The 129,314-nt window shown below is 32.3% G+C and overlaps 5 protein-coding genes across 6 annotated transcripts; 3 read left to right on the top strand and 2 right to left on the bottom strand.

Moving 5' to 3' along the window:
- The first annotated feature begins 9,790 nt into the window (after nucleotides 1–9,790).
- LOC134718667 (uncharacterized) lies at nucleotides 9,791–22,067 on the top strand. The gene is made up of 14 exons (XM_063581320.1): nucleotides 9,791–9,879; nucleotides 10,078–10,307; nucleotides 10,925–11,053; nucleotides 11,281–11,451; nucleotides 12,178–12,314; nucleotides 12,872–12,977; nucleotides 13,544–13,627; nucleotides 14,096–14,276; nucleotides 14,469–14,558; nucleotides 15,446–15,514; nucleotides 16,826–16,886; nucleotides 17,846–17,908; nucleotides 18,648–18,832; nucleotides 19,335–22,067. Exons 1-14 carry the CDS (start codon nucleotides 9,801–9,803, stop codon nucleotides 19,952–19,954), a joined length of 2,205 nt encoding a protein of 734 aa, XP_063437390.1. The 5' UTR covers nucleotides 9,791–9,800; the 3' UTR covers nucleotides 19,955–22,067.
- Nucleotides 22,068–29,795: 7,728 nt separating this feature from the next.
- Nucleotides 29,796–43,969, bottom strand: LOC134718665 (histone-lysine N-methyltransferase 2D-like). The gene is made up of 10 exons (XM_063581319.1): nucleotides 43,666–43,969; nucleotides 42,397–42,511; nucleotides 38,714–38,871; nucleotides 37,908–38,058; nucleotides 36,828–36,899; nucleotides 35,740–35,905; nucleotides 35,325–35,371; nucleotides 34,108–34,167; nucleotides 30,417–31,754; nucleotides 29,796–29,959 (listed from the first exon to the last, which is right to left on the bottom strand). Exons 1-10 carry the CDS (start codon nucleotides 43,870–43,872, stop codon nucleotides 29,802–29,804), a joined length of 2,472 nt encoding a protein of 823 aa, XP_063437389.1. The 5' UTR covers nucleotides 43,873–43,969; the 3' UTR covers nucleotides 29,796–29,801.
- Nucleotides 43,970–49,264: 5,295 nt separating this feature from the next.
- On the bottom strand, nucleotides 49,265–51,001 carry LOC134717754 (uncharacterized). The gene is made up of 2 exons (XM_063580247.1): nucleotides 50,343–51,001; nucleotides 49,265–49,812 (listed from the first exon to the last, which is right to left on the bottom strand). The coding sequence occupies exons 1-2, from the start codon at nucleotides 50,749–50,751 to the stop codon at nucleotides 49,265–49,267; spliced, it is 957 nt and encodes a 318-aa protein (XP_063436317.1). The 5' UTR covers nucleotides 50,752–51,001.
- Nucleotides 51,002–59,299: 8,298 nt separating this feature from the next.
- LOC134717753 (uncharacterized) lies at nucleotides 59,300–60,279 on the top strand. The gene has a single exon (XM_063580246.1). It carries the CDS (start codon nucleotides 59,317–59,319, stop codon nucleotides 60,277–60,279), a length of 963 nt encoding a protein of 320 aa, XP_063436316.1. The 5' UTR covers nucleotides 59,300–59,316.
- Nucleotides 60,280–107,846: 47,567 nt separating this feature from the next.
- Nucleotides 107,847–110,739, top strand: LOC134718664 (uncharacterized). 2 transcript variants are annotated; one of them, XM_063581318.1, is made up of 3 exons: nucleotides 107,847–107,948; nucleotides 108,789–108,873; nucleotides 109,308–110,739. In XM_063581318.1, the coding sequence occupies exons 2-3, from the start codon at nucleotides 108,804–108,806 to the stop codon at nucleotides 109,613–109,615; spliced, it is 378 nt and encodes a 125-aa protein (XP_063437388.1). In that variant the 5' UTR covers nucleotides 107,847–107,948; nucleotides 108,789–108,803; the 3' UTR covers nucleotides 109,616–110,739. The 2 variants fall into 2 exon arrangements, 1 of the variants encoding a protein (XP_063437388.1); XR_010107416.1 differs by having other exon boundaries at nucleotides 107,874–107,948; nucleotides 108,802–108,873.
- The last annotated feature ends 18,575 nt before the right edge of the window (nucleotides 110,740–129,314 follow it).

Here is a 129,314-nt window from a genome sequence, read left to right as displayed (position 1 = left end):
TATAAAATGATTCCATATTTGAATGAATTTGCGACAGTCTAATATTCTCCTCTATTGTTTCCGACGCATTGGCTAACGACATGTCTTCCTCGACTTCTTGAAGAACCTGCAAAATAGTAAAAATCGTTTCAAGAGAATGAAATAATTATATTTCCAAAAAAAAGGTCCCATCTGGGGCATATAAATGACATCACATCACAGTAAAAATTTACCGATTCACGATTAGAAGCACATGCATTTTGAACATTAACTTCCCTTTTTGGGGCCCCAAGGTAAAAACAAATATTTTCGCTTGGGGATCTTGTAGATAGTAGAAAAAGGCATGGTATCGACTGATTATTAATTTTTAGGACTTGGTATCAGTTTAATATTGTAGTAAATTGTACATATGGAAAAATAAAAACATTTTTTTTAACATTTTGGCAAACAAGGGGGGTCCGTGCCTCAATATGACAATACTTAGCGTAAATCATTTTATTTCAATTTAAAAAATAATACACACCTGAGAGAGAACCAAATCATCCGTATCTACATTTTCAATTTCAAGCCAATCTGGTAGAGACTCTAAGGGTAGAGAGAATGCGTCTGCCATCATTTTTCCTTCAGAATCATGCGCTTTGGTAGATTTTCGCGCCAAACGTGATTTTTGTTGCACGGACTGTCATGGGCGTGTCATTCATGTCACAAATCATTTATAGCAACGCCTTCCTCGTTAGCCAAATAAACTTCGTTCGAAAGTTTATTTGTCTAACTCGGAGTACTATGCTATAAATATAACTTATTCTTAATTTAGTGAGGTTTTTTTCAAAGGTATTTAGGAATATTAAAATTTATAGAATCAAAACTTGAAACAAATGAGAGGGGGATCAATCAATTACCCTACATCTTAAAGGGGGAGAGGAGAGTACAAACTTCTGACAAATAATTATAAAACCTCACCCTAGTCCATCTTCAGATTGATTGATTGTTTGTTTCCTAACGTCCAGTGGCTAATATATCATGCATTGATAGGACGAGAACAAGTTTACAATAAATACTATAGATATGTCTTGAAATAATAGGGGTCATCTGGGATGATGGTCGGGTAAATTTGAACTGCCACAGGTAAATGAGGATATATTGGATAGAGACAGAAATTTTGATTTGCAACAAGCCACCTAAGGACCCCTCAAAGAGTTGTTGCAAGGTTTCTTAACGTGCAAAGAGCGTGGCAGTCTCTTTACACGAGGTATTGGAGTTAACGTCCCGAATCTGACCGGACGTGACTGCGAACTTGATACATCCCGCACAGACAAACGGACGTCCCACTGCGGCAAGCGTTAATTGTCTATTTCCCAGTCACCCGTCCTTCTTTTTTTATAGCCATGGCGTTGTCAGTTTATTTTCGATATATTACAAGGAGAGTGCCTAATTCTTTGCAGGAATTTTAAAAATGTTTGTATACACATTGAACGACAAATTTGTTTGACGTATACATTTTTCTGACGTCAGCCACTCAAATCAATCAATGTGTTCGTAGATAGTAGATGTTTTTGTGTTCTGTTAAATTGTTCCTTTTAAAATTGTTATACGCTGATGACTGGTGTACCGATATATTGACTTATTTTATTTATTCGGTCTATTTATTAAACGCATCAATGTAAAAATAACGGAATTTGACGAGACTGTCATTAAAGTGACAGGGTAAGTGCTTTAGAACCAGGTTTAATCCACCATTTTCTACATTTGAAAATACCTGTACCAAGTCAGGAAAATGACAGTTCTTGTCCATTCGATTTTGATGCGTTTTGATATTTGATTTTTCCAGGTGATTATGGACTTTCCGAATTGATTTTCCTCTAGTTCAGTATTTTTGAGATTTATTTTTTACAATCCTTTCAACATATTGCGTTTATAAATCGACATTTCTGTCAAGTGCTTTAGTTGGAGATACTGTGTGTGTTGCCGACTGGTTATGGTAATTTTTTGATTTTCGAAACTTTTTTTTTCTTCAGTAACATACTTGATTGATTTTTGGTTGCTTAACGTCCAGTGGCAACTATTTTATGCATATTCAGGACGAGAACAAGTTAACAATAAATACAAAAGGTAGGTTGTTGTAAAAGAGGGAGGATGATGGTCGGGGAAATTTTGGACTGCCACTGAAAAATGAGGGTATATTGGATAGGGACAGAAATTTTGCTTTGCAACAGGCCACCTACGGACCCCTCAAAGAGTTGTCGCAAGGGTTCTTTACGTGCAAAGAGCGTGGTACTCTCTTTACACTAGGCATCGGATTTAACGTCCCCTTTTTGGGATACGATTGCTTTCAAGCAATCTGTAGAATTTTACCGTTGACTCATGACACATTCCCTCACGTCATTCATTGTATTCGAAATATTCAGCAACATCTCAGATTCTTATGATTGTCTTGCTTTTTAAGGTAAATAAAAGCAAACGGATTGAACATAAACAACTTTTCTGTAATGTTCTTCTCATAATTTTTATGTGTGATATTTTTCCCGACTTATATGCGTGTTTTTAACAACACGGAAAATCAGAATTAAACAGTATTTATATTTAGTGTTTTTATAAATTTAGAAACACGTCAGAGGGAATTCCCCAGTTTTGATAACTTGCGAGAGTTCTCTGAGTTCCAATTGATAATTCTATTTCTGTCATAAGAACTGAAGTGGAGTATTACTATATTTTACCGTTTTGAAACTGATATTTAATACTGTACTCTCATAAAGAAATGGAGAACCATTCATCATATCATTTAGTAAACGTTTTTGTTCCAAATTGCAAGTCGTAGTTTGTTTATGTATTAATGCGCATGCGTATAGTTTTCGTGATTCAAGGGGTATCAAATTGAGTGGTTGCTCTGGATTCCCCGCTTCATCGATTAATTTGAAACTAATTGGACTCTTTCAATGTCTGTCTGATATTGAGGGTTATTGTTGATGCACGATTTTAAATCCATATGCACAATTTAAATTAAAATACACGAATTCCATATATCGTAAAAGCTACCTATAACACCCCTTCAGCCGAAATGGAGTCTTCCATATAATTATTTCGAGTTGTTTCCTTTCCGAAAGTATTTCCGTCAAAATCGAAATACAATATGTCTCGTCAAGAAAAATTAACTCGTTAGATGCCGATAAACGTCGTATTATATTAAGAATAAGAACGATCTCAATTTAAACAGAGGAGTGTGTACGGAAAGGAGTCATGCCCTCTGACCCAAAAAAAATTCAATATTTAAAGAGTAAGAAATGGGGTTCCTCCTAAACTGGTCCGCCGTTCTATATATAGCTTCGCACCGAAGGTCAATGAACACAACAGTGGTCCAGTTTAGGGTGCTTCCTTGAATTACGGTGATAAGATACGGAAGCAAGTTAACTCGTACCACGGTCACTTGTACCTAAAAAGTTAACTTGTACCACTGGGAAGTCGTACCGTTCAGAACTCGAACAACTGTAAACTCGAACTTTTAAAATTTATTAAAAATTATTATGTTTTATGCCGGGTTTTCGTTTCTAAACTTAATAAATATAAAGTTGAATTACTTGAATTTTATACTGGATTTTAATGAAAACTTATACAAAAATAAAATGTTCTCTAAGCGTTATTGTTTAAACTGATCTTTCAAACTAGAACATATGTTGTTCCAGGGGGCCGCCCCCCTTTTCTTACAAAAAAATGGTTGATAATAAAGGGAATCATCGAAGCATGACTGGAGCGGGCCCCCTCTTAGGTCAGTCAGCGGGCCCCCCTTAGGAAGAGTTCTGGGTCCGCCACTGTAGAACTTAATCCAGAAGAAAGTTAAAACATCGCTTTAACTGTACCTTAAATTGAATAGATATATATATCCAATTTAAGTTAATTTAAGCTGCAATCCATGATTGCAAATTAAATGCCATGTTAACGATTGTTGAAAGCCATGTGCTTTTTTGGCGGGGAAAATTCCGGACCCCTCAACAGGAATCAGTTACATTTCATTGTTATTTATAGACAGTCAAAATGATTGCCAAAATTATTTTTACAAACTGCTAAGATTTATTCATGAAAAATTAATATTTTCTTCGGGTGAAACTCAGTTAATACTTTAATAATCTACATCTGCCACCGTATTTTCTATCCAATAGACAAGGAACATTAGCTACAAATTGGTCATTGTACTTTCAAATTATATGCATTTTACAGACTTAAGTGGTATTGAGTACATATATATTCATCATTTAACACCATTTCAAATGCATTTAAATAAGTTGGTACGAGTTAGCAGTGGAACGAGTTTGCATTGGTAAAATTTTTGTTTTAGTGGTACGAGTTTACAATGGTACGGGATAACTATAATCCGATAAAACACAATGGCTCATGCACTTGTAACCGTGATTGGCTATTTTTAAAGTTGAATGACTATTCAGATTATTACATTTTTCATGTGCAGTTGAATTAGTTTTGAAAATAATACTATCCAGCTGTACCAGGGTTGCCCAAAATGCTTGAGACTCGTGCATGTTCATGCTTTTTTGCGGCAGTATCGTTGGATCTATTTTTTTCCTCTTTGATCTTTTCAATTTTGGCCAAATTTCACGCATTTGCTTAATGAAAATTTGGCAGAACTGCTATACATGCATGACATGTGTCAATGAAAAATATGGCAATCGTATCCCTCGGAGCATTCTGTTCTTTGATTGACCGGACGTGACTGCAAACTTGATACATCCTGCACAGCCAAACGGACGCCCAACTTCGGCAAGCGTTTTACTGCCGGTCAGGAGAAGACCAAGTGACATATTTCTATTCCTCAGTCACCCTTGGGCATGTAACAAACTTGAAATAGAAATGTCACCCCTGAATTCGATTATGTATGAACAGTTATACCGATATGAAAAACTTGCCATACATTTTAATGAACATTTATATAAGAACAGTGAAGCTAAGATAGCTTTAAAAGTAAAGTTTGTGATCGGAAAACCAGAACAATTTGTCAACGAAAAAAGCTTTTCAGCGTCTTAAAAATAAATTGAGTAATATAATCGCTCATATAGGGGTTGATGAAGCACAATGCGTGGTACGATGGGAAATATGCAGGTAGGTTAATGTAGGATTTCAATTATTTTTTAAAACCCCTTTTTTCTCATATTCATTTTGATTTTAAAATAAAGATAATGTATGACCTCAGGTTTTCCTATTCAATAGATGTTAGGTTATGTGGGGTTATGCTGTTCAGCCGATAACATAGTATACTATGTTACTATATAGTATCGGGTTATCCTGTTGAATAGAATAACTTAAGAGGAACTATAAGGTCTTTTCGAGCATGCGCAATTCCATTTAGCTAAGCACGCTGCATTCAGCATCACTGTTTTTGGCGGCCATTTATAGATTAAGAAAAAAGATAAAAAGTAAGTGCCCATATTTATAAAAACACCTTTTATCTGTAGGATAGTCTAAATATTTATGATATGTTGGAAGGCTGTTATATTTTTTTTCTTTGACGCCTTACATCGACGCTGGGAACAGTATATCTAACGTTATATGTTCCTGATCGACGGACAGCGTTATAGCAAAAATAGATCCTTCCAACAAGACGTTACAAGGTGTCTAGTCCATATAATTATGACGTCTTGAAAGGCTATTATAATTTGTTTCTTTGACGCCTTACGTAGAAGTAATGCGTCAAAGAAAAAAATTATATTAGCCTTTCAAGACGTCATAATTATTTGAACTACAAGGTGTCCAGCTAATCATGCCGTCTGCTGCGTGTATTTTTTTTATTTTGCCTTTGTTTTTTTTATCCCACATTGACAAGGAAGGCGTCAAAGCAAACAATAACAATATTAGCCTTCCTTGACTAATTTGTAAGGGTGATTGCCACAGGCACTTAATTGTTTCTACCCATCAGTGTCCATGGAAATAAACGTATTTACACTTTTGGTATTTAGCTGAATCTTGCCTCCGAATGACCTTAGATCTACTCCGAATCACCTTTTGACGTCGAGCAACATGCAATCACTTTTAAATTGTGACGTCAAATATTTTAAATTATGATGTCAAAGTTTACGGGAACCTGTGTGATTTTACGTAATGGCGGACAAATTTGCATACAAGTGTAAATACGTCTATAGTCCAAATCGGTGGCGGATCCAGAAATTGTCATAAATGGGGGCTCACTGGCTGCCTAAGAGTAGGCTGGTTGCTTCATGCTTCAGTGAATCCCTAAGCAACAATAAGAAAAATCTGAAATGGGGTCCCTTCCCCAGAGTCAAATAATTTAACTTTATATATAACTAATATAGTACAAAGGTGTAGATTAGAAATTACACCACTCCAGGCTCTTGTTTTCCACGTAATTAAAATTGCCAATAATTAAGAAGTTCTGGATTGAGTCTGATACCGATACCAATACCAATAGTAATATATTCACATGTTACCAGTTACCTTATTTGTACGTTCCGCATCTGACAGGCGCACCACAAAACGGTGTATTCAGTATTAATATGCTATATTAATGCACGGGTCATAATCACAGGGTTGACACTAGGTCACATTTTAAAGAATGTCTGCATGTTTCCCCTCCCCGGTTCTACCCTTTGTAAACAGACCAGGAAGGCAGGTTTTTTGGTGTTTTTTTTTTACTGGACGTGCTTGTCATTGCATGGTCACATGAATGGTTTGATTTGTCCAGTCCAGGCAACTTATCAGTTGTTTGTGCTCAATTTGAGTGTATTAATTTAGATTATCAATCCTTCTGCGTTCAAGCACTTTCCAAAAATGGAAACAAATTATTTTCAGGAAAAAAATAATTTTGATTTATTTGTGGAAAATAATATTTTGACCCGGGTGGGGGGAGGAGAAACAAACATATTTTTAATTTTGGCCCTACTAAATTGTCAAATTGTTACCTATTATAGTATTTTAATCAGTAAGACTTTTTAAGATAACAATAGGAATACTTAAAAATAAGGCGTATAGGTACAGTTTTCAATTTGTTAGCGGGCATGATGTAAAACAGCGAATTAAAGAATTCAACTTTATTTATAACTAATAAAGGACAATGCTGTTGATTAAAACATACTCCATTCCACATTTGTTCCAGGACCTTTTGTTTTCCAAGTAATTAATATTACCAATGATTGATAAGTTCCAGTTCTACAGGTTCAAACAGAAAGATTTAGATTTGAAAGCAGAGAAAACTGTGCATCTTATAATCATCATGATATATCAGATGACAATACTTATACTTAAATAAGGCTTGCGCATAGTTATATACTTTAATTCAGTCACAGACCCGCGATATCATTGGTGTGTTCTAGTAACTATTAAAAATACACAGGAAAATACATATATTAATAGTTTTATGAACATTTCATTAAAGACTACTTACATAATATTTATTTGAAATTAACCAATGGCTCTGTAATAACACTGCACAATTAAAATAGCCCATGATCATGATGATTGTCACAATTGTAACATTTGAACATCATGAATTGAATGATATTTTAAGGTTGCAGTGCAAACCATGAATTATTTGAAAAACCACACCTTTTAACAAAGAGTGATCAATTACTTGTTTTACTTCACATTTATTACTTTTTCAGATGAAAAGGATTCACTTAACAACAAAACCACCCAAAATAAAGAGGACTGTTTTTGATGGGGCATCTTCCAAATTCCAAACAAAACATGTCAGGATGACATATAATGGTTCAGATGTTAGTAATAGCAACAATATCAACCAAGAAGTGACTAACCAACTTGCTCAAATAGACTATCCAGCTGACCAATTTGATTTTCAATGTGAAGGTATTTTTGTATTTTATATAATTGTCTGACATTTAGAATTTGTATTCTTGAAGAAGTATTCAAATAAATGTTCTATTAACATAAAATATTTAAGGTAATACAGTTATTCTTATGGATTTTTACCGGATTTTCTACTACAATGTAAACATTTATTGTACTATACACCATTTTCACTATATTTTTTATTATTGCATCTGTGGACAATATCTTGTAAAGATTGCTTGAAATTAGTCACAAAACGCAATTCACTCTGACTCAAGAAAGATGGCTACTGTTTAAAGTAATTAAAAGTGTTGGATAACAACAACGGTAAAATTGTCTGATTACACATTTTGTATTTTACTTTTATACACCAGTTTACAGGATGTATTATGATATTCTGTGCCTGGTGTGTCTACTCGATCATGTTTAACCAACAAAATGAAAACCACAAATTAAAAACCTGCGGCTGTATGAGTGTTTATTTGTCTTGTTAATTTGCCTGCTTTGTGAACTGATCGAATTACAATGATTATGATAAATTGACTGTTTTTGCAGATAATGTGAACAGTAATCCTGGAAGAATCAATCTTACATACGCAGAAAAAAGGAAAAGGGTAATGGGAGCATGGGACTTGCTGAGAGACAAGCTCATTGAAACCAGGTTGGAGGAACAGTCCCCAGCAACTCATTGTTGTTGCTTTTGTGAATCATCTGTTGATGATGTTATTTTTTGTCAAGATTGTGGTCCCTCAGCATATTACTGTGATACTTGTTGTAAGAGGATTCACCAGAACATTTTGTTCCATAAACCACACCAGTGGAAGGTAAAATATGGCCACAATATATAAATAAAAAAAGATGTGGTATAATTGTTAATGAAACAACTCTCCACAAGCATACAAGAGACCAAATGACAAAGAAATTATTTACTATAGGTTGCTGTACAGCCTTCAACAATGAACAAAGCCCTGAAATGACAATGTAAAACAATTTAAATGAGAAAACTAACAGCCTAATTTTTGTAAAGAAAATGAACGAAAAACATATGTAACACATAAGCAAACGACAACCATGGAATTACAGGCTCATGACTTGGGTCAGGCACATACAGAATGTGGTGGGGTTAAAATGTTATCAATATTATCTAAACCCTCCTCTAACCTGGGACATGTTGTAATAGTTTAACATATTTTTTCCATGGTTGGGTTGTAATATCTTTGACACATTTCCCATTTCCATTCTCAATTTTATAAATTTTAGTTAGTACAGATTTGAGAGTACTCAGCGTCGCAGTTACTGACAGCTAGTTCAAATCCACTTACAACCAATAAAAGAATCATGCATCTAAGACTAATGTCAGTTTTTCATGTGTTTAAATGTAGTTTAAAAAACTTAACCATGTTAACTGAAAACTAGGATAGAAATGCAATATTGCAGCTTTTAGAAATGTTTAAAAATTGATATACTTTGCAATGCTTTTTGAGGTTATCTAATGAATATCATAAAACCGTTAATAAGTTTTAAAAATTGAGAAGTTATTACTCACTATTTTCAATAAGAATGTTCAAATGCTTAAAATGTACACACAAAAAAAACACCATGAAATCCATTGAAAAATTGTTAAGACAAGATTGGTCTAATCGCCTTCAAGATACAATGTATATTGATCCAAAGATTTTTTATTCCATAAAAAAGAATAGGTTTGTTTGTCCAAACGCTACCTACCCAGAAAAAAGCTGCCTACTCAAATTCTTTTATTATCCTGATTTGAAGAAGTTTTTTTTTAATCAGATAGACATGAAGACTAATAAGCACCAGATACTTCAATTTCTTTTTCGCCTACCTACCTACTCACTGTCTCAACCTTTGAAACCAAAAAAATTTTAATTGTGACATTGCCCTGTACTAATATATCTTTTTCAGGTTTATATTTAATCGTATTAACCTCATACAATAATACTATAATTTATATACATACTTTACCTCTATTACAGCAAACAATGTATGTACCTATTCAAATGACTAATGAACTTGCCAGGAAAGACCACATTTGTGAATCATCATACTCTACTTCCATATATGCTGTTGATGTAAAGGGTAAATATTTTTTTATGCTGCCCCAAAATAAATGTTCCAAATAATGGGTTCTGTATGGTTACTTTAGTATCCTCTTTTTCTTGATTGAAATTAACTTTATACAGATGAAATAATAATTTTGAAGGGGAAGAAACTGGATTTATTACTCTTTAGAGCCTCTAGTTCTTCTTTATTTAATATTTTTTTCTCATTTTGCAGGTTTACAACATACATGTAAAATCCAGCTATGCAGATGTGAAGATCCTGCTGTCACTTTTTTGCGTTACAGCTTATGGCCAGCTACACCTACAAGCCCTAAAATTGGCTTTGATCTCAGATTTATGGAGCTATTGTCTGTTTTGCAACTTGAGTGCTGTTTACCTGCAAAATCTTTTTGTGATGCTTTAGATACTATGCACTCTAACTACATCAAATTAATCTCCAACGTTGTAAGTTTTCTGATGTTGGAAAGTGTTTTGTCTCTGACATTACTCATTTGTTAGAAATGCATCAATATAGACCATAAAAATGTTGATATATTTTAAAATTATTTATTGTCACAATGTGCTGTCTAGATGTAGAAAAAAGATGGGAATTGTGGACTAGAATGTAAATTTGTTCACATTGAGTTTGTAAAAAAATGCTGGTATACCCTGTATATTGTGGGTACATTAAGATTTGTTTTCAACCTCATCAATGTATATTGTAAATACTTGGTATAAAACATAAGAATAACATCTTTCAAATAGAACACCTAAATTATTATATCAATATAGCTTCTTGCGATCATTGGTTTAGTTTTACTCACTGGTTCACGCTACCGCCACTTCCCTTTGCTCAAAGCGAAAACAAGTCGCCCTGTTGTTTACAATACTCGCTTTCAGTAGCTTAGTTACACCATCAGACATTTGTTAAAACCTTAATTTTTTTATTGATAATAAAAGAAATTCAAACATAAACAATTCATTTTCTTAAGAAAAGAGGTTACAGCATTGACTTTACAGTGTGTAGCAGGTTACTTCATTTGAATCTGTTTTAATAAAATTCTCTTCTCTTTTCTTTTTAGGAAAAAAACATATATAGAGCTGTGGTTGGTGATTGCCTCACTGAGTACAATTACCATAGGTATTCACTGAATACCCGAGCAAACATAACAGAATCTTCTTTTGCCACAGAATGTCCGATATGTGTTAAGGTAAGTTTCTAAAATAAGTTTATATTATTTCTTTTTGAATTGATTTGTTCCAACTAACTTTAACTTATCATATCATTTTGGAAAACATATTAGCGATTTCATGTGTCATGATAAATTTTACAAATACAATTTTGTAATTGGTCTGTCTCGTTTGTCAAATCTGAAACAGCGTACGCTATAATTGTTTTAACGATTGAGTTCTATATGACTTTATAATCTTTTCACAGACACCATCAATAGTTTCCATGGATGCCAACTTTGGTCTTGTTCACAAACAATCGTCAGGATCTGGTCAAGACAGACAATCAGCTAGACATAAAAACCTATATTTTCTTGATCATGGGGATCTCAGAAGATTTATCGATGATTACGCTCTTGACAGTAAAGCACCAAATAGTGTAAGTTATTTTAATTTCTAGCGACTGTGTATGGTAGTCATGATCCATCAGTGGAATGAAACATTTTTTATTAACTAGACTTGGGTAAAAGGTATTCAGAAAATAAGAACCAAATTCACATTTAACGTGTAACTATGAAAACAAAATATGACGAAAGTTCTATAGTTGTTTTTTTTAACTAATTTAAGTGTATTTTAGATTGTCAAATTATGTGCACACCCAAGAATTATACAATAACTAATCAAAGAACTTTAATAGATATAAATATTAATTAAGTGACTGAACAACACATTAATTCACATTTGCGGATATTAATTTTCATCATGTTCATTGTTTAAATGAAAACTTTGCATTTAATGCATTATTGAGACGACATCATGTTTCTCCATATTTTTGTTCTCTGTGCATTTCCATACATTATGTGCAAATTTGAAATAGTTGTCCAATGTTTTATTTCTTTGGCCAAAACTTACCCTTAAATACCCCTACTCCTTATATTGTTTATGGTTCCACCATGATAATTAAATTTAAAATGTCCTTTTTCTCAGATTTCTCTTTTTTACTTTCATATTAATATATGATTTTGAAATGACAATACATGTACAGTATACAATTATATTTAAAAAAAAAATTGTACATTAACTAGAATATACTCCAATTTTAATCACATCACATGTGTATAAACCATAGATATAGATGAATTATAAAGTTATATATACATTTTAGGAATGTTCAAACTTCCAGGCTGGTAATGCCATTCGCTCTAAAGTGAAAAATGGTAAACTTGATGTTACAGGAATATTCGGCAGTGTATGCAAGCATGACATTCCAATATATTTTGCAGATTTGGTTCATGGAGAAAGGTATATGTACAAATGTATATTCTGTTACAACTGTTTTCCTATTAAAATCCTATTAAAAAAAGGCTGTTTCGTTTGGTTATTTCTCAGTTTCATTATTTATTCTATGGACAAAGTTAAGAAAAAAGTAGTATTTATTACCATGCAAAATTACCAATTAATAAACTTAATAAACAATTAAAAAAATCTGCTTTAGTTAGATTTAGTTGTAAGAAAAATGTCACACTCTTGGGAACCCTTGTAATTTTAATCATCAACTGTCATCTTATGACATGTTATTTACCCTTGAATTAAGAAATAATTTGTCAAACTATTTTATTTTAGATTTACAGTAGCATAGTTTTCATTTTTTATTAGTATCTAATGCTTCTGCAAATTGATTCATATACTTTTTTGTCTTCAAGTCTTTCCTTGGGTAAGTATGATTGTTTACTGTAAAAATATGATTTTCAAACAATTAACCTTAAAGGTGTAAATAAATATTTCCATAAATATTGTGAAATTTTCCATCTTTGTGTATGTTTATATGTAGAACTTCTTTAAATTCTTTCTCTTTTCAGATTGAGTTATCCAGTCTATATGTTAAAGTGTATATTGGAAAATAGGTCATCAGATAATTTGGTTGTCATGTATGACATTGCCTGTATGTTGCATAAACATTTGAAGGTAATCTTTAAAAAATTGTTTAATGGATGTTTGAAAAAAATATACTGTTTAAAGTTTTTTTCCTATTTAGTATTATTCATGGGATTAGTAAGTGATTTATTTCTTTGGAAAACAACATCAGTTACATGTATTATGGATTCTAAAATAAAATATACTCAAAAGAGTCTGATTGATTAACTATATATACTCCCTATATATCAGCCCAACAATGCTCACACCACATCATCCTTTATCTAGATCTGTACATTTGTGAAAGCAAACATTTTGTTCTTTTAAGAATGTCTGACATTGTTGGGCTGATTTTAAACGAATTATCTATACAGAATGTATTGTCAGCCTTGTATCACCATCCCTGCTGGTGACCTGATGGATAAAATCTGCTATAGAGTTTGTCATTGGTTTAGAGGTACTTGTATATATATATATATATGTTTTTATACAACGTAATTGTAGGTTTGAATGTTTTCAATTTAGACTTGTGTCTATATATATATATCTATATATATTGTTCCTTCTTATGCTGTTTGTATACATAAATTGCATAATTTACTCTCTTTTCATTTCAGAAAACTAATAACATTGATGTTTTAGAGAGATGTTCCTTTGCTGTCCCTGTTTTTCACAGTTTTGCACACAATACAGAATGTCAGGTAAACTTATCAATTTTATGAATGTCCTAGTCATATGATGATGGTAGCAATTTTTTTTATCTGTATGAAAATGGGGAATGTGCCAAAGAGACAACAACCCGACCATAGAGCAGACATGTTAGGTGTCCCAAATTTCATTCCCAAATTTTTGTGTTCTAAGATAACAAGACAATTGTTTGGACATTTCTTTAGTGCTAGTTTTAATTTTAAAGGCTGTTCAAAAGTTAAAATTGTTCCCCTAACTGCAATTGAATAGAAAATTCTGAAATTTCGTTGATTTTACTTTTAATGTTCCGGTACAACTTGATTCAAATAAAATGGGACAATTACATTTTTAGCTTTTGATTCAAACCTTATTCAATTGAGTTACTTTTTGAGTGTTATATTTTTTAATGTATTTTAGTCTTTCTTGTATGCTGTTGTTGTTGTAAGGTTAATTTTAGGAACTTTTGGAATGTTTTTTTATAGTTGATGTATGGTCAGAGATTTGCAGACGGAACAGGTTTGACAGACGGAGAGGGAATTGAAAGGCTGTGGTCCTATCTGAGGGGTTTTAGAAAAATAACCAAAGAAATGACAATCAATAACAGGCAAGATCTACTAACGGAAGCTATGTTGCACCACACAGAAAAACAAATATGGAATCTAGGTATGTAGCTAATATTAGATTTTCATTTAATTCATATATATGAAAATCATCTTTATGTTAGCCAAAAATATACCCATCGTCTGTCTGTAAGCATGTCCCAAAATTTATTTCCATTCTTCACCTTTACCTTGACTCAATATTATAATTCAAAATAGGGTTCTTAACATAGATATACTTTCTTCTTTTTTTCAGGAAAAAGAATGGTAGAGAAGAAGAAACGATGTGAGCAGATATTGAAAGAAAATGAGGCCATTATATCTGGAATTCTTGTTGATATGAAAGGTAGGATGACCTTTAAACTATTTATTGAAATTTGTATTATTTTGAAATATAAAATGGGTATCCATAAATGCTGGTTCATATCAGTTCAAATTAAAAAAAAATAACCTACCCCTTTATCATGCTGGCCTGAATTATGTTGCCTTTTATAGGCAATGTTTAGTTTTAATGTAAGTTAACCCATTTTATTTTATTAATATCAAGTAATTTGATACCCTGTTCCAATAATTTTTGATGAAATTATGCAAGATATAGTTCGCAAGAAGTACATACTTAGGTCTTTTTCTCACTGGCACTCAAACAATATATTTATATTGATAATATACAATTATTGACTTTTGATGACGGTGATCTCGAGATTGTTGGATGATTTTAAGGGTCATAAATTTTTTAGCTAACTTGATGAATCAAAATATGCTAACAGATCAATGTAAGAATCAATATTTATTAACCCAAGATATGATATTCAACTAAAATCAAAAGTTAACTATTGTTTTATAGTCATATAATAACATGCTTTTTTTGTTATTTTATTGAGTAATATTTATTGACAGAATCTTTACCAATTTTAAAAATGCAGTATAATAGTCAAATTAATTTGTAAAAGAAGTATTCATAAAAAAGCTGATTGATAATATATGAGCTTCGTCAGATAGAAATAGACCTTATGCAAGTGCACATTGACATGTATATAACTTTGCTTAGTTTAAGGAAAATTTATCATGTTCAAGTACAAAGTAAGATGAATTTTGTTCTTTGTTAAAGGGTTCTTATAACAACTCGATTTATAAACAGTTCCAGACTTTTGACTGAGATTTAATTTCAAGTCGTCATGGCCAATATATTTATTCAAGAGTAGACAGAACTTTAAACTTATTTCTTTATTACAGAATCTAAAGATGTGATTCAAACCTGGAAGGAAGAATGGAAAACACAATCCAACAGAAAAGAAAGGAAAGGTGAGGAATAATATGAATGCTTTTTGTGGTACGGCTGGTATAATGCATAGTCCTCTGCATAAATGTTTGACTAAGCATGATTCAATATGCAGTTTACAGGAAAGACCTTGGGAAGTAAACTTATATAATAGTTCTTGAAAAACTAGTCATTATCATGATATATGGACTGCCCACAGGACAGTGGTATTGACTATGATATTGATAATGACTGAGCTGAAGGCGAGGTTATTATTGCTGTTGCAGTCAATACCACCGTCCTACGGGCAGTCCATGTATCACAATAATGACCAGTTTTTCAAGAACTATCATGTTTATTTCATTAAGAAACCATGTTTTGGGAAATTCTCATAAATTCAAAACACCTAAAGCGAACTCAAGCAGTTGTACGATTTCTATAGCAAAGAGTGAAGACCAGTCGTAGTAATACTGCCATTCATTTTAATGCAACTTTTCAGTATATAAATTCTTAATTGAGTTCCCTTTAATTTTACTATTAACGAAAACATATAATAAACAATTCAACAACTTAAATGCAATATTAAAAACAGGAACATGCTTTATAAAAAGTACATCTTTCTAAACAGAGAAACCACGCCCGATTGGTCATTAATAGCAGAGAAACCACGCCCCAATGGTCCATATCATGTAAAAGTTCATTAACGACCTGTTTTCTGGTCCGTATTGTTCTGTTTATGACCGATGGAATTTATTACTGAAGATTAATGAATGTCATGTGACCCCTTTTTATCCAATAAGAGAATCTTATTCCCAACCGATATGAAATAATTTATAATAGTTTTCATTGGTAGCCTTCCATAAGAAATATTTTATAATTTTGAGTTGTAACGTGTAATTAATGTTTAGATTTGTTGTGCAGCAACATCCTGCACATACTACACATTTGCCACTCATTCAAAGTAAAAGCCTTGACAGGTTAATTTAGTTTCTATGAAGAATGATCTAAGATATTGGTTGAAAATTAGTACAGTTACACAATAAAATTGAGCATGGAAATGGGGAATGTGTCAAAGAGACAACAACCCAACCAAATAAAAAACAACAGCAGAAGGTCACCAACAGGTCTTCAATGTAGCGAGAAATTCCCGCACCCGGAGGCGTCCTTCAGCTGGCCCCTAAACAAATATATACTAGTTCAGTGATAATGAAAGCCATACTAATACAAGTCCAGAATCACAAAATACACTTAATACTATTACCTCACAATCTTTTCTATTTTTGGAAAAATGCAGGCAACTTTATATTATTTATTTTTAAATATATTATACTAGTTCTTAAAATTTATTCATTTAGCTCTGCCTTTGACTACAGATGAGCAGTATGCTGAACTCCTGCATCAGATTGAATCCAAAAAGTGAGTTTCAAGCAGTTGAATTGAGAACTTGAATGAAAAACAAATCATGTGGCTCATCCTTTTAAAACATTTAGAACCCATTGTGAAATAAAAAAATAAAAAAAGGTGGATTGAGGGTTTATGTTCTTAAAAGCTAGTTTTGAAAACTAACATGATCTTAGGACAGAATATAATGTTATCTACAACTTTTTCCTGAAGGCCAAAACAAAATTAGAACTTTGATGGCTGAGTGATTTAAGTTATTACTATAATCACTAGTGAGTCAACATGGAGGTCAGGAGTTTAAACCCATTCTTGCTGCTCTTATCTTAAATGACTGGCTGCCTTAAAATGCCCAAAATCAGTGTTAGAATAAGTCTTAAATCAAACCCAAAACAGAATATATGTATGTTACAGTAAGCCAACCAACTCTTATTGTAGAACTAGCTGACTACATCATTTAATTTCTGTTATTTAGGAAGTAACTAATTGAAATTGTTGGACACAAGGGGTATATCTTGGTATTTTGCGAAAAAGGACCATGGCCAGTTATTGGAATTTTAACACGGTTATCAATGAAATTGGGAAATACAACCAATATTCCAGGTGGTATTTAAATTGCAACTAGTTCATTTAAGATAAAATAAGAAACTACATAATTCTATTTTCTGTTCCTTTTTGTTTTTAGATTTAACAACAAGACACTCGAGTTTATTTTAGTATCAAATAAAAAAAAAACATTCAAAATCTACTCATTAAATACACAGGTCAATTTGGCCTATAGACAACTCAGACCATGGAAATATGAATCACTTCATCCAAAATCATAGTGCCAAAATAAGATAAAAAAAAAATGAAAATACTGATGACTTACCTTTCCTTTTTTTTTAATGATTTAATTTAGTCTGCTGTGGTAGTTCCTGCTACAACTGCTACAATGCTTGTGCATTGTTGTGACATTATTGTGGTTTTTTTTACAGGCAACTATTAGATATAACTGAAGCAGATGATGAAAAGGTGGAAATGGAAAGACACATTGAAAGGTGAATTTGACACATATATATGTAACATTTTTAATATATTATTGTTATATTCCTTATTATTTTGTAAGCACTAGCACTTTAACCTTTTCTGCAATCATACAGAGACATTACAAAGTTTTCTGGCATTTGTTGATGATTGTTTGTCATAGATGAAACATGCTTTGGGAAAAAAATGTGTACATGCATTAATTTGAATATGGATATTATTACAGTCATTTAGGGATAACATCAAAAGATCAATGTAAGATAAAAAAAAAATGGGTCAATCATTTTTTTCCAAATTAAGTTTAGAGGGAGGGGGGTCAGTGAAAAAACTATACGAATTAAGTTTTTTTATCCTTCATTGAACTTTTGATGTCGTCCTTAAATATGTGAACTTTTCAAATATCAGCTCATGGACGTATAACCTATACAACTGAAGAAATGTATTTAACCTTCAAACTAAAAAAAAACCATAAAAAACTCAACTGCAAATGGATGAACACTTCAACTTTTAATTTCAACTTTTAAAAAAAATTTGGTTTATTTTTTTTTATTTCTATTAAGGGTTGCACTTAAAACATGTGATGATACTTTATCTGTTGATCATTAGATCTTACGCTAAATACACTTGTGATTACAGTATAGTTGTGCAATAAATAGAAATGTTATAAGTTTTCAATTTTACATTATGGAGTGAAATTTTAACCCCACTTAAAAACAAAATTCATTTGTTCTATTATAATGTTTTCTTTTCTAGGCTAATATCAGATTGTTCAAAGTTGAAGAAAAAAACAAATTTCACCCAGCTTCAGCTTACTTCAGATCAAGGACAACTGCTTTTAGAATCAGCTCAGACAAAGAGAAAAAGCGCATGCTTAGTCAAATTAAAGGAACTTGCAACTGACCGGCAATATTTGTCTAGCTTGATGAAGAAATATGCAGGTATGAAAATGTATAACTAGTATTATATTCAAAAGAGCTGTTCTACATGTTTTTAAACTTACATGGTACCAACGGTAGACAATTCAAAACTTAATTAATCACCCATAGAGTCAAATTTATAATTTCAATTCAATTTTCAATGAATTAACATTTTTTTTTCTGTAATTATGTATGGCTTTCTAAGAAGTTGTGATTCAAGCTTTATACGTCAAGCTATACAATGTGTTAAATTTTAAGGTTTACCCCTCAGCAACTATTTGTAAATAGCCATATAGGAATTTTTTATTGCATTTTTCTCAAAACTACAAATGAGTCCTTCAAAATTCAAAATCAAGTGTCATATAACCTGCTTTTCATTGCGAATTGTTCACAAATGTTTTTCTGTACAACTCTCTATTTACCGTTTTACTTGACACATAAATAACATGTTACCATTATTTTTATCAGTGTTATGTCCTTTTTTCTGAGAGCCAATAAATAATTTGTTATATCAATTTTTCAGAGGGTCAAGCCATTGGAATCCGTATAAGCAAACAGTTCTCAAGCAACTTTCTAAAGATAAAAAAAGAAGTGGACAAACTGAATGCTATTAACAACACAAATTTGGATTCTAAACAATTTTTGTCACTTGAATCAGAAATATATGATCAGTTGGAATCGAGAAAGATATCTGAAAACCAACAAAAGGCTGTTCAGTCCAAATGTTTGATTGACCATGCAGAAGAAGAAAGTAATAATATTGACATTGAAATAAAAAAGTATTTACTTTATTTAAGTAAACAGAGTAAGGAAATTATTGACACAATCAACAATCTTTTACCTTTAGAAGGAAACCGGTTCCATTTAGGCAAAATTAATTACCTGTTTGTGAAACATTTTAATATTGAAACTCTTTTTCATTCATGTTTCACATTATTTGAACACACTGTTACAGATGTTTCTATTGTACCAAGAATAGTTCATGATAAATTGAATACTGAATTGTCAAGATCCTTAAATTTACCAACCGAAGAAGAAATGACAACAATATTTCAGGAAATTGAGCAGTTTGAAACTAATGATTTGAACAGTATTTATATAGAAAAGGACAGTGATGAGGAATTAGATGAAGATGATATTTAAATTGATAACAGTGTTTTTTTTTGTGTTGATGACACAATTATTAGATCGATAAATAAAAGAAAAGCTTAAACCATGTCAGTAAATAGCACTTGGTTTTAAAACTCAATTTTTCAAGGGGTCAAGCCATTGGAATCCGTATAAGCAAACAGTTCTCAAGCAACTTTCTAAAGATAAAAAAAGAAGTGGACAAGCTGAATGCTATTAACAACACAAATTTGGATTCTAAACAATTTCTGGTTTCAAAGGGTCAAGCCATTGGAATCCGTATAAGCAAACAGTACTCAAGCAACTTTCTAAAGATAAAAAAAGACGTGGACAAACTGAATGCTATTAACAACACAAATTTGGATTCTAAACAATTTCTGGTTTCAGAGGGTCAAGCCATTGGAATCCGTATAAGCAAACAGTTCTCGAGCAACTTTCTAAAGATAAAAAAAGACGTGGACAAACTGAATGCTATTAACAACACAAATTTGGATTCTAAACAATTTCTGGTTTCAGAGGGTCAAGCCATTGGAATCCGTATAAGCAAACAGTACTCAAGCAACTTTCTAAAGATAAAAAAAGAAGTGGACAAACTGAATGCTATTAACAACACAAATTTGGATTCTAAACAATTTCTGGTTTCAGAGGGTCAAGCCATTGGAATCCGTATAAGCAAACAGTTCTCGAGCAACTTTCTAAAGATAAAAAAAGACGTGGACAAACTGAATGCTATTAACAACACAAATTTGGATTCTAAACAATTTTTGTCACTTGAATCAGAAATATATGATCAGTTGGAATCGAGAAAGATATCTGAAAACCAACAAAAGGCTGTTCAGTCCAAATGTTTGATTGACCATGCAGAAGAAGAAAGTAATAATATTGACATTGAAATAAATAGATATTTACCTTATTTAAGTAAACAGAGTAAAGAAATTTTTGACACAATCAACAATCTTTTACCTTTAAAAGGAAACTGGTTCCATTTAGGCAAACTCAATAACCTGTTTGTGAAACATTTTAATATTGAAACTCTTTTTCATTCATGTTTCACATAATTTGAACACACTGTTACAGATGTTTCTATTGTACCAAGAATAGTTCATGATAAATTGAATACTGAATTGTCAAGATCCTTAAATTTACCAACCGAAGAAGAAATGACAACAATATTTCAGGAAATTGAGAACAATGATTTTTTAGTGTTTAAAAGATTAGATCAATTTCAACAGGAGAAGCTTTTAAAAAAAATTATGTCAGAAAATGTACCTGGTTAAAAAAAAGGTGATTTTTTTTTTAAAGTTTATTAATATTCTTAAAATTTCATGCCTTTTGTTCTTATTGGTGGGCCGTCTAAAGTTAAAATTATTGCATTTTTTATTCATAAATTTTGCAATATAGAAAGGTTATTTATAAAACAAATGAGTTGTTGCTTTTACTATTTAGAGGAACTTGCTGTTGAGATTAATCAGGTTAAAATTTTAGGAGTGGGTGCATAAAATGATTTGCAGAACAGGATATAACCCCCTGGCGCACTGTGAAAGGTCGTAAGGTTATAAGTCCCTGGCATGGATGGAACAAGCCTGTAAACTTGGCCTGCTGCAAATCAAATTATGCTTTTTAAAACTTTTATTTATAATTGATTGTTTTTGGAATTAATACAATCTGGACAAGTTTATATGCAGTTTAAACATGTCTGAATAGATCATGTGAATTGGTTGTAATCACAAAATGCTTTGTGTTGCTTGATGATGATAAACTAAAAGTAACCCTTAACATTATTGTTTTAATATAGAACTAATAATATTCTTGACTATAGAGATGTTTGTTTTGGTAAAAAAAACTTGCTGTTAATATATTTCAGGTAGGAGTTTAAAGAAAGTTGGGAGGGGGATTGCATGTTATGATTTGCAGAACAGGATATAACCCCCTGGCGCACCGTGAAAGGTCGTAAGGTTATAAGTCCCTGGCATGGATGGAATAAGCCTGTAAACTTGGCCTGCTGCAAATCAAACTATGCTTTTTAAAACTTTTATTGCTTGATTGTTATTGATTTAATGATATTGTACAGATGTTTAACAACTTTAATGGAACCTAAATATCTTTAAAAATAAATTTATGTAACCTATACCCAATGTTGTTCTTTACATTGAATAGTAATTTTGCAGACTTGAGACAGGATGGTACATTTTTTTTTGCCCGTCTTTTAGTGTATATCAAAGAAAATTATTCCAGTGACTAATGTAACTTTAACCTCGAGTCAAGGTTTAATTCCGACAGCTGACACCATACAAATATTTCTTACATATAATATGTCAACAATTGCTTATGGTATATTGGAAGAGAAAAATATGGAACCACAATAAATGACTATAAAAATAATATGAAGTGTGTACGTGTGATATTGAGGCAACTCTTCGTCAAAGACATAATGTACTTATCTTCCAATTCATGAACTGAAACCAGCATGAAATAACATGCTTTACTCTCACATGACTCCACTTGCAGAGACGAGCATAGTTTATCATTCATATACTAGTATGTGTAATAAATTGGAATATTGAATATTGGTGTAAATACAAGGAAAAGGAAACCCAAAGTTAAAATACCATAATTATCACTCAAGAAACCAGTCTTAAGATCTCATTTCCATAATCGATGACTTGGACCTACACCTTACAATATGTGTATATCTATATCAATATAATATAACCACATTACTTTAATAAAACCTGAAAAATCACTTCATTTCTTGCACACCATCTAAACAGTACCTCATGTTACTAGGGAGACAATTATTTTACAAGTAATTGTCCAATTATTGTAGAATCAAGTTTGTGTAGGACAGCAAAATTTAGTTGTCGTCTTAAACTCACTCTTTCGATTATAAACAACAATCAAACAAACCTTACTATTAATAACTGGGACTTGTACATGAGAAGAACAGGGAAAGTAGAATTAAAAAAATTTTAATTTATATAAGTAACCAGAGATATGAACTATATCTGTAAACATCAGCAGTTGGCTTCACCTATCCAGCACACTAGAAAGAAGTCGTTTCCCATATAAATCTGATTCAAATTCTAATCTTTTATTACTCGTCTTTGTGAGCATAGCATGATGATATTTAGAATGTACTTGTACATACAATATCCATAAAAACAAATAACTAAAAAATACTGAACAGTCCGAGGAAAAATTGAAACGGTAAGTCCCTAATCAAAAGAATGGATAACAAATGTCACATTCCTGACTTGATACATGCATTTTTATGCAACTGCCAAAATTTTTTCGGACAATAACTTTATTTTAAGTGAATTGATCTTTGATTTTTTTTAAGAAGGTTCAATCTGAGACAATTATAACACAATAAACACATAGTCTTGGGTTCAATACAACAAAAGTTTGGATTGGGTCCTAACCTTTTAGGAATAAGTATTTTGACTGCTCTGAAATTTGACCACAAGTGGAAGGTTTGGATTTTTTGTGTGCTTATGGTTCCAAAAGATTAGAAATTAAGGACCAAAAACAAGCATTTTTGTAGTTTCCGAAAAATAACTTGTGTGTATGGATCTCGATAACATCGTACGACAAGGTCACTTATCACAAAGGGAAGACTGGGATTGAGTTTGAGGATTATTGGCCCAAACATGCCAGGATTTCGGTACAAAAAAATCCGAAAACAAGCATTTCAAGTTTTCTATTTTCCAGACAATAACTTGTGTATGGCATGGGTCTCTCTAAAATTGTACAACAAGGTTCCATATTACAAAAGAAAGATTGGGATTGAGTTTGAATTTGTCCCAACTGTTCAGCGAAATAATTTTATGTTATGTGCAAAAAAAATCTTTTAAAAGAAGGGACGTCGACAAAGTATAACACATATTAAGTAACAATAAATCCGATGTGTTGACGGTTTCAATCGGTAAAAATCATTAAGGTCTATTAGAAAGTAACAATCAGCCAAGTGATTTTTCTTACAATCTTCCAAGTGGTTCAATAAAAACAACGAACGCGGTGGCTTTGAAATAATTATGTATCCATCCCATTGTTGTATGTCTCATTGGTCTGTTGGTGTATGGACGATATATAGCGTCTATATCCATGGAATAGTATATGCCTCATTGGTGTTAATGGTGTATGAACTTTATATATAGCTTATACGAATCGAATAACTCTGTAGAAAAATGGAAATTCATTTGGCATTTCAATTGAAGTTGTCTTTTAGTGTGTTGTTTTACCAGATTTGCTACCGGTCTTGTAACCGCTAGATTTATTGCTTAATGTTTGCTGTACTTCCAGTAGCAAATATTTCATTCATGTTCAGGAAGAGATCATATTAAAGATGAATACAATAGTTAGGACATATTAATGCTAGACTAATTGATTGGTGTTGGCTTTACGTCCAGTGACAACTATTTCATTCATGTTCAGGAAGAGACCATATCAAAGATGAAAACAAAAGTTAAGTCATGTAACCGCTAGACATCAGTCTAGCAAACTATTTACGTCCCGAGTTCAAATATTTTATTCATGGTCAGCGGAAAGATATCATATTACAGATAAATAATATAGTTAGGTCATGAAACCACTGCTAGACATCTGTCCATCAAACTATTTACGTCAAGTAGCAAATATTTCATTCATGTTCAGGAAGAGATCATATTAAAGATAAATACAATAGTTAGACCATATTACCGCTAGACTGATAATTTGAAGTTGGCTGTACGTCCAGTGACAAATATTTCATTCATGTTCAGGACGTCGGATATCATATTAATGATGAATACAATAGTTCGGTCATGTAACCGCTAGACGTCAGTCCAGCAATCTATTCACGTCCCGAATTCAAATATTTTATTCATGGTCAGCGGAAAGATATCATATTACAGATAAATAAAATAGTTAGGTCATGAAACCACTGCTAGACGTCTGTCCATCAAACTATTTACGTCAAGTAGAAAATATTTCATTCATGTTCAGGAAGAGATCATATTAAAAATAAATACAATAGTTAGACCATATTACCGCTAGACTGATTGATAGATGTTGGCTGTACGTCCAGCGACAAATATTTCATTCATGTTCAGGAAGAGATCATATTAAAAATAAATACAATAGTTAGACCATATTACCGCTAGACTGATTGATAGATGTTGGCTGTACGTCCAGCGACAAATATTTCAGGACATGTTCAGGACGTCGGATATCATATTAATGATTAATACAATAGTTCGATCATGTAACCGCTAGACGTCTGTCCAGCAATTTATTTACGTCCAGTGGCAAATATTGCATTCATGTTCAAGACGAGATAATATTAAAGATGAATTACAGACAATACTTACAGACTATCTAAGAACCGCAGACTATACTTACAGACTAAATCTAATTATCTGAGACAAAACTTACATCTGTATATAGGAACCTCAGACAATAATTACAAACTGTATATGAATACCTCAGACTAGTATACTTACAGACTGTATCTAAGAACTGCAGACACTACTTACAGACTAACTCTAAGAACCTCGGACAAAAATTACAATTGTATATAAGAACCTCAGACAATACTTACAAACTGTATCTAAGAATTACAGACAATACTTACAGACTGTATCTAAGAACTACAGACAATACTTACAGACTATCTAAGAACTACAGACAATACTTACAGACTGTATCTAAGAACTACAGACAATACTTACAGACTATATCTAAGAATTACAGACAATACTTACAGACTATATCTAAGAATTACAGACAATACTTACAGACTATATCTAAGAATTACAGACAATACTTACAGACTATCTAAGAACTACAGACAATACTTACAGACTGTATCTAAGAACTACAGACAATACTTACAGACTGTATCTAAGAATTACAGACAATACTTACAGACTGTATCTGAAAACTACAGACAATACTTACAGACCGTATATAAGAACTATAGACAAAACTTACAGACTGTATCTAAGAACTACAGACAATACTTACAGACTGTATCTAAGAATTACAGACAATACTTACAGACTGTATCTAAGAACTACAGACAATACTTACAGACCGTATATAAGAACTATAGACAATACTTACATACTGTATCTAAGAACTACAGACAATACTTACAGACTGTATCTAAGAATTACAAACAATACTTACAGACTGTATCTAAGAACTACAGACAATACTTACAGACCGTATCTAAGAACTATAGACAATACTTACAGACTAGCTAAGAACTACAGACAATACTTACAGACTGTATCTAAGAATTACAGACAATACTTACAGACCGTATCTAAGAACTACAGACAATACTTACAGACTGTATCTAAGAACTACAGACAATACTTACAGACTGTATCTAAGAATTACAGACAATACTTACAGACCGTATCTAAGAACTACAGACAATACTTACAGACTGTATCTAAGAATTACAGACAATACTTACAGACTGTATCTAAGAATTACAGACAATACTTACAGACCGTATCTAAGAACTACAGACAATACTTACAGACTGTATCTAAGAATTACAGACAAAACTTACAGACCGTATCTAAGAACTACAGACAATACTTACAGACTGTATCTAAGAACTACAGACAATACTTACAGACTGTATCTAAGAATTACAGACAATACTTACAGACCGTATCTAAGAACTACAGACAATACTTACAGACTTATCTAAGAACTACAGACAATACTTACAGACTGTATCTAAGAATTACAGACAATACTTACAGACCGTATCTAAGAACTATAGACAATACTTACAGACTATCTAAGAACTACAGACAATACTTACAGACTGTATCTAAGAATTACAGACAATACTTACAGACTGTATTTAAGAATTACAGACAATACTTACCGACTAACTGTAAGAACCTCGGACAAAACTTACAATTGTATATAAGAACCTCAGACAATACTTACAAACTGTATCTAAGAATTACAGACATTACTTACAGACTAACTTTAACTTAATTAAAATACTGGGAACTTCTGTATGTACATGTATCCATGGAGGACATATTTCCTTTAAAAAATATCGCATAAAGCCTTGATTAAAAAAATGAAATAAGACCGGCAAAATAGCAAAACTCTATATAAATCGCTATTTTGCCGGTGAAAAAGAAAAGTTGCAAGGCGCTGATACGCTTCCGTAGGTCACTTTGATTTTTTTGGTTTAAAAATATGATCTAGTCAACAATTTCAGACGAAGGACTGTGACTGTTTGACTTACGATTGTTTGTTACAAGTAGTACACGTGGAAACATTCCCTTGGAAGGAAAGGACGTTACTGGTACTACTATAGTAACATCAGGATAATGTTGTTAATTTATTGTAAAGGGATATTTCAACGGACCTAAATTGAGTGGAACTGTGAAGAGAAATGTCTCAAGATGTATAGCAGGCAAACTAGTATCCGAGTACTCAAACTGTACTCGACTAATCGGCCTTCCGAGCGAGTACTCGACTAGTCTACTCGGCCATCCGAGCAAGTACTCGCTGCAATCCCTTGTTCGTACACGAATAATAGACAGTCATTCCAGAGGTTTAGGTTCTATATAACGTTCACACACTAATGAGACAGAGTTATTCGAGGTTAATATGTCGTATACCTAGTTTATACACCACTGATGATGAGACAGAGTATTAGATTGGTATAGGTTATATTATGTTCAATCATGCACCAATGAGACAGTTATTCGATCGGTTTACCACTTATATAACGTTCTTATACACCAACCAGGCCGAGATGGGATTAAGCTCTATACATTGTTCATACATCAATGAAACAGTTATTCGATGGGTAGCGTTTTTGATTGTTGAAGGCCATATACATATACATGTACTTGATGATATCCACGATATCTGGTGTAGAGTTGTTTTACTGTAATTCTTCGGTAGGCCATGCATATAACATACAATTCTTGCTTGAATTCACGTTCTCTGGTTGCGAATTGTCTTATGGTAAAACAAGACCAGTGAACACGCAGAAATCTCTCGCCTACTTTACTAATTGATATTAGTTGATAATACTAAATTTGAAGGTTTATTAAAACTGTCTCATAATCTTAACATTAACCAAGAAAAAACTTAACATTGATCGATGAACCGATAAAATGAGGTAAAGGCAAGATAAACTATGCCAGGCAAAATAAAAGTTTAACAAATATAGTTGAACTATTGCTTAGATTTTAAGAAAAACAGACCAAAACCAAAAACTTAACACTGTTTAATGAACCATAAAAACGAGGTCAAGGTCAAATAAAACATAGATCATTAAACATTTCCATACACCCAACTATAGTTGACCTATTGCATTTAGTATTAGAAAACAAGACATAACTAAAAAAACTTCACTTTGACCACAGATGACACCTGGCAACTAGACATACACACTTTACAATCATCGTATACACTAAATATAGTAGACCTATTGCATACAGTATAAGAAAAATAGACCAAAACAAAAAAAGCTTAACGATAACCATTGAACCATGAAAATGAGGTCAAGGTCAAATGCACCTTCCAGTTGAATATGTACACCTTACAGTCCTTAAATACACTGAATATAGATGATGACCTATTGCTTATAGTATCTGAGATATGGACTTGACCATGCACCAAAACTTAACCTTGTTCACTGATCTGTGAAATAAGGTCAAGGTTAAGTGAAAACTAAAGCTAACGCCTCCACCACCTGATCACTATCCCTATGTCAAGGTTTCTGATATAAAATTTGCAGGCTCAACAAAAACAATCATTGTTAAAGGCTAGATTACATTTAATTGCTAAAATCAATGTTTTCTGGTGGAGAATTGTATAATTGTACTGATTATTCATTGTTGAAGACCAAAATAACATCCAGTTGCTTAAATCCATGATACATTTTGGAGAGTTGTCTTATTGTAATAATCATCATTGTTGAAGGCTCTGGTGGAGTTTTCTTATTGTTTTGATTCTTTATTGTTGAAGGCTCTGGTGGAGAGTTGTCTTATTGTGATAATTCATCATTGTTAAAGGCTCTGGTGGCGAGCTGTTTTATTTCTTTATTATTCAAGGCCAGAAAACATACAATTACTTAAATCCACAATTCATTTTGGAGAGCTGACTTATTGTAACAATTTATCATTGTTGACGGCCAGATAACTTTTATTTGCTTAAATCCATATATGGATAATTGCATTTTTGTACAGATTATTCATTGTTGAATGCACAATATCTGTTGGAGAGTTGTTTTATTGTTACTATTATTCATTGTTTATGACCAGCTATGTAACATTCATTTTCTTAAATTCACTGTCTCTGGTGGCAAGTTGTTTTATTGTAACAATGCTTCATCGTTGAAGGCCAGATTACATATTATTGCTTGAAATCAAGTATTTCGGTGGATACTTGATTTAGTGTACAGATTATTAATGGTTGAAGGCCAAATAATGTACAATTACTTAAATCCATGATAACTGTTGAAGAGTTGTTTTATTGCAAATAATGTTCTTTCTTGAAGACTATATAACATTATATGCTCTGTTTTCGATAGAAATACACTTTATGCAATTGGATATCTGTTATCCTATTTTGGCTGGAAAAACAATCTATATCAAAAGTCTATAACTGTTTGAAACTTTAAGTTGTACTAAGAACATTAAATATTAGATATTTCATATTTGAACATGTTGAATGTTCCTAAAACCAATCACAGCTGTTTATATGTACATGTAAATGTGTACTAGCATAAGGTCGATTTCTATTCAACACAGCTTATATATTGGCTTAAATCCAGGATCGCTGGTGGTCAGTTGTTAAATTGTATTTATTATATAAAAAATTTAAATCAAATTTTATTGGAAAAAAACTGTCCAATTAGACTTGGAGTCAGATTAGATTCTGGCTCCCATGAATCATGGTCATGGTTAAATCCATCCCAATGAATCAGGTACTCTCGTGAGTTTCCGACATTTCTCGTGGCAATGATGCCTTTCACTCCCCATTCTGAAAGAAAAATAAAACATTGTAGTTATATGAAAAATAAAGAAGTTCCTTTATTTCATAGCAAAGTGATCTATATGAATCTTAGTCATCTTTTTGGTGAAACTGACCTAAGTCTATATGTACAGCAATGTTAATGATGAATTTAAACAAAAACAAAATGTCAGTTTGTCAAAATATCAATTTTAATAGTTTGTTAATTAGAAGAAGTTAATTTTAACATTCAATTGCATTATTTCTAATCAAAAAGTTATATTTTAACTATGTCATAAACATCAACAACACAATTTGTCAAGATATTTGACATGTTATAAATATACCAAATACATAATATCATATAAATAATTTCTGTTCAAGTGAATTATTAGAAAATAACAGATGACTGATAAATCCACATAATGCAGAGCTTTTTCTGTGTCATTCTAGTTACAATTGAAATTCTAACTTGCACTTTTATTACCTTTGTTGTTCTTTCTCTTTTTAGTGGCTTTTGTCCTGTTAGCAGCTGTCCCCCTTGGTCTTTTGCTGGTATGTGTGACTGGTGCTGATGTGAGTGCTAGTGTGACTGGTGGTGATGTGAGTGTATGTGTGACTGGTGGTGATGTGAGTGCTAGTGTGACTGGTGGTGATGTGAGTGTATGTGTGACTGGTAGTGATGTGAGTGCTAGTGTGACTGGTGGTGATGTGAGTGTATTTGTGACTGGTGGTGATGTGAGTGCTAGTGTGACTGGTGGTGATGTGAGTGTATGTGTGACTGGTGGTGATGTGAGTGTATGTGTGACTGGTGGTGATGTGAGTGCATGTGTGACTGGTGGTGATGTGAGTGTATGTGTGACTGGTGGTGATGTGAGTGTATGTGTGACTGGTGGTGATGGTACTGTATGTGTGACTGGTGGTGATGTGAGTGTATGTGTGACTGGTGGTGATGTGAGTGTATGTGTGACTGGTGGTGATGGTACTGTATGTGTGACTGGTGGTGATGGTACTGTATGTGTGACTGGTGGTGACGTGAGTGCTAGTGTGACTGGTGGTGATGTGAGTGTATGTGTGACTGGTGGTGATGTGAGTGTATGTGTGACTGGTGGTGATGGTAGTGTATGTGTGACTGGTGGTGATGGTACTGTTTGTGTGACTGGTGGTGATGGTACTATATGTGTGACTGGTGGTGATGGTACTTTATGTGTGACTGGTGGTGAAGTGAGTGTATGTGTGACTGGTGGTGAAGTGAGTGCTAGTGTGACTGGTGGTGATGTGAGTGTATGTGTGACTGGTGGTGATGGTACTGTATGTGTGATTGGTGGTGATGGTACTGTATATGTGACTGGTGATGATGTGCTTGTATGTGTGACTGGTGGTGATGGAAGTGTTTGTGTGACTGGTGGTGATGTGAATGTATGTGTGACTGGTGGTGATGGAAGTGTTTGTGTGACTGGTGGTGATGGTAGTGTATGTGTGACTTGTGTTGATGTGAGTGTATGTGTGACTGGTGTTTTTTTTAGTGTGAGTGTTTGTTTGGCTGTTTTTTTTTTTAGTGTGAATGTTTGTTTGGCTGATGGGTTTTTTAATGATTTTTTGACTGTTGTTTTGTTTGGTTGTGTTTGTGTGACTGGTAGTGATGGTAGTGTATGTGTGACTGGTGGTGATGTGAGTGTATGTGTGACTGATGGTGATGTGAGTGCATGTGTGACTGGTTGTGATGGGAGTATGTGTGTGACTGCTGGTGATGCAAGAGAATAAATGTTTTCTTCAAACTCAGGAGTCACCAGTAAATTATAGAGTAGTTCTTCACTTCCAGGTTCTACAAAAACAAAATCATTAATATGGTAATTTTCACTGCATCTCCAATATTTACTTTTCATTACCAAATTTTCTTGGTTTGAAAAAAAAAAAGTTTTTATAAAACAAAGTATTGTCCCTAAAGCATTGCTAAAGGAAATATGCATAACATTACAATCATTATCTGTATCATTGTGTATGAATTTGTTTTTTTTGGTACAGTTTCAAAAATAAATACAGTGCCATAGTTAGTTTTCACTTCGTTATTTTTTCAATGAAGTAACAGAAATGTCTGATTTGATCTCCTGCACCGTTCAAAATACAACATATGTTATGCACATGTTTACCATGATCTATTTGAATTGAACATGGCCATGTTTACAAAGCGAAAGAGGAGCATCTTATAAGAATTTGTGATGTTCACTACATTTCCCCATATCCAATCTTTTGCTCACTAAACACATCATTTTTTAATTGTGATAAATATATTTCAAAAATGTTAAATCAATTATTGAAATTTCAGGCTAAGCAGGATTAAAAACCTGGTTTAAAATCTCAGAATATTTGCGACAGTGTATTGTAGTCATGATCCATCAGAAAAAAATACATTTTTTATTAACTAGACTTGGGTAAAAGATATTTAGAAAATAAAAACCAAATTCACATTTAACTTGTAACCATGAAAACAACATATGACAAAAGTTCAATTATAGTTTTTTTTTTTTTTTAAATGGGGAATGTGCCAAAGAGACAACAACCCGACCATAAAGCAGACATGTTTGGTGTCCCAAATTTCGTTCCCAAATTTTTGTGTTCTAGGTGTAACACCACTAATTTGGGCCCGGCAAGAAAGCACATACCAGAAAGTTATACATATTTAACACAAAATAGTTCCTACGCATGGACATAACTTTCAAAATATTTAGAATATTTTATTAATTTTGGTATCAAATGAAAGCTGCATGACTGGTGATCATTGAAGAACAATTTTTGACTGATAAATTTGAATAATAAAAAAATGACATGAAATTTAAAAAGGAGGGTACATTTTGCCTTTTTGTCAGATCGGAAGTACCTGTTTTGGTACATCCGAAGTTCCGGGAACCAGTTCTTTCTTATATGCCATGTAAGGTATGTTGATTTTTTCAGTATAGGACACCAGAAGGTGTTGCTTTGACATGCAATGATTGTCAATTATTTGAACTTAAGATAAAAGAGCTGTGACCACTCGAAACTGAGGAATTTAACATAGAAAGCAATGGGGCCATTAATTAGTAGTGTACTTCCTATTACAGAGAATCACCAGAAATCCAATTTTTAGAAGTTGTACCTATTCCAATGAAAATAAGTCAAACATGATGTAAGTAATCATGTTTAATCATCTGTTTTGGTCAACCGTCCTGCTTATGGGAAATTTAAGCTCTTAAATTGGCATACTCAAGTATGTTAGCCTTTTATGGTCATACAACATGCATGCAGTTAAGACTTGAATCCATGTTCTTATTTTTGCATTTTTTCTGATTGAAATCAATAAAACATGTATTTTATGACTTCTATATGGAACAGAATAGCTCTTGGTCAAAGTAATCTTATGATTTTTCAAGTTTTTTTTTTTTTATGGTAGCCTTTTACAATCTAGGCAAATGGTATATACTCATATAAGAATTCTAAAATCTCACTGCACATGCAATTTTGAACCAGTTTAGCAAGTTATCTAGCTGAGGGATATATAAATTGCTCTTATCAATCTATGTTTTACCACAGAATAATGAATTATTTAATTGAGTTACTTTTTGAGTGTTATATTTTTTAATGTATTTTAGTCTTTCTTGTATGCTGTTGTTGTTGTAAGGTTAATTTTAGGAACTTTTGGAATGTTTCTTTTTAGTTGATGTATGGTCAGATGTTTGCAGACTGAACAGGTCAATTGTTCAGCAATGTAAACGGATCAGACTAGATCAGAGCTGATCAGAAAATTTAATTTCACTTTATAGATGTATTTTAAGATATCAAAAGGTTAAAATATGATCATATAAGGTTAATGTATATAGGTAAGTATCATCATTGGATAACTAAATGAATATATTTTTTGCCCAGAAACTCATTACATATATAACTTAAAGACCTGCTATTTTTTGTTATCTTAAAAAGAAACTGACCTTCTGATAATGTAACAACAGTTGTATGAAGAAATAAATATATTTTTATGGAAAATATATATATATATTTTGGTACACATATAGCAATGAATGAAATTTGATAAAAATACCATTATGTAAAACCGGTTGGCAGATTTTTTGGGAAATTTGCTTCAATATTTTTAATTTTTAATTTCGTTATTATTAACTAATCACTAAATAAAATAAAATTACTACCAATCAAGTTATCCTCCTCAACAGCCTTCTGCACCTTCATATTCAATTCTGTTTCTATAGCTGAAAGATAATTGATAATAGACATAAACTAGAAGTTTTAATTCCAATAAAACTGCATGCACACAAATAATGCCCATTACAACCTGTCATTATTGTTTCAATCAAATCTCTGACATTAACAATTAACAGGTGGTTGCATTTTCATCTGAAAAAAATTGGAAGTTACTTAAATAAGAGAATGGAAACTCACATTTTTGTAATTTTTCCATTTATAAAGAGGCATAATTGTGGAATGGTTAAAGTCATAAGAAACCTCAAATCAAAAAAAATAATGCAAATGTTTTTTATAACTCAATGGATAGTTTTCATTATAAAACTTATGTACATATACTTTTTTCTGAAGAAAATTCTTTAATTTATTCATTTTTAGAAGAAGTTTACTTTATTTTAATTGCTTGCTTCCAGCAACCAATTCCCCCGACATATTTTCCGTATGCAAAGTGACCTCAGTGTAACCCATCTCGTAAAACTCCGGTGATCACAATACGCATGGATGTCCTTAAAATAAACTATTATCTGAATACACATGTTAAACACGTGCTCTTTTTCCATGCATTTTTGTTTATTTTTTGTCGATTGTTGACAAACAGGTGACCATCGTTAAACTTCGGCTTCAAAACACGAACTTTAATTACCTGCCATATTTTCACAACAACACTGACCGATTGAAAAAAAAATTGACGATTATACGAAATTTACAAGAAAAAAATGACAAATTCGTGCACAGAAGACTAAGTTTATGATGTGTGTATGCATTGGTTCAAGAATTGGAAGAACATAATTTTTCACCGGTCACTCGTTTCTTATGACTTTAAAGTGACTCTTCCTAAGTTCAAACTTGATTTGTATTTTGTGATAATAAGCATTGTGTATAAGGTTTCATAATATTTTGTTGAGGTACACTAAAGTAAGGGAATGGAAACGAAAAAATTGCAATTTTTCCATTTATAAAGGGGCATAACTCTAGAACAGTGACACCACCAATATTCAAACTTGATCTGCGTTTTTTAGTTATAAGCATTGTGTATAAGTTACATTTTGACTAAAGCTTGCAATTAAAATAGGATTGATTGTCATTTGCTGTGGCAAATATTTCAGGCATAATCAGGAAAATTTTTATAAAAGACATTTAAATATAGTATGTTATATTTATTTACCATTGTCAACTGGTAATGATAATACCTCATATTCAGGAGATGTGGGCCTGAAATAAACAATAAAATTGAAAAACTGGTAAAATTTACTTCTAAAACATGCATAAATTTCTTAAGTATGTGCATTAGTTTATATACCTGTCTGTCAAAGGGCAATGACTATAAAAATGTATTTGTTGACTCTTTTTTTATAGCTTTAATTAATTATAATTTTAAAAATAATTTGTGACATTGAAGATGCATGGTTGACAAATGGTATTTTATATCAATAAGCGTAAAATGATGTTGGTTTTCTAGTGTACAGGATGGAGACTTAACTAACTTGAGAAGATGTGCAGACCAAAAACACTGTTCACCATTGTTCCACTCTATTAATTGCAGGATGGATATAAAAGTTAAAATGTCTAATTGTACTTACACTTCTACCGAAATTTCCTTTATGTTTAATATCATTTTCATTTTTTTCTCCCCATAATTTGACATAGGTACTAGGGGGAGAACATCAAGGGGGATACCATTCACTTGTATGTTTCCTTTTTTAACTTTGGTGTATGGGAAAGCTTGTTTTTTCCCCACTGCTTTTGCTAAAAAAAATGTTATATAAAACAGTATTTACTAAAACACATTTGATTCTGTTTCGTAAGCATCCACAAATAGTCATTCTGTGGTTAAAGTTTTTTAAAATTTTAATAGCTTTCTTAAAATATCCTGAATTTGTAACTTGGACAGAAACTTATTTATGATCATTAAATAGTATCCAGAAGTAAATTTTGTAAAAATAAAATTCAATTTTTCCGTATCTTACACGAAATAGACTTAGTTTTTTCTGCTGGGAAACATTAAATTCAATCTGTGGTTAAAGTTTTTAAAATTTAAATGACATATTCTTGTAAATAGACTTAGTTTTTCTGCTGGGAAACATTAAATTCACTCTGTGGTTAAAATTTTAATAACTTTCCTCAAATTTTACCAAACTTGGACAGAGGCTTGTTTATGACAATGAGATAGTATTCAGAAGTCAATTTGTTAAAAAGAAAATAAAAAAAAATCTGTACATAATTATAAATTGACTTAGTTTTTCTGCCAGGAAACAATACATTCCAGAATTTGAAGATCTATTGGTGACCTTCTGCTGTTGTCTGTTTTGGTCGGGTTTTTGTCTCTTTGACACATTCCCTATTTCCATTCTCAATTTTATTCACTCTGTGGTCAAAGTTTTTAAAATTTTAATAACTTTTAAGCTATTCTTGATTTGTACCAAACTTGAATAGAAACTTGTTTATGATCAAAAGCTAATATCCAGAAGGAAGTTTTGTTAAAACGTTGTACCTGTTAATCCGTATTAAACTTATAAATAGACTTTTTTCTTCAAGTTAACATTATTATTACATACAGTCTGCAATCAAAGTATTTAAAACATATATGAGATTTATAAACTCAGCATTAAAGATTTCCACATTGCAGCTAACATTTCATATGAAGTAGAGTAAAAGACATTACACTTACAATACAACTTGTTCATGTGGGTTTGAGCCTCCTGTTGAAGACTTTTTAAGTCTTTTGGTACTTCTTTGGTTCCTACAGAAAAAAGTAATGTCAAGTCACAATATTAAAACTAGATTGTTAACCATACAAAAAGAAAAATAACTAGAATTGGCAAGCAATAGCAGATGTCACTTCATGATGCCAGGCTGCCTTGCCATTTTTTTTTTATTATATTTGAACAGTTTCCATGGTAACTAGGGCTATAAAGGACCATTCCATAGTTGGGTGCACAACCTCACACATAGGAATAAAAGTACTCTAGTTGAAGTGATTTGACGGTCGTAAATGCAGTTCAACTGGTGACGGGTAGTGGACACAGTAAAACAGATATTTGTAACCATCAAATCAAAATTGAGGTGGCAACTCTTCAACTATAGTACTGTTATTCCAAATCTAATGCATTACAAACAAATAATAATTTGTAACAGTTGGAAAAATGTATAAACTTGAAATAAAATAAAATTCTGCAAAACTTCATAAATGATTTTGGTGCATAGATTTCATTGCTAAACATGACTTTATACAAATAAAAACTTACAAACTGAAAATAATTTCGTTACTTCTTCTATTAAAATTTGGATAAAATAACACTAATGCCACTAATGAATCCCCTTGAACCTAATCACAAAATAAAACAAGTGAACAAAGCAAAAGTTTCAAAGTCAATAAACCATGACATAGGGACAGAGGAAAATATTTTTCATGGAAATAAGAAATGCCTACCATTATACAACTGCATACCAAAAGTGGTTAAACAAGAATGTGTCCTCAGTACATGGATGCCCATTTGCACTATCATTTTCCATATTCAGTGGACTGTGAAAATGGGACAAGAACTCTAATTTGGCATTATAATAAGAAAGATCATCACAGGAAACATGTATAATAAGTTTCAAGTTGATTGGAATTCAACTTAATCCAAAACTAAAAACTTCAACCAAAAACTTAAACCTGAAGTGAAACAGACAGAAAAACAAACAAATGCACAGAGCAGAAAACAAAATGCCCATAAATAGGGCATACAAATGTTAAAATTCTGACCTAGTGAATGAAAAGCAAACAAATTCTGCAGGATGTCCTCTGATTTAAGGAAGGCAGCAGATTTTCCATCTCCTAAAAGGATCTGGGATCCAGTGTTGGTGTCAATGCCTACCAGAGCTACATCTACACTATGCTTTTCAAGTTCAACAATCTGAAGGGAAAAAGAAAAATATTTGATTATGGTCTGACTGAGGATTAAAATAACATCAAACAAACCTAGATAAAAAAAAAAGTTGCACACACTCACTATTTATTTATATTTATTTATACTTATTTATCAAGAACCTGGTTCGTGCACCTGTAATTTTTTGCTTAAATCTTTTATCAATAAATATTTTTGATTTTCAATATATATTAATTTGTGGCTTAAAAATGCCTTTTCAGGAGGATTGCGGGTATAAGATTTTCAGAAAAAAATAACATTTGTTTTTCATTACAAATCCTATTAATTACCTTTAGTAGTTGTTACTTTATCATATAGTATAAAAATAATTCAAAAAAAAAATTGGTGTTGGCCCCATGTGACACCTAAAATGTAGGTAAAATTGAAAAAGCTCCAAATTATCTCCCTTTGGTGCAAAAATGCCATTATTTGGCATTAAAATTGAACGGACAAAGATGATAGTGGATGCCAAGTTATGGTAAATGCTCACTTTGGCATGCATCAAAACACACCAGATATTGCCGGTAACTGAAAAAATGTTGCCATCATATTACAAGTTGGGTCTTCAGGAAAGTTTATTTTATAAGCAAATCAGAATAAAATTGTTTAAATCAAATAGTAATAAAAAAAAATTCAGTCTCACATGTTCTCTGATAATCTTAAGCCTTTTAAAGGCATCTTTCTGTTGTGGTTGAGGTGGTACCACTGGCTTTTCTTTGGCCTTCTGTTTGTATTCCTCCTTTTCCTCCTGCCCTAACAAATTCCAGGCAGGTGCCCAGTCTGCTATGTCATTAAATTGATCTTAAATAAACAAATATAAAAAATAGGTTAATCAACTGTCTAACCTGATTGATTCTTTTAAGAATAAGCAAACACAAGTTTTTCCATTAATATTTCTTTAAAAAAGGTCAAAAGAAAAACTTTTTAAACCTTCAATTGAGGCTACTATTCAAATTTCATCAAATTATATTTTTATGAGCAATAGCTCAAGTAAATATTCTTTAGGCTACTGCAATTAGTGAAGTCAGTCAAGCAGGCAAGGGGTAATCTTAATCAGCTGTAATCAATTACATTTTGCAGTGTAGTCCTATGTAATCAGTAATTATGTCATTTCTGATTACAAGTAATCACAATGTAATCAATTACATTGCAAAAAATAGGTGTAATCGTGATTATTTTTTGATTCCTTTTAGATTACATTCACATGATTACTTGCTGATTACAAATTTTGAATACTGGTTTATAGGAAAATAGTATTTGATAGACAATATGAAAGTGTAAAGCATGAATAAAAAAATCATAAAACTAGTAATCACTATGATGGGACTTTGCTTTAATGTGATAAATAGTATCATCTTATAACCACTTATAACTTTATTGATATTGCAATAAAGACAATAACATTTTAATACCCAAGCTCTATTGTTGGTTAAAAAATGAAGGTAGTGATTAACACCAGTACTGTAAAAACATATATGGATGTGTCAATTATGTCCTCACAGACAATAAAATTATACTTGATTGATTTTTCATTATTTGTCCAAGTTTTTTATAAATTAGGCAGTTGGTTAAAACTTGTAGAAAAAAGCAAAGTTATATCTCTTACATAGAGAAAGGACACTTGTCTATAGCTATGTTATCAAATTACACATGTTACACTGTACTGGTCTAAATTCTTTTAAATAAGATTAAAAGAATATGGCTTCAAAAAAAGATACAAAAATTAGCTTTTTCCTGAGGATAAAAAGTTATTAGAAATTCTTTAGTATTGCATATACAATGTAATCATCATTACTTTAAAGAAAGGTAATCTCATGTAATCAATTACATTTGAAATAAGGTGTAATTGTAATGTAATGGATTACATTTTATAAGCAAAGTAATTGTAATGTAATTGATTACATTTTAAAGTAATTGACCCCATCCCTGCAGTCAAGTGTAAGAAGTAACTGCATGATCAATAATATGTTATTTGCTTTTTTTTAAAGAATTGGGATGCTTTTCTCTTTAAACAAATTTTAATTCAACTTATTTTTTAGAGTTGAAATAACAATAGATTTCTTTTAAATGCACAGTCATGAGTAAAATTAACTCCTGCATATGCATACTTTGTCAGATGTAAATTAATTTTGTACATGCTGACTTATCACTATACACAAAGTATAATAGGTGTACAGAAATAATTTTTAGTATAAAATCACCATGAAAATATATATATATAAATATATCCACATGTAAATTGACTTCAAGTATACTGTATCTATCAGATGTAGCAAAAATAGCAGGCTGTAGAAATATAATAAACTGCATAGAAAATCACACTAACAATGTTAATATATATATCTGTCCATGACTTCATCCCATCCACAACCAATGCTTATATAAAATAATCCATTTAGAAAGCCATAACTAATAATGGATTTGAGATAACATGGAGATTTGTTCCATGGCAAATCATACCACATCTTTTTTATTTATATATATGCAGTTATATAGGTGGTACAATGTATATATTTATACATGCATATAGATTGTCTTTTTCAATGGTTAATCATATATAACATTATTATACAATATTATCACAAAAATGTGAATTGGAGAAAAATCTAATGAATTAAAAGACTAATTTACAATTTAAATCTTTTTTTACAACACAGACTTATTAATTCATGTATATAATATATATATATAGGGTTGAAGATTTGAACAACAGTACTAATAATATACAATTATTAACTTTTGGTGAGGTTGATACAATGTTTTTTGACACCATAATGAAAAAAAACCCCAAAAATAGGAACTTGCAAGACATCATGAATCTATATTTAGGTACATGTAGTCCAGTCATACTAAGATTTAACCTCAAACTAATTGCAACAGAAAATGTTTTAGTTCTAATCTTTAGCATTATGCCCTTTATATACACAGGAAAAAAGTCCATAAAATTTAACTTGAGAAAAACTCAAAATCAGCATTTTAAATTTCCTATGGAAATTGACATTGGAAGGGGAGATAACTCTTCATTTTTGGTTGTTTTTCTTGAAATTTATGTAAAGTTTAAGTATGAGACTTTGATTGGGTTAAAAGTATGTGTTTGACTATATTATTTAATCTTCTGCTCATGAAATGTACAAACCAAACAAAACCAAAGTGTTATGGGTAGTTTTATTTTTTTCGTGCACTTTTTGTTAAAGAAATTGCTAGTTTGGAGCTTTGTAACCATTTTGAAAAAATAATGTGAAAATTTGGTATTGTTTACATCTGTATATTATATTTTTTCAGCATCTTACTCTTCTAAAGAAACTGTAAACCACAAAAAGAAGAATACATGCTTAATTATTTTTATTAAATTTGAGATTCTTTACCTTGACATGTTGAAAAATTCAATAAATGGTCAACTAATGAATTACAAAATCTAGATTATAGTTTGATAAAATATATGAACACCTTTAAAGTTGTTTTTTATACTCTAAAGACCGCTAAAAAATCAAGAATTGATACATTCTAATGAATAGAGGCTGTAAAGTTTTAATTTTGTATTAATTTTTATTGATATTTCTGCCTTTTCTGCAAGAGTTATCTCCCTTTTCAATGGAAATCTCCATAGGAATTTTATATGGTGATTATTTTAGTTTTCCTAAAGTTAGATTTTTTGGGACTTTTTCTGTGTATATTTGGTGTATAATGCTAAAGATTAAAACTTAAAAATCTTCTGTTGCAATTACTTTCGGGTTAGGGTAAAATTTATGCTAGATTGACTGGACTAATGGATGCTATTCCAAATTTTAGGTGTAACACCACTAATTTGGGCCCAGCCAGAAAGCACATACCAGAAAGTAGTACATATTTAACACAAAATAGTTCCTACACATGGTCATAACTTTCAAAATATTTAGAATATTTTATTAATTTTGGTATCAAATGAAAGCTGCATGACTGGTGATCATTGTAGAACATTTTTTGACTGATAAATTTGAATAATAAAAAAATGGCATGAAATTTAAAAAGGAGGGTACATTTTGCCTTTTTGTCAGATTGGAAGAACCTGTTTTGGTACATCTGAAGTTCCGGGAACCAGTTCTTTCTTATATGCCATGATTTTTTCAGTACAGGACACCAGAAGGTGTTGCTTTGACATGTAATGATTGTCACTTTATTTGAACTTAAGTTAAAAGAGATGTGACACTTGAAATTGAGGAATTTAACATAGAAAGTAATGGGGCCATTTATTAGTGGTGTACTTCCTTTAGATTAACCTCTTGCCATTTTAGCCCCAGTTAAAATAACGATAGGCTATATATATTAACATACATGTATGCAGTTTACCTTTTTTCTCTCTAACAAAACAATTATACCCAGTCATTCCTTTGAGGTATAATGTCCGTGGCTGTGCTTCATATTTCCTTCCCTCCACGACTTTTTTATAATTGCCAATCCAGTCCTTAAATTAATAGTATAAAATAAATTTAATCAAGCACATATGACTCCAAAATGACAAAGGTGAAATTGTAAAAAAATCAAATTAGACTTTTAGTATCTCACAATTATTAAGCTATTTTATCTGATTGGTTACATGTTATGTAGAATCATTCAAGGTATATAAGGTCCATAATCAATTTTATTAATATGGATATATTTTTATATTTTTTTTTCTGATTTTATTAGAATGACACTATAAATTATCTATGTATATAAACGTAGATAACGAATTAATCCCCGGTCTTAGTTTGAATTGGGAGAGTTTAAGGGAAATTTGGGTATAAAGTGTTACGTGAAAACAATGTTTTTTTTATTATCTAAAATAGTTTAATTGAAATTTGGAAATTTGACATTTTTTTTACAAGGTGTAGGGTACTTACCTTTGGTCGAACTCTACAGGTAGTCAAATATAAGACATTTTTTAATTCTGAGATAGAGAAACTGGATGGAGTCAAATTTGGCGCTCAATGTTGTGAGAGTTATGTCATAGATGGTGTGATGTGACTAACGTCAAAGTGGGTCATTTGCATAGCTAGGTCAGTAGTCCCATCCCTTCAATGTGGCAGTCAAGTGATGCATTTAATGAAATGAGTGTAAATGATTGGCATAATAGGACAAATCATTAATGAATTATTAAAATATTCAAATTACAGTCATCATGAATATTCTACAGAATTTTATATTTCACAAGCGTGAAGTTCCCTGGTATAATAGTAAGCAATGTCCAGGAATATGGGTTAGCAACACCCAGGGGCTATGGGTTTTGTAATGACGTGCGTTAACCAATCAAAATCATAGAAATATATTAAGACGGGGATAATATTTAATAGGTATGAATTTATTAATTGTTTGTTCAAGATTGATATTGCATGTGAGCAAATGCATGTACACTGTATTGTAAAATGACACAATGATACAACATACATGTGAATTCCATCAAAATCAGAAAAACTATTAACATGTGTAAACTTTGAATTAATATATATGACTGGATACACCATCTACACAGTGTTTTGGTATTAATCCAAATCCAAATCCTTTGTTACAGTTTGAAAGCCTAGTTAAAAATGAAAATTTAAAGTCCCCATTGCCAAGTTGGCATATAAATTAAATTACCTTGATAACCTGTAACGGCAGTCCTGTTCTTTCAACAGCCTTGTTGTGCAGCGCACTGCTTGTTATACCTTTGGAGTCCATGCCTTGGGCAAACAGCTCCTTCAAAATATCCTTGGTCTCCTCTGATAAGTTTGTTTTCTGAAAAATATTTACACTGTGAGTGGTTTTAGTATTAACTTTATCATGTTTATACTGAATACATTTCATATCGAGGTGAAACCTTGTGTCAAAGGAACCTGAAAGTAATGCTATTAAACAAGCATTTGTTCACTTATCTACATTGGCTAGAGTAATAGGGAGACGGTTCAGATCTCATAAACATGTTAAACCTGCTGCAATTTTGCGCCTGTCCCAAGTCAGGAGCCTCTGGCCTTTGTTAGTCTTGTATGATTTTTAATTTTATTTCTTGTATATAATTCAGAGTTTAGTATGATGTTCATTATCACTGAACTAGTATACATATTTATTAAGGGGCCAGCTGAAAGACACCTCTGGTTGCGGGAGTTTCTTGATACATTGAAGACCCATTGGTGGCCTTTGGCTGTTGTCTGCTTTATGGTCGGGTTGTTGTCGCTTTGACACATTCCTCATTTCCTTTCTCAATTTTATTTGTTACTGGTTTTATCAATGAAAAGAATATTACATAATTATAAAGAAAATATGGTTATCAAATTATATAAATAATATTTCTAATATCAGCATGATAAGGTCATCCATAAAAAAATATTTTACAAGCTTAAGCGACTCTTTTACACATTCCGAATCCGAATCCGAAGCCGAAGAAGAAGGAGTTGCTGTTTTTCTAACCACTATTAGAATACTATAGATGCAATTTGTTTTAATCTTAATTTTCAAACTTAGTGCAGTAGTAGAATCTTTATTTTTATAAATGCAACAAATCATATCATTGGTCATTGTGTCAAGTTTAAGAGTAAATTAAGATAATTAAAGCAATTAGAAATAAAGGCCTCAAGAGTCAAGATGTTTTCCTCTGCTCAGTTAATTCTGAGTATTATTTTAGATGTCAACACAGCCATAGTTCCTATTAAGTGGTAAGTTTGTTATAATAAGGCTTATATCCCTATAAACTATAAATGAGGATGTGGATAGGATTTAAAGAAGAAAAAAATAATGGGGTGGGTGGACATAAAGGGCAGAAAATATCATTTGTAGATAATAGTAATTCAAGTGATTACATAATAGCCAGTGTTTTAAAGATATCAAAGGTGTCACATATATATGCATAATGAAATTAACATATGACATGACAATTGAATAAGGAATAATTGTATGTTTAACTGATGATGCCATTGATGCAACACTGTGATTGTCATAAAGAAAGTTTTGAATTTTCTGATGTTTTTTCCTTAACATTGCTTAAGGGAACTATGCTGTCTCAGCATTTAAACAAACTCTTTACTTTCTTCTATGTTTTCTTTTAACTATATCTTTTCAGGTCTTAGTAGTATATTTTAGTGTCTATAGTATATGTTATTAAGATGGTATTTCTGCAAATCCTCCCTCCACACTTCGTATATTGATATTTAGGTATTCAGTCTTTGTGTACTTTCTCTTACTAGATTAAAAACTTTTTCAGATAGCACCTGTACAGCTCTCTTACTGTCAAAGTGCTTGCCTAGTACAAAAATGTATAAGTGTTTGTACCAGAAGATATATCTGTTAAAAATTGTATTGCCCATATATATATGGTAGTGACAATGGTACTAATCTACCTAAAAAAAGTTACAATACTGGTACAAAATTTGTATATCAGTATTGTGGACAATACTGGTATACATGTACCAGTATTGCGATTACCAACTACAGGAGATCTAAGATAAAGAATAATATGTGAAAACAATTAACACTACAGAAATGAAAAGTTTTTCACCCACACCCCCCATTAACAAAAACAAGTGCGCGTGATTTAACATACGAATGTGGATAGTACCCCCCCCCCTTTTTCCATTGTCAGAAACTACTGTCTGTGAGTAAACGGTTAATTCTATATATGATGGTTTAACATGTAATTTTTCAAAGGTTTGTAAGAAAATAAGCTTCCCGTTTAAAATCCATTGGAGGCCCTCCGATAAACCGCAACTCATATTTTTTGTAGCGGACACTTTCCTATTACTGGATGTCCGCCATTTTGACTTAACGGTCACGTGACAATAGTAAAAATCCCGCCGCGGACAAATTCTTAGCATTTTACTGGAAAACATTTTAAAATCATGTAATAAATCTACAATATTAATAGATTTTTGTATGCGAGCATCATTGGTTGCAAGCGTCTATTTTTTTTCAAAGTTTCTAGAAAGTAGTTGCATAGTCTGCATATAGTGCATCCAGTACGCACAAAGGAAGCAACGTTCATATATCATTATTATAACAAGAAAATCTGCTTAGTTCATAGTACCATTATAGGGTATGGATAACGCAGCACTGCAACATCACATTTCAGTCTGCAATAAAGGTGGGCACAGGTTCAGCCCTGTAATATTTCAAATATCTCTAGTCGGACAGATGATAAAACATTAAAATAGCTTACCGACATGTCTACTGTAGTTGAGATGGACGAGAAATAAAAGGAAAACTTAATGAAACTTGAACGTGCTTTTTATGTAATTTGAAAATGGCTAATGTTAGAACTTTTTGAAAAGCATGCTGGGAAACTGCAATTGATTGGTTATAATTGCTGCATGAAATCATTCTATTCAACAGGATAACCCAATACTATATAGTAACATAGTATACTATGTTATCGGCTGAACAGCATAACCCCACATAACCTAACATCTATTGAATAGGAAAACCCCAGTTGCATCGGGTGAGTAGCTTTACTCAAGAAAGGTACATTTGTAAGTGACCCCACCCAAATTTTGTTTGTATAAGTTTCAAGAACATTTTGAGACACACTAAAGTTACAGAATCAAAAATTACTTGTGTATGTGCAGACAGATGGACAAGTGTAAAACTTAATGCCTCGTTTTTTGGCATATAAAAGGCTGAAGGTACATTTTAATGCTCTTGTCTTTTCTAAACAGTTTGAATTGACAGGTTCTGATATTTTTTACATATTTTTTTCTCATTGATTTGTAGTGTTCATTTAATCAATGGTGGGGACTATACATGACGTTTGGTTTTGCTTATTGTTGAAAGGTAATGTTGCCTATTGTTGTGTGCAACTTAATTATTTGGTTGCTCTGCCACAAACTGGTGCTCAAAGACTTAACAAATATGTTCAGGTATGACGTCCATATTCACTGTACTAGTATGCAGATTGTTAGGGGTCAGCTTAAGGACACCTACGGGTGCGGGAATTCTCGCTACATTGAAGACCCATTGGTTGAATTCGGATGTTGTCTGCTCTGTGGTCGGGTGGTTGTCACTTTGACACATTCACCATTTCCTTTCTCAATTTTATCATTATATATAGTAGGGCTTACAACAATGTATGATACAATCAAGAAGTTGGATTGAAGTTTAAATAATACAAAAACTCAATATACATTTCCTTGAAAAAAGATAAAGAAACGGTGAAATATATGTTTGGCCTTTGATTTGCTTTGGACACCCACTTTTTTTGGCCCAAAGAAACATGTACATGTGTATAATTATAAGTAAACATTAATATTGAAAAAGGGCATTGCCTGTACTTACCATATTGCTATTGTGTGAAACACATCAATCACAATTACTTTAATGTTTAACTTCTGCAAACAATTTCTCCATTCTGGGTCACCTACTAGTATTATACACGAATTATTACTGATACCTGTTGAATGAGTCAAAGTTTAAGAGGAAAACAATTTATCAATTCAATTCAATATTTCACTGGAAAGAGCAAAATAGAGGCGTGATCCAAATACAGACAATTATTATATTAAAACAACACATAAATGAAATAAAGATTCATGTAACAAGTCATGAGCCAATTATATGTATACAAATACATTAAACTGATAATGACACCATAAACTTATATTTCAGATTTATTCTAGATTTTCCTACATTTACTTAAAGCACACAATATAAGATAAATATATATAAGGTATATGCACGAACTACTGTAAAAGATTATTATCTGATGAAACGGTATGGTGGTCTCTCAAATCAAGAGCTTCTTCGATAGACAAACAAATAGATTTTAATTCCTTTTCAGACATAGGATTCAACATTTTGTTAAAATTTTATCCAAATTATTTGAATTAATATCATTAATTTTATATTTAGATCTAATTTTGTTATATTGCGGACATTCAATCAAAAAATGAATCTCATTTTCAATTTTGGGCAAAATTTACAAAATCTCTTATTGGAGGGTATTTTTGATCTTGCACACCTCCCAGTTTCTATTGGTAATGAGTGTCACAGGGTGACTTTGGTTACTCACATATATGTTGTTATTTTGGTTGTTAATTCCATTTCGATTTGCATAACGTCAGTATTTATAAATGCTATATTCTGCAGACTTCAGTGTATAATACATGTCCACATTTTACATCTAATTAATTAGGTAATGTCCACTATTTACTTGGGCATTTACCTGTTAACTTGTCGAACGGGTTGAGTAACATGTCATACCTGTATTTGATGAGCTGACTTCACTCTCAGGTAACATCTTAACGAGTCAAGGTGTGGCCAGATATGTGTTGTATAAAGTTAGTTTACGATATGGCGTGGACACACACACTGGATTTCTGAGGTCCCAGTTTCGGGCTAGATGTATGTAGTTTTGATTTTTTAAAGTATGGAGATATATTACAAATGGTGGTGAAAACTGTTGACAGTACGACTTTCCATGTTTTTCATCAATAGTTTGGCAACCTACAATATTTGGAGTCGAGTATAGACAATAGGGCAGCCGTAATGTGTACACCGCTTATGTTGGGCCAGTTTTGTGTAGTTATCAAAAACCAAATACGTAAAATTCCGTAGTATCGTTATTCAGATTCCAAAGCTAAATATAAAGAAGGAACAGTTCATTAAACATTGACATTATTATTTCATTTATTTATATTTGTAAATTTGTACAATATTAAATTGTTATTCTGTTTAAAAGAAGTAGTCATTTATTATCTGTAAGTACAAACTCCTAAGTCAGCTCTCGTCTATCCGTGACAATGAGTGTGCACTTGTAACATGAATCTTCTTTTTTCCTTTGATCTTTTTATGGAATAACACAGAGACGACAAGCACGTACCAAAATGTATGCTCTAAATTGAAGCAACCAAATAATATTGCATGAAAGGTCACATGGGCCTATATAACTCAATGGGAAAACTGCCATGAAATAACCAACAACACTTTAACCAATATTGCACAAGTAAGCTCCGCCTCCTTAGGAAAAGATTACGCCTACAAAAAAGCACACACAAAAATGTCAATTTTATTAGAATTCTTATAACAAAATACAAATCTTTAAATCTGTGTAGGTTTTCTCCGCCAGACAGACAACCAAAAAAATGAAACGACTACGCATTAATTTTTTCAAAATAGAACCGATTTTTTTTTACAAATTTTCTTTGTACTTTTGAAACATAAACCTAAAATTGATCATTACATATTGAAATGAATTTTTTTCAAATGCAGAGCTTAGTTAGTGAAAGTTGAAGTTGCAATTTGAAAATTGAACAACCCCTTTAGTATTTGTAACGTCTTTAAGCATTTCTGGTGTGGTCCGTTGACGTTTCATCGGTGGTGTGGCTAACACACTCGTATTTTCAATAGTCGGTTCATCACTAGAATTTTCATCGAAAAAGGATACTTCTGCAGTTTCGGTGGCATCTAGAGGAGGATTAAGCACATTTGAAACCTTTTTCTGTATGGTTTCATTTGAAGTTTTGTAGGTTCGGACAGCATTTGATCTGTGCCCCGTTCTACCCTTTATCTCCTGTTCCTCGATCCCTGCTTGGTATAGTTGAGTCGCACATGTACGCTTGCCTGAATGATTTGAAAAGTTGCCCTGAATACCACCTTTCTGACAAATTTCCTTCATGAAAAGGTCCAATTTGTTAATGCCAACAGCCTGCTTTCCATATCTAATAGTTTGCTCAGAATTTCCCTTGCGTGGTTTACGGTAAAAGATGCCATCATTACCGAGCGCCTCTAAATATTTCTGAAAATGTGTAGCAATGCATCGAGGACCTACAATGGTAATAGAAAAGTTAATGAAGTTTGCAGATAGATGAGGAAAATATCTCGTCCATTAAATATTTGACTTTATATTTACGGCAAATTATTAAAAATTAAACTAAAATATAATATACACAAATACACAATATTCTTAGGAATATTACTTGCTTATAGTTACATATTAAATATTAAAGCAACATGAAATTAACAAATAAAACTTATCATGCACAGAACATGTGAAAACTGGATACAATCTATTTAATCCTGTTTAGCAATGGGTTGAAAATCACATTTAACAGTATATTTAACATACTGTTAAAAGTACTGACAATGCAATCAAATATGGCTATTCAGCTGACTATATATGCGGTTTGGGTTTTGCTCATTGTTGAGATGGAACGGGGACCTACAGTTGCTAACTTCTATATACAAGTTATTTGGTCTGTGGTGGAGTTTTCTCATTGGCAATTATACAGCATATTCTTACTTATATAAATGTATAACATAAAGAACCATTTAGAAATTACAAATAAATGTCTTACCTTCTTCGGAGTAATGTTTGATATCCTTGTTATCCAGACTAAGATGGGATAAACCTCCTTTGAAAGTTTTTGTACTCCTCCCTATGAAGCGCACATACTTTCCAGTTTGGTCGGTCCCAATTTCTAATTGGGAACAGTCTAGATTACGGTGTTCATCTCGTCCTCGCAAACCAAAAAGTTTGCATGCATAGAAAAAAGCAGTATGCTGGAGCGATACAGAATTCGTCATTCCAAAAACCCCCTTTTGCCACAAATTTTCTTCATCTTGTAGACTGAGAGGATCAGCTCTTTTAACTTTTGTTCTGAACCCTTTTGATAACAATTCTTTCATCCGAGAATCAAGGACGCGTCTGAAAGTAACAAATCTCAAGTCTTTTTCGTCAAGAAAGTTCTTATCATTCACGTTCATGTCCTTGCAATAGCGCAATAATCCACATATTATGCTATAGAGTGACTTGGGGGGGATATTCCTCGCCTTTCTTATTACGCACTTCAATCACGAAACGTTGTAGCCAGTGGTTCATTTCGGCAGCTTCGAGCATATGTATGTCAGCAATACTATCGCCATGTTTAGATCTTGCGATTCTCCATTCATTAAAAACACCAATAGACCACTTTGTATTCTTTTTCGTGTTCGCGTTTGTTTGAGACGATATCAGCTTTTCTATATCCTCATCTGAAACGCACCGGTTCGACATCCTCATCTAAAACGGGTGCGGTAAAACGCACCGGTTCGACATCCTCATCTAAAACGGGTGCGGTAAAACGCACTGGTTCGACATCCTCATCTAAAACAGGTGCGGTAAAACGCACCGGTTCAACATCCTCATCTTTTAAGTCGGTTAGCAAGAAATCTCCTAGCTCAAATGTTCCCAAGTGGTAGTAATCCACAGCCTGTGATACACTCATGTTATAAAATGATTCCATATTTGAATGAATTTGCGACAGTCTAATATTCTCCTCTATTGTTTCCGACGCATTGGCTAACGACATGTCTTCCTCGACTTCTTGAAGAACCTGCAAAATAGTAAAAATCGTTTCAAGAGAATGAAATAATTATATTTCCAATCTGGGGCATATAAATGACATCACATCACAGTAAAAATTTACCGATTCACGATTAGAAGCACATGCATTTTGAACATTAACTTCCCTTTTTGGGGCCCCAAGGTAAAAACAAATATTTTCGCTTGGGGATCTTGTAGATAGTAGAAAAAGGCATGGTATCGACTGATTATTAATTTTTAGGACTTGGTATCAGTTTAATATTGTAGTAAATTGTACATATGGAAAAATAAAAACATTTTTTTTAACATTTTGGCAAACAAGGGGGGTCCGTGCCTCAATATGACAATACTTAGCGTAAATCATTTTATTTCAATTTAAAAAATAATACACACCTGAGAGAGAACCAAATCATCCGTATCTACATTTTCAATTTCAAGCCAATCTGGTAGAGACTCTAAGGGTAGAGAGAATGCGTCTGCCATCATTTTTCCTTCAGAATCATGCGCTTTGGTAGATTTTCGCGCCAAACGTGATTTTTGTTGCACGGACTGTCATGGGCGTGTCATTCATGTCACAAATCATTTATAGCAACGCCTTCCTCGTTAGCCAAATAAACTTCGTTCGAAAGTTTATTTGTCTAACTCGGAGTACTATGCTATAAATATAACTTATTCTTAATTTAGTGAGGTTTTTTTCAAAGGTATTTAGGAATATTAAAATTTATAGAATCAAAACTTGAAACAAATGAGAGGGGGATCAATCAATTACCCTACATCTTAAAGGGGGAGAGGAGAGTACAAACTTCTGACAAATAATTATAAAACCTCACCCTAGTCCATCTTCAGATTGATTGATTGTTTGTTTCCTAACGTCCAGTGGCTAATATATCATGCATTGATAGGACGAGAACAAGTTTACAATAAATACTATAGATATGTCTTGAAATAATAGGGGTCATCTGGGATGATGGTCGGGTAAATTTGAACTGCCACAGGTAAATGAGGATATATTGGATAGAGACAGAAATTTTGATTTGCAACAAGCCACCTAAGGACCCCTCAAAGAGTTGTTGCAAGGTTTCTTAACGTGCAAAGAGCGTGGCAGTCTCTTTACACGAGGTATTGGAGTTAACGTCCCGAATCTGACCGGACGTGACTGCGAACTTGATACATCCCGCACAGACAAACGGACGTCCCACTGCGGCAAGCGTTAATTGTCTATTTCCCAGTCACCCGTCCTTCTTTTTTTATAGCCATGGCGTTGTCAGTTTATTTTCGATATATTACAAGGAGAGTGCCTAATTCTTTGCAGGAATTTTAAAAATGTTTGTATACACATTGAACGACAAATTTGTTTGACGTATACATTTTTCTGACGTCAGCCACTCAAATCAATCAATGTGTTCGTAGATAGTAGATGTTTTTGTGTTCTGTTAAATTGTTCCTTTTAAAATTGTTATACGCTGATGACTGGTGTACCGATATATTGACTTATTTTATTTATTCGGTCTATTTATTAAACGCATCAATGTAAAAATAACGGAATTTGACGAGACTGTCATTAAAGTGACAGGGTAAGTGCTTTAGAACCAGGTTTAATCCACCATTTTCTACATTTGAAAATACCTGTACCAAGTCAGGAAAATGACAGTTCTTGTCCATTCGATTTTGATGCGTTTTGATATTTGATTTTTCCAGGTGATTATGGACTTTCCGAATTGATTTTCCTCTAGTTCAGTATTTTTGAGATTTATTTTTTACAATCCTTTCAACATATTGCGTTTATAAATCGACATTTCTGTCAAGTGCTTTAGTTGGAGATACTGTGTGTGTTGCCGACTGGTTATGGTAATTTTTTGATTTTCGAAACTTTTTTTTTCTTCAGTAACATACTTGATTGATTTTTGGTTGCTTAACGTCCAGTGGCAACTATTTTATGCATATTCAGGACGAGAACAAGTTAACAATAAATACAAAAGGTAGGTTGTTGTAAAAGAGGGAGGATGATGGTCGGGGAAATTTTGGACTGCCACTGAAAAATGAGGGTATATTGGATAGGGACAGAAATTTTGCTTTGCAACAGGCCACCTACGGACCCCTCAAAGAGTTGTCGCAAGGGTTCTTTACGTGCAAAGAGCGTGGTACTCTCTTTACACTAGGCATCGGATTTAACGTCCCCTTTTTGGGATACGATTGCTTTCAAGCAATCTGTAGAATTTTACCGGTGACTCATGACACATTCCCTCACGTCATTCATTGTATTCGAAATATTCAGCAACATCTCAGATTCTTATGATTGTCTTGCTTTTTAAGGTAAATAAAAGCAAACGGATTGAACATAAACAACTTTTCTGTAATGTTCTTCTCATAATTTTTATGTGTGATATTTTTCCCGACTTATATGCGTGTTTTTAACAACACGGAAAATCAGAATTAAACAGTATTTATATTTAGTGTTTTTATAAATTTAGAAACACGTCAGAGGGAATTCCCCAGTTTTGATAACTTGCGAGAGTTCCAATTGATAATTCTATTTCTGTCATAAGAACTGAAGTGGAGTATTACTATATTTTACCGTTTTGAAACTGATATTTAATACTGTACTCTCATAAAGAAATGGAGAACCATTCATCATATCATTTAGTAAACGTTTTTGTTCCAAATTGCAAGTCGTAGTTTGTTTATGTATTAATGCGCATGCGTATAGTTTTCGTGATTCAAGGGGTATCAAATTGAGTGGTTGCTCTGGATTCCCCGCTTCATCGATTAATTTGAAACTAATTGGACTCTTTCAATGTCTGTCTGATATTGAGGGTTATTGTTGATGCACGATTTTAAATCCATATGCACAATTTAAATTAAAATACACGAATTCCATATATCGTAAAAGCTACCTATAACACCCCTTCAGCCGAAATGGAGTCTTCCATATAATTATTTCGAGTTGTTTCCTTTCCGAAAGTATTTCCGTCAAAATCGAAATACAATATGTCTCGTCAAGAAAAATTAACTCGTTAGATGCCGATAAACGTCGTATTATATTAAGAATAAGAACGATCTCAATTTAAACAGAGGAGTGTGTACGGAAAGGAGTCATGCCCTCTGACCCAAAAAAAATTCAATATTTAAAGAGTAAGAAATGGGGTTCCTCCTAAACTGGTCCGCCGTTCTATATATAGCTTCGCACCGAAGGTCAATGAACACAACAGTGGTCCAGTTTAGGGTGCTTCCTTGAATTACGGTGATAAGATACGGAAGCAAGTTAACTCGTACCACGGTCACTTGTACCTAAAAAGTTAACTTGTACCACTGGGAAGTCGTACCGTTCAGAACTCGAACAACTGTAAACTCGAACTTTTAAAATTTATTAAAAATTATTATGTTTTATGCCGGGTTTTCGTTTCTAAACTTAATAAATATAAAGTTGAATTACTTGAATTTTATACTGGATTTTAATGAAAACTTATACAAAAATAAAATGTTCTCTAAGCGTTATTGTTTAAACTGATCTTTCAAACTAGAACATATGTTGTTCCAGGGGGCCGCCCCCCTTTTCTTACAAAAAAATGGTTGATAATAAAGGGAATCATCGAAGCATGACTGGAGCGGGCCCCCTCTTAGGTCAGTCAGCGGGCCCCCCTTAGGAAGAGTTCTGGGTCCGCCACTGTAGAACTTAATCCAGAAGAAAGTTAAAACATCGCTTTAACTGTACCTTAAATTGAATAGATATATATATCCAATTTAAGTTAATTTAAGCTGCAATCCATGATTGCAAATTAAATGCCATGTTAACGATTGTTGAAAGCCATGTGCTTTTTTGGCGGGGAAAATTCCGGACCCCTCAACAGGAATCAGTTACATTTCATTGTTATTTATAGACAGTCAAAATGATTGCCAAAATTATTTTTACAAACTGCTAAGATTTATTCATGAAAAATTAATATTTTCTTCGGGTGAAACTCAGTTAATACTTTAATAATCTACATCTGCCACCGTATTTTCTATCCAATAGACAAGGAACATTAGCTACAAATTGGTCATTGTACTTTCAAATTATATGCATTTTACAGACTTAAGTGGTATTGAGTACATATATATTCATCATTTAACACCATTTCAAATGCATTTAAATAAGTTGGTACGAGTTAGCAGTGGAACGAGTTTGCATTGGTAAAATTTTTGTTTTAGTGGTACGAGTTTACAATGGTACGGGATAACTATAATCCGATAAAACACAATGGCTCATGCACTTGTAACCGTGATTGGCTATTTTTAAAGTTGAATGACTATTCAGATTATTACATTTTTCATGTGCAGTTGAATTAGTTTTGAAAATAATACTATCCAGCTGTACCAGGGTTGCCCAAAATGCTTGAGACTCGTGCATGTTCATGCTTTTTTGCGGCAGTATCGTTGGATCTATTTTTTTCCTCTTTGATCTTTTCAATTTTGGCCAAATTTCACGCATTTGCTTAATGAAAATTTGGCAGAACTGCTATACATGCATGACATGTGTCAATGAAAAATATGGCAATCGTATCCCTCGGAGCATTCTGTTCTTTGATTGACCGGACGTGACTGCAAACTTGATACATCCTGCACAGCCAAACGGACGCCCAACTTCGGCAAGCGTTTTACTGCCGGTCAGGAGAAGACCAAGTGACATATTTCTATTCCTCAGTCACCCTTGGGCATGTAACAAACTTGAAATAGAAATGTCACCCCTGAATTCGATTATGTATGAACAGTTATACCGATATGAAAAACTTGCCATACATTTTAATGAACATTTATATAAGAACAGTGAAGCTAAGATAGCTTTAAAAGTAAAGTTTGTGATCGGAAAACCAGAACAATTTGTCAACGAAAAAAGCTTTTCAGCGTCTTAAAAATAAATTGAGTAATATAATCGCTCATATAGGGGTTGATGAAGCACAATGCGTGGTACGATGGGAAATATGCAGGTAGGTTAATGTAGGATTTCAATTATTTTTTAAAACCCCTTTTTTCTCATATTCATTTTGATTTTAAAATAAAGATAATGTATGACCTTCTTGGATCGGGGTGTCATTTATTATAGTAGCAGGTAAGATTATCCGATTTCACATCTGGTGTCCGAAAGGGTCACGTGATTTTATGATATGTCCTTTTTCCTGGGTAATCTAGCCCATAGAACAAGTTTCCGCACTGAAAACTATGCCACAAAATCTAACCGAGTAATACATGACACTTTATACTACACATTTATTGCTGATCGCTTTCTGAAAAATCATTTCCTGTTATTTTAATGGTATCAAACATACTCGTCCGTAGTTGTTACCATTGCCATAAATTATGCTTCGTTGATCTATTTCGCGTGCAATTTTCATCTGCGATCAGTAATTATCTAATTTTGTATATGTTTTTCTACAATTCTTTTGAAATACTTTATATAAATGTTCACGTTTATAATTTAACATTCATTCATTCTTATGTTATGTATGCAACATGTTCTTTGATTTGTATAGGTCGCCTATTATGAGTAAGACAACGTGCACCGGTTTATTCGTCAACTGTTGGCTCTTCCCTACCTACCAAAAAGAGCACATTCCAACAGCCTTTCAAAAGCTGAAAAGTCATGTACAGCCTAACAACCGGATGTATCGCATGCTAACCTACATTGAACGCAGATGGATAGACAGCACCTCTATCCTATCAGTCGAAGGCTGGCACAACACTCAACCGCAATGTCAAACATCTTGATATACATCTGTTATCAACGATAATCATACCGGAACAAAATTTTATTTGAATTTTTAGATGACAACAACGCCATTGGTAAAACAATCAACGGTGTCATCTTTTCCACATTGTTCACCCTTTAATAAGGAATCATCAGAAGCAGTGAAGGTTTGTTCTTTATTGAATTTGAGTTTCTTAATAGATACATACTATAAATTATTAAAAAAAAAAAATACAAATATTTTGCAATTGTTGATGTTTTTTTAAATCAGAAAAACTAACACAAATACGGGTATTTCATTTGAGAAGCGAGTTAAGTTTTTCAAATATAAAACAAATAGTTCATACAGATTGATATTATGTATTGCATTTTAGAACAGCTGGGTAAATTTCGTTTTGTAAACTCAGTATTTTTAGCAGAAAGATAGAAAAAATGTTGAGAAAAAAAACACAATATTTAAAAGAGATGGATCTTGCATTCGGTAAATAATATTTTACATAGGGTTAAAGAGAGGGGAGTCAAAAAAGTTAACTCAAGAAACAAAAAAACATTTTTTGTAGTATGTTAAACTTCTGGAAAATCATGATCACATGGTGAAGGCTGAGGAGCTTAGAAGGATAACAGCAAGGGCAAAAAAGAAAAAAAAATCCCAGGCTATTATGTGGTAATAAAGTTAATGCCACTTTTATTTACCACAAAAGAAATGGCCAACTCAAGAGGACAGGGTATTAAGCCAGCCAAGAAAGGAGATACTAGACCACCTCTTGATATCAAATAAAATTCAGACCATAAAAGGTACATATAAGTGCTTCCACATTTTTAAAATACTTAAAAACAGGTTTTTACTGTTGAAATTTAAATGTTTGAAGAACTTCAACTTTATGTTTGTAGCCAATACTCTGTTACGACAGATCATTATACAGTATAACCATTAAACTCAAGCAAGCTCATTTTTTTTGGTGTTTTCTGTATCATCTTTTAAAGCAATAGATTTTGTTCACACATTTAACTAATAGCATTCACCATTCTGAAAACTACTCATTAAAACTCATTAGATTTGACTCGTAAAGAATTCAGGTACATGCTAATTATTATCAAAAACCTATCAAAGACTACTGAACTCAGTTTTACAAAATACAATTTTTTTAATACTAGTATGTTCCATTACAAATTAATACAAAGGAATACAGTTTGCCAATTAAACTTTTAAAGGAAATAATGATTAATATGAGTATCTTATAAGATATATATGTAAATAAGGAGATAGCTTGTTTCTCTGAACATTTAGGTTTTTATTTCTCAGCATATTCTGAAGCTAATTGTAAAAAGCATCAGCTAAAGCCAGCCACGGAATCAGGCATGAATGATAATGTAACAGAGGCAATTGCCTATTCAAGAAAAAAAACCAGATGCAGATTGAGACACCAACCAAGTGAACAAAATAAGAACTATTTTCATCATTGCATAATAATCAATTTAATTTTTGAAATAATATGCCCATGGATGTGTGATTTTTGATACAAAATATGTTTTCTTTTCATCTGCATAAAAAATAACAGTATACCGTGATTCGTATTCATGTATATTTGGTTATTTTAAAGATTTTAAAGCACGACAAAATATTTCTAAAAATATGATAAACAAAAACGTCAGTATGATGTTCAGGCACATGAGAACACATACAAGACAGGGGATGTAGTATGGTTTTATACTTTTAATCGAAAGCCAAAACTGAGTCCAAAGTTACAAAGGAATTGGGATTGGCCATACTTTGTTGTAGAAGTTATATCGGATTAAATATATAAAATTAAAAAGACAGCAACGTCTAAAATGCAAATTGTGCATCGTGATAGGCTTAAACCATTCTTTGGTGATGTTCAAAACTGGGTCAACGAACAAGAAAATCAAAGAACTGACAATACTGTTAACCCTGTGGTTGCCTCTGGAATCTGAAAAATAGATAAAATGTGTTTCAAATTCGTATTTGAAATTTGAAAGCTAGTAAATGAGTTTGAATAAATGAAGAACGCATTTTGTGTGTTATATATATATGAATTAATCATAGCGAGATTTATTGCTGTGTGTTTATAAGAAGTCATGTGTTTCATTTTTTTTTAAAATAAAATGAAAAACAGGTTTAAGTATAAATAATTACCAAAGTATGCAAGCAAAATTATGGATACTGGTCAACTGTGCTGAATGTTAAAATTGAATATATTCGCAAAACAGTATTTTTATACTTCAGATGGTTTTCTTCTGCTTTCACTGTGGTGCTCAGTACAACCTAAGAAGTCAATTAACAAGACATGTAAGTGACAAACATCCTAAGAAGATGCTTCAGTGCAGATTTGGCTCTTACTTGGTACCAACAAGTAAGAGGTTCCGCCTGATTGAGCATGAAAAGAATGTCCATAGACATATTCTGAATCCAAGAACCAACAACAGAGAACTTGTAATCCCAGAAACCCCAACAAGAAATCCAGTGCCAACCTCTAATTTTAATACAAGACAAAGCTGCACAGTCACTAGGCCAAGAGAAGTAACACCACCAACATCACCTATATTAACAATGTCTATTAAACCTATTTCTCCATTGTCCGAAATATCCTCTTGTAGCATTTCCTTGGGAATTGAGGATTACAGCTCCGTGTCACCTGTCAAGAAGAACTTAGTGGATCTTTTTGACTCTCCTACAAGACAGGCTGTGGAAGAGAACACAGAAGAAACTAGTATGGTACCTGAGAAACCAACAACAGAACCCTCCATAGTTACTACTACTTTGAGGGATAGTAGGCATTTGGCTTTGCCAGCTATTGGAGATGAAGTCTGTCCTGAAGACAGATTTCAGGCTCCACCCTCCCGCTTCCAGTGTTCCTATGAAGCTTCCAAGTGCATGCTAGTGGCCGATAAGGCAAAGAAGACAGGGAAATATACAGGCAGTGTATTGCCAGTAGGATATGGATGTGTTAAGAAAGAAGAAATATGTATTCTGCCAGATGGAACAGTTTACAAACTGTCTGCAACATGGGTACCAGATCCATCTTTCCAAATTTTGAAGTCGAAGGACATACATACAGACGAGCGTCAAGTGCAACAAACCAGTACGCAGACATACGATAAGCGGGTTGTGCTTGCAACAACAGTCACCCAGAGAGGAGAGTTATTAAGAAAGAGAGAGAAATCCAAACAGAAGATTGTAGAGTGGTAATGGAATGAGGCGCAGAAGAACTAGAGCTGGACATAGAGAAAGAATACATGGATTTTGACTTATATTCGGACAATTGTAGGCTTTCAGAAATTAGTTATTATGTAAAAATTTATATTTAAGGTAGAGTAATTAGGAAACATTTTGGGTTGGGTAAAGTTTTTGATAGTTTGGGAAGGGATTGGTTATTACGAACATATATTAATGGAACTTAGATGTTTCATTCCAGTTTAGAGTGTTGTGTGTTGAAACTATACATGGTTGTATATTAAATGCATTTATTAATTGTATTTATTGAATCAATTTTGATGAAATGTGTATTATAAAGGTATTATATTTATTAATCCTTAAAAAATATTTTAGTAAATCAACTTGTCCGAGGTCGGACAATTTTTTAAAGAAGGGAGCAATGTAACGGATTTCGGCCTCGTTGTTCAACAGTTTGTGTCCCCTCCCCCGTTCCATTTCAAGTTAAATCTCCGTTTAACCGCATTGGATACTTAAATTTTTTTTTTGAATATGTTTCTTTTTATTAGAGTAAGTTATCTTGGATATTTATTATGAACAGTAACTTGAGCAAAGATAAAAATAACATCAAGTCCCACCTGAAACTGAGTCGCCTGTCTATTTATTTTTGTACAGTGTAAATACATAGTAACCTTATACTGGACCTACCTTTGTATATTTGTTGATGATTGTATTATGTTGTTTTAATCTCTATATATATTTATATTGAGGGAATTAGTTAACCTGGTTAAATTTCTAGAGACTCCGAGTTTCTCTTTTTCCTTGTAACGTCCGCCATGTTTACTTGAGTCGCTTTACCGTAAACCGTCAAAGTGCACTGTCGTGAACGACAATATTACGTTGAAATAGAGTCTTTCGAGTCGCTTTTGACGTCAATATGAAGTCTTTCAAGTCTTTTTGTTGTATATATACTGCACTACCATTGAACGCGTTAGTCGTGATCAGATTACCGTGGCAAAAGGTTGCTTACAATCACAAGCCTAATAATAAATCCTTTCTGCACTGTAACTTACAATTTGAGTCTTGTACTTTAAAAGGTTAGGAAATATTTTGTCAGAGTTTTACTTCATGTAAATCATAGATTTATAAATACTAAGTACATATTATAAGGGACTCTAAAGATTAGAGATCAGAAATATTCCATATTTTATACAGACTCACCGACGCAGTCTCGAGTCTTAAGGTCGCTTCTAATAAGACGTCAATAGAGTTTTTCTTCAGAGAAAGTAACAGTTTAAGTTATTCTTGTATTATTTACTCGATATACCAACAGTATAGAAACTGCAATTATTAATGATTCTATACATATATATTACGAAGTCGAATGTTCACAATGTACAGTAAAACCCGGAGTCGCAACTTATACATTTGAGAAGTCGGCATCACTTATATAATTATAGAAATTTCTATAATTACTTGTTTATAAGACTGTTTATTAAATACATGTGTATATAGAACTTGACCAGAGTACTCACTAGCTTGCATACTATTTAAGTGTTTTTATTGTGTTGATCTAATGTAAAAAGATATACAATATTGAAATTGTCTGAATGACATACTAGTATATATATAACTGATCATAGTAACAATTCATTAAATCATTAACTTGAAACGAATTAGTTATTTCTGTCTTCTGAAACAACGCATCTTTAAAAATACATATTGGCTGAGTTAAGCCAAGGGAGCTGTCATTTGAAACAGTATTTATTGTCGAGTATTAGTTTGTCTGGCGGATTGTCTAGTTTTGTCAGTGGGTCAGAGTTTCACTTCAGGGTAACGAAAACGCTATAGCAACACCGAGCGAAAACGTTACAATACGATAGGTAGGTCTTGAAATAATAGAGGCCATCTGGGAAGATGGTCGGGGAAATTTGAACTGCCACTGGAAAATGAGGGTATATTGGATAGGGACAGAAATTTTGCCTTGCAAACGGCCACCTACGGACCCTTCAAAGAGTTGTTGCAAGGGTTCTCGACGTGCAAAGAGCGTGGCACTCTCTTTAAACGAGGCATCGGGTTAAACGTCCCCAATCTGACCGGACGTGACTGCGTACTTGATACATCCCGCACAGCAAAACGGACGCCCCACTTCGGCAAGCGTTTTACTGCCGATCGGAAGAAGACCAAGTGACCATATTTCTATTCCCCAGTCACCCTTGGGGAGGGCTGATAATACATGCGATATAAAAAAAAAATGCCATGTAATAATCTAATAATATCCAATAATAAAGAGTTTGAACATATTGTTTAGTCTGGTTAATAATGAAGTCAGTTGGAACAAATTGACCATTGACTTGGTACGAATTGACAATTGTAACTGTTTTAAAACCCTGTTTTGAAGGTTGAGTCATTAATATGATGCTGTTCAGATAATTGTGGTTGTTTTAGTCGTTGTTGAAAATTCTGGTTGTGGCGGATTACATCTTAAGAAAATAAATAAGGTTCATCTCAGTAAACAATCATATGAAAACCGTACTATAAAAGATATAAACATTTACCGAGAAACACTTATGTAATTTACAAATGGTAGTTTTTAACGACATGGAATAACTTAACTTCCCTTGCACGGTAGGTGACTACAGAAAATTTCACCGCACGTATATCTAAAGTATATATATATATGGAAGTGGTTAACGGCCTTGACTGGCTTTTCAGCCCTCGCACGGTCGGCTCGGTGCCCGAAGACGTTTGGTGAGCTTTATCATATTTTGTTGCCGTGGGTCAGGAACAAGTAGTGGAGGTCGCAATATGGAGGCCGCCATCTTGGTTTTTGGTTTGTTGACTATTTTAGATTTTACTTCTTCACAACGGCTGCTTTCAGGGCCAGTTTGGTCAGCTTGGCAGCCCGCTAACCTCGATGATGGAGTACTGGTAGATGATCTCGGACGTAGTTCAAAAGATGACAGGAAGCTTTATCAGGCCCAAAGCCGTGAGGCAGTGAAATGTAGGTCGTATCACCCAACAGCCTAGGATACAGCCCTCTGACGTTAATCGGCATAACACTCCCCATGATACAATGGTTTTGGAGTGCATGTTATAAACGCGGGTTCGTCAACTTCTACGTCTATCTGTACGGCATGGATTGGTTTCTGTTATCTTAAGAAGTAAGTCGTTGATATCTAACTGTAAACCCTCATCGAAGATAGCGGGTAAAGGAGAGCTGGCCCAGCACGGCCGTTCAGCTGTAATGACTGAGACGTGACTGAATGATTGCATGAATGTTGTTATCTAAAGTATATATATATGGAAGTTTTTAACGACCTTGACTGGCTTTTCAGCCCTCGCACGGTCGGCTCAGTGGTCGAAGGCGATTGGTGAGCGTTTGAATATTTTGTGCCGTGGGTCAGGAACGGGTAGCAAAGGACGCCGAATGGAGGCCGCCATCTTGATTTTGTTGAGTTGATTTTGTTTTTTACTAATTTGGTGTTACTTCTTCACTAACGGCTGCTTTCAGGGCCAGTTTGGTCAGCTTGGCAGCCCGCTAGCTTCGATGATGGAGTACTGTTAGATGATCTCGGACGTAGTTCAAAAGATGACAGGAAGCATTATCAGGACCAAAGCCGAGAGACAGTGAAATGTAGGTCGTATCACCCAACAGCCTAGGATACAGCCCTCGGACGTTAATCGGCATGACACTCCCCATAATATACAATGGTTTTGGAGGCATGTTAACGCGGGTACGCCAACTACTACGTCTATCTGTACGGCATGGATTGGTTTCTGTCATCTTAAGAAGTAAGTCGTTGATATCTAACTGTAAACCCTCATAGCGGGTACAGGAGAGCTGGCCCAGCACGTCCGTTCAGCTGTAATGAATGAGACGTGACTGTTGAATGAATGAATGATGGTTATCTAAAGTTATTTGATTGAATGACATTTTATATAATATAGGTACGATATGAACGACCGTAAATGTTAAAGTTTTTTTTACCTATTATTTGTTAACAGAAAAACTTGCATGTTCACGGTTCAAGATAAACCATATGCATATTTACCTTTATGGCTTTGTGTTGTTAATTCAAAATGCTTCTAATTGGATAAGAAATATATATATGCAAATTGTATGCTTGTATGTTAAGTATGAACCTGTCTAAACTAAAATAATCTGTTATTCTCTTAATCTTTTTGTTATCCTAAACCGACATTAAATGACACAATTATTTCAAAGAATACCTGTGTGACGTCAACAACAAAGGATATTTTTGGTAGATTAAAATGTGTGATTAGCAGACCTAGTTGCTGCCAAAGCTCATGAGGAAATTAGCAGGCACATGCTATATCGAATATTAAGATCTTACATTGTGTCAGAATGTCGACGTTAATGATTTAATTCACAATTGTTTGCATCATTTCCTCAAGGTTAATATAACAAGTAAAAGCTTTTCTAAAAAGCTTGCCGTGTTTTAACTGATGAAACGGACATCGGTTGTTGTAGGTAAATGTGTATTATTGGAATCTTGCACTCCACGCAATAATATGGTAATAATTTTAGTCAAATCACACCAGGATTTTTTCTTGAACGTATTTGATGTTTCCCACGCTCTCAAATTGAACATGAAAGTTTTATGCTAATAGTAATGTAATGATATTATTTTATGCTATAAAATATCAAGCATATTAATTGTTACATTACGCAGTATAAACGATACATGAAGACAATACTAACACACATGTAAATATAACAGGAAATTTATGAATATAGTCTCCAGTGCAGGGAAAAAATTGCTGATATTTTATCAAGGATGACCCAGGCAAGCCCTAAAGCTTGTTTACAATGGAATCCCTTCATGTAAACGGCTCATTGTTTCGACATACTTTCAAAAATAACTAGTTTTAAAAAAAAATATCTTTAACGAATGATTTAAATTAAAAAAATATAAACATAAAAAGTACTCTTTAACGCTAATTTTGAATTCTATTTTCAAGGAACGGTCTTTATTTACCAGCTGAGGGAATTTTTTTTTTGTGAAATGAACAAAAGAAAAATGAACCCCAGTCATTTTGTATATTTAAATGACCCCCTAAATGTAGTTTATAAAAAAACTTTCACCCCTCTCATCTGAATATATTATTAATCAATGTTTTAAACCATTTAATTAACAGCAAGTTTTTATTGTAAGATGAAAACATGCATTTATAAACATTTAAGATATATATACTCTAAACATGAGTAACAATTGTGTTGTAATGGGAGTTCGAGCATTGATGTTGCAATATAGTGCAATGAAATGTTTGGAATGTGTGATGTCACTTAAAGTATGTGGTATTTTAGGAATGTGTGTCATCATTTTAAAATATGAAAGAAATGTGGTATTTCAGATAGGTCATTTAAGTTTTAATTATACCGTTTATCATTCATTACAATGAGTGTCAAATTTGTTTTTGATGATTTGCTTACCATAAGAGATGTTGATGTTATAATACTTCAAGTTAATTGTCTATTTTCAAATGCTCAGGGTCTATCAAAGGCAATTGCAACAAAGTATCCCTGCAAATATATATTCAAAACGACGAGCTGAAAGTCACACAAACTTAGCCGTTTTGGAAGACAGAGGGGAACCCGGTTCTATTCGATTTTTTAAGTCTCCTAAACCATTACAACCAGACATTGTTTGTTTTTTAAGTCAGTGGGATTTCGGCACTACAGATCAAATTGTTAGAAAGATTCCACCTTACACAGATATACGGTTGAATCGAATCATATGGTTTAAGCAGTGCTTAGAACAACTTAAGGAATTCCACATTAAATTTGTTGCATTACCTGATCACATTGGTTGTGGAGTGGACGGAGGAGACTGGACAACGTATTTCGAAATCATAGAAAAGTTTGCAAAGGCGAATGTCATTAATTTAGTTATAGTAAGACCCTCATTTGCACACACATGGATATAGAAGCAGATGCATACTACTCAAATTTGTTCGAATTTAAACCTGTACACCCAACAAAAATATATTACATCGATAGGGAACAAACATTTGGGAATTGGCCACAACAGATTGCCCAAAAACCACAAGACCTTATAAAGAACGGATTCTTTTACACTGGGGATGGATATCGAGTGACGTGTTTTTACTGTAATGTGACATTAAAGCAGTGGGAGACATCTGATTGCATAGAAAAAGAGAACTTTCATCCGACATACATTTTAAAGTCTGAAGCCATTAAGATAGATTAATTTTTAGAAATTAATTTTTTGAATATGCATTCTAACATTTTCTAAGTCATGTGGAAGTCATTATTCTGAATTTCAAATATATTGATTCTTACAGGTTACTTTCAGTACATGATTTTGCTGACTCTGCTTATATTACATCAACTGTTTCCAGAAAATGAATTTGTCATTCAATTAAACCAACTTGTAAGGCGTATACCAGCTATAGCTCGTGGCATTAACGGGAACAGACAAAATAATCAACCAGAACCTCAGCACAATAACCAAGACGGACAAAATAATCAACAAAATGTTATTCAAAATGTTAATCAAAATGTTAATCAACCTATCCCACCTCAGAGGTTAAGAAGATCTGATCGTATAAAACGACCAGTGCAAATGTTGTCTTTGTAGAAGTTGTTTAAAATTTAAACAAAATTGAATGTTACCTTTCTTGTATGGTGAGTATTACCATCTCCAATATCTTCCTGCCTACGCCATCCTTTTTCTCCCTCATTGCTTGGATTAATTCAAATAACCACACTAAAATATCACTTCTAGTATAATACAGAAACATTAACCCATGTTTCGGAGTTGAATGCACCAAAGTATGATATAATGAAGCCAAGTCTATATCATAATCTTCCAATCTATCTAAGCAAGATAGCATGGTTAAAACTTCAGTTTTACTCGTGTCGACTAAACTGCATATTATACACGGTTGGTGGCAGATCACCATGTCTAAAATTTCTTCTTATGATATTTTAACCTGTACACTATAGATTCCATTTTCTTAATTTAAAAATATTTGCAAGTATGAAATAAGCATGGTTTTCTCAATATATATAGTCTTTGGAGAAACTGAAACTACTAGGGCCAAATACTTTCAAATTTTAACTGAATGTTCCTGAGGGTATCTAGTTTGTAAATTGTATCCGAAGTTTTGATCTATCAACAAACATGATTGCCATTGCTAAAAATAGAAAAAAGGGGTCAAATGCAGTTTTTGGCTTACAACTCAAAAACCAAAGCATTTAGAGCAAATCTGACATGGGGATTATATTGTTTATCAGGTCAAGATATATCTGCTCTGAAATTTTCAGATGAATCATTCAACCTGTTGTTGGGTTGCTGCCCCTGAATTGATAATTTTAAGGAAATTTTGCTGTTTTTGTTTATTATCTTGAATATTATTATAGATAGAGATAAACTGTATACAGCAATAATGTTCAGCAAAGTAAGATCTACAAATAAGTCAATTGACCAAAATTGTCAATTGACCCCTTAAGGAGTTATTGCCCTTTTTTCACAATTTGTTCATCATGTTGACTTACTTTAAAAAATTTTCTCCTTTGAAACTGCTGTATCAATTTCAGCCAAACTTAGGCTAAATGAGTTTCAGAGTATCTAGTATACATTTTATATTTTATTTCCTTGTATATCAAGAAACATAGCTCCTATGGCTAAAATAGAACATAGAACATAGGAGAAAATGATTATTTTTTTTGACTTTTGAAGAAAATAGGATGATCCAAAGAACATTTAAATAAATTGAAAAGCCAAAATAATCATTGATGAGAGATTTAATCAAAAGAATTAAGGTGAGCGATTCAGGCTCTTGTTCCTTATTCCGATTTATGTTCTGCTTACTCTCCCCTTGCCTCAAAATATTTGGGTATATTTCTGATGGAATTTGTCACATTTCTGTAATACTTCTTTAACATATCATAATGAAGTAAACATCTGTATATTAAAAGCATGTTGAAATGTATATTTGTTCTTTGAGTAAGGTACGCCAAGTTTTCTCATAAATTTCACATTCTTTAATTGTATTCAAATTTTAGCTCACCTGGCTCGCAGACGGAAGTGTGGATTTCTCTCAGACTGGAATATTGGGATGGTTAAATACTGACAAAACTGGCGATGAATTGTATTTTGGTGACTCTTCTACAAATGGTATGGTAGTATCGTCGCTATTTTTGTAGTGAAAATGTTTATTTTGATTGAAGATGACGATTTTGTCTTGATCCTGGCAAAAGTTTAGGTGGTCAAAGGCTGTGTCACGTTGTTGATAGTTCAACGGTGTTTTTCCTTTTGACTTCCCTGTTGAGAACATGGTCTTTATTGGGTCCTCACCATTCTATTGTGTTGGTGTTTTTTGTATGTTGAACACTTTTTCAATTGAATTTAATGGAAATCTTTATTTTGGTTAAATATAATGTTTTTTTCTTGGTCCTGGCAAAAGTCTAATTGGTCGGAATCTGTTTCACGCTGTTGGTAGTTCAACGGTGTTTTTCCTTTTGACTTTCCTGTTTGTAACATGGTTTTATTGGGTCCTCACCATTCTATTGTGTGGATGTTTTTCGTATGTTAAGTACTTTTCCAATTGTATTGCTGTACAGCACAATTGAGGGGTAAGACTCACAGTAGAAAGGCTGGGAACGCCACAGAGAAGTAAATCAACTAGAAATATCACCTATTAAAGTAATGAGATGATAGTTTTACAAAATATAATTTCAAAGTTGAAATAAATTGAAAACAAAAAAAAGTACAACATATAATTACAGTTAATTTTTGATTAATAAAATAAATATTGTTATAAATTTAAACCTTGTAAATGAGAAGAAATATTAGTTACTGAAACATAGGGTGGCATCTAAAATTGATTGTCAATCAATTCTTCTTCTGCAACTTCAGGTTCATTCCTCATGATGGCAATATTGCACAGAATACCACAATTAATGATGATTCTGCCAGCTTTACTACATAATTGTTAACAGGTGGTATCAGAAGACAGACCCATATCAATATGTGATAAAAAAAACAATTTGTGAAAGCATTAAATAAAAATCCTATCTACTCACCCTAATTTTACAAGCATGAAATAACCCTAAGCATGCACAATTTTTCTTTTGGACCTTTGAAATAAAGGGATCAATATGTTTCACCACGCCTTTTAGCGGCACTTTCCCTACCCTTGATAAGATCGCGAATATAAGAGGGAGTCACATTGATATCAAGGTTTTGTAGGAAAGTTTCGAAAGAGTCCTTCATGTTTTCTCCTAACATATTCGACTCATGGAATACCCTAGCTTTAAAATTCCAAGTTTTGAAGATTCTTTTAATTATAGAAGGCTCTAATCCTTCTTCTGCCAATGTTACTTAACATCCTGAATATGCTATGTGGGAAAATTCATGAATGATTAAATTGACTTTTCCTTTTATTATTTCGGCCTCAGCCAGTCTTTCTAAATCTTCAAGTGGAGCCATCTTCTTACTGAACATATAAAACAAAATAGTTAATATGGACTTTACTTTTTAACTAAGATACTTTTTAAACATTGGGATATATCTGAGAAAATATCGATTATCTGCTGATCATTATTTCCGCTCTGTTTACATACAGATTTTACATTAATTTTACGGAATACACTGACATATTTTCGCTATCTGAATAATTGTCGGCAACCCTGCCAAAACAATATATTTTTCAATTTGTTTGATCCATGTCCTTAACTTTGAAGCATCCCCCGAAAATTTCGGTATGATTTGATTACCCCCAACCCCCCTGTGCCCCTAATTTGTTTGATAACCCTTGCAGTTGGAAAGCTAGGTTATTGAACGCTTGTCCTATGTCTTGGTCAGCCATTATGAGAAAGTAAACACTAGATCAGAAAAATCGCTTACCTAATTACGAATAAAAGGGTTACTCTGGTACACGGCAACCAAGTTGCTTGCCTGTATATGTATATATTAAATTATTATAACTTTGTACCGGTATAAGATTATGAAACAGTAAACGACAACAAGAATTTGACCAACTTACCAAAAAGGCTATTTATTTTATGTAACCCTTAATGAAGTGAACATAATCTTAAAGACGACTGATTGCAAATATTAAGATTGACATGCGTTTGAAATACATTTTTTGTACAAACAAATTTTTAATTAACATCATTCTGAAAAGTTGGATGATTTTAATGAAAAAAAAATGTACAACCTTTTATGAAAACATAATTTTATTACTTATAAAGACAGTCTTTTTGTTACCAAAGTTTTTCTTAAAATGTTAAGACATAAACTCAATACGATTTGTGAAATGAAAATGAACATTTTGTTTCTGACTTTAGAAATAAGCTTTTTTTAAGCATTTTTGCGCCTGTCCCAAGTCAGGAGCCTCTGGCCTTTGTTAGTCTTGTATTATTTTTATATTAGTTTCTTGTGTACAATTTGGAAATTAGTATGGCGTTCATCGTCACTGAACTAGTATATATTTGTTTAGGGGCCAGCTGAAGGACGCCTCCGGGTGCGGGAATTTCTCGCTACATTGAAGACCTGCTGGTGACCTTCTGCTATTGTTTTTTATTTGGTCGGGTTGTTGTCTCTTTGACACATTCCCATTCTCTATTTTATTTTGATGTACTCACAGTTATATGAAACTATATGTTTATCATTAAACTACACTAACTATATGTTTATCATTAAACTACACTAACAATAATAATGTCACTGATGTTGATAACAGTTCTTGTTTTTTTTATTATAATGCATATAATGTTATTTGATTTTGATTTCCTTTCTATAGTTGATATCATTGTACAATAGACCACTTTCAAGTTCATCCGTCACCGGCAAAAACTCGTCAATTATACACGCCTTTATGGCGTCATTTACCAGATCGAGGGGCTCGCCTGTATCCCTGCACTATTTACGTTCATCAAGCGTCTTTGTGCAGGATAAACTAGAAATAATGGTTGCTCTGTAGGTACTTACTGACATTTCCCTAATGACAGCAGTGTTGATTGTCAATTTTGAGAATTCAATTTGCCGAATAATTCGTACAATATAGAATTATAGTTTTCCAACCACTCGCTCAACATTGGAAGGAAGTGACGACGCCCCTAAACGCACAAATGACGATGATAAAGGCGCGTATAATTGACGAGTTTTTTTCCGGTGACGGATGAACTCGAAAGTGGTCTATTGTGTATTCTGATAAAGTCACAAATAAATCATTAACTCAAAACATATGTAAATTTGAATAGTCCGAAAGGTACAACAACAATATTGTTCAATTGTAAATATTCCGGTTCGAATTGTCGAAACACTGTCTTAGTTTCTGGCATGCTGTAAGGTTGGTGTTAGTTTTGAAAGGTCCTCCGCCATATATTAACGGGCCTCCCACAATTATTATAACAAATGGGTTGATATTTGTGTACTGTAGCTTGTTCTGCCTGCTGTTTTCTTCCCTCTCAGACGAACTACATCTATATGAGAGCTGCTATAGGGATCTTTACATGTTGTGTACCAAGTCCGGAATATGACTGTAATTTCTATTCGTTTGATGTGTTTTATGATTTTATTTATGCCATTTGATTCGGAAATTATCAATTTGCTTCAGTCTATAATTTATGTTTATAGATGTACATGTTGTCTGATTTTAAAAATATACTTTTAATTGTAAATATATTCGAATTAGCTCTCGCCGTGATACAGCTTTTGTGTGCGGCGTAAATCAAACCCCCAATCAATCAATCAATCAATCAATTAAGCATATAAATACAATATATTTGTTTTCTTTGATTAACTTCTGCTCTTCGGTGTAGCATGTTGAAATTTCATTTAAAAAATTATCTGAATGGGACTGTACCCAGTCAATGCTTACTGTTATCAACATCTTCTGTATCACCCTTGTTTAGCACTATTGTCCAACTTTTTCAAGAATAGTAATAATTATTTTCTTCGATTTCAAAAAGCTGTTTGCCATATTAATCTATGTTTTTCTTTTTTCTGCATTTAATTACAAGTGTTGTGTTTAGTATTGATAACATTATGGTAAAATAGGTTCTCACCCATCCAAGTTTTTACACAAAAAAGTGCTTGCACATCTCATTTTGCACCAACACATCCATCTGATAAATATTGAACATTTCCAGTAATAATAATAATATTGAATTCAACAGATACAGCTAGCTGAAACTCTTTTAATCTTTTTTATAGTTATATCTCAATTAATTATTTATATTAATCATACCATGTGGACAGAACACTGTATAAATCCCAGGAAGGAGAGATGGATGACGGCTTCCTTTCTTTGTACAAACTTTTTCATCCATTTTCTTGTCCATAACATATAATCCCCTGCATCTGATCTTTGGTAAATTTTGAAAATATGCCAGAGCATTCTGTGTGACTTCAGATGATGTTTTATGTTCATCAATGATAAAAGTTTTAGTGGTTATATCAACTACTGCACTAAGTATGTTCCTCATAAATTGTGGAATGTCAGGTACTGCACATACTAATTCAAACAAAACTAGTATAGTGCTTTGGATACTTTTCATTATATGATGATTTTGCCTGAAATTTTTGTTGCCAAAGATATATCTTATATTGTCTAATTGATCATAAGGGAAGGCAACACAAACTGGTAAAATCTCTATATTCCTCTGAACAAGTCTGAGAGCAACTTGCACCATAGGAAAAATATTTTAAAATTAATGCTTCATGTAAGTCATATAAAACCTCAAATTAAAAAAAAAAGATGCATTTGTTTTTTTTTATAACAGAGCGGATAGTTTTCATTCATTGTGCTAAAATACATATACAGTAAAATAGGCTCTCACCCATCCAAGTATTTACACAAAAAAGTGCATACACATTTCATTTTGCACCAACCTATCCATCTGATTAATATTGAACATTCCAAGTAATAATAATAATAGTACTATTGAATTCAACAGATACAGTAATTTGCAATCTTGTTTAAATGTTATAGTTAAATCTGAAATATGTGGACAGAACACTGTAAAATCCCAGGAAGGAGAGATGGATGACGACTTCCTTTCTTTGAACAAACTTTTTTCACCCATTTTCTTGTCCATAACATATAATCCCCTGCATCTGATCTTTGGTAAATTTTGAAAATATGCCAGAACATTCTGTGTAACTTCAGATGATGTTTCATGTTCATCATTTATAAAAGTTTTAGTGGTTATATCAACTACTGCACTTAGTATGTTCCTCATAAATTGTGGAAGGTCAGGTACTGCACATATTTATTCAAACAAAACTGGTTAAGTGCTTTGGATACTTTCCATTATATGATGATTTTGCCTGAAATTTTTGTTGCCAATGATATATCGTATATTGTCTAATTGATCATAAGAGAAGGCAACACACACTGGTAAAATCTCGATTTTCCTCTGGACAGGTAAAAGAGCAACCCGCAACAAAAGAAAACTATTTAATATGTACTGCTTCATCTAAGTCATATGAAACCTCAAATTAAAAAAAATGATGCATATTTTTTTTATAACAAAATGGAGAGTTTTCATTCATTGTAATAAACTACATGAAATTATTTTCTTCGAATAATGTTTTTCTGAAAAGTTGGCTTAATAACAAACATTCCATATCTGGTTAAGACGTCCAAACAAAAATAAAAGGAACTTTTTGTCCAACTATTTTAGGCTAGTTGCAAAAACATTTAGTTAATTTTTGTTTTTGTTAATCAGTTAAATCAAAATGAAGATCACATTGAGCGGAAGATGTTTGATTTATTTTCCAAATGATTATTTTTAAATGACAATATACTGGTAGTGTTAACATCATTAATAGAAGCTATAATAAAACCAGGGCACAGTTTTATTATTTCGTTTGTGGGATTTATAATTTGTATAGAGGCTTTGTTGGTTTTGTTTTTAATCAAACATTTAGCAATTAGAAAATTGTTTTTGGAAGTTTGAATTGGTTCCAATAAGTAATAAAATTGAGAATGGAAATGGGGAATGTGTTAAAGAGACAACAACCCGATGATGAAATGTCTTATTAAAGCTGGTATAATGTAAAATATTGGAGAAAGAAGTAAACCACCTATTTTGAAATTCAATTTTAACTTTCCTTTAACTGGATAAGTAGCTCCTCCTGTCCCTACTATGTGCTTTATTTCAGAGCTGAGTAGTGATTTGTTGGCGTATTTAGTTTTTAAAAATGTATTGTCATTCAATGCCGAAATTGTGTCCAAAAGTACTCGTAATTTAACATAAACAAGATTAGAAGGTTGTTGAAATTAATTTTTGGGGATGACCCGTTTATTGAATTGATAACATTGATTAAATAATCTCTTTGAAAGAATGAATTTCATCGAGAACAGTTTGATTAATTGAGGTTACGGAACCTATATTTGAATTTATAGCTTTTTCTGCCAAAACAGCGGCATGTCGTAACTCTTCAATGTTTTTGGGTTCTTTTGTCATGACAACTGTTTTAAAATCAGACCTTAGCCCATTCATGGCTACAGCTAGCAATATATTATCAGATATATTTCTATTTGTAGACAATTTTAACAATATAGAAAAATAATCAAGTACAGATTCAGTCCTCCCTTTGTTAGGTTGTAATATTGTAAGATCCAACAGATATTGTTGGTCATAAAATCTCTCTTTAAAAACGGAGATCAATTCATCAAAATTAGATTTTTTTGTGGCCGAAACTGTGTCATACCAAATTCTAGCATGGTCTTCCAAATGGAAGTGGAATGACTCTGCACTCTTTTACTTAGTTAAATCATAAAAAGAACAATATTGTTTAAAAGTGTTCAGCCAAGTTTCAGGGTTTTGAGAATTATCACCCTTGAATTTTTGAATCTTTAAAGACGAAGACATGTTAAAAATGTTCATAGGTGGTATCGATGTCCTACCTGCTGAAAAAGCTGCTGAAGTGGTGAATGTTGTTATTGCTGGTGGTGGTGCAGAGGTCGTTGATACTGGTATTGAAGATGAAGATGCAGATGGCACTGTAGTGGCTGCGGTTACAATTGCTATGGCTGCTGGGGTCGTGTTTGAAGAAAAATGGGACGGCGTCTGTAAAGTAGGCAATGAAAGTTTATTTATCGGTAATGGCGTTCCGGGATACGGTTGTTGTACTGGTCCAGGTGTTGATGTCCCTGTAGAATGCGTTAGAAAGGCTTGTGGAATTTTGGGTCAAACCAACCGTGTTGGTTGTAATTGCCTGATTGGAGTTGAGACACTTGAAGGTATGAACGGGTTATGATCAGGAACTGGTTCACTTGGTTGGTCACTGTATTGAGGAGGAAGAGTCCACGGATCTTGGACGAACGGTATTGTGGTGTCCTCACGTTCAGGAATTCTATTTTCGAAACGGTGTTTAAGTACGAATTGCTCCTCTTCTGGCAAAATGTTTAATTGATGAAACGCTGTATCTAGCTTATGGTGTTCTGCCTCTTTACTGTAATTTAGAGGCGTTTTTCCTGGTTTTCTTGTCGCTTTAAAAATCCTGCACCATTCTATTGTGACAATTGTTATTGTGTTTTATAATCCTTGCTAAAGTATTGACGTATGTCACAATAAGGGGGAAACAAACTCACAATCAATTGGTAGATAGGCCGGAATCAGCAACAGGAAAAGCTAGAATACAATAAGTGTTCGAATTGAACACAAATTGTTAAAATGGTTGATGAAACCAAATTTCTTGGTTTACTTTTCGATAAAAAGTTAACCTTTCTACCCCATATCAAAATGTTAAAAGCGAGATGTTTAAAAGCTTTAGATATTTTAAAAGTTGTTGGCAGCACTGACTGGGGTGCTGATCGCAACATTTTACTCAATTTATATAGATCTCTTGTTAGATCTAAACTAGATTATGGTTCTATAGTGTATGGCTCTGCAAGGAAGTCCTACATACAGATTCTCGATGCTGTGCATCACCAAGGTTTGCGTCTCTGTCTTGGCGCATTTAAAACCTCACCAGTTGAGAGTCTGTATGTAGAGGCTGATGAGCACTCACTCACTGACAGACGTTTGAAGCTTCGACTTCAATATGCTGTCAAACTAAAAGCCCATTCAGATAATCCTGCCTACAGCTGTGTTTTTAATCCGATTATGAAGATATTTTTGCAAAACATGAAAATAAAATTCCTCCGTTAGGTTTACGTTTAAAACCACATTTAGCTTCTTTTGATTTAAAATCTGTTGCTCAAGTTTAAACTTGCAAATGTCCTCCATGGGAACTTCCCAAACCAAAAATGATATTTGATCTCCGTGAACACAATAAAAATAAAACAAATCCTCTTTTAATTCAGCAACACTATGCTGAAATTAAAGCCGATTATCTAGATTTTTCAACTGTCTATACTGATGGATCAAAAGATGGTGATAGAGTTGCATCTGCTGCTGTCTTCAGGGACAGAGCTGCAACTCTCCGTTTGCCATCTGATGCATCCATCTTTACTGCTGAAGCAGAAGCAATAAATTTGGCTTTGAAATTTATTGCTTCTTAAGATAAATCCAAATTTATTATATGTTCGGATTCACTTTCATGTTTACAAGCTATACGAAATACTAAAATTAAAAACCCAACAATCCTGAAAATTTTATATGTAATGAGGAATTTAAAAATTCTTCTGAAAGAAATAATATTTCTATGGGTTCCGAGTCATGTTGGAATCCTTGGAAACACAGCTGTAGACCTTGAGGCAAAGAATGCCCTGGGTGACCCTCTATCGAACTGTGATATACCATATACTGATTTTAAATCTAATATTAGGGAATATGTTTTTAATATATTGAAAAATAAATGGAGTAAAAAAGTTGATAATAAATTGCATGAAATTAAACCTAATTTAGGCAAACCTTTTAATAATATTATGTGCAGAAAAGATCAGTGTGTTATTACTAGATGCCGTATTGGTCATACTAGAATAACACACGAGTATCTTTTAAAAAATGAAGATGAACCACAATGTGTTCCTTGCAACTGCAAGTATACTATTAAACATGTTTTAATTAATTGTATTGACTTTGCTGATATTCGTAAGAAGCATTTCAATGTCAATAATATGTATGATTTATTTAATAATGTTCCATTTACAAATATTGTTGCTTTTTTAAAAGAAATTGGAATTTATTATAGAATATAAAATTGTTATTATATTTAAATCGATTTTAATTTTTATCACGTTATTTTACTGTTGATTTTTATTTGTATATACTCAATTTGCTTTAGTCAAGAATTTTAGTATATTGAAGGACCTTTTGTCTTATTTTAAAAATATGCTTTAAATTGTAAAAATAGTCGAATTAGCTCTCGCCGCGATATAGCCTTTTTGTGCTAATGCGGCGTAAAGCAACCAACAATCAATCAATCAATCAAATTGTTAACCTAGGTTTTATAGTTTCTGTTGTAATTACTGATTATCCAATTATCTTTGATGTCACGACCACTACTGATAAAATTCCGAATTATAGACGTTATGAACAGATGTATACGATTATTGTTTAATATCTAATCTTGTGTATCCAATACTTGACCATCACATACCCATAAACTAATGTAGCATCTGCCATGTATCCCTAAATACATAATTAAATTTTCTTTATGATATATATTGTCACAAATTTGTTTATCTCTAACTTGTGCTGACTAATGAATTATATAACAGTCTTTGTGGAATTGAGCAACACAATTACCCTTCTTGATAACAACATATTGATACCAATAATCTATAAAAATATCTGAAATAGGTATATTGATAGTTTACAACATAGTTTGTTCGAAAGTCTTGTCAAATCTACTTTTATAGTTCAAAGCATCAACAAGCGATACCTCATATTCATCAATTGAACAATAGCAATATAAAACATAATTTGACGTTACAATAAAAACATAAAGTCAATAAATGGGGCAAATTCATATTTTGAAGGCTAGTTAATTGCTGTCTTCGATTTCCAAATGCTGTTGGCTCTGTATATTTCTGTGGTAACACTGTTCTTATTGATCAAAATTAAATTAACTAGATATAGGAAGATGTGGTGTGAGTGCCAATGAGACAACTCTCCATCCAAATAACAATTTAAAAATTAAACCATTATAGGTTAAAATAAACTAGGTTATTTGATATGCCAATCTACCATTTTATTTACATTTTTAATTTTGTGGTTTGTTTTATAATTCGTCCACTTTAAGGTGATCAGGGACCAATATAACACAAATTGTTAGATGTCAAAAGAAATTAAATTCATTCACATTAATGTCCCAAAAGTAAAAATTACAACAATACTGAATTCAGAGGAATTACATGGCTAATTCATGTTGATATGTTGACTCTAACGTCACGGTTATATCTTTTTAACTGATGATTCATAAGGTCCAAATGGTCCAACATTGATCATTATTTTATTATTTAAAATCTGTTGCTCAAGTTCAAACTTGCAAATGTCCTCCATGGGAACTTCCCAAACCGAAAATGAAAACGAAAAAACAGACGATAATAAATTGCATGAAATTAAACCTAATTTAGGCAAACCTTTTGATAATATTATGTGCAGAAAAGATCAGTGTGTTATTACTAGATGTCGTATTGGTCATACTAGAATAACACACGAGTATCTTTTAAAAAATGAAGATGAACCACAATGTGTTCCTTGCAACTGCAAGTATACTATTAAACATGTTTTAATTAATTGTATTGACTTTGCTGATATTCGTAAGAAGCATTTCAATGTCAATAATATGTATGATTTATTTAATAATGTTCCATTTACAAATATTGTTGCTTTTTTAAAAGAAATTGGAATTTATTATAAAATATAAAAATGTTATAACATTAAAATCGATTTTAATTTTTATCACGTTATTTTACTGTTGATTTTTATTTGTATATAATCAATTTGCTTTAGTCAAGAATTTTAGTGTATTGAAGGACCTTTTGTCTTATTTTAAAAATATGCTTTAAATTGTACAAATATTCGAATTAGCTCTCGCCGCGATATAGCCTTTTTGTGCTAATGCGGCGTAAAGCAACCAACAATCAATCAATCAATCAATATTTTATTATTACAGATGCTTAATTTATCCATGTATTTATAATATTTATGATATTGGACAATAGTCAAAGGTAGATGTCCAAAATTATAAATTAACAGACTACGTTTATTGAGTGTCTAAAGAGAGGCATTGTTTACAAGAGAAAAAACACGGTTGTGATTTATTTATTTGAGTAATCAGTAATGATAGAGAGATTTAACACTCATAAGATATATATAGATTTACCACTGCATCGAGTGTGATACGATATTTCTCCACTCGAGACAAGTATAACACGAGTTTTGGTTACAGAATCTGTTTCTCTAATGATTTTCAAACAATATGCAGGCAAACGTATTTCTTTTCGAATGATCTGCAAAGAGATGTGTTCTTTCTATGTGACGTCATCAGACATGGTCGCCTTTTTTCATGCCGTCATAAAAGGACATTCAGAGGAAAGCAAAAAATTTCGACGTCATAACTAGATTTTAACCAATAAAGAACTGTTGATTATTTTTTTATACAATGGTGCAGAAAAGAAAAAAATGACAAAAAATTAGAGAAAGATAAATACATGTTGGACTCCGCCTCAAATCTCAATTTATACCTATGTTTCAATTTTTAATACGAAATTCAACCATAAGGAAAAAAAACCACTTATTTATATTTAAATAATAACTTGCCGATAACATTTGGCTGATATTGGTTTTTCTTTGAATTTAGAAACTGCCAAACAAATCAATTCCAATTATCTCCCAAAGTCCTTCTGGAATTGGTGGCATTTCTGAGACAGACGTCTTTGTTTTCTTATTGCTTCTTTGACACTCCTCACAGTACTTTGGAAGGTTTCCGATATCTTTAGCTATTAAGTTCCAGAAATCCCTACAAAATTTAAACCATTTATGGTAAATAATAATTCCATTGAGTAAAACTAGAATTAAGTAAGGTGCTGGATGCATAATATTCATGCAGTGGCAAATATTTCATACATATCCATAACAAGAACAAATTAATAACAAATAAACTATGAATGTCTTGTTAAAGAGACCAACCAGGATTGATTGAATGTTGGTTGCTTAATGTCCAGTGGCAAATATTTCATTCATGTTCTGGACGAAAGACCAGTTAGGATGAAGGCCATATAAATTATTGTGAGTACTAATACCAACAAAACAGGGACAGAATTATGCCTCTGATATTATTGACTGTTTGAAAAGGCAATTTATCGACCCATAGATTCTTATTTTTGGCTCTATTGTTGCATTCAAGATGAACATTTGATTTTTATTTTAAACACTGTTGATGGATGCTTCAATAACGTATACAAGTCAAATTCGGATATTTTTGCAAAATTAAATTTCTTTTCTGGAAAGATGTACAATGCATATTTTGTCTCTTCAATTAATCCACAAATATAAGGATACATATTTCATATTCGTACCTTTCTTTTACTTTGTGGTATGTCTTGTCACGTCCCAAGTGTGATCTACATTTAACATGGCATAACCTCATCGCAGATCGCATTTTCCCACTCAAAACTAGATTGTCATGGCTTCTTAACACAAAGTTCTTTGCTTTTATTTTTAATATCCCTTTGTCATTGTCATTCTTCCCATCAACGTACTTGGTCTCTTTAAGGTACACAAATATGTCATCGTATTCCTTGTTCCATATTTGTTGAAACTATTTCTTTAAAACATGTGAATTATTGATATAGAATTTGTTTAAAAGGTTCATAATTTTGTGAAATTTTCTAGTACGGATTGATCATCATGCAATATCACGGGTACTTGGTGAGCTTATATAGAAAACAATAGATTCTGACTGGCGATTAAAACATTGAATATCTTAAAAACAAAATGTCTCTTCTAGAAATAATTATATATTGAAAATAATAGAAAAAAACCAAACAAAAAACATCTTATTAAGGGATGGAAAGTTTCATTAATAAAATAAAGAACGTGGACATGATTTCTTAGGAAAATTAGTCCATAAATTTTAAAAACATATTAATGCCTATTTCTAAAACACTATTAAAACCACATACTTAAATAAAGGTTTTAAATTAAATGATAAGAATGGTTTTTTTTTTATCTAGGAATGACTATGGCATAGACATCATTTTTCTAGGGACAATTTTGTTTTATTATATTATTACACAAGTCTTTAACAATATCAACATAAAAATACATGAAAGTTACTTAAATTTGAAAAGTTGGTTTGGTTAAAAATAATCTTTAAAAATAAAGTGTACTAATGTATTGGAATATTTTGTTACAAATATATGTTGGAAGAATGTGGTCGAACACACATCTACTGGCAAAAAAAATACTCATGAAGTAGAATCTGTTATGGGGTGCAATGTTCCTAAGTGTCAGGTGGATCATTGTTACTACAGAACAACGATACAAAAATCAAAAAGTAATTCCTCGCTTCTAATCAAAGAGTCTCTGCTTACAACCTTGAACATAAGTTGTCTAGGAAGTGCATAAATGTCCTCTACAATCTTGGCACCAGGGTTAACACATTTTGCATCTATATAGTTAAAACACAAGTCATTAACAGTATTTAAATTTAACGGATCTGAAATCATCAGTATATTTTAATCACAAACGGACTTTTCCAGTTTTCCAAAAATGATTGGCAAGCTGCTAGTTAGTCGTCAATCAATCACTATCTAAACACCCATTCATGTCCTGGCACGACTTCTGTTTTTTCCTTGAAGAAACTGCCCCAACCTTTCGAATATTATTCTGCATCTGCTTTTCTTGCTAAGTTTATTTTCGTGTTTCTGATCTAGTTTTTTGACTAATTTATCAAAATCGTCCTACCTCCAGAGGTTTGACGATAAACGACCTGTCGTCTTCTGAATCGGTTTGTTCAGAAGACATATACTGTATCTCCATACTTTGCAGGACTTTCTTTTTGTTCTTTTGGCATACTGGATTTTTCTTTGAATGCCTTTTTTCTGTTGTTTAATTTCTAAAAAAAAAAGAATTAAGCTCTAATCAAAATTCCTTTAATTTCATTTTGAATACATAGATATAGGAAGATGTGGTGTGAGTGCCAATGAGACAACTCTCCATCCAAATACAAATTTAAAAAGTAAACCATTATAGGTCTTCAACACGGAGCTTTGGCTCACACCGAACAACAAGCTATAAAGGTCCCAAAAATTACTAGTGTAAAACCATTCAAACGAGAAAACCAACGGTCTAATATATATTTACAAATAGATTCTTTATATGCCGTAATAAATCTCCTTCAATTGAGACATTATTATTTTCGTTATTTCTTTAAACAATAACGCCCAGCTATAAGAAATCTATTTTTTTTGTATATAACTACACCTAATATAAGAACTCCCCAAGGGTGACTGGGGTATAGAAATATGGTCACTTGGTCTTCTCCCGACCTGCAGTAAAACGCTTGCCGAAGTGGGGCGTCCGTTTGGCTGTGCGGGATGGATTAAGTTCGCAGTCACGTCCGGTAAGAAGGGGGACGTTAAATCCGATGTCTCGTGTAAAGAGACAGTGGCCTGTTGCAAGGCAAAATTTCTGTCCCTATCCAATATACCCTCTTTTTCCGGTGGCAGTCCAAATTTCTCCGACCATCATCCCAAATGGCCTCTATTGTATTAACCTACCTATTGTATTTATTGTGAACTTGTTCTCGTCCTGAATATGCATGAAATATTTGCCATTGGACGTTAAGCAACCAACAATCAATCAATCAATCTAATATAAGAAAGCCAGATTTAGATTGGTTGATAGCCAGTGTATTTTTCGCATATTCTAATATGTTTCCTCATTTTAAACGAATTTGCCTGTTTCCTCACTGCCGGTGAATTTGCCTGAAATACCATGGTATTTGTCATTTTGGATATTACTTTTTTACCCTCTCGAGCATCCTCCCTCAAAATATCTTGGATATGACGTTACATGAAAAACGAGCTAAAGCGTATAAGTACATGTAAAATTCACACAGTGTTATGATAATTTCCTATTAACCTCAAAATTATGCATAAGCATGTTAATGAACAATGTTTCAATTTAAAAAAATCAAAGAGTTTCATTCCGAATCTGTACGGTGTAATTAAACAGATATATCATGTTATGGGGGGTTATTTTGTGAAAATATTAGTCTTGGGACCGAATTTCTTTCGCATAGCAGCTCGGGAAATTTTAGTCTCTTGACCGGTATTTTCTGCAAATACACCCCTCCATAACATGATATATCTGTCCAAAAGCGCCTGCAAAATGATGTAACTACTATTATGCGATTATATATCTGACGTCATAAGAAATAGTCGACATTTTATTTTAGCGTTACGGCCTCCACCCCTATGTATTTTACAAATCCTCTATGGATCCGTATGGGGGTCAGTAGCGAACCATATAACTTATAATAGAAAATTCTCTTTTCTACTAAAGAGTTAAACTGCATGTTGTTTCCCATCGATTTATATTCATAATGGTTCATCTCCATTATTCAGTATCTTTGCTGTTTTGATAAATTTTAAAATTGAAAGGCATCAACTGTGGTCATCAACCTTAAAGTTCATCATAACAAACGGACAAATAAAACTGTATTTACATGTCAAAAACTACTCTGCGTACATAATTACCTGCCCAGTTGGTAAAGTTTAATGCCTGGCATCCATTCGATATATAAAAGTTAAATGCATTTTGTGTTTCAGAAAGATAAAATCTCTTTTCGATTTTGATGGGCGTTTCCTTCTTCATGTATTAGGTATGAAAATTTACTAAGTAGTGGTACAACTTTGAGATTCTCCTGTAGGTTTAAGGGATACGTAAACACTTAATATGAGTTTTCCCCTTTTATATCTAATATTTAAGAAATAATTTATGGAAGCCATAGATTTGTTGGAAATTTACACATGGCCTGGGCCGTGATATTCGAATTTTATCTTGAGCGTTAGCGAGGGATAAAATTAACGAATATCACGGCCCAGGCCATGTGTAAATTTACAACAAATCTATGGCTTCCATGAATTATTTCGATTCTAATAGGACAAATAAGTTAATCTTAATACTGAAGCGAGGGTTGGTATGCCGTGTGTGGAGCTGTTCTTTTTTACTCCTTGTTAGATAAAGCTCAAATATTCTCATACATCTTTAACTTGCACTTCGTTGGTTACAAAAAAGTTTTTATTTTTGTGATATTGACTAAATATTGTTTTTATACTGCAACTTAAATTAGTATATTGATATTTTTTTAAATCGTACCATAAATATCAAGCTTATTTGCATCCCTTAATGAACCCCTCATTGTAGAGAAAGTGTTCCATGATGAAATTGACATTGCACAAAATATACAGTGTTACTATATTTAGGAAATAAACAAAACTAGTTGCAATACATTAATTCTTTTTATTATGCATCTGAATAAGAATAAAAGTTCTGTAATGTTTTTTGTTTAATTAAAATTAGTAATACAATAAATTTGGCAAAGCGTTTGCAATGTAGGTTCAAATACATGTGGATTTACGTGGGAGGTATATTGTAACATCCAATATTATGTATATCTCTGAGTCTGCGCTAAGTATAGATATATCGAGAATTTTCACACAGTGTTGTTTACAAAGCGAAAGAAGCACGTCATATTAGAATTGTTAATAACGCATTAGTTATGTAAAGAGGAGGCCTAAAGTCTTTTGATTTGAGGTCCTTGATTGATGACCTTGAAATTGAGCTGAAGGTCATAGGTAAATTTAAGGTTCAAACCACAAAGTAAACTTTAAGGTTTAAATATGATGTTATGGGTTATGCGGAGAATTTTATTCTTATTTGTGACAATTAATTTTTACTTCTATTCCAGATCCAGTTTGCGCAAATATGGGGTACCAACAGATGGAGAAGAAACTTCCGTTTGGACCCTTGAGGAAATGTTCCTCAAGTGTTTTGGTCAAAAGTCAGCGACAGCACTCTGAATTCGTACTTGGTTGATTCAGAGGAGGGTTCATACTCCCTAAGGGAGAAAAATGCAGATTTAGATGTCATAGTCGGGAAGCACTGTGACAAAGTCTTCGATCAAGTTGTAGCGAGGTTAAATGACAAAGGGCATGCAACAATTCAATCAATGAGTCCTTTGGTTATTAACACCCTTATTGACTTCGATTGTTTTGATAGATATATCATGAATCCTTCAGATGATGAGTCCAATGATAATCAGGAACCCAAGAACAATGATGTACTAGTACATAGTCTCAAGATCATTCGGAACCCAAGAAAATTAATATACTAGTACAAATGTCTCAAGATCATCAGGAACCCAAGAACATTGATATACCAGTACATAGTCTCAAGATCATTCGGAACCCAAGAACAGTAATATACTAGTACATATGTCTCAAGATCATTCGTAACCCAAGAACAGTGATATACTAGTACATATGTATCAAGATCATCAGGAACCCAATAACAGTGATATACTAGTACATATGTCTCAAGATCATTCGGAACCCAAGAACAGTGATATACTGGTACATATGTCTCCAGATCATCAAGAACATCAAACAGAAGGTAATTTTATATTTGAATAGTTCAGCTGGCCCCTTAACAAATATATACTAGTCAAGTGAAAATGAACGCCATACTAATATCCAAATTGTACACAAGAAACTAAAATTAAAATAATACAAGACTAACAAAGGCCAGAGGCTCCTGACTTGGGACAGGCGCTAAAATGCGGCGGGGTTAAACATGTTTGTTAAAATTCAGTTCAAGAGAAGTCCGAGTCTGATGTCAGAAGATGTAACCAAAGAAAATAAACAAAATGACAATAATACATAAATAACAACAGACTACTAGCAGTTAACTGACATGCCTGCTCCAGACTTCAATTAAACTGACTGAAATATTATGATTTCATCATATGAACATCAGGCACAATCCTTCCCGTTAGGGGTTTAGTATCATACCATCATAACATATATGAGAAGAACATAATCCGTGTCATGCCAACAATTGTTTTTAGAATAAATGTTAGTTCCGATGCAAAGACCTTATACCGATGATAAAATTTAGTAAATGTTTTGACTAGTTTGTGATATCGAAAACCCTGGTGTAATATTTTTCAGTGATACATAAATTTCTCTCGTTAAAATCTAAAACATTGTTACATACACGAGCGAATCGTACAAGATGAGATATATAATCACCGTAAGATGGTGACCATCTAAAAACGGATAATTAACAATAGGAAATGAAAAATCATCCCTTTTATCATAAATTTTAGTATTCAGCTTTCCGTTAGTGATAAAGATATCAAGATCGAGAAAAGGGTAGTGGTCATTGTTAGTATTAGCTTTATTTAAAGCAAGTTCAACAGGATAAATTTCATTAATATACATACTGAAGTCGTCATTATTGAGAGCCAAAATATCATCCAAATATCTCAAAGTATTATTAAATTTGTTTATCAGATGTTGTTTCGATGGGTCTTTGCTTATTTTTGTCATAAACTGTAACTCATAACAATACAAAAACAGGTCCGCAATAAGTGGTGCACAGTTAGTCCCCGTTGGAATTCCGATAATCTGACGATATACGGAATCCCGAAAGCGAACAAAAATGTTATCTAGTAAAAATTCAAGGGCATATATAGTATCAAAGCATGCCCAATTAACATAGTTTTTTTGTGAATTGTTACTAAAAAATGACCTAAAAGAGTTTGAACATGTATATTCACATTCTGATTTTTTGAATACCCATTTAATTAGGTGTGTGAATTTTTTCTTAATGAGAATGTGAGGCAATGTGGTATACAGGGTAGAAAAATCAAAACTTTGAATAGATTCAATATCACCAATATAAGCATACAATTTATCAAGTACTTCCAACGAGTTCTTGGCACTCCAAAGTAATTTATTCCACTCTTTTCGAAGGCCTTATTTGAACAATTTATTATCAGGTTTTTTTAATTGTACCAAGTGTGCTGGTAAGGAGAATAGACAATTTAGTAGTTGAACAATGGCTTTTCGACGAAATAAATCTATATTTGTAAGAGGTTTTGTGTAGCTTCGGAAGCCAATACATATTTGTCACTTTCATTGTATTTGGCTCTGCTTGTAAAGCGGTGGATAAAAGTTTATGTTCGTACAGATTTCGTTTTCTGAAAATGGAGTCAGTTGGAATGTTGGTGAATTGGTGATTTCCTTTTTCAGAACCTCAATTTAAAATTTACGTCAAACAATAATAATATTATTAGCAGCTTTATCAGCTAGTACATATGTCTCAAGATCACCAGGAACCCAATAACAGTGATATACTAGTACATATATCTCAAGATCATTCGGAACTCAAGGACAGTGATATACTAGTACATATATCTCAAGATCATTCGGAACTCAAGAACAGTGATATACTGGTACATATGTCTCCAGATCATCAGGAACCCAATAACAGTGATATACTAGTACATATGTATCAAGATCATCAGGAACCCAAGAACAGTCATATACTAGTACATATGTCTCTAGATCATTCGGAACCCAAGAACAGTAATATACTAGTACATGTCTCAAGATCATCAGGAACCCAAGAACAGTAATATACTAGTACATATGTCTCAAGATCACCAAGAACATCAAACAGAAGGTAATTTTATATTTGAATAGTTAAACATGCATTTAGATGTCTGTTAAATAATCATTAGATAAATCATCAGAAACCCATAGTTCATCATGTTCTTCCTTTGCTGTTTTCAATGGTTCCAGAATATAATAACTTCCAGTCAGTCAGGGCTTTTCACTGGATCATAACCCCCAAGGGTGACTGGGGTATAGAAATATGGTCACTTGGTCTTCTCCCGACCGGCAGTAAAACGCTTGCCGAAGTGGGGCGTCCGTTTGGCTGTGCGGGATGTATCAAGTTCGCAGTCACGTCCGGTCAGAAGGGGGACGTTAAATCCGATGTCTCGTGTAAGAGTGCCATGCTCTTTGCACGTTAAGAACCCTTGCAACAACTCTTTTGAGGGGTCTGTAGGTGGCCTGTTGCAAGGCAAAATTTCTGTCCCTATCCAAGATACCCTCATTTTCCAGTGGCAGTCCAAATTTCCCCGACCATCATCCCAGATGGCCTCTATCGTATCAACCTACCTATTGTATTTTTTGTGAACTAGTTCTCGTCCTGAATATGCATGAAATATTTGCCACTGGACGTTAAGCAACCAACAATCAATCAATCAATCACTGGATCATAAGAACCATATTAAATAAATGCATATTCATAAAAACAAGATAAAGACCGTCAATAAACCCACAGTAGGTATGTACTTAAATTTCAACATACTAATAATAACAATTGTATGACAGAATATTTACATATAATGTGTGGTATATAAGTCTGCTTGGGCCATCTAAAAAGTAAACAATTAGTTTTATGGACTTGAGCTTTTTTTGTGGCCTCAAGTGTTTAGTCCGAAAACTTTTACAAAAATCTTCTCCTGAAACTACTGGGCCAAATTTAACTAAACTTAACCACAATCATCCTTGGGGTATCTAGTTTAAAAAAATGTGTCCGATAACCCGGTCACCAACCATGATGGCCACCATGGCTTAAAATATAACATACGGATACAATGTATATTTTGGCTAATATCTTTGAAAACAAAGCATTTAGAGCAAATCTGACAAAACTTGTTGATCAGGTCTCTCTTAGCCCGGACATTTTTCAGACGAATCAAACAACCTGTTGTTGGGTTGCTGCCCCTGAATTTGTAATTTTAAGGAACTTTTGCAGTTTTTAGTTATTCTCTTGAATACTATTAAAAAATTGAGATAACTGTAAACAGTAATAATGTTCAGCAATGACGATCTACAAATAAGTCAACATGATCAAAATTATCAGCCGAACCCATCAGAAGGTATTGCCCTCTATATTCATTTTTTGTAATCTTGTAGAAAAATCTTCCTCTGAAACTTTTGGCCTAAATTTAATCAACGTTGACACTATCATAACAAGGGTTAAAATTGTCCAATGACCCTGCCTGCCAACCAAGATGGCCGACATGGCTACAAATTTAGGGCAAATCTTACATGGGGGTAAAAATGTTCATCAGATTTCAGAAGAATCTTAACAACATATTGTTTGGGTTGCCGCCCCTGAGTTAGTAATTATGCGAAAACTTTGCAGTTTTTGTTATTATCTTAGATCTCGTTATAGTATCTTAAATATCCAATATGTAATACAATTTTTTATAATGTAAACCTTTTTTTACACGACTTTCAAAGCATCAGTAAATACAGGTTATCGACACAGGCCCCTGAGAGGCTGTCTTTTTTTTTATCTTAACACCTGACATTTGTTCGATAGTATGTTATTGTTCAACTCATCATGGACATGTATGTGCACAATGTTTGTATACTCTTTGTTTTAATTATTTATACTTATTTATAATTTCATACCTTTTCGTATGCAGATACATGACATTTCTCTGGATATTATGGTTTAACCATGCTTTAGGGGAATATGCTCTGAGGTTTTAAAAGTTAGATCCGTCCCTTGTTTTTGTCAGTTTCTCATTATATACTGGTTGTTTTCCTGTAGAACTAATAAATTTTTTAATCATTCCCCGCTTTAATTACCTATACTCATGGCATCCTCGTAGTCCAACATTTCTTGTATTCAAATACCACAGAAGAGTCACCAGAATTTTTCATACCTAATGCCCATCACATCTATCATGGTCTCCTCATCAGATTATGCTACTGCATCTGAGACATATGGTTGGTTGCTTATTCCAGTCTCTTTCATTTTTTTAAGGCTTTTGAACAATCTTTGGATTTCATGAACTCGTCATCTGTTTTTATTGATATTCATTTGATTATCCTTCTTTCGCATTTTCGTTTCCGAGACCAACATACAATTCTTGTAGATACTCGTCTTATTGTTTCTGATCAATATTAAAGATTTTTTTATACTGATTACATTTCTGATACTTAAAATGTAATCAGTGAAAATCTTTCACAACTTTTGTAATTCTCTCTGTCAAGCATAAATTGCTCTCTTTCATTTTCATTAATCAGTTCAAATCTCTTAATGAATTTATCAGACCTAGAGCAACTAGAAGGGGCAATAGCTGTGTTGTTAACATATGAAGTACATGAAGCTTTATTTATATCACTGTCAGTATTTATTTCAGATATTGTCTACTAGAATTATAGCATGAAAATAATTGTTGTCTCCTAGAAAGCCGATGACAGGTGGTAAATTGTATGTTTGGAGTTTGTGCCAATTAAATATTTCGTGGACGGGCAGACTACAACTTTTCAGTTGTTGAAGACTATATATCCTGGTTATCACACACAAACATATGATTTTTTTGTTCGAAGATATGCATTTTTACCACCCAACTGTGGTGAAGTATTTACAGTAAAAAAATTGATATTCGAACACACCTACCTTGTTTTTGTGTCTTATTCGATAGGTTTTCACTTGACCCATCTATTTCATCTTTTAGGACTGTGAATTTTTTTATGTTATAAAGTCCACCTGTAGTTTAGATATATAAAAATGATATAATATGAAGAAAGATGATGTATCATAAATTCTTGCTATGTACGTTTTTAAGACAAAATATTCAACTCAAACACGCCTTAACATAAAAAGGTGCACCCGATTTTCTCTTTTCGATACAATGATTACACTTTTTTTGGATTTTTTTAGTGGAGTCACATTATGAAAGGGCAGAAACGAAAATGATTGAACTTATAGATTGATATATTCTTAGTCATTTAATTCCTAGTCCGATATTGACAACACGTCTGTGTTGACATTAGTTATCTTCATAATAATCAAACTACCTGCTATGCGTCTGGCGTTAATAAGAAATTATAATCCTCGTATCTATATCGAGTTTGATTAAGTACATTCATCGCCGAAGCTTCCTGTTTCCTACTCACTCAAAAAGTCGAAATATAGAAAGAACTTTAGTATTACACTTAGAATGTTGTATGATCTGTTCTATAAATGTAACCGGCAATTAATTTTTATGATATTCAATATTAAATTCAAGATTAACTTATAAGATTTCAAGATTATACCTTTTAAGAAGTTGGAAATCTAGATTCATTATAAATAAACGATTTCAGTTGCTTTTTGTGTTTTATCGCAAATTTGAGACACCTTTCAAGGTTTATATGATGGCGGTCTGTAATTATTGGTGGAGGAAGACGGAGAAAACCACCGATATTCGAGAGGAAAACTTAATATCCAGTGGATTAAGATTGGAGTCGAGTGCACCGGCACGAACATGGTTTAAACTCGTTACCCGGGTGTTGCCTGTGTAATTAAAATAAGTACTAAGACCGGTCGCCGAGTCCCAGAAAGCAAGAATACAACAGTTTACACTAGACTCAACTACTGTAAACCAACTTATTTTCGCGGATACTATATTTCGCGTTTGATCCTTTCTAGTCCACCTCGCGGGTATTTAATTTCGCGATTTTCCAGCTGACTTGGTGTTTTTTAATAAGGTAACAACAGAGTTTTACATATTCGCGACGATTTATTTTCGCGTTATTTTTCTACTCGCGAAAGTCGCGAAAATAAGTTGGTTTACAGTATGTAGCTTGACTTCTTTTTTATAAAGTTTATTTAGCACTTAATTGATAAACTGTGTTGCATGATGATAAATGAAAGTATGGGTGTTTTCGGATATCTACCCATAGGTAACATATAGACAAAATTTAAGTAACCCATGGTTAAAACGCAGACAACCCATGGGCTACCTATATGTTTAGCTTTAGAACATGTTGATACCTATTGTTTACAAAGCAATTCAGAACGAATGATGAAAGTTATCCTTTTTTATTCAACTTCCTAATGAATATATATATATGATATTTACAATTTCTTTACAACTGTTTTGATGTTCCTGATGTCAATTGGGAAATAATCAAAACACTTTCGTCGTTAAGACCAACCTCATCTGCTATACTTTCTGCCATGTTTGTGACGTAAATTATCATTACATATGCTCTTAAATATGGTTAGAAATTGCAATCTATAGTCAACTGGATGAACCCTAGGTACGAAAAGTCATCCATGGTAAGATTTATTCAAAATAACTAACCAGATACCCAGAGTTACATATAGGTAACCATAGGACGCGCAAGGCGACTACCCAAACACACCCTATAATTTAAAAAAAAATAAGCTGGATATTAGGTATCATACCATATCCTGCCGCGTCTGTTTTATCGGTATTTTTGTGTAAATACTTGTCTTCTCTATTTCAATGATAAATTCTTAGTTTTTCTCTTCTTAGCATCTGCGAGAACTGCATTTGTGCAATACATTATAAAACTGTACTATCTGGTAGGTAGTAAATGGCAATGAAAGAAAGACCGACAGGATAAAGGTCGGAGACATACAGACTGTTCAAGAAAATGATGACAAACCAGTATTTGAAAAGGTCACCTACGGACCCCTAATTGTTCGTTTTCTTGGGTATTTTTCATTGTAATTTGCACTTATATTTTACTTCACTTCGTTCATACGAATATAAAACAGTTTTAATTTCTCTAATAAATAACAAACTAAAATATAAAGGATTGAGATGACACTTATCAGTTTTAATTAAGTAATATATGACAATACATTTCGATGAAGTCCAAAACGACTTCACAAACACACAGTAAATTAACTCATCATAGATACAAGGACTAAATTTTGTATATACGCCAGACCATGCATCTGCAAAATAAAAGACAAAATATTAGATTAGAAAAAATGGTATCTTGTTGCAACATGCAAATTGTATCAATAAAATGCCTGTCGGACTGGTTACTCAGTGAGTATTTATCTCGATGAATAAAGTAGGCTAGAGAACAACCTTTAATAGCCGAGTAGACCGAACAACTTACAAATAAAGCGTAAGAAAATACATACGCTAAAAGTTCCAAAATGAAATAAATTTATTATTGCTTCTTGTGTTGATTTGACAGTGTCTTTTAAAATTTTCTTTTCGTTGATGACTGTTTCTCTTACTTGATCATTTTGATTTAAGGCCTGTATTTTCAAAAGACGAAGATTCAATTTTTAATTGCATTTTATTTTCTACCTGTGCTACTCAACAGTTGATCTTTTTGTTCATTGTAGACTCAAATCTTTGGAAAAGTGCATTTACAATTAAAAATACTACTTTCTCCAAAATTATGTTCTGACTAGATCTTTAGTAAACATATCAAAATCATCTTTCTTTGTTACACCCTTAAGGTTAAATTTAATATCATCAAGGTTTCTTTGTAAATTAGATATATCACTTAACTCCAAACTGTAATCTGATTCATTTGAAAGTTTTGAATTCTCTCCAATGCCTGGTGAAAAGAGAGTGCTCGTTGCACGTTAAGAATATATTCAACAACTCTCTGAGTGGTCCGCATGTGGGCTGTTGCAAGGCAAAATGTCTGTCCAAATCCAATATACACTCATTTTCCAGTGGTCGTCCAAATTCACCGGACCATCAACCCGAATAGCCTCTTTAATGACAAGACCCGCCTTTGTATTCATTGTTAACTAGTTCTCGTCCTGAACATGCTTGAAATGTTTGCCATTGGACGTTATTTACTAATAATCAATCAATCAATCTGCAAAAACTGCGGAGCTGGTTTTAAAGGTGTTGACAGCTCAGCGGCCATATTTAATCCCTATATGATAGAATAGTTCGGTTACAAAGATCCAAGCGTGTAGATAGTTTGTCAATCAACGCACTAATAGCGTGGCACTTTTTACTTAAGATGGATCAACTAAATATTTCTTAGACAGTTTTTTTTTCATATATTGTGTAAATGCAGTTGATAAATACTCCTTTGAAAAAACAATAACAAATTGGGGCCACCATCATTGTTTGGTCATTACCCTTATCCAGAGCATTGCTTATTTTCGAGGTTTTTTTTACACAGATATTACAGGGAAATTGGCATTTGTGATCTGTCCCTAGTTAAGAAACAAAATACATGAGATAAGGTTTTTGGATATTTTCTCTAGAATTGTAGCAAAATTATAGATCGAAAAAAAACATTGGGTCACCGTGTATTTTAAAGATATTTTTCATCATCTGCTTGAATATTTCGGATTTTCAGGAAGGGGAGATAACTGTATCCAGATTTCCCGGGAAAAGATTAATATGAATACTCATTACTAAATGTCGGAGGAAAAATAGTTGCTGTCTCACCATGAACGAGCGGTACGTTGTTCCGGAACTAATGTCTAGAACTTGACTGTATAATATTATAAACGGCAAACGCCAAGTACTGATTATGACGGACCTGAACTTCACAAGACCATGCTACTTATAAAATGTAGAAATCTACGTTATCAAAACCATATAAAGTTGGACCATCTCGGTGGAACTTCCAAAATGTCGCAGGAAAAATGGGACACCAATACTTTCGCCATCCTGAGTCACTACTACTTTGGCGTGTTATATAAAGTGGGCCATTTTCTGCATTGATAGAGTCGGCGAGTTTAAAAACTTTATTATTATAATCTTCATCGATGAATTTCGTCTTCCGCCGTCCTGAGTGTAATATTGACCAGTAACTCTCTCGAATAGTGAAGTTATGTTAGTATATATATGGTTAATACTGCCGCCCTTCGAGTTCATGCATAACTCATGCCATTACAAGTCATCGTTTCTTAAATTGATTTTACAATCTGTTATTCTCTCTCTTTAAAATTATATTGACGGAATGCCCTTTAAGTTATTTTGAGATATCTGGACCAAAATTTGGGTAAAATTCATTTTTTTTAATACAAAATCACAAATTTTGTGAATTTATTTTTGACCGTACAGGTACAATGTATACTTGTACGGTCCGACTATAAGCGTACACTCGGACCGTATGAGATTACGCGTATGTTCCAGTACGAGCTTACCATACATGCTATTGGATCAAATGGGATAAATTTAAACAAAAATTTATTACAATTTATTTAAATCGACTATGAGAAAACCAATCCGGGATACAAATTAGAACTTAAGGAAACCCATTAACAAAGAGGATAACAACGGAAATGCTTAAATGTAAAAACAAAAACCAACACCAACATACATAGAAACGGTCGCGGTAAACAATTTCAATGTGTAAACTGTTAAAGGAAGTCGATTCGTTTACCTTCTCATATTATAGAGCGGGATGAGGTCATAACAATTGATTTCTGACTTTATCAGACTATTTACCCAGAATACCAGATTTATAATTTGCTTATACTACGTTATTCTTTTTCTTTTCACTCTCATGATCGTCTCCCGAATCTGAAGAATTAGTCGAACTATCCGAAACGGATATATATTTCTATCTATCTATCATTAACACTGTGCGGGACAAATTTGCCATTCCAGTATCGTCAAATCTGACTTTGTTGGTTTAAAAGATATCAAAAAATAATTTTGCTCAGTGATATATTATTACAAAAAAAAAATATGCCATATGTCCCAACTTGTCACTCTTGTCTATGTTTATCCATTTGAATGTTTTTGTGGTTTTTTTCATGCAGACATTTAAATGCTGATAGGTCTTGCTCATTGTTGATAGTCACCTATAGCTGAAAATACCTTTATCTTTGGTTTTTAGTTGTCTTATTGGCAATCACATACCATATCCTTGCTTAATTTCAACACTTTTTTAATATTTGTTCTTTCACTGAGAAAACACCATCAAGTAAAATGTATGAAACGAACAGCAAAAAAATAACTTTAGCAAGTGTCAATAAATCTCTACTAATATTATATATAAGGTCATAAGCAAGTGACAATAAACATACAGCAATAATATATCTAAGGTCATAAGCATAAACATGCAGCAATATTATATATCTTATGTCATAACATAGACATGCAGCAATAATATATTTAAATGTCATAAGAATAAAAGTACAGCAGTAATCATAAATCTAAGGTCATAAGCAAGAAACAATAAACAATTTTTGTATAAGAATATAACAAATCTGCTTTTCTGAGAATTTTCATAAGGTTCCAAAAAATTGTTATGCCCTACAGCTTTCCATCCAAAAAATTGTTATGCCCTACAGCTTTCCATCCAGCTAAGGCTAAAGTATATTCTCTCTAACGACAATGATTAAACCTTTATAAGCTCTTAGATATGTTCCTTGTATTGAAGTTCTCAGAAAAATCTTACTTTAAAAGACCTGATATTTTACAACAAAATAGTATAACAAGAGTACAAATGAAATAGCATGATGACAACATAAAGTGAAAAACAGTAAGTAAAAACATTTATCAAATGGTTACTCAACAATTAAAGTGATAAAGAAAACTTTAAATTCTTTCATTTTCTTTTACTTTAAATTCATACAAAAGTGCTAATTTAATCTATCATTGTATACCTAACAACATTACTAAATAAACTCCAATAACAAATGTGCAACAGAAGCATGAATTAAACATAACATAATATAAAATTAATAAAAAAAAGTTTTTAATTTCAGTGTTTTACTGATTACCTATACTTTATCAACTAAATACACAAAAGAAAATGTTTTGTTGTTTTCAACAAAGGTTAGATAGTACCATTCACAACAAATAAATGATAATCAGTTTTCTTATGAATAGATATTCAAATATCTCTTTATATAGTTGATGAATATTCAAATCTAGTCTGAAGACTTACACACTTTTTCTCACTTCCTTTCCTTAAGGATGTACTTAGGTGAGGTTAGGTGAAAATTAATAAATTGAGAAGTTAAAATTGATTCTATAAGCTGGTAGAGCATCAATTAAGGATAAAAATAAGCTAAAAATATTGATAGGTCATGGACCTACTTTTCCAGATATTTAGGAATTAAAATATGGCGGGAAAAGGCTGACTCGGACTTTTACCTTATATTTGTATTGATATTGTTGGGTCTCAAAACAAAAGAAAGAAAATTAAGAATCTTCTAAAGTTTTGGTAAACGCCCTTTCATGAGCTATTTAGTCTTATCTGAAAATTTAAATGGGTGCTATGGGGCAAACTATTTTACATTGTATTGTATGGAAAAAAAACCAAGGAGTCCGAATATTTAACACAAATTCCAAAACCTCACCAAAGTACATCCTTAAATAAGTCAATTATAGGAAAGAGGTTATTTTAGGAAACATTTCATGAATTTCTTAACAAGATGCAGTTTTTTCACATGTATGTCACAAACATGCACAACACAGATTGCTATTTGTTTAAATTAATAGATATATACAATTATCCAACATTAATATAAAAATGCAAAGAACATAAAACATTATAAAATAAAATGCTTGCCGAGCACAACCTGATACAACCCCAGAGGTCATACCCTGAATAGTTTGGACAAATTTCAACACAATATTCCAGCTTGTAATTATCCAAATTAAGATTGTGACTAATTTTTGACACTAAATAAATGTTTTTTAAGACCTTAAAACTCTCTTTCACAATACTGCATTTGAAGATTTTTTCTTGAAACTTTTCAAAATATTTTTTATTTGACAAATATTGATAAATTTAAAATAAATAGGAAATATTTTTGTAGAAGGCTAAACCACCAACCTCGGCCTCAATTCCAGACTTCCCTTTGTAGCATTGTAGCATAGAACCTTGTAGTACAATTTAAGAGACATCAATTTTTTTTAGGGGGGGGAGTATTTAACCTTCTTGCTTCTAGTAAATTCGAAAAATTTCATGGACATTCTTTCACTCAAACTTAATTAATTGTCTGAAAGCAGAATGTGTCTTCAGATGACAATGAAGCAGCAGACGACAATATCATACCAACCCAAACAAATTTTTCTGGTTGTATAAAAAAAGTACAAGTCTAGTGCAAAAAAAAAACTGTTCAAATTTCAAACTTGTGGGCATACAAAACACAAAGAAATAATTATAATGACTGGTGTTTTGATTTTAAATCCTGGATTTAACGTCTTCTTGGTCCCACTGCCTGGATCTGAAATAAACATATATAAATTATTTAAATATTCCTACTAAATTTAAATGCATAAATTGTTGCAAAACTGTGATTATAACACAGTGGTATCATAAAATAACTTTGACTTTGCTGCTTCCCTTGATTTTATGGCTTTTTGTTTACTGATAACACTTTTCTTTCAAATCCCAATAACGAATTTCATAAATTAAGGTTGTTCCCATAATGAAATTCAATAAAATATTTGTCAAGATTAGAGTAGAAAAATAATGACATTTAAAACTTAAATTACAGCATTATTCTACAAATTCTGTTATAAATAAAAATCTAGGTAAAATAATTTCATTTTAGAAATCTACAATGCTTCAATTGAAAGTTAAATCTTTCACATAGTAACTATAAAATTTGAAAAAAAAGATTACCTTTGCAATTTAAGAAAATGCTGCATATAAGTAAAGCTTTCTTAGTTTAAAATGTATTTAAATTTTGCAATATCAATTATTTTGCAATTAACATATTTATAAATAAATGGCAAAATTATCTGAATTGACAGTAATACTAGTTGAAGAATTCAAACTGAGAAAAATATTCAACGAGCGACCAAACAACTCATTGATTCAGGAATGCGAATACACATTTGTTAATTATCAGTGTTGTTTGGACACAAGTTGAATATTTTTCAATATTTGAATTCTTTAATTAGTTATTCTTTTTATTATATCGGTAAATCATGGCTTTTTTTAAAGAAATTAATTACATGTAAGGGACTTTATCTTTTTTCTACTTAATCACAATTTGTTTTGATACGCCGTTATCAACGTCTTGACAACGCATATTGTTGTATGACGTCAGAGAGTGAAATAAACGTATTTCACATGTAAAATTGTTGTGTTTTTTTTTTTATTAAACTGGAACTTCTATGTATTTCATTGCAACCAATGTTTTGTATATACATATTTGTTTAAATAAAATAAAACTTATAAAACCATGTTCAAAAGGCCTAGAAAAACAGAACAAAAAAATGATACCATAAAGTGGTACTCAAACACTACAGGGAGATAACTTTGTTAAAACAGATAAACATTTTACTTACATTGTGCTGTTACGGTAATATAAAGCTTCTCAATAATCAAATTAAGTGTTTGTCAAACTGCTGTATAAACACTGTAATTTTTCTGATAAAATAGTTGCTTCCAATTTTTTATATTTTTGTCAAAGGGCAAATGAAGGGCGGTCAAAGTAAATACTTTGTCAAAATTTTCAGAAAATTAAACAAGCTAAATAAAATTTAATCAAGGTGTATTGTACTACCTTAATACCACAAAATATTAAGGTCTTTCAAATTTCACAAAAATAATTTATCTTGTCTTACCTCTGACGAAGTCTGCAGCTGAACAATATGTCTATTGATGGCTTCCAAAATGTTTGGATCCAGTGCCCGAGATGGCCTTTTTACTGTAGGAATCTGAAATTTTGGTAAGGAGGTTGGTAATGGTACTGATGGGAGTGCTGGATCATCTTTGTTTAATACTTCGTGGTATTCCTGCCACCATGTGTGCTGATCCCTGGTTAAACGTCCTGCTTGCTTCCATTTTGGCAGATCCCTAACCATTGCTGCAGTGACTGAATCAATTTTTGGATTTTTCCTCACAGGGTTTAAGGATGTGCAAATTTCCTGAAATAAGTATCCAGTCTTATTAAAAAGGTTTTCATGGGGCACTAACTACCAGATATAATATTGTTTATCAGTAATGAAATACAAATAGTGAAATATTAATTCCCTTTCAGTAGCCAAGGTTCAATTATTTTGTTAAAATAAGCCAAAAAACATTGATTATGAATTATTCAGTGAAACAAAGGTAAACATATGAATGACTGATTCTATACACTAATACACATTATAATACAGGTAAATGCTTAATCTATTTATATTTATGTTAACATCGCGTATATGGTCATCCGATGACTATTAGTCATACATGACATATTTATTTACCTATAAGGTGGGAATGATCTCTAAGTTCACTGTTCTGTACTGTTCAAACTCCAAAAGGTCAGTCTTTTATTGACATCTTAACAATGGGACCATCCTTTACAAATTTAAATATATGTGGAGCTTTAATTCCGTCACATCTGTTTAGATTAACGAGTTTTTCCTTGAAATTGAAAACGCTGTTGAGGTGACTAACAATGGGTGAAGATGTGGATGCGACCCTTATCCTTGCATGGAGTTCTAGAAGCGTTGGTGCGTTCTTTTGACATAACTTGGTGCTGATTCTACTAAATAATTGGTCCTCATTCTCATGTGTGTGTCTCACCATCAAAAAAGAAAGTTTAATGTACAACAAAAGTTTTATCAATTTAAAAGATGCTGCTATACTTTGTCCGATAAAAAAAAACCTCGCAAAATAAGCTAACATTACAAACACAAAAAATTAAAATCTTTACCATCAGTCTTTCAACCAGAAGAGGAGGTAAAATATTTGGCAACAGTCATGATCAACTGTACGACTTTTGGTATTCAATGTGCACATGTTTGTAACATTCAAATGAAAACCATTTCAAAAATGTTTTGCTCTCATCTTTTACAGCTTCTGAGTTCACTTCTTTTCAATAATAGTTATTTTTGCTTTTAAACCTATTAAATAAAAACTCCCTCAGTAAAGGTCAATCTAGATCAGCATTTCTATTGTTAAAGTATCTGCTTATGTGGGTTTTTTCCTTTTCGTTATTTTATGTTTACATTGCAAATTAATGTAACATTAGCTTCACTTTAACTTTCTATTCTATTCATACTGATATTGTGGGCAGCTCTCTAACTTAAATTCAACAATTTAATATAATACATTTTCAAGGGATAATAAAATGGGGTATTTCATAATATGTTCTACACCTACCTTCTTGAATACCTTTGCCTTCACAAGAGCAGCTAAAACATCAGCACAAAGTGGTTTTTGATGTTTTTGCCACAGTTGTCTGCATGCAAATACAAAACTGGTGGCAGTGCATTGTCGTTGGTCTAAAATTAAAAGTGTTATTGTTAAGCAACATCATGATTAATACAGAGTGTAACCATACACTAGCTGACTATGAGATAAGGGTTAATATATATAGCTGCTCTTGTGAAGGCAAAGGTATTCAAGAAGGTAGGTGTAGAACATATTATGAAATACCCCATTTTATTATCCCTTGAAAATGTATTATATTAAATTGTTGAATTTAAGTTAGAGAGCTGCCCACAATATCAGTATGAATAGAATAGAAAGTTAAAGTGAAGCTAATGTTACATTAATTTGCAATGTAAACATAAAATAACGAAAAGGAAAAAACCCACATAAGCAGATACTTTAACAATAGAAATGCTGATCTAGATTGACCTTTACTGAGGGAGTTTTTATTTGATAGGTTTAAAAGCAAAAATAACTATTATTGAAAAGAAGTGAACTCAGAAGCTGTAAAAGATGAGAGCAAAACATTTTTGAAATGGTTTTCATTTGAATGTTACAAACATGTGCACATTGAATACCAAAAGTCGTACAGTTGATCATGACTGTTGCCAAATATTTTACCTCCTCTTCTGGTTGAAAGACTGATGGTAAAGATTTTAATTTTTTGTGTTTGTAATGTTAGCTTATTTTGCGAGGTTTTTTTTTATCGGACAAAGTATAGCAGCATCTTTTAAATTGATAAAACTTTTGTTGTACATTAAACTTTCTTTTTTGATGGTGAGACACACACATGAGAATGAGGACCAATTATTTAGTAGAATCAGCACCAAGTTATGTCAAAAGAACGCACCAACGCTTCTAGAACTCCATGCAAGGATAAGGGTCGCATCCACATCTTCACCCATTGTTAGTCACCTCAACAGCGTTTTCAATTTCAAGGAAAAACTCGTTAATCTAAACAGATGTGACGGAATTAAAGCTCCACATATATTTAAATTTGTAAAGGATGGTCCCATTGTTAAGATGTCAATAAAAGACTGACCTTTTGGAGTTTGAACAGTACAGAACAGTGAACTTAGAGATCATTCCCACCTTATAGGTAAATAAATATGTCATGTATGACTAATAGTCATCGGATGACCATATACGCGATGTTAACATAAATATAAATAGATTAAGCATTTACCTGTATTATAATGTGTATTAGTGTATAGAATCAGTCATTCATATGTTTACCTTTGTTTCACTTGCAAGTGAATAATTCATAATCAATGTTTTTTGGCTTATTTTAACAAAATAATTGAACCTTGGCTACTGAAAGGGAATTAATATTTCACTATTTGTATTTCATTACTGATAAACAATATTATATCTGGTAGTTAGTGCCCCATGAAAACCTTTTTAATAAGACTGGATACTTATTTCAGGAAATTTGCACATCCTTAAACCCTGTGAGGAAAAATCCAAAAATTGATTCAGTCACTGCAGCAATGGTTAGGGATCTGCCAAAATGGAAGCAAGCAGGACGTTTAACCAGGGATCAGCACACATGGTGGCAGGAATACCACGAAGTATTAAACAAAGATGATCCAGCACTCCCATCAGTACCATTACCAACCTCCTTACCAAAATTTCAGATTCCTACAGTAAAAAGGCCATCTCGGGCACTGGATCCAAACATTTTGGAAGCCATCAATAGACATATTGTTCAGCTGCAGACTTCGTCAGAGGTAAGACAAGATAAATTATTTTTGTGAAATTTGAAAGACCTTAATATTTTGTGGTATTAAGGTAGTACAATACACCTTGATTAAATTTTATTTAGCTTGTTTAATTTTCTGAAAATTTTGACAAAGTATTTACTTTGACCGCCCTTCATTTGCCCTTTGACAAAAATATAAAAAATTGGAAGCAACTATTTTATCAGAAAAATTACAGTGTTTATACAGCAGTTTGACAAACACTTAATTTGATTATTGAGAAGCTTTATATTACCGTAACAGCACAATGTAATTAAAATGTTTATCTGATTTAACAAAGTTATCTCCCTGTAGTGTTTGAGTACCACTTTATGGTATCATTTTTTTGTTCTGTTTTTCTAGGCCTTTTGAACATGGTTTTATAAGTTTTATTTTATTTAAACAAATATGTATATACAAAACATTGGTTGCAATGAAATACATAGAAGTTCCAGTTTAATAAAAAAAAAAAACACAATAATTTTACATGTGAAATACGTTTATTTCACTCTCTGACGTCATACAACAATATGCGTTGTCAAGACGTTGATAACGGCGTATCAAAACAAATTGTGATTAAGTAGAAAAAAGATAAAGTCCCTTACATGTAATTAATTTCTTTAAAAAAAGCCATGATTTACCGATATAATAAAAAGAATAACTAATTAAAGAATTCAAATATTGAAAAATATTCAACTTGTGTCCAAACAACACTGATAATTAACAAATGTGTATTCGCATTCCTGAATCAATGAGTTGTTTGGTCGCTCGTTGAATATTTTTCTCAGTTTGAATTCTTCAACTAGTATTACTGTCAATTCAGATAATTTTGCCATTTATTTATAAATATGTTAATTGCAAAATAATTGATATTGCAAAATTTAAATACATTTTAAACTAAGAAAGCTTTACTTATATGCAGCATTTTCTTAAATTGCAAAGGTAATCTTTTTTTTCAAATTTTATAGTTACTATGTGAAAGATTTAACTTTCAATTGAAGCATTGTAGATTTCTAAAATGAAATTATTTTACCTAGATTTTTATTTATAACAGACTTTGTAGAATAATGCTGTAATTTAAGTTTTAAATGTCATTATTTTTCTACTCTAATCTTGACAAATATTTTATTGAATTTCATTATGGGAACAACCTTAATTTATGAAATTCGTTATTGGGATTTGAAAGAAAAGTGTTATCAGTAAACAAAAAGCCATAAAATCAAGGGAAGCAGCAAAGTCAAAGTTATTTTATGATACCACTGTGTTATAATCACAGTTTTGCAACAATTTATGCATTTAAATTTAGTAGGAATATTTAAATAATTTATATATGTTTATTTCAGATCCAGGCAGTGGGACCAAGAAGACGTTAAATCCAGGATTTAAAATCAAAACACCAGTCATTATAATTATTTCTTTGTGTTTTGTATGCCCACAAGTTTGAAACTGCCAATGGCAATGGTTCTGGTGCGGCATGCACTGAAGGTATGGCATTACAGTTCAGCTGCACTTTCTTCGGTTTTCGTCCCAAGTGTTCCAACTCAAACCGAAAACGAAATGGGAAACAGTCCATGGTAAAATGATCTGAACAAATGGCAGAATATTCTGTTGGACCTGACCAAACTGCCCTCTTTACCTTCACGAAGTCAACCCATTGTCGGCAAAGTGATGGATCCTTCGGAAATGTATGCAAAGAATATCCATCTTTATGTGTATTTCCACAGTTGGCAGCAACACATCTTGTGCCACTTCCACTGCTTTTACCACCACGGTCTCCCCTCGGCATTATAATGATACAAAAACTTATATATATTCGGTATTTGTACGTAGATTCAGTGTAAACAAAGTGATTTCAATAACCGGAAGTATATATCTGTTCTCGATGCGACGTATTTTTGCCTAGAGCTTACGGAACTTACCGACCGAGAAATTTATCCAGGTGATTTAAATCGACGAAAACTCACCTGTGGTAATAACTTTGTTATTATTGTAAATTTTCTCCTCGGACTTTTTGCAATCGTTTTAAAAATGAAGGATCATGAGGGAAATGAGAAATAAAATTTTTGGAAATTTTGAATGATGTGGCTCTTTAAATAGATATAGGAAGATGTGGTGTAAGTGCCAATGAGACAAATCTCCATCCAAATAGCAATTTATAAAAGTAAACCATTATAGGTCAATGTACGGCCTTCAACACGGAACCTTGGCTCACACCGAAAAACAAGCTATAAAGGTCCCCAAAATTGCTAGTGTAAAACCGTTTAAACGGAAAAACCAACGGTCTAATCTACATAAAATAAAAAAACGAGAAACGAGAAACACGTATACTTTACATAAACCAACGACAACTAGTTCATAGAGGGATCCATCGATCCAGAAGCTGATTTGGTAAAATTTTGGTTGTTTGATTTGTTTTTGTTTGAATTGTTTTATTTGTCTTTTTGTTTGTTCATTGTTCGTAGTTATTTGTTTACGTTCTTTTGAGACTACCAATTCGCTATCATCATTTGAATCATCACTACTCTCATCTGCTGGCTGCTTATATTTAGTTTCATCTTGAGCGTTATCAACGTTAGCAGCTTCAGGTACACTATCAGGAACATTTGAATCACCATTCTGATCTTGATCTGCTGTTGGATCATCCAACGGTTGTTGACATTCTTTGGCTTTAGGACCTGATTTGCCACAGGAGTTGCACGCCCAGTCATTGTCACAGGTCCTGTTTCTGTCCCGTCTGTAAACACTTGTTGCATTTAGAACAAGGATTTACTACAATGTGGTCTTTGTGGATGAGTAGCTCTTTGTATTTACCTATACTCATGAATCTAGGTAGCTGTATACCATGTACCGGTCTCCGGTTTGACAGTTGGTAAGAAATCCGTTAATATAGTAGCCTTTCCCGATGAAAGTTGTAAATTTTGAGATTATGTTCGGTCTCAAAATATCTACCAATTTGCTTGTCGTCTGCAGATAAGGGTACGTTTATGATCCGGATGTGTAAGTAGTTGGATATGATCTTTAACTACACATTTTGGTTTTCTATCATATACATGTATGTGTTTTTCCTGATAGGGAGACCATTAGCTATCGAATGTTCCCTATCTGACTCACTATCAAGATAAACCAACCACATTCCATTAACCTTTCACATGGCTTTCTTCTCCTACATGGTCAATATCACTATACAATTCCGCATGATTAAAAAAGTCTACAGGTTTTAATTTTATAATTCCGAAGAGATCAGTCTCTAATATAAATACGGGTTTGGTTGCAGAGAACCCGTTCTCACGGATTTGAGAATTACTTTTATCATTTTTAGATTTTGAGGAACAAGAAATAGTAAACATATACTACAATTTTCAGTTTTGATTAAATACAGATGGTCACTTATAAAATTGTATAATTTTGTCATCACTTTTCCTTTTATCTGTATTGCATACTGTTCTTACATATAACTAAGTTATTTGGTATTTAGTGTATTGCTTTCAAACCTATTTTGGTTTGGAAATAATAATAAAAAAAATAACTACAATTTTCAGTTTGTATTAAAGTCATATGAAACGAGTGACAGGTGAACAATAATGTTTATCCGATTCTTGAACCAATGCATGTATATATCATAAACTTAGTCTTCTGTGCACGATTTTATCTGTTTTACGCAACAATATTGTACAATCAGTCATTTATATTTTCTTTCTCTTTCTGTTATGAAGTGAAAATCAGGCAGCTACCTAAAATAGACGCCGAGGTTTATCGATTGACACAATCAACAATTAAACGTGGATATTGAGTACGTGTTTAACATGTACAATCGGATAATATTTTATTTTTTAGGACAGATCCATGCGTATTGCGATCACCTGCTTTTACGAGAAGGGTCACGCTGAGGTCACTTTGCATACGGAAAATATATCAGCGAATTGCTTCCTGGAAGCAAGAAAGTAAAAAAAAAAAAGTAAACTTCTTCCAAATATGAAAAAAATAAAGCATTTGCTGAAGAAAAAAGTTTATGTACATATAAGGTTTATAATGAAAACTATCCATTTAGTTATAAAAAAACATATGCATTAAATGTTTTTAATTACATTAAATACAGATGCAGTATGAAATCTTGATTTCCCGAAAAAAAAATATTTTGTAAATAAACCATTTATTTTAGACTTGAATTTAAGTTAATTGAAGGATCTGGTGTCTGATTTTAAAAATATTTGAATTACATTATGTCGATCTCGCCGCGATATAGTCTTTTTGCGCTCATGCAGCGTAAAAAAACAATCAATCAATTAATTACGATGAACCGCTTTTAAATTAAAATGAATATAACATGATGTTACAGTGAAAAGGCTGCTTTTTTAATGAATTTGTTTGAACATAGTTACCAATGCAGAATCTGTTTTGAATAAGAATTGGATGCAGGGTGGGGTAGACCTATACATGCTTTCTACTTTTAATCATCTTTAAATAGTGTATGATAAGTCAGTTCTGACAACGGGTAAACACAACTTTTAATAAATGTCCGCAACTACTGATTTCCAGAAAAAAAATAAAAAAAATGCTTAACTTCTTAAGAGTTGGCAAGGGATGTTTTCTTTAATCCCTCATTCCGTTTTCTTAGGTTTTACTTCTGGATTGTATACCCTTTCTGCTATACCCTCAGCCCTCTGGCAGTGTTCCAAAGTATGAAAAATATTATGGGGTTAATCAATTTTAATTTTTAATCATCATTGAATATTTGTTCCATAAGGAAGATTTATAGTGAAATTACCTATGTTGAAGTTTTCAAAATGACGTTTCATTTCAGAAATAAATTTACGCGAAAAACATTATTATGCAGTTTGAATAAAAGATTTAATCGATTTACAGGTTATTTAAATTTGTAAATCACTTGAATATTTCATACAATACCCGCCTTTATAGTATAATTTGGCAATCTCAGTGTCGAGTATATATAATATACTGACAAATTCAATAGAAATGATTTTTACATTTTAGTCACATGTTATTCAAGGTTAAATTGTGTTTGAAGTTGTTGATTTTTCTAATATTAAGGAATATGTAAGTAAAATAGTAGAATGCTTAATTTTTCTTCGAAACCAATAATTTAAATTTAAAAAATGAGGATACAACTATTTGAAGAGTAAAAATGTAACAAATATCTACTTACAAAGTATCCAGTTTATTGATCGATATATTGAAAGATATAATTGTTTGCAGGGAAATCATGTCATTTAATCGGAAACTATGCATAATGTTTTAGTTTAGAAATTTTGAAAAAAAGTATACAATTCAACTACATATCCAATGTATAACTGAAGTTAAAAACAAAATTTCAGCAAGAATTCAAATTAAAAGTTTAATATTTATCTTTACTTCCTCTTGATAACATTTCTATCAAACGGTATATGTGAGAATTTGTGGTGAAGATACTACTCCATTAACAGTTACGACGGTTGCTATTCAAATAACATGTGTACAACTAGGATTTTTAATAATTTATTATATTTGAAATTGTGTTTTTATGAAGAATGAAAGTAGTCACTGATTTTTAATATATATAGTTTGCTGAAGAGCTACACCAGTTATATTTAGAGCAAGAAAAACCAAAAAACGACTAATTTGTATAGTCAGTAAATTAAATATAATTGCATTATCTGTAAAGTAATGGGTAGCGATAATCATCTCTCGTATAAAGTTATGTTGTATATTCATGAGTATTCCAAATATATGTGCCTTAAACTTGTTAATGAACACCTGGTTTAATCCAACATTTTTTTAGTTTTCCTTGGGATTTCTTAATGTTAGTTATTTTACTATCTAGTCATTGATTTTGAAATTATTCTTTTTTAAATGTATAGACATATATAAAATGTTAAATATCAATATTGTTTTGTTAAGTGTCTTATTGTAGACATGATGCATAATACAAAGTCCGCTGTGCTGTTTGTTGTTCTGCTGTTGACCCTTCCGTCTAGTGTTGAAGGTAAGATTAAGGGTTTCTGTTTATGAAATACATATTTTTTACACTTACAAATCGTTCAAGTTTAAATCAAAATAAATAAAATAAATAGTGTTTATCTTAATGTTGACGTTCAAAAGAAGATAAATATGAACATGAAATACCTAAATATTGTCACAAATGCTATACTCATAATTTACCGAAAACCCACTGGCCCTGAGTAGAAGTCACTTTTGTAATTCAGTAGCACTGCAGTGGTGGGTAATAAAGTACTGATTTTAACACAAGTAAAAAAAACTTTGAATATTCACATCTACTACAAACTTACATAAAACCATAGAGGAGTAAAAAGGAAAAAAGAAGTCACAAAAATATACGTTATAGATTTACAAATCGAGTATGTGACAAAATGTGTAGTTAAATAAATAAACCATAACATAATGCTGTTATTTACTCAGGTGGAAACATATGCTACTACTCATGTCTTGCCTCCGTTGGAGCAACTGCGTTATTTGGGACAGCGACCATACTACCAGTTCTAGGTTTTACATCTTCTGGAATAACAGCTGGATCATGGGCTGCAACATGGATGGCTTCGTTTGCAGGTTCTGTACCTGCTGGTAGTATGTTTGCTACGTTTCAATCGGCAGGAATGACAGGGGCGACTGCTAAATTGGCCGCTGGAGTTACTGGGTCGGCTGGTGGCATATGTGCTGCCATTTGCGCACTTTCCCCCATAACTATAGATGATTTTGTTTCATTTTAACACACTGTTCAATGTTCTTAATTTAACTTCGTACTTGATTGTATCCTGAAATTATGTGAGTGTCACTGATGAGTTCTTTGTAGTTTAGACTATATGAACAAGATAAAAAGTCTATTATCTTTTATGATTTTATAAATCTTGTTCAACATATAAACATGATTCACTATGTTTTCATTAACGCTATTGCATTATTATAGTGCAATCACGTGCAACTCTTTATATAAACAAGACATGTGCATGTTTAACTTATTAATATTTTATTATACTTAATCATCTAAACGCGAAGGTTGAAGTTTGTTATGGCATATACAGATATAATCTTCTGTATGAATGATCAATAACAGTTGAATGTTTATCACACCTGACTTGTGGTTAAACAGAAACAAAAACAGGTTTATTAAATGTACAACCCTGAATGACAATATTTTAATTATATTATCTATGTTTCTTGCATACGTCAATGTATATATTTTGAACAAATAACCATTGTGAACATGGCATGTCATTGATTTAAACGCCGCTACTAGATATAGCTTGTTTTAATAATACACAACGTTACTTATGTATGGCCTTTAATCTTACTGTTATAAACCATATACCGATTTTAGATCCAATATTAGAGGATATGTTTTTAGCTCACCTGGCCCAAAGGGCCAAGTGAGCTTTTCTCATCACTTGGCGTCCGTCGTCGTCGTCGTCCTTCGTCGTTAACTTTTACAAAAATCTTCTCCTCTGAAACTATTGGGCCAAATTAAACCAAACTTGGCCACAATCATCATTGGGGTATCTAGTTTAAAAAATGAGTGGCGTGACCCGCCAAACCAACCAAGATGGCCGCTATGGCTAAAAATAGAACATAGGGGTAAAACGCAGTTTTTGGCTTATTACTCAAAAACCAAAGCATTTAAAGCAAATCTGACATGGGGTAAAATTGTTTATCAAGTCAAGATCTATCTTTCCTGAAATTTTCAGATGAATCGGACAACCCGTTGTTGGGTTGCTGCCCCTGAATTGGTAATTTTAAGGAAATTTTGCTGTTTTTGGTCATTATCTTGAATATTATTATAGATAGAGATAAACTGTAAACAGCAATAATGTTCAGCAAAGTAAGATCTACAATTGAATCAACATGACCGAAATGGTCAATTGACCCGACCCCTAAGGAGTTATTGTCCTTTTAAGTCAATTTTTTTACAATTTTCATAAAACTTGTAAATTTTTACTAACATTGTCCACTGAAACTAATGGGCCAAGTTCATTATAGATAGAGATAATTGTAAGAACAAGAATGTTTAGTAAAGTAAGATGTACAAACACATCACCATCACCAAAACATAATTTTGTCATGAATCCATCTGCTTCCTTTGTTTAATATTCACATAGACCAAGGTGAGCGACACAGGCTCTTTAGAGCCTCTAGTTTATTTATTGACAAATGAGTGTAGTAAAAAAAAATGATAATATATTACATTAAAGTGGGGCGTCCGTTTGGCTGTGCGGGATGTATCAAGTTCGCAGTCACGTCCGGTCAGAGGGGGGCGTTAAATCCGATGCCTCGTGTAAAGAGAGTGCCACGCTCTTTGCACGTTGAGAACCCTTGCAACAACTCTTTGAGGGGTCCGTAGGTGGCCTGTTGCAAGGCAAAATTTCTGTCCCTATCCAATTTACCCTCCTTTTCCGGTGGCAGTCCAAATTTCTCCGACCATCATCCCAGATGGCCTCTATTGTATCAACCTACCTATTGTATTTATTGTGAACTTGTTCTCGTTCTAAATTTGCATGAAATATTTGCCACTGGACGTTAAGCAACCAACAATCAATCAATCATGTTACTTCTAGATGTCGTATTGGTCATACTAGAACATGTAGAATAACACACGAATATCTTTTGAAAAATGAAGATGAACCACAATTTATACCTTGCAACTGCAAGTATACCATAACACACGTTTTACTTTATTGTATTGACTCTGCTTGTATTCGTAGGAATCATTCCAATATTAATAATATGTATAAGGTATTATATAATGTTTCAATTGCAAATATTGTTGCTTGCTTCATTTTCAAAAGAAGTTGTAATATATTGTAAAGTTTAAAAATGTTGTATAAATTAAAAACAATTTGAATTATTATCACGTTATTTTAGTTTTGATTTTTTTTTGTAAATAATAAATTTCCTTTATTAACAAATTACATTGAATTGAAAAAATATTTGAATTAGCTCTCGCGGTGATATCGCCTTTTTATGCTAATGTGGCGTAAAGCAAACATCAATTAACCAATTAATCACAACCCGAGAATGATGAAAATTTCACAATATTCATAACAATCAACCATGTTTATGGAGCGACCAGAGGATGTTGAAATTATTTAATTCACACAAAGCAATTAAAAGCAAACGGCAAACCGAAATCATGAACAAAAATTGTTAACCCGCGCAACATTCCAAAGTAAACTGTCGGAATTCAAATGGGAACCAATTGTGCCCCTTTTCTTGTCAAACTTTTTCTTTATTTTAAAGAGTCTGACGTCATACAAGAAGAAAAATAAAAAGATAGCAATATCCTTCAACTTTATGTTACGCTATAAATATTATTTTGTACAGAAATACCGGCCGATGAAACAAGAATCCGGAAGACATTACTTTTTAGCTCACCTGTCCCACAGGGCCAAGTGAGCTTTTCCCATCACTTGGCGTCCGTCGCAAAAATCTTCTCCTCTGAAACTACTGGGCCAAATCTAACCAAACTTGGCCACAATCATCACTATGGTATCTAGTTTATAATTTGTCCGTTAACCCAATCAAGATGGGTAAAATTAGAACAGAGGCGTAAAATGTAGATTTTGGTTTATAACTCTGCAACAAAAAGAAACGTCGCACACAAATTGTGTTGTTTTGGTGAAATCGTGGACAAGATACATTCATATCATTAATTTATAAACATTAAACTTGATATTCTAAAGTTTTATATATCATTTTAAAGCTTTACAAATTCTTTTTTCCGAATAGTGCAATTTTGTTTATGTAACAGACTATTTTTCATTAAGTAAAAATCAATAAAACCTTCATTTTGAATATTATCCTTGTCCCGCGTTACACTTTAAGTTTTGGGAAATTCTGAATATCGTAAAAAACATATATAAAATTTAACCAATCGATATAAATGTTTTGTCTAGAACAATAGATATAGGAAGATGTGGTGTGAGTGCCAAGAACAAGCACGTTATAATTGGTCGATGATGTAATGTCAGTTTCTTTTTTCGAAAAAGACTTAATTTAGAAAAAAAGGGATAAATATGACACAAATAATATGTCCCACACACACACAAAATATATATCGTACAACTTCTCGATTTTGATATCAGCGTCACTGGTGAGTCATATGTAGATTAAACGCTCGTCTGGCGTATACATTATAATCCTGGTACCTTTGATAACTATTTCAGGTCTTTTAATAGTATCAACGAATAAGACAAATATGTCAATTGGACTTACTTTGGTACGAATACTGCATACATATATTTACTAAAAAATATTGATGTTCGCTCAGGTGATTCTAATTAGGACTAGCTGTGCACCACTAAATGTGTCTGTTTCTATATTTTTATGAATTTCAAGGTATGACTAAAACCAGCAAAGACCAATCGAAACAACATCTGATGCAAAAATTTAATAACACCTTTAGATATTTGGATGATATATTGCCTCCTACAAATGTCCTAATAATGACGACTTCAATATGCACACTAAAGAGGCCTGTTGAACTAGCTAAAAGGCTAATACTAACAATGAACATTGGATCTTCCTGATTTTTGATATATTTATATCTTTCACTGGAAGCTTAATACCGAAAGATGGTTTTCACTTTCAAATTGTTGAATCCCATTTTTAGATGGTGACGTTCCCTTATCACCATCTAATGGTCGACTTAATTTTATCATCGGTACAAGGACATTATTCGTAAATATAAATCAACATGCAGTCATATTTTACGATTTGGTTGTTTGCATCGACAAAAAAACAGTTATCCTAAAACCAGTTGATGCCATGACAAATTTTATGTTCTTTCCGTATATTCTATGATTGGATGATACTTAAATCCTAACGCATTATTTTTTGTAAGTTTTTTATGCAAATTGTGATTAATTTATATGTTTCGGAGCTAAGTATTACGTCCATTTTCGCTTAACAAGTATACATTATTGTTTAGAGCCAGCGGAAGCCCTCCTACGGATGCGTTTTTTTATAGCTGTATTGAAGACTCATTGGTGACCTTAGGATGATTTCTGCTCTTATGTTCGGGTTGTTGTCTGTTTGATGCATTCCCGGTTTCATTCTCAATTTAATATTTATAAACAAATGTCTTTGAATGTTGTCATATGTCATATTACAATGTTTTTGTCATTTGCAGAATTTACTGCAAACGACAGATCTTCGATTATTTCTGTAAAATGTATTAATAGTTTGTACATGGGCTTATAAAAGACTACTGCTTAAAATGAAGTTCGTTAATACCAAGTTTTAATTTATTCCGTTAAAAGTCGATCATATGCCAATGAAATTTGTTAATTTGTTATGTAATATTCTTGTCAAAGGATTTTCACATATATAGTCTGATTTTTTAATGTGCAATTCATTCTTGTTTATCTAGGTTGTAGCATCTTCGAAGGAGACCCCAGTCCTTGCACTTAAATGTAATTCCCTAAAGAAGACGTCAAGTACGAAAAGTGCATCAGAAACAGGTGATTTTGCCGGAACATCCATTGGTGTTTTAAAAGTGTGAGTGTTTTTGTTTTTTTGGTTTTACCTATTAGTGCATTTAATCTTACTTGTTTTTTATGATCTGTGTTGTAGGAAATGTTTGATAGAAATTAAATCTTTCATTTGTTTTTTAAATTTTGCATTTCATGGTTAGTAAAGATATTGGTGAAAATAATCTTGCTATCATTAAATGACTTATTAAAATATTTAAGTATAGGGAATTTGCGGGTGTAACTGATAGGTTAGGAACTGCAATGTTTCAAGTCATGTTATTATTGTCTTTTATGTACTGATTGATTTGCAGAATATAAATATGACAAAGGAATAGTAATGTTCTTTTCAATCTAATTCAATTTTAAATCTAATATTAGAGAATATGTTTTTAATATATTGAAAAATAAATGGAGTAAAAAAGATGATAATAAATTGCATGAAATTAAACCTAATTTAGGCAAACCTTTTAATAAAATTATGTGCAGAAAAGATCAGTGTGTTATTACTAGATGTCGTATTGGTCATACTAGAATAACACACGAGTATCTTTTAAAAAATGAAGATGAACCACAATGGGTTCCTTGGAACTGCAAGTATACTATTAAACATGTTTTAATTTGCTGATATTCGTAAGAAGCATTTCAATGTCAATAATATGTATGATTTATTTAATAATGTTTCATTTACAAATATTGTTGCTTTTTTAAAAGAAATTGGAATTTATTATAGAATATAAAAATGTTATTATATTTAAATCGATTTTAATTTTTATCACGTTATTTTACTGTTGATTTTTTGTAAAAAAAAAACAAATTGAAGGACTTTTTGTCTTATTTTAAAAATATGCTTTAAATTGTAAAAATATTCGAATTAGCTCTCGCCGCGATATAGCCTTTTTGTGCTAATGCGGCGTTAAGCAACTAACAATCAATCAATCAATCAATTCCCTTTCTATTATTATTGATTCCTCCTTATGTTTTTTTGTCATCACGAACTTGATTTTTTTTATCTCTTTATTTAAGATTATTATGTTTTGACACTCAATGAATATAACGATTTACAATTTAAAAGTTATAGTTAAACAAAGTTTGTGCTTCAATCTGTCCTTTTAGAAGTTTCAAAACAATCACTCTTATATGTAATACTTACTGTCGCTTTGCTTTTACGTTTACTTAATACCTCTATCAATTTAGGGTGCATGATGCCAAAAAATTAAGAAAAAAAATATTATATGATTATACGATCATTAGTGGTGCCCCATATATTACCTTTGGTAGTTTCCGCTACTTTAACAATAAATGTTTACCACTCCGAATGGACGTTTAAGACGGGGATATTATTTATTCTAAGTTCTATTTCTGCAATGATTATGATCTCTTAGGATGACTAGGGAATAGAAATATGGTATTCAGTTTAATTGAAGTCTGGAGCCGGCATGTCAGTTAACTGTAGTAGTCTGTTGCTATTGATGTATAATTGTCATTTTGTTTGTTTTCTTTGGTTACATCTTCTGACATCAGACTCGGACTTCTCGTGAACTGAATTTTAAATTTACGTATTTTTATGCGTTAACTTTTCTACATTGGATAGAGGTATAGGGGGAGGGTTGAGATATCATAAACATGTTTAACTCCGCCGCATTTTTTCGCCTGTCCCAAGTCAGGAGCCTATGGTCTTTGTTAGTTTTGTATTGTTTTAATTTTTAGTTTCTTGTGTACAATTGGGAGATTAGTATGGCGTTCATTATCAATGAACTGGTATATATTAGGGGCCAGCTGAAGGACGCCTCCGGGTGCGGTAAATTCTCGTTACATTGAAGACCTGTTGGTGACTTTCTGCTGTTGTTTTTTTTATGGTCGGGTTGTTGTCTCTTTGATGCATTCCCCATTTCCATTCTACTTCAAGTTTTTTTCCGACCGACAGTAAAACACTTGCCAAAGTGACACGTCCTTTTGTCTGTGCGGGATGTATCCAGTACGAAGTCCCGTCCGGCTAGAATGGGCACGTTACATCCGATACCTCGTGTAGAGAGAGTATCATACTCTCTGCACGGTGAGAACTGTTGTAACAACTCTTTGTGGGGACCTATGTTGCCTGTTGCAAGGCTAAATTACTTTCCCTATCCAGTATACCCTCATCTTCCATTGGCAATTTGTTTTTACCCCAAACTTTATTCCGAACAACCTCCATAAGAGGCCCTAAATATATATATCGCATAAATAAAAAGTACATAATTATAATATATTCCTTTAAATATTATCTGTTTTTTCACTGCTGTCTTGGTATTGATCTTTTATCTAACTGCTGCTACATCTGTAATTGTAATAATGTAAATTGAATTAAAAACTGATAGTAAGGGATATCAACTTCCAATTGTAGAACATAATCATGCTTGACATATGCTTTTATATTTGGCCAGGTAGCACAGTTTACATTTTAAGGTACCAATATCAATTTGCTATAATTTTTGTTAATGTATAACGAGCTTAAATCAAGAAAAGCGCCTCTAACGCATTTAATTTATGAGTGTTACTTTCTTCCAATAAGATATTTTCATTTATGGCTCAATTTCATCTGTTACATATTTACTCTGATGTTTCTCTTGTTTTCTGCGTGTTTGTCAACATTGGTAAGCACACCCTATGATTTTATTAACATATACGATCTTAGTGATCATAAGTATGTTTGATTACCTTTATTATTCTATGATCCGTAAAATAAAATTGCTCAATTTTAGAAATAACATTAAACAAAACAAAAATAATGTTCTGGTCGACTTTGTTCTTAATGACAAATGGTTTGAATGTAGGAAAATAAACGCATTTGAAACTGTTCACTGTTTTGGTATGGTCTTTCAATTTAATTTTTTGAAATTTTAATTTAAAAATAATTGTTTAATTTAAAAAAAAAAAAGGCCGGAAAGGTGGAATAAACAAGATTACTAGTTATCTTATGAACTTAAGTTTGAACTGAATATACAAACAAGACCATACGTGATTTATCGCACTTTGAGGTTTGATTTATTTATGTGGATTTGGTTATGCTTCATAAGTCGGCATGTGCAATATTTTAATGTTTTATACACGTTTCAATATATCTGTGTCCGCTCACTCTTACATTTAACAGTGTTTTTTTTTACTTTTTTGATTTTAGCAAAACAAAAAAGAGATATAAGAAAATTTCGATATGATATGATTTTAAAATTCGGCACCAGTACTTATGTGTCGTTACCTAATTTAAGCTTCTTTTTTTTCGGTTAAATATTTTGTTTAAAACTGCAAATATACAAATGAAATATATATTGTCATGCATTTCCTTCTTTCTATCTTTCTACGAAAACAGTTCGTAGATAAAAGCACTACACTTAGTCAGTGTAATCAGGTAGACAATAACATATAAATTCATATACAACGTTCAAACAATATCCACCATTAAGACACGGATTACTTGCGCATTCGTTAATCATGAATATGTCTACAATTTATAAACAGAGTATATGTCTCTTCCAGGGCTTGCGTTTCTTATAATAATTTACGAATGAAAAAGTTTAACCTTTCAGGAAGCTATTACACTAAGGATTCATTCGGTGGATGGAGGAAATGTAATATCATCACCAATAAAAAAAACGTTCCTTGGGAAGTTGTAGATTTGAAACAAACTTTTATATGATAACTATAAAAATCTATAAAATCAGAGGTTTAAACAAAAAAAGAACACATTTTTTTACATTATAATTTTAACGAGCAAGTTAGCGGGTAAATTTACATAAATTTGGATTTGTACATTATTTATACCTTGTCAATAATAGGAGTTTAACACATTAATGTAACGTATATTTCGACCTAAACATCACTAAGAAATCTAAATATTAATATCATTTTGAAGCTTAAGAAATGTAATTAGGGTCTTTCCTTTCTTAATTTCGTTTGTTTATTATTATTATTATTATTATTATTTTTATTATTATTGTTAGTTTTCTTTTTCTTCGGCCGTTTTCAAAATCGAAAAAATCAAGAAAAGTACGCAACATATGCAAATGATCTTTCGTACCATGTATCAGGGGTATAATATCTATCTTGTACTTCGAGCGCACCTTTTGCTCCAAGGACACGAAGTGACTCGAGAGAAAGAAAAAGTGTATAACTAGTGCAAACTGAAGAGTTTGATACAGAAAACGATATAGATGACATAAACATTGATCATTGTAAGGTGGGAAACAAAAAGTTTTTACATACAAAATCAAAATAAAGTAAAAAATGGCAACTCAAAATGATAAACAAACTGAACACAAAGACAACGACAAAATGGCGTCCTATGCCGAGGCCGTGAGGACCGAGACACAAAGTAAAAAAGTTGAAGATCCAGTAGGGCTATCATCGAACTTTCAATCACAAAAGCCAGTATTTATTCTAGAAGAAGAGTGGTTTGCCGGTAAATCCATAGAGAAGAAATACTGGAACTTTTCCAACACAGAAATGTTCTATAACCTGTCTCAAGTAGTGAAAAAGCATGCAATACGAGGATTGCAACGCGTCAAAGGTCTATGGAGAATATATTTAGATAGAGAAAGTGATAGAGAAACACTCATATCCAAAGGACTTTCTATTAGAGGTCAGAGCATGACAATCTATACCAGAAATCCTCGCTTCACAGAATATGATAAAGAAGAAACTATTAGAGTCAGAGTCAAAGATATACCACTATCCGCAGACGACGGAGAGATACTATATGTTTTTGAAAGATATAACATCAAAATACTTTCACACTACAGAGAACGGTTAAGGTACAAAGATCTGAATACAAACTGTCAGACAGGAGACCGTATAATCATTTGCCTGAAATTTGATAACCCTCTTCCAAGATTTCTAAAAATAGGAAAGTAAGCTGCAAATATCATACATTATGGACAGCCAAGAAACAACCAGAAAATAATCTGTAGAAAGTGTCTTGAAGAAGGACACATAGCTGGTGAATGTACAAACGACTGGAAATGTAAAGGGTGTGGGAAGTCTGGTCACAAACAAGACGCGTGCACAGAAGGTTTGTTCACAGAGGATGAACAAGACAATACAGAAAGCTCAGAATCTGAGGAAGAGAAAGAAAACGAAACATCAAGTGCACAAACAGGAGATGTAGAAGGAAATGAAACTGATGGTAAATCAACAGAATCCAAGGAAAAGCAAAATAATAAAGAAAACCAGAAAGCGACACAAAACCTAAATGACACAGAATTTGTAAATCCATATCAGTCAATTCCACAGGAAACCCAAAAGACCCCAAAAGACAATATCGGTAGAAATGACGAACGACGTAAAAAAAAGAAAGCAAAAAAACAGAATCAAACACAAAGTAATATGTCAGACTATGTACATGTTGTTAAAACATCAAATACAACTAGTGAAACAGTACCAAAAACACCAAAGTCAACAAATGTAAAGTGCCTTTTGAACGTATTTGAAAAGTCGCCAGTAACACCTCCAGAAGAATTACATCAAAGAGAAAATTGTTCAAAAAAGCAGAAAAAGTAACTGCAAGAAAAGTAATATGACACAATAACACATTAAATAAACAATGTATTTTTTAAATTGTAAATATCTCATTGTATTAACAATGTTCTTATGTTTATACAAAAAAAATATACAAAAATATTTAGTCTGCATGTGGTTTAATGAAACCAATGCGACAAAAGGTTGTCACATTATTTGTATTGTATGCAAAAATAAGTTGGTAAACAAGTGTATACATTTAAATTTAAATGCTGCTAAGTTGCATGCAAGTATGAAAAATATTGTTACAAGATACATACTGGTTATGGTATTTAAACACGGGGAAAATCAGAACTTAAGTAAAACCCCCATTACAATAAACAAACTTGAATCAACTAACATAGAAAACACATGGTATTGTTTTTATTTACAAACGTCACATGATAGCAATATCACGTGGTATTGTTTATATGTACACTCATCACGTGACTGTGTCAATACACACTTGCGATACTATGAAGTCCAACAAACTAGGTCATTTAAATTAAGAACAGAGTTAACAATAAACGAAAGGTACGTTAGCGGAAAAAATAAAAACAGAAAGAACAAACAAATAATGAATGAAAATAAAAAAATAAACAAACTTACCTTTACACACAAATGGCTCCTAAACCACTTCACATATGTTCTGTAAACACTCAAGGTTTACTGCAATCTGAAAAAAGAAAAAGATTATTTGAGTGGTGCAAACAGCAAAAATGTCAAATTTTAATGATGCAAGAAACACATTTTACCAGAAGTATGAATGACAATTTAAATAATGACTTACCTGGAGAAATCTTTCATAGTTGGGGAAGTAGCGCATCAAGGGGTGTAGCAATTTGGTTCACAAAACAAACAAAATATAACATTATAAATGAATTTAAAGATCAGGAGGGACGTTATCTATTAATTAATGTTGAACTAGGAGATACTATCTATTCTCTTATAAATATATATGCACCAAATATAGCAAAAAAAAGAAATGCTTTCTTTAAAAAAGTAAAAGACTGGACTCAAGAACATAGCTTAGGCCAAATTATAATGGGAGGAGATTTTAATGACATTCTAAAAATTAATGATACAAAAAATAAAAAAACAAAAAACAAATTTGACAAACCAGTTCACGGGCTTAAAACGCTCATAAAATATTTCAAATTTATAGATATATGGAGAGATAAAAACCCAACACAAATTCAATATACATGGCGTAGAAAATCAGGATTAGAAGCAACTCGAATCGACTTCTTCCTTGTAAGTAAGGAATGTAAAGCACAAATAGTCAAAGCAGATATAAGGCCTATTATATTAAAATCAACAGACCATAACGGTATTTCATTAAAAATCAGAACTCAAAAAGTAAACAGAGGAAAAGGATACTGGAAACTAAACTCATCAATACTGAACGATAGAGACTACTGTTGTAATATAGAAAAACTAATAAAATATTACGAAAACAAGGAAAAAACGACAGAAAATATAGGTATACTGTGGGATAACTTTAAATCTGAAGTAAGGGACATTAGTCTAGATTTTTGCAAAAGAAAAGCAAAACAAAAAAGAGATAAAATTCAAACTTTTGAAAACGACCTTAATAAGCTAAATATTAAATTAGACCAAAGTGAAAGTACTAATAATTCTGTATTAATTTTGCAGATAAATAATATATCTGAACAATTAGATCAATTATACCTTGAAAAAACTAAAGGAGCTCAAATAAGGTCAAGAGCAAAATGGATAGAAGAAGGTGAAAAAAATACTACTTTTTTCTTGAATTTAGAAAAATCAAGACAAATAAATAAAAGTATAATAGAATTATATGATGATAAAGGCAATACTATAACAGACCAAACAGAAATTTTAAAAGAGGAAGTAAAATATTATGAAAAACTATATAAATCATCAAATCCAGATAAATTACATACTAAAGAGTATATTCAAAATACTAAAATAGAAAAAAACCTCTCAGATAAAGACAGTAATAGCCTAGAAGGGCTTGTGACATCAGAAGAAATTACAGAAGCAGTGTTTAAAATGAAACTTAATAAAGCACCAGGTTTAGATGGACTAAATGTAGAATTCTATAGAAAATTTTGGACCCAAATTCAAAAGATATTAACCAAAGTATATAATGAGTCATATAAAAAGAAAAGTTTAACAAATTCGCAAAAAAAGGGGGCAATTTCATTGATCTTTAAAAAGAATGATCCAAAATCTCTGGATAACTATAGGCCCATAACTTTACTAAATGTAGATGTTAAAATTCTTGCTTATGCACTTGCACAAAGACTAAAAAAAGTTTTACCCAATATTATTAATGCAGACCAGAAAGGCTATGTAAAAAATAGATACATTGGTTTTAATATAAGACAAATACAAGATGTTATTGACTATGCTGAAAACTTCAATGTTGAAGGAGCAATTTTATTTCTAGATTTTTCAAAAGCTTTTGATTCAATTGAATGGTTTTTTATGATACAAACATTAAAAAAATTTGGATTTAAAAAAGATTTTATACACTGGGTTGAGACTATATACAATGGTATATCAGGGTGCATTGTAAATAATGGGTGGATATCAAACCCCTTTCAGATCTGTCGCGGAATTCGACAAGGATGTCCGTTGTCCGCTTTGATTTTTGTACTAGCGGTGGAGGTATTAGCCTGCAGAATTAGATCTGAGAAAAATATCAAAGGGTTCCAAATTAAATTAAATGGAAAAGACTGTAGTATAAAAATATGTCAACTGGCTGACGACACAACCTTATTTTTAAAATCCAAAAAGGAAATATCTTTAGTCATGAACTTTTAAAATAGAAACATTTGGCTCGTTCTCAGGATTAAAATTAAATAGAACTAAAACAGAAGGAATTTGGCTAGGCAGACTTAAACATACTAAAGATAAATTCGAAAGAATCAATTGGACGAAAGAACCTATAAAAAGTTTGGGCATTTATTTTGGCTATAATAAAGAAAACTGTAAAAAACTTAATTGTCAAAAACAAGCTGATAAAATTGAAAAAATTATAAACATGTGGTCAAAAAGAAAGCTAAGTATGCTAGGAAGAATAACTGTAGTCAAGTCTCTAATACTGCCAAATATAACATATATAGCAAGCAACATGATATTACCAAAAGATTTTATACAAAACATCAAAACTATGATATATAACTATGTATGGAATGGGAAAAGAGATATGATTAAAAGAGATAATTTGTCGCAAAACTATACGGAAGGAGGATTAAAAATGATTTGTATAGATACCTATATTTCAACAATTCAACTAAAATGGATAAAACAATTATTGTTTGAAGAAAATGATGAGCAACATTGGAAGATAATTCCAAAATATTTTTTGAATAAGTTAGGAGATATTTTTTTAATATTCAAGATGAATATAGCCAATATAAATATTATTGAAAAAAATATTATAAAACAAATCCCAGAGTTTTATATGCAGTTAATAAAGACCTGGATAAAAGTAAAAGAAAAAACTATACAAAAGCCTACATTGTTTTGGGAAATAAGGAAACAAATAATATGGGGCAATAAATATATTAACATCAACAATAAATGTTTACTGTTTAAAAACTGGATACAAAGCAACATTCTGGTTATAAATGACTTATTAGATAAAGATGGAAATATATCCTCAGATATCATACTAAGTAAACTAAAAAATAAGGAAAACTGGATAGCTGAGCTCACAAAACTGAAGAAAGCTATTCCAAAACAGTGGACCAATATCATCAAAAATTCACCTTCTAAACATACACAAGTCAATATAAATATAAAAGAAAATCTGAACATCATAAACAAAAAGCCTATTCAAACCCTAAATAACCATGATATTTATAACTTCTTACTAGAAACAAAGGAAATGCAAACACCTATTGGCTTTTTAAAATGGAAATCATACTTTACACTAGAAAATACTAATCTAGCATATGAAACATTAAAATTTATCTTTACATTTTTAGATGATAATAGATATAAAATGTTTAGATGGAAACTACTTCATCATATACTTCCCTGTAATCAACTATTAAAACAATGGCATATAGTAGAAACAGACACCTGCTTACACTGTAAACAAATAGAGAATTATGAACACTTTTTCCTCAAATGTTCATATTTTGAATTATTCTGGGAAAAAGTACAACAAATTTTTAAGAAACTAAATATTGGAAGACATGTTATCAATCTAAAAAGCATAGCTTTTGGATATAAAATACATGATAAAGAGTACTATGGACTCAATTTACTTTTAACTATTATTAGTTACACAATATATAAAGTATACTATATGTCTGACAAAAAAATAAAAGTTATACAACCACTCAAAATATTAAGACAAGAGATCAGAACTTTTATTGAAATAAGAAACTTTTTAGGATATAAAATTGACAGACTATTAAAGCAATTTAATGAACTGAATGTCTGACTCATTCACCCAAATACAGAGATTATACTGTAATTTTCTTCAAACAAGGCAAAGGTATAATTACCTGTTTATGTTTATGTATATACATGTAAATATTTGATTTGAAATATTGAGATTATACTGTAATTTTTCTTTAAGCACAGCACATGTATTACTACCTGGTTATGTATGTGCATGCAAATTATAGTGTTTATAAATTGTGAGTTTAGATTTGACTGTATTTTCACACAACAGTCAGCTGTTGTTTTATATGTATTTGTTATGTTTTCATGGTTATTACTTGTACTATGTATTATTCGTCTCTTTTTGTTGTTGTCCACTCATATCCCCCCACAAGTTTAACGTTATCCAAGACATAAAGTTACAATCTATAATCTGACATAAATGACAATAACCTTCAATTGATAAAATAGCATCCGATTTTACTGTAGTCATATTTGGCAAAATGCATTTGCATATCAATCGAATATTCACAACAGAAAAAGATAACGGCATACCAATAATCTTTTCAAAACAAATATTTTGGAAACATTTCCTTGAATAAAAAGCACTTATTAGTTTATATTCCATATATATATGCACTGCACGTGTTATCTACCTTCTTTGTAAACAAAGATACTAGTTTAGAAATCATTCTTGCAAAGACATGAATTATATCCGGATTTAAGAAAATTTGTGTACTAACATAATTAACCATAATTTTAGATGTATTATACTAATGTTAACGAGGCCGGGATAAGGTACCGGTATTTGATGTATATATTAACAAATGTAAATATGTTAATAAAACTTAGTTTTAATGAAAAAAAAAAAAAAAAAAAAATATCTATCTTGTATTAGAAGAACCAAGATATACTATTTACCTTATAGGAGTCATCTCCCCAATTACAAAAAATGCTGCTATCACTACTCCTCATAAACTATAAGACTTAACGGCAAATGTTTTTTTTTAAATGTTCCTTGCCAAATGTTACAACTTCAAATAACTTTAATTGAAGCGATCCAATTTTCGGTATGCATATAAATCTCATGAACCGTAAGTTGTAAAGACTGCGGGTCTTTAGATTTGAGTTCTTTGGACCATAACTAAAAAATATAGGTCAAGGTCAAAGGTCAAGGTGATATTTTAGATTTTCATATGTTTTTCATTTCCCTATATAACTTGAATGGTTATAGATACAGAAAATTTAAGCTTCAAGGGGCAACTTTTTTACATTATGACTATTGGTTTTACCTATATGTAAGGGACATAACCCCCATTGATGGTTTTTAAAGAGCCATTATTAATACTACACATTGCTATGTATTAAGGCAAAACTCTTAAACAAATGGTCTTTGACCCATATGCTCTTTTCCAATGACACTGTGGAGCAATGACTTTGACAAAGGTCAAAGGTCAAGGTCATAAAACTATGTGGTATTGGCACTATTCAAAGAGTTTTATGTGTGTTTGAATTCTAACCAACCAACCAACTAATCAATCAATCAATCGATCAATCAATGTATGTTTCCGTTTTATGAGTTGAATACAGGATCCAAGGTCTCTTTCCCCCCCCCCCCCCCCCCCGCTTGTTTTAATTGACCCTATCCAACGTGTTCAACCAACGTGTTTAACCAACCAATGAGTTTAACCACCGTGTTTAACCAACCAATCAATCAATCACTAAATGTTTCCGTTTCGTGTGTTTAATACGGGATCCAAGGTATTTTTCTCTCGCTTGTTTTAATTGACCCTATCCAACGTGTTACACCAGCCAACGTGTTTTACCAACGTGTTTAACCAACCAATGTGTTTTACCAACGTGTTTAACCAACCAATGTGTTTAACCAACCAATCAATCAATCAGTCAATCAATCAGTCAATGCATGTTTCTGTTTCATGTGTTGAATACGGGATCCAAGGTCTCTTTTTTCAGCTTGTTTTAATTGTCCCTATCCAATGTGTTTAACCAACATGTTTAACCAACCAATGTGTTTAACCACCGTGTTAAACCAACCAATCAATCAATGCATGTTTCCATGTCATGTGTTTAATACGGGATCCAAGGTCTTTTTTTCCGCTTGTTTTAATTGACCCTATCCAACGTGTTAAACCAACCAACATGTATGACCAACGTGTTTAACCAACCAATCAATCAATCAATCAGTCAATGCATGTTTTCGTTTCATGTGTTGAATACGGGATTCAATGTCTCTTTTTTTCGCTTGTTTTAATTGACCCTATCCAACGTGTTTAACCAACTAATGTGTTTAACCAACCAACCAATCAATCAATCAATCAATGAATGCATGTTTCCGTTTCATGTGTTGAATACGGGATCCAAGGTCTCTTTTTCTTCCGCTTGTTTGAATTGACCCTATCCAACGTGTTAAACCAACCTACGTATTTAACCAACGTATTTAACCAACCAATGTATTTTACCACCGTGTTTAACCAACCAACCAATCAGTCAATCAATCAATGCATGTTTCCGTTTCAATTGTCAGATTGCAGCTTTTCTTTACATGTACTGTTTTTCTCTGTATTTATACTAGTGCAGCAGTGGTCAGATTGTGCAGATTCTTTAACATAGTCAATATATGGTGTAGCAGTATATAATTGAATGTCTTCTGATAAATTTGTGTCTTGAATGTCTTGCAATGCAGATGACTCAATTATACTTGTATTTTCAGACACAAGACAGTGACTTGCTTTTCTTTTTTAATTGATGTTTAACAATCATTTTTTCTGGATGGTCTTACAGTTGCTACACCGTTTAACAGATAAAGCACCAAAAAATTTAGTTTCCGACTTCTTACCAATTACATTAAATATTTAGCTAGAATAATGCAAGAGACTGATTAAAACTTTCAATCTAGTGCAATTGATATATTCTATGTCGTAAGCTTAATTTTGACCCTAAATGACCAAATAGTGACTTGGATGGATAGTTGTCTCATTGGCAACCATACCCTATATTCCTCTATGTTCTATACAATCGTTATTTTATCGTGTCAGGTAATTTGTTTTTTGCATTTCTTAATAAAAAATAAATAAAACAGTGGTGTAAAACATATGAAGGATTATACAACTTCCGAAGTGTGGAGCAATTAATTAAATCTATATACATGTGAAATTTAAAAATAAATCTCAGATGCAACCCACAACCTTATGGCTTGTGTTTTCTGTGTATTTACTCTTCCATAGTTACAATTGAATCAAATTATTTTCAAAACCGAGAGTTGTCTACCGCTTGTGTGCTGCAGAATAAAATGTCTGATTTCACGTCGGGTCATCTTGTGAGATCGATCATGCATTTAAGGGTAAATGATAATTTAAAAAATATTTCCAGAAGGTAAACAATTCATATAGGAATAACCGATACCATCACTTTTTCAAAATGGGTCATGCCATTCACTGATGTGATTGATACACATGTATATCTGCATTAGTTTTTATTTCTAATGCAATGTACCAGGTGTTGGTCCGGTTATTAGTTTTCTACATAAAAAGGTTGTAATTGCAAAATTGTAATATTGTACAAACAATGTTCAACTGTTGTTCTAATATAATAAAATTAATTTCTTGTTAACATCAATTACTAAGTTTTTGACAGGAAAATCCTCTAAATGAGTGTTACACAATAATAACCGAGACACAATGCTCAAACATAAAACCGAAATTATAACTATGTCTTTTGACTGTCATTGTACAACAAAATACTGTATTGTATAGCTTATGCTCAGATTTCAAGATACCATAATGTTTAATGAGGTGAAATCTTCTTTTCAAAACGTTCTTATTGTCGCTTTTCATTTTTCTAATATAAATAATTGCTCTGTTTAATTTTCTTAATGTTAATTGTTATTTTGAATGTAATAATCATTTTTATAAAGCAATACGTCTTTTTGTTTTTCACCACACAGCTTTAAATGTTTTGTTTAGCAGTCTATGGAAGAAACGAATCGATAAAAACTTTTCTTATATCAACTAGCGATATTGTCTTATATCAACGAGTTGCATTGTGGGAATTTTCATTCGAATGTTAGCATTTGTACGAAAAAAGGCAGATTTCTCGGTATAAAGTAACGGCTCTTTCTTTAAACAGGGTGACATGTAACACGACATACGTCTGCTGTATAATTTCCATGATTTTTTCAATGGTATAACAAGCAAGGTGTATTTAAACGAGAAAATCGAATTGTTGAATAAATAAAACATAAATGCACGATTTTTCATTGGTAGGTGTACACATTCAATAAATATCATGTAGCAAATTCAGCGGAATGCAATTGAGATGAATTCAATTGTTTGCTAAGCCATAATCATTTATTAGTAAAAAATACTGCTATACTGTCTTATATCAATGCGATGTTTGTCTTATATCATAGCGATGTTTTTTTAATATCAAAAATTTATGAATGAGATACTTTTCTAATATAACTGCTATAGTTTTCTAATATAAAATAAATACGATGACACATCACAATGAACGTCAAGAAAACTGCAAATATAATTCACAAACTTAGTTCATGACCCGCCAAATGTTTGAGGATCAATATCACTATAAATTCGTATCTGTAACAAAGTCAACGCTTACATGAACTTACCATTTCAAAAATGTTGCTTGACCCTTTTGATAGTTGAAAGTGCTAACAACCTGTTCAGTCTATTGTTCTCAACTATACGATTACCCGACTTAATCTATTTGAAGTGAAGATGCAATAGCAGAATTTAAATGCGGTTGTAAATAGTCTACCGACCTATAAGTTTCTGATACAGGTCAGGTGGCGGATCCAGGAGGAGGGTGTCCGGGGTTGGAAAACCCCTTTTTTGCCGATCAATGCATTTAAATGGAGACATATGGTTGGACCCCCTTTATCCTGGCATTGGAACCCCCTTTTTAAAACGGCTGGATCCGCCCTTGAGATCACATTGATATAGCCTATTTACATGGGTAATATTGAAAAAGACAAAAAATATCATTACTTCAA

This window comes from Mytilus trossulus, chromosome 5 (assembly GCF_036588685.1).
Source record: "Mytilus trossulus isolate FHL-02 chromosome 5, PNRI_Mtr1.1.1.hap1, whole genome shotgun sequence".
Lineage (NCBI taxonomy): Eukaryota > Metazoa > Mollusca > Bivalvia > Mytilida > Mytilidae > Mytilus > Mytilus trossulus.
This window is presented reverse-complemented; position numbering and strand designations above follow the sequence as displayed.

Excerpts from the sequence above, each read along its gene's own strand:
- LOC134718667 (XM_063581320.1), top strand. The coding sequence starts at position 9,801 with ATGACTAATGAACTTGCCAGGAAAGACCACATTTGTGAATCATCATAC. Across the intron at positions 9,880-10,077 it reads ATATGCTGTTGATGTAAAGG|GTTTACAACATACATGTAAA; the intron begins GTAAATATTTTT and ends CTCATTTTGCAG. Across the intron at positions 10,308-10,924 it reads TCAAATTAATCTCCAACGTT|GAAAAAAACATATATAGAGC; the intron begins GTAAGTTTTCTG and ends TTTTCTTTTTAG.
- LOC134718665 (XM_063581319.1), bottom strand. The coding sequence starts at position 43,872 with ATGAAATGTATTCAGTATAAACATGATAAAGTTAATACTAAAACCACT. Across the intron at positions 31,755-34,107 it reads TGAGGAGGATAACTTGATTG|AACCTGGAAGTGAAGAACTA; the intron begins GTAGTAATTTTA and ends TTGTTTTTGTAG. Across the intron at positions 29,960-30,416 it reads AAAGAGAAAGAACAACAAAG|AATGGGGAGTGAAAGGCATC; the intron begins GTAATAAAAGTG and ends TTTTTCTTTCAG.
- LOC134717754 (XM_063580247.1), bottom strand. The coding sequence starts at position 50,751 with ATGAACGTGAATGATAAGAACTTTCTTGACGAAAAAGACTTGAGATTT. Across the intron at positions 49,813-50,342 it reads CAAACATTACTCCGAAGAAG|GTCCTCGATGCATTGCTACA; the intron begins GTAAGACATTTA and ends TTACCATTGTAG.
- LOC134717753 (XM_063580246.1), top strand. The coding sequence starts at position 59,317 with ATGGTTTTCTTCTGCTTTCACTGTGGTGCTCAGTACAACCTAAGAAGT.
- LOC134718664 (XM_063581318.1), top strand. The coding sequence starts at position 108,804 with ATGATGCATAATACAAAGTCCGCTGTGCTGTTTGTTGTTCTGCTGTTG. Across the intron at positions 108,874-109,307 it reads CCTTCCGTCTAGTGTTGAAG|GTGGAAACATATGCTACTAC; the intron begins GTAAGATTAAGG and ends TTATTTACTCAG.